The 142,334-nt window shown below is 43.2% G+C and overlaps 10 protein-coding genes and 1 long non-coding RNA gene across 11 annotated transcripts; 6 read left to right on the top strand and 5 right to left on the bottom strand.

Annotated features, from left to right (window-relative positions):
• Window positions 1-5,198: 5,198 nt before the first annotated feature.
• Window positions 5,199-15,753, top strand: LOC128723104 (uncharacterized). The gene is made up of 3 exons (XR_008410809.1): window positions 5,199-5,425; window positions 6,425-6,584; window positions 15,622-15,753. It is a non-coding gene; the product is annotated as an uncharacterized LOC128723104 (long non-coding RNA).
• A 21,730-nt stretch (window positions 15,754-37,483) lies between these two features.
• On the top strand, window positions 37,484-75,238 carry LOC128723103 (trafficking kinesin-binding protein milt). Its single transcript, XM_053816814.1, has 5 exons — window positions 37,484-38,504; window positions 70,657-70,935; window positions 72,273-72,473; window positions 72,543-74,114; window positions 74,262-75,238. Exons 1-5 carry the CDS (start codon window positions 37,484-37,486, stop codon window positions 75,236-75,238), a joined length of 4,050 nt encoding a protein of 1,349 aa, XP_053672789.1.
• A 3,734-nt stretch (window positions 75,239-78,972) lies between these two features.
• On the bottom strand, window positions 78,973-81,235 carry LOC128725824 (phosphoglycerate kinase). The gene is made up of 3 exons (XM_053819595.1): window positions 81,026-81,235; window positions 80,529-80,877; window positions 78,973-80,327 (listed from the first exon to the last, which is right to left on the bottom strand). Exons 1-3 carry the CDS (start codon window positions 81,085-81,087, stop codon window positions 79,491-79,493), a joined length of 1,248 nt encoding a protein of 415 aa, XP_053675570.1. The 5' UTR covers window positions 81,088-81,235; the 3' UTR covers window positions 78,973-79,490.
• A 2,705-nt stretch (window positions 81,236-83,940) lies between these two features.
• On the bottom strand, window positions 83,941-87,749 carry LOC128722709 (protein transport protein Sec24C). The gene is made up of 7 exons (XM_053816385.1): window positions 87,624-87,749; window positions 86,832-87,557; window positions 85,342-86,745; window positions 85,098-85,266; window positions 84,418-85,017; window positions 84,163-84,356; window positions 83,941-84,084 (listed from the first exon to the last, which is right to left on the bottom strand). Exons 1-7 carry the CDS (start codon window positions 87,747-87,749, stop codon window positions 83,941-83,943), a joined length of 3,363 nt encoding a protein of 1,120 aa, XP_053672360.1.
• A 1,359-nt stretch (window positions 87,750-89,108) lies between these two features.
• LOC128727746 (peroxisomal biogenesis factor 19) lies at window positions 89,109-90,891 on the top strand. Its single transcript, XM_053821684.1, has 3 exons — window positions 89,109-89,240; window positions 89,347-89,473; window positions 89,551-90,891. The coding sequence occupies exons 1-3, from the start codon at window positions 89,159-89,161 to the stop codon at window positions 90,242-90,244; spliced, it is 903 nt and encodes a 300-aa protein (XP_053677659.1). The 5' UTR covers window positions 89,109-89,158; the 3' UTR covers window positions 90,245-90,891.
• A 1,883-nt stretch (window positions 90,892-92,774) lies between these two features.
• On the bottom strand, window positions 92,775-96,663 carry LOC128726349 (ubiquitin carboxyl-terminal hydrolase 3-like). The gene is made up of 7 exons (XM_053820153.1): window positions 96,405-96,663; window positions 94,794-94,941; window positions 94,177-94,720; window positions 93,579-94,082; window positions 93,307-93,449; window positions 93,085-93,231; window positions 92,775-92,988 (listed from the first exon to the last, which is right to left on the bottom strand). The coding sequence occupies exons 1-7, from the start codon at window positions 96,661-96,663 to the stop codon at window positions 92,775-92,777; spliced, it is 1,959 nt and encodes a 652-aa protein (XP_053676128.1).
• Window positions 96,664-99,185: 2,522 nt separating this feature from the next.
• LOC128723511 (galactosylgalactosylxylosylprotein 3-beta-glucuronosyltransferase S) lies at window positions 99,186-104,410 on the top strand. The gene is made up of 6 exons (XM_053817264.1): window positions 99,186-99,303; window positions 101,006-101,086; window positions 102,371-102,715; window positions 102,975-103,237; window positions 103,324-103,678; window positions 104,282-104,410. Exons 1-6 carry the CDS (start codon window positions 99,186-99,188, stop codon window positions 104,341-104,343), a joined length of 1,224 nt encoding a protein of 407 aa, XP_053673239.1. The 3' UTR covers window positions 104,344-104,410.
• Window positions 104,411-108,068: 3,658 nt separating this feature from the next.
• LOC128723926 (uncharacterized) lies at window positions 108,069-123,787 on the top strand. Its single transcript, XM_053817691.1, has 21 exons — window positions 108,069-108,164; window positions 108,477-108,573; window positions 109,059-109,726; window positions 109,809-109,853; window positions 110,090-112,966; window positions 113,043-113,416; window positions 113,496-113,706; window positions 113,774-114,132; window positions 114,204-116,184; window positions 116,263-116,421; window positions 116,498-117,450; window positions 117,519-117,935; window positions 118,019-118,429; window positions 118,504-118,618; window positions 118,698-119,546; window positions 119,619-120,503; window positions 120,573-120,714; window positions 120,796-121,601; window positions 121,664-121,744; window positions 121,913-122,496; window positions 122,573-123,787. The coding sequence occupies exons 1-21, from the start codon at window positions 108,069-108,071 to the stop codon at window positions 123,549-123,551; spliced, it is 13,089 nt and encodes a 4,362-aa protein (XP_053673666.1). The 3' UTR covers window positions 123,552-123,787.
• Window positions 123,788-127,675: 3,888 nt separating this feature from the next.
• Window positions 127,676-134,807, bottom strand: LOC128725696 (FERM domain-containing protein 5). Its single transcript, XM_053819460.1, has 8 exons — window positions 134,718-134,807; window positions 133,461-133,565; window positions 132,842-132,884; window positions 131,814-131,987; window positions 129,087-129,466; window positions 128,929-129,017; window positions 128,562-128,788; window positions 127,676-128,301 (listed from the first exon to the last, which is right to left on the bottom strand). The coding sequence occupies exons 1-8, from the start codon at window positions 134,805-134,807 to the stop codon at window positions 127,676-127,678; spliced, it is 1,734 nt and encodes a 577-aa protein (XP_053675435.1).
• Window positions 131,254-131,782, top strand: LOC128725697 (uncharacterized). Its single transcript, XM_053819461.1, has 2 exons — window positions 131,254-131,553; window positions 131,624-131,782. Exons 1-2 carry the CDS (start codon window positions 131,260-131,262, stop codon window positions 131,780-131,782), a joined length of 453 nt encoding a protein of 150 aa, XP_053675436.1. The 5' UTR covers window positions 131,254-131,259.
• A 1,953-nt stretch (window positions 134,808-136,760) lies between the features above and the next one.
• LOC128725808 (WD repeat-containing protein 48 homolog) lies at window positions 136,761-140,045 on the bottom strand. Its single transcript, XM_053819580.1, has 7 exons — window positions 139,778-140,045; window positions 139,484-139,696; window positions 138,908-139,417; window positions 138,543-138,817; window positions 137,503-137,970; window positions 137,075-137,275; window positions 136,761-137,008 (listed from the first exon to the last, which is right to left on the bottom strand). Exons 1-7 carry the CDS (start codon window positions 140,043-140,045, stop codon window positions 136,904-136,906), a joined length of 2,040 nt encoding a protein of 679 aa, XP_053675555.1. The 3' UTR covers window positions 136,761-136,903.
• Between the last annotated feature and the right edge of the window lie 2,289 nt (window positions 140,046-142,334).

Here is a 142,334-nt window from a genome sequence, read left to right as displayed (position 1 = left end):
CGGTGCTGTGCAGAATGAAATTCTCATATCATTTACTCAGTCCAGTTGTTTTGTTTGTTTATTGCATAGGTTTGTTTAGACCAATTTGCTAATTTAGAATACTCAAGACACAGTACTTTCCCTCCAGTTCTTCTCGTGTAAACATTCAACAATTAATGCTCATTTGTACCGTCGGAACAAGTGCAATCTACCTTTACAGCGACATTCCAGCTGGAAAACCGCGTATTAAGCGATGTTTTTTCAACGAAACATTCCCACGGAGAGGCAGCGTGTGCAATGCATTCGATCTCTTATGTTAGTCGACTAAGCTTTAACCCCATCCAGCCATAATTTGCTCCGGCTTCCAACGAAGCACTGAGCTACGACCCACGGAATATTTACGAACCATTCTTAAACCAAAAGCCAGTGGTGCACGATGGGTCGGTGTGGAGCCGTGTAAATATGGACGAGAGTGCAACTGAACACGCACGTGGTTGTGGTATGCGAAGGAAACATTCCGAGTGAAAATAGGAACCGCAGCCGTTTGGAAGGAAGTGCGTTCGTGCGATAGTATTTAGTAACTGCTCCCCGTAGTGCGAGCGGTCTACGTATTCCATCCAGTTTCTTTCCATGGAAAGGATTGTTTCTATTCGTTTCTATTTTTACGTGAGCGCTACTTTGTAGGAGTTTGGAGTATATATCAGTAATTTTCACTAGCGTCTCCCGTCGCTTGACGGATGTCCATTGTGCGTCCCCGGGGACGTTTGGAAGAGCGGGATAGCCTGTTTGTGTTGTTAGTTTGTAAAAATGGAGCCATTAGATAAGTCCAATTTCCAATAGTTACGTCAGAGATTTGTTCCTGATTTTCCCAACCCCACCCCACCCATCTCTATCTCGTTCCCTCTTTCTATCTAACGCTTATTTTATGCATATCTTTTGATCCGTTCCGAGGTGTAAGGGAGCGCGTGGGGTTTAGGAACGGAAAAGGGAAAAAAGACTTCACCCTTTGAACGTGTAATAGAGGACCGCCCGCTGTCTCGCAGGAAGCGAACCCGACGGAACCGTCAATGAACGCGTAGTGTAGGGCCGGATGATGTGCAATTAGTACGGGATAGCGTAAGAGGCAAAGATCCTGGAAGGAGCGACTTGACGGGAGGCGCTCGTGCGTGAATGTGTGCAATAGAACGTAACGAAAAACCCGAATCGATTGGATGGCGAGGGCAGTACCACACCGTACTGCCAACGGCTCGCAATTCAACCGAAGTATTCTTCCACGTTTGAAAACGGAAAGTCAACAAAGGTCCTTTTTATTATCGCGCTGGGGCGCATTTGAACGGCTTGCGACTTGCCAGGTTCGAAGCCGAAACCCGAAACGGAAGCGAGGCAGAATTATTATCGAACGAAACGAAGGAGAAGCAAGAGTAGAAAACAAAACTACAAATGGCAACACTAAATCCTTTAGGATCTTTCTGTAGCAGAAACACTATTTACGACGGTGCAGAGAGGATATTTAAGATAGAACGCAAACTGGCAACGTAGCAAACGAATCCTGGAAAACCTACAAACGAGATGCGAGCGGCGTTGCTCCTATAAAAAAAACACATCCACACACACACACACAGAGTAAAGGCAAATTGTACGTTTAGCAAACACTGGACTATTATGGATATAATGTTGAATGTTGAATTAACAAATTGATAACCCTTTAGCGCCGAACGGGGGAGCAGACCACAAACCTGCCACCCCCGCCTCCAGCAAACGAAAGCGAAAGAAGAAGAAGCAAAAACAAAAGTAATATACAAACGACGCCCCTTTGCAAGAGCTAATCTAGTAGGCGTTGGTGCCGAATACGCATGGTGCGGATTCGTGTCTTGAACGGGCATTTAAAAAAACAGGAAAGAGAGTTTCAAAACGGTAAGCAGTATGGATCGAAATTTGCGGTCAGCTTGCACGATGATTATTTTACCCTGTATGGGGTGGTGTATTCGAAATGGCAGCGGAACAGCGGCTGGAAAATTCGTGCCGGGCAAGCGATTCGCGTGGGTGAAATACGAACAGAAGACTTTTCAACAAAAAAAAAAACACCGCCTGCTAAACAAAGAAACATACGAAAATTTACAACACTCGAGAGACCAAGCTTTGTAAAGGCGCCTATCCTGGTGGTTTCCTACTCGTGTTTGAATTCGAATGTTTGCCAGCTGCTGGCGGATGACGAAATTAGACTAACAAAAGCCCTGTTGTGCGCTTTCGGCTCGCAAGAGCTACCTTTTGGGGGCTTTGCGCTTCATCACCAGAATGGACACTTCCATCTCATTCATTCCGTGGTGAAGCTAGCCGCCCCTAATCCTCGCTGCTAGATCGAGGGCTAGATGATTAGACACGAAAACCGTTCGATATTGTAATTGAAGTTGATTATTTCGAGTCTTGTTGGTGAGTGAGATAGAAATCATTACAAAATGGTTTTGATATCATTTATACCGCAAAAGGCGAACCTACACCTCAGTGCAAAACGGAAAATGCTACTGGATACGATTGGCTGAAAATGGTACAGAATCATGGCCCGGTGCATGGCATGCAACATGCAGTTCAGATTTATTTACCTCCTCTCCCTACCCCCGTACATGTTGAGCTGGAGCTGTAGGACAATGTGTTTATTAGTCGTTTTGGGGTGAGGTCCTCATGTGCAGCATGTGCCAGCCTGTCCAGTATGACCGACAGGGTCGTCGTGCAATAGCAAATGAATGTCGTTGATCGAACTGGCGGACAATGCATGCTACTGGGTGGAATAAAGACGAAAAAAGCAGTTTTTCACCATTCTAAACATAATATAAACAATAAAGAATGTTGAGAATGCAAACGATACTAAACGAACTAACGAGAGATGAGATCAAATCGAACGATAAGTATAAAGCATAAACTTAATTAATTACTTGGTACGTAACTTCATATACGCAAAACAGAGGAGGTAATTAAAGAAAACCACACACAAAGATACAATGTAAAAGAAGTGAATTCTAACCCGCACTCACACGATGCAGAAGCAGTGAAACCCAACTCGAGCAGGTGACCTACGAGAGATCGGATAAGAAATTGCGCCATTCTGTGGGCGCGGCAGAAATTCAGAAATATTTGAAGAAACTATTATTACAAATTATAATTTTTTAAGTAGAGAAAATAAAACAAATGAAAAAAGCAAATAAAAATCGATTTATCGTTGTTTCTTGCTTGCACGAGAAAGTGTTCGGGTAACAGCAACGATAGCATTTCAACTTACTTTGAAAATACGGTGCATGACTTCTGTTTCAAGGGATGTCAGGTAATATATCATGAAGCATGGTTTTCAAAATGTAAAAATGTATTGTATTTTTCTTATCTCAATAGAAAAACTATATGTTTATCTTATATATGTGTATCTTATCTTCTGCATTTAAATCAGAAGAACCGTATTGCGAAGATGCGCTAGTAATCATATCATTAAACACATATCTGCATCAAACATTTTCAGCTGTTCATCTGGTTCATTAAATGCGTTTGCTTATCGTGTATGGTAAGGTATCATGTCTGCAAGGTTATATAACATTTTAATAAGTCAACCAACAGAAGTTAGAAACTACAATTAGTTTACTTAAATTAAAAAACTGTTTCAGCTTCCAATTCAAATGCAACTGCAAACTGGCTGCGTACTGTAATAATTGAGAGAGGAAGAAAACCTAATCAAGCTCAAAAGCAATGATGATAATGGTCATGAATAGCACCTATTACAAATATATTTAAAATATTTTTATGCTTCTATTGAAACAAACAAGTAGTTTAATGCGAAATCACTGCGGTATTATTTTTCCTTATCGTTTTTGTAGGGCTGCTGCAAAGTGTGTGTGTTATAGAGACGTTTGGCGAAGCTGATGGTTGTCATTTTTGACGTACGGAAATTTGACATTAAATTTAACGATTTTTTTGTTGTTTTATTCCCTCGTTGCACGTCAAAGTATTTCGTGAAATTGGTGGTGATATACCGTGTTCTCGTATCCAACAAAATTTACAAGGTCTCCGGTGCGGGGGGTGAAAATGTGATGCTAATTCCATAAGTCTTTTTGCGTGCACAACAGTGCTTACGTCTGTGATCGGATTCGTGCTTATGCGTAGTGTCGCAAATAACCTAGGAAAATCCCCAAAAACGCGCAACTTTTGCTGCTCTTCTAGCAGCTAACCCGTAAGATATACTTAGGGCCGCTCTAGATGTTGACTCACGCAGCTTCTCGTGTAAAATTGCTTTGTTTTGGTTTATATTAAACGTGGTACGAATCGAGTCGATAGGGTAAATGCTACGGAACGGATAGCTTGCGCATAGCCTTGAATGTGTGTTGATATTACATGTGTCGAGCGTGCGTGATTTTTTTCTGACCTCAGCGACAACTGAATGAATGCGAAGAAAACCCCCGATCGCAATCCTCGTTCGCTGGTTCAGTATTAATTCGTGCTAGAATATTTTACTCCATCGTTTTGTATTAGACCGTTTTTCACAGCCCGCGTAACTCTCCCATTTCGTCATTTTGGCGATTGTGGGAGTCCCATTCCGCACGTGCAAAGAGAAAACCCCTTCGGCGCACCAGGCATCGATCGGGAGATAGAAATGTTCATTGTTTCTGGCCCAGAAGTGAGATCGAACGTCAAATAATAGCTCCCCTCCCCCATTCGTACTCTCTGTGGTGGTGTAGTGTAAACCGCTCGTCAGGGAAAAATAGAGAAGAAAAATCCCCTACGAAGGGAAACAAAACAAACCCCGAGCTCTTTCTGCCGTGTGTGAATTGTGAGTGCAATAAAAATTGATCGTAAATTCTCGGTGGAGGTGAAAATTTTCCTCACCATCGAGAAAACGCTGCGGGTACGTTAGCAGCACCCAACCGTAGGAAAAATCATCAAACCAAAGTTTGGTTTGTCGTCTAGGCGCCCGAAAACGCAACCAACGTCGAGGCATCTTCCGAAAGGCAAAAGTGAAGGGGCGGCATCACGGAATCAGGTGGTGGAACGAATTGTCGGCACAGCAGTGGCCAGCCTAGGAAGGCCTCAAACTAGTTGGATTTTCTTTCGAGGAAAGAAACTACAAGTAGTCTGCAAAAGCCATTCTTCTTCCCGCTGCAGCTCCTCCTTCCTCCGTGTGCTGACCCGTTGCTATTTTTTTAGTGTTGTGCGTGCGTGAATGTGCTTGTGTGTGTGTGTGGTGTGATCCTAAGAGGTGAGGAAGCGTGAGAAAATACGGCGGCAGGATAACGGCGAGCTGTCAGTGTCAGCTGTGTGCGCGAAAGAGTGAGCGAGAAAAACGAGACCGTGCGTTTCAGTTGGCTCCTATCATCACCATCTTCGTCCTCGTTGTGCGATGAAAGGATAAGCAAGCCAGGGAAGCCATCGTGCCAGGCTTTGCGAGGCTACGCCGGGAACCACTAACCAGGTAAATATACGAGCCATGGCGAGCGTACGATAGTGAAACGCACTAAAATTACACCCACCGTTGATGACGGTGGTGTTACGACCTTTTTTTTCGGGCCGTTCGATTATGTCATCCCCACGAGTAGAAGAAATAACTCGATCTTCGGAATACCAACAAAACCGTACGCGTATGCGTGTGTTTGTATACGTGGTAATGTTTGTGCTCTAGTAGTAATATGGTGTAGTAGTAGCGATCAGCTTTACTTAATTCTTCGCTCTAGTAGGCCACGATTAAAATGACCGCTTGTTTCAGCCAATCCCACTGGTTTCTTCTAAAACGTGCAGGCTACTGTTTTGAACACAACGCTATAAAATATGTGTTGGTTCTTCGAGGAGGCATAGTTATTTTTTCGTGGAAATGACCGCAAAAATTTGTTCAATCCCCGGAAACCGGGCGCCCGAGCCCGAAAGCCTGATGATGGTTTAACGGCGTTGACCCTAACCTTGAGAGTTTCTTACTCGCCATTCTCATTGAGCCAATTGAATAGAAGCGAGCGTCATATTGCCCAAAATGAAGCCGGGGAAATCAAGTACATTATGTGTCTACGACCGCGTGCTTCTCACCACGAAGCTCCCGTTTGTTTAATTCATGAGAAACGTCACGAAATGCGAAACTAAACTGTACGAAAATGGAAAACACCAACGGCACACGGATACACAGCCCAAAGCGCACCGAACTTGATAGCGTAGAGTGCCATGGTGCTCCATTTTGCCAAGCGCAATTGCATCTGTGAATGCACCTTTCGCTTCGAGGTGACCGAGTTTGCGTATCAAATTGCATAATTTTATCGACCGGCAAACTAGGAACACCTTCTGTATATGGCTTATTGTTTCCATATCGTTTTTCACGTGGTTGCTAGCAGACAATAAAAAGTAACGATTTATAATGTAATTGAAAAACATATTCAAAATGTAAACTATGAAATGTTTTAATAAGCTATTACTCTCACTCTCTTTTCAGAGTAACGACGCACACAAACGTGAGCGAAAAAAAAAAACAAAAAATGCACAAAACGACCGGCGGCTACAACGTAAATTCGGTTTGGTTTTAAATACTGCACAACCATCGCTGGTACAATCATCGCTCCCCCAAACGGCATACATCATTTCATCAGCAAAAGGTAAGTGCTTGTGAGGACCTCTTGAATTATTTTTTTTTATTTTGCAACCTGCAAATCATCCCCACACACATTAGAAATGATAAACCGAGTGCGTCTAACGGGTACTGTTATCTGTGGCTTATCAAGGTTTGAAGTTCGATTATCTTTTACTGCAGTGCAAAAGAGCCGCACGAACCATTCTGCGTAGGCGTCAAATGAGCAGTAATAAAGCATGAACAAGAATGGGTCAATCGTTTACCATTTTTAAAGCGATTTAACACTGAGACAGTTTAAAGTGGGAACTCAATAACGATTTTTTCCATTAGGTATACGATACAGCAAACGTTATTTGTAACCATTTGCATAGCAAGAGAAAAGGTTATATTTGAAATCGATAAATCTTTCGAGCTTACTGAGTGGAGCGGAAAATGCCCGAGATTATCCCGTGTAAAGCTTACGAGCTTCTCGTTTACAACACTACATCCGCATGCTTCAACGTGCGTCTGGTGCATTTTTATGCATCTAGCTGTTTCATGGTACGAGCAACAACAAAAGATGGCATATGTAACCTAAAACAAGACGCGCTCACTAATTCTCTCGTGAATGGGAACTGATCCGCTCTCGTGGGTTTATTTTTCCTGTTTTTAGCCGCTTAATTAGTGAGTTCATCGTGCAACACAATCCATGCTTCCTACGGTTGTTGTTGCCTGGCTGTCGTGTGGAAATGTTAGTTATCATACATGTCATTTTCCGACGGCTTCCGGTAGCACGATGTACGTTGATGAAAAATTTACCGTTGCTTCAATGGGTAAGATGCGTGATATATTTGAAACTGAATGGTAGAAGATTGGTGAATAGGCTGAGTTTTGGAAACTTCCATACCTTTAATTATGTAGTACACAATTTTGAATGCACAGGAATGCATTTATGTCCCCTACAGAAGTTCAATGACCCGTAGCGACATGTGCGCGCTATTTAATACTTATTGAAAAAAGTTTAATATCATATATAGAACCACTACAATAGTGCATGCGAATACACTAATAAATAAGTATTTATTTTAGTGCATTCTTGAATCGAGATGGGGAGCATAATGTTTTGTTTGCAGCATATGCGGCCCTTACAAAACGAAATGAAAATAAAAACAAGCCGACGAGAAAATCGTATTCTTTCTTGACGTGTGCATGCTGGTGGTAGACTCCGGGAATAGAATTCCAATCCCTTTCAGAGCACATGCTCCTGCCAAGAATCATGGGAGGTTGAAAGTGGTTCTATTAATAAACTGTGAATCACGGTTTGAGCGCATACTAGTCGTACCGGCTTCCAAGTATTGCTGGTTAAAATTGCAGCGATTTGCTTTCAAAGAATGGATGTTGCAAGATGTTTTCAATCGTAGTTTTCCAATCATGCGTATTTTTTTAGGTTCAGTGCGATATTAAATTTCTTTGATTGTTGGGCTTGCGTAACGTTTATTTCAGCTTATGAAAAGATCAGCTATCAGCTGTCAAAAAGATAACGAAGGGCATAATAAATAGAAATGATCACGAGAGCTATTTACTTATTTTATTTCCCGCAAAATATACAATAAGTAATACACAAAACTTCAAATCTGTTTGAATAGAATCTGATAATATTGTAGAAAATAGTTCAATAGCTTCAGTTGTTATGTTTCACCTAACGATGAATGTTTTTTTTTATTTCCGAAGAATTTTTGTTGTAAGGACATCCCAACATAAGCATTTTTGACGCAGCAAGTTCGGCTCCAGTTCGTCTGGCCGGTTCGCTGCCGGCGACAATTTATTTCGATCCGTTTTTCTCATGAGAGATTTGGTCGATGTTTGCATAGATATTAAAAAAAACTAAATAAAGAGAAGAAAAAAGGACATTATTTTCATGGAAAAATGTTGGAAGCACAAAACAATAAAGTAAGCAAGAACATAAAAAATCAAAATCATCTTGTATGCTATTGTGGCTAAACATATCCAGCTTGGAAAAAAACCATCCAACAGGAGATGTTGATTCATTTTCTTGTCGTGCAATGTATTACTGAATGTGTATATTTCAATCTAAAATCTCGTATTCAACCAATCAATTTTACATTCTTGAGGTGGTGGATTTATTTATAAAACAAAATTTTGCATGCTTCAAACTGGATTAAAGAGGTTTCAGTTATTTAATAGTATGTACGCAATGTTCATTGTTGAGCATACATTTAGATGCAACATTTTTGTTCGATGCTTAATTACCATAGTTTATTCCATTTTAACTATGCTTTACCTTGCATAACCTTCATCTTGTAATCGTTAAAAATAGATTTTGTTTTAAATAATTCATTCAGCTCACTTATTCTTTTAAGTTATTTTAGATGATAAGATGTATCCTGATTAGCAAAAGTTTATATACCTTACAGTTTTTTAAAGTTATCTGTTAAATAGTTACCAGCTGTTGGCACACGTCCTCGCTTTTGGCGATCGGAAAAGTGCATACGTGATTCCGCGCACACGTTTATCTAGCTTCTGGAGCTCCGGGGAGTGCTGTGTCCATGTGTGGTGGCACAGAGAAGCAAACAGCTTGGCGCTGAAAGTAGGACAGGTACAACGACCAACTTGGAAACCATCGGTTTGCCTCTCGTTCGAAACATACATGCGATTCGCTGTGCTTTTGCCACTGTTGCCATCAAGCCTTATCGGAGGGCATCGTTGTTTGATTCGCATGATTCGAGAGGAGCGTCATCATATTACGTTTTCGGTACAGAATTTGTTTCTCCGCGTGGGCAAAGCCATTTGCCCAGCGGAAGTAATACCTGGACAAGCTATCATGTATTGTGATGTGCATTTATGATAAGCTGAATGTATATCAGAGTTCATCGTAGTTCTTAATATTTTTTTCGAAGCGACACAAAAGGGTCCATTATTTGTGCATCTAAAACAATTTACAGTTCTTTTAGTTTGTGTATTTGAACACAAAATATAGCTGAGATACAAGTAGCAGGATCTACCTATAAATAAAAAAAAATCTTTATTTCCATGTTGAAATATTTATTCTTTAGCTATTTGTTAGGTGATGGCGCCTGGATCTTTGTTATTTAAAGCCTCTGGTGCAATTTTTAGACATACCCCTGTTGAAAACACAAACAGACAGGAGAGATGTGACATTGAACTGTCGTGGAAAATCGATGCAACCTGTCTGCCAATTTAAGACGGGGCTTGTTCGTATGACATTTTTTCAAAAAAAAGCACCGCTGTGTTTCGTGCAACAAAAAAAAACAAACTATTCGTTGACTTCTAGTCGCGTCTTTTAAAATGTGCTAATTTTGTGAGCCGGTTTAACGCATAGCTACGAAAGGTAAGATTTAAAGCATTTGTGAACTCGTTTGAATTGGCGCTCCAATCCGTTTGTTGACATGCTAAATTGATGTGTAAACAGCTCCCAGTGATTATCAGTGTGTTTGCGGTTAAAAGGGATACTGATCATTGAATATAATTTGTCTTTAATTTTCAGTAAATATCAGACCTGATTTTTAATTCATTATTTTATATACTATACATTTTAATAAACATTTTACAATAATTTAAAACAAACATATATTTAAACGACACGTCAGTCACGATAAGAAAATGTAATGAATAAAAAAGCATAATTGAAAATAAGTGGCAGAATTTTTAAACAACATGGTTAACATTCTGAGTAATTATTCGCTGTTTTATATTTGAACATAAAACTTCTTGTGATTCTTCTGTTAGTCTTTTCTTTGGCAGCAAAATCTACCATTAGGTCCGATTTATGCAACCTCATTTTTTGAGTGTCATATGATGTCGTCGTGCATCATCGACAAATTTATATTTCTTCAGCTACCCTTTTGCTGACATTGGCTTCGTTTGACTAGACCTAAGTATTTGGATAGAGCTTGAGAGTAATTTTTGGCACACAAAAAATGACGTAGTCGTTCACGAGATCACTCCCTACGCCAGCACGAGAGACAATTTGTCAGTGTTTTCTTGTTCTTTCGTTCCTGAATTTCGCTAAAAATTCGGTAGATTTTTTTCGCGTGCGGTTATTTTTACCAATTCATTAACAATTTCATATCGTTTCTTGCCCTTTTATTTTCCTTAAGCCAGACGAGCTGGGGTTAGTTTAAAAGATGATTTTTTTGATGACTGTCTGGCGCACTACAGTCTGTGATGTAACGCATGAGACATGTTACTGATGCTCTGCTAGCGATAGTTGCTCTGTAAGCGGTTTTTCCTGGTGAAATACGCTCAAACCTTTACTACTTTCATCGAGTGTTATGCGTCTGTTAGAGCTTTGAAAGTAATTTATTCATTACAAGTCTGCAATTGCATAGCGTTGTTGCGGAGCTTCTCTTTCTCTTTGAATTCATGTTTAATTCTTATGCTGCTAGCGTTGCTAATTTACATTTCTCATGACATAATCGAAATGCTTTCGGGCTTAGGCGTATTATTTTTCGAATAGTTTTTATTGTGTACGGAGTCTTTTCTAATTGTTGTATTAAATTTATATGACAGAATGTTGTGCATATTATTTGTTTGATTATTTGGTATAACTTCAACGTTTTTTATTTAAATAATTTTCTAGTACTCGTACAGTAGTCTGATGACGATGCGTGACGATGTAGACACTTAATACTTCCGAAAAATTCGAAAAGAAACACTCCTCTGCGAAGTTGTTTACATTTTTGTGAACCCAGCCCGTTATAGGAAGAGTGTGTTAATTATGAACTCTCTTGACTCGTCGACGTTCTACCTCGCCCCGTGTTGATGACGCGCGATCGGTAGCGACACATTTTTAAACGATTTTCCACCTCGCGAGCGAAAAACTTGGTCCCGTTTAGCTCGCGTAAGGAAGCACGCGGGACAAAGCACGCAAACGACGGAAAAGGTCATATCGAGGGAAACTGGTTATCTAACGAATGGCACTGAAAAGTAGCCGCACATTTCAAGTTCGTTCCCTTTGCGAGCGCTTGAACATTGTGTGGCAGAACATAGCGGAAACCCGGGCAAAAGTGTTTCGCCTTATTTAGTTTCGTTCACAACCGACACAATGTGCGCAAATGAAAGTCGCCCTAATTTGTGTCATATTTCTGACGAAGTTTTTCACCTAGTACATGAAGAAATGCTTGTCAATTAAAGTGTGGTAATTAAACTGCAACAGCTCGGTGCATGTCTTTAACTCGTGTGCAATAGAAAAGCGAAGCGGGTGATTTTCATTACCGAGTGACAGACCCTTTTGTAGAAAGTTGATTACGTGATCGGGAGTAAAATTGCTAAATCGACGACCACCCAGTGTGGTTGAAAATTGAACGAATCAATTTCGTTTTCGAAATTTCTCTAAGTTTTCCCTCGCCTGCCCATGCATGACTCAGATCAATCCGTGTCAGATCAAGCGATCGCTTATCGGATTGAGTGAATTGACTACTCGCCCCACCACATCCTCTCGATCAAGTAAAGTTCGCGCATCGCATAGGTTTGCGCACTTCTGCCAGCTCGTTTGACACTTCCGGCGGCGTATAGTGTGTGTGTGCGTGCGCTAGGTGATGTCAGTGCCTGGTGTGTCGACGAATCTATTTCGATCGGTCGAACGCAAACGAAGTGCATCCCACCCCAAGGCACCTTCGCGGGGGCCAATTGGCACCATCGACGCTACTACCACGGTTCGACGTGGTTTGGTGGAAAGAGTCGATCGTCTTCGGCGCGACGCCTCGTCAAGTGCGGTGCTGGCGAGTGGTCGTGAAATTGGTGTAATTTTCCGACTTACTTGCGAACAAAGCCAGAAGTGGCGCTCACATTCGCGATCGCTACTGATGTGCAGAACGGTGGATGATGAGTTTCACGGTTACTAAAACAGATCCCTCAATCTCCCTAGAGAGATTAGTCTAGGTGTGTCTTACTGACATTTTTGTTGTTATCCATTATACAATGCTTTAAGAATTGATTATTCATCGTTTTTCATGATTGTTTTTATTGCTGATTTTTCAATCTGAACTTACATGTGTACTTAAACCTATCAAGTTTTCTTAAACGGAGCCGTATTTGGTACCATGTTGTGGGACTTTGGTATCTACGTCATATTCCATAGTTTCCAATATAACATGTTTATCTTTTGGTAGCTATATTGTTTTCCTAAACGCTTATGTTTTGTCAACACACGCTAGCAGACCCCGTAAATAATAAACAAAACAAATCAACGCTCTTGCCAGCGGGGTCCACCCTTTCGGGAAACGGCCTGAAACAGATCGTGGTGCCAGCGAGGCAGTTTCGTTTCGCTTCGATTAGTGTTCGATTTTCACCGGTTAACACTACTGCGCTCGGTGCAAACAAGCGTGCTGTGTGACAGTCAAGAAAAACGGGTCGTTGTGTAACGTGTAGCTTGGTGGTTTGGTATTGAACCGACACAGAACCTCTCGGTGATTGGTGTGGTAGCATTTTTCCATTTGGCAAATATTGTCCATAGGACACGATGCCCGCTGCTGCTGGTGAATGTGTGAAGGAGCAGCTGCTCCTATGCACCGTTTGGCTATGGATCTAGTGCGTTGGAATTGAAAGGAAACCTCAGAAGAATGTACATAATGGCCCAAAAAGCTGCCATGATAGTAGCTTCGGTAGCGATCTACTGAAAAAAGCCATTTTCTTCCGGCATGCTCCCACCATCGACCAGCATGCTCACCTACTTCAAGGCCACACTGAGCATAGGGTATTTTCGTGAACGGTACACACTCAACTGCAGCAGCACACTATGCGTAAGTGTTAGGAGCCTAATGGGCTAACGGAGAAACGCATCACAAAAACTGTTCCACCCTTGTTGCTCTAGTTTCAATGTTCTGCTGTGCGTTTATGCTTGCGTGATGATCTTGCTTCTCGAATTGTAATTGATCCTCAAATGTAGGCTCCATCATTGAATAGGTACCGTTTTTTTTTTGCTGTTTTCTGATGTTGTGTTTCTTTTCCTACTGGTTGAATACTAATTGGGAGGTGCAATTGCTTCAACTCGAGGGTAAATTAAAACTTTTACCGATTTGATACGGTATTTTGTTTGCTTGAGGATATTTTCTATGAGAAGTTTATCAGAAAACATCGGTGCAGACCAAATCATCAATTTAAAATTTTGATCTAAATCCTAATGTTGGTTTACGTGGAAGAAAAATAAATATTCAGGTTATGTCTAACTCCATGTGACTGACCGATATATGAGTGTATGTAAAAAGTATAATCTTCACTCGATCCTTCCTTTGTTTGTCTCTTGTATCCAAGTGTACATTTTGATCTTATCGCTGGGCAAGAAGACATCGGTTTAAAGGATTTTGTGTACCATTTTCGTATAGATAATGCGCGTGAATACCAACTATATCTAACGCCATTTTAAGTCACAGCTTATTAGGTGTTCAAAACAGTCAGATGACATGGGACTGCAATTGATCAGGGATTTACATTAAAGGTATTTACGTTAGCTAACACCCATGTCAGTACTGTTATCTACCTGAAAAATACATTACTCACGTTTCCTGCTGTCCTAGTCGGACATTTTGTTTCCGCCGGTCGTTCACGTGTGCATGGTAAATTATGCACTATGCAACGTCGTTGTTGCAGCTGCAAACGCATCGACTTCAAGCGGGTTCGTTCAACTTCTGACCTGACCTAATGTAGTCGTCATATTGAAATCGATAGGAGTCGTCTGAATGGGGGAGGGTCAAGCTTTTCTTACGGTGTGTCCGTCTGCAGTTTGCAGTGACATCCAAGTTGCATAATAGAAATAGTTGTTTTTTTTCTACCGTTGGTAATTTATAATTTTTCATGTGCGGTTTTATTTTTACTCGATTTTTACCCCGCGGTCCTTCAAAGGTTAGATACGTTCATGTAGGCGTGTCTCTTGCAATCAAATAAGGATTTTAACCCCATAGCACAACAGAACAGGCTCTTTCGATAGTGTATGCGTACACCAGCAAGTGTCTTTGACATCCCGTTTGCGTTTGGCACCGTTGAGAGAGCACCGATTTGGCAACCGTACCGTGCTGAAATTATGCCAAGTTGATGCTGATTTTGTGTTATATGTCGATGTCAAGCATTTACCGTAGCTTAGTCGGGGTGTGGTGGACGTTCGAGGTGCGAAAGGATGAGAAATGGAAATGCTCGTTACGCTTTTAACATGTTTGTTTTGTGGTGAAGGACTTGAAAGATTTGTTTTCTGACAGTCAGCTACAGCAAAGTGCATTTACCAGGGATAACGGTTTTGCATATGACACGCATCAATCTGTTTTTACAGTGCAAGGTTAATAGTAACAGGAGTTTGAATTAAATTCAAATTTATTTTTTCTGTAATCGCGTCACCTAGACTTACGATCAGCTCAAATTATTTTAATCAACGTTTAGTCGGGTGGATTATGATCCTGCGTCTTCGTCTCTAATGTTGTGCGATATTTTTAATTCGCATTTCTCTAATTCGCTACGACCAAGCCCGCTCGCGAATCTGGCGCTAGCACTGCCGCGTGGACTTCGCACTTGAAAACGTCGGGCATGTTCTAGTTTAGTGGTTTCAATGGCTTTATGTTATGTAAAGCACGCTCCCTTTCGGCTTTCCACGGGCAACGATCCGTAATTATGTCACAGCCGAAAAAAAAAATGCGAAACCTCTTCACGAAACACACTCCCTTGATGTAGGAAAGGAAAGCTTACGCTGGTACAACGTGTCGCTCTTTCTCACTTTGCCATTTCTCGCAAGTGTTAATGGCACGTGGGAAAGTTGTCTCTTTGACCTTTTCACGCGCTCTCAAGCCCCCGGCCAAAATGTTTACAATGTTTAACGAAGTGGACCTAACCGTACACGAAGCTGTGGATGATATCATCCGGAATAACGCAGATAGGGATTTGTAGACGAGCCTGATCTGTCTGTGGTCGTTGCCCAACGAGGGCTCGTCGGTTTGGGATGCAAGTTAAAGGTTAAAGAGCCGGGAACAACATAACCTTGGCATTGGTCATGATTTCCATGTAATCGTAAACGCTAGACAGATTTCCTGCTGATCGTTCTTTTCTCTCTCTTCCCACAGGAACAGTATCAATCCAAACTGGCTGCCTCACAATGTGGGGCCAGGATACCCCTGAGCCCCAACACGCAGGCGACAATCGAAAAGCATTTGCCGGGGCTGCCGAGCAAGCGTTTGCTCATGCAGCAGGCCTCCAAGATAACAGAGAAACGAGACGTCGGATGCATAACTGGTGAGTGTAGGAAAGCGAAAATGAAAATGGCTCGATAGCCATTTGCTTTACATGAGCGAAATATTTCCGTAAAATCCCTGCGGAGCAATCAAATAGATCTTGCGAAAGCAAAATGAGATAAATCACCCATTCCCTAGTTGGTTGGCATGTTGTATCGGAAAACGATCGAATCAACATCCACGCACACACCTGTGTTTGGTCAATGGCAACTGATGGAAATCACTCTCGCCTGGCGCGTGCAAGAACCCATATCCTACGCTAGTGGTTGCGCGAGTTTCGAATTCATTCGCATGCCTGGTAACACGTGAAAATGTGTGAATGAATTCGTACGGCTCGGCGGCTCGAAAAAGAGCTTTGTTTCAAAACACCACCGTGACCGTGCAGCGTGATGATGATGAGACCGTGGCTAGCTGATGGAGTTTGTGGCTTTGCTTGCCAGAGAGGTGCTTGTGTTTGCATGATGTGCCGCAATAAATTTCGGTATCGTCCGTGCACGTGCTTCTCGTGCATAGGCGGACAAAAACAGATCGTAGCCCCGAAGTCCGTGGTCGGTTTGATAGAAAATGAAACCATCATCATTGCCGACGAATTTTCCCATTTCGCCTCTCTCGCATCTATTCAATTCTCTGTCGATGTACGTCAATAGTGCAATAATTGGTGAAATTATAGTGATTACTTCGGTTGTACCACTAGCTCGATTGTCCTCGTCAAGTATGATGTGATTCTTTTGTGCCTTCATTCAATGGAGGCTAACTGAACGTCGAGAAGCACAACTTCACAGCGTCCAACTTTTAGTACTCGTTTAGCACAAGCGTCTTGAAGAAAGTATGGAGCTTCCGGCAGAAACGGATGCAGTGTGAAAGTGCCATCGAATGGAACATCGAAGCCAAGAAACAGATGCATGATGTGAAGCACTGACTTTGGCAACTTTGGTGCTTTGTTGCCAATCCGATGACCTGCGGCAAATTTCACCCGTATGCTACGCTCCAATTACGCTACCACCACACTTTGGAATCGATGCGGTCCGGTGCTGTCCGCTATGGAGATTGGAGTATTTTTTTTGCGTGTTGTCCGCATCTAGAGAGAGTTTGTGAGATCACGTGAAACGCGATTCAGAACAAAAAAAGGAAGTTTATGATGGGGAGCTTTGTTCAGTTGGTTGGATGGCCGTATCAGTGCGACAGGAAACATGGAACTATTTGCGTTGGGTGACAATATGCGCGGAAATTGTTTTACAGCCTAGGTTCTCGGGTACATGTTTGTAATTCGTAAGAGTGCGAATGATAACACGATTCTAAAGTAATCAATTACCATGTGAATCATTGCAAACTTCTTACATGGTTTATCAAGCGTTGTACGGCCAAGGCCTGAATTGTTATACCTTTCTTTGATTTTAAAATTTTTACTTAGTCAGATAGTCAATTCTACGTACGAAAGAGCCTTTGGTTATCGAGCCACCCTCATAGCAAACACTTCGGGCATTGAGGAATGGGCTGTTGTGAGTTAGTTAAAATTTAAATAAAAAAATAATATTGTTGGTTCAGACCAAATTGCTGCAAATTTACGTAAAAATTATTGAACTTGCTGTGCTTCGTATTTGCTTGAGCACCTTTGAAGTTGTACCAATTTCAATCTGTACCATTTAAACTGCATTTCGAAACAGTAGAGATCACCGCCAACTGTGCTTGCCCGCGGGACGTATAATTTAACGCCTTAAGACTACTTTTTCCCCGGATGGACGTGTATTTAGATTGCGAGAGGAACATTTTCTAAAAACAGCTGCTGTCAATGCGTTTTCATCGCCTAAACTGTCTAAACAACGACGGCTACCGACAAACGATGAATTTCGTAACTCCTCATCAACTACACGAGCATACGCACATGCATATTGTGCGGGGGGTTTCTTTCATTTTCTGAGAATAAACGAATGCAAGAAATGCGTGAGCCTGTTTTGTATTGATTGTTTCTAATATTTCATTCAATTTGTTACCTTCACAGAAGTATGCAGCGCAGAAGAGCTGCCCGAGGTGGAGATTTTCTCCTTACTCGAGGAGCAAATCCCACGATACAAGGTCCGGGCAGATACGACAACCACTTTCGGCGGATACGAGAACCAGGACTGGTTCGTGCAATATCCGGCGCTACCGATACCGACGGACGGACTCGGTTTAACAACGGAGCAGACGCGAGAAGCACTAAATTATTTCCGTAAGTAGACTATTTTTGTACCTATTTTTGTGCATTTCATTTCGGAGAGCTTTCAATTGGCGTTCGCTTTTCCGGTTTCCATTCGCCCCGAGTTCGCCTGTTTCGACTCAGACTCGAACCGAACCGAAGCGCCTTATGAGAGCCCTCTGGTAGCTTTCGATGGAACTATGGGCTGAAGTGTTTGAAAGATATTCCGCACGGTGGCGCTACAATCGAGCGCACTGGCGCGAACGCATTCAAACCACCGTTGTGATTCTTTCTCAGTTTTGGGTTTTAATTCGGATGGTACTAAATAATGTTAATTACTTACACACCAACGACATTAAAATAATTTAGGAAAATTATTGTAACAGTCGAATATTAAATCAAATACTACAAAAAAAAGTGTAATATGATCACTAAAAAGATCAAAAAAGTCATTAATGGGAATATTTAAATAAAGGCGTATATTGGAATATTTGTTGTTATAAAAGGCTATATATCGTAATATAAATGTACATAAATATGCTTGTAAAAATCCTGGCTGTATACATTTATTTTGATTATATTGGCGTATGTTTCAAAGCCAATGTTAATTTTCAATATTCTCTTATTTTATGAACACTCTCAATACGCTTTTATTTTATGAACAATTATTTTTAAATTTTAACAAACTATATTTATTTAAGTGAATGTTTATTGAAAACAGAATTTTAATATCTACTATAGTTTTATAAATTTATAATATAACAAATATGCAACGGTTTCAAAATGCTCTAAAACCAAATTGTAGATCCTCGTTTTTCTTACTTCAAATGTCACGTTCTATTTATTGAACATCGTAATATATTCGCGCTAAGTATCTTTGTGTCAACGTCATAGCACACGAGTTCGCAAGGTAAGTATCGATGCTGTTTATCTTATCAGTTTACACTTTGCTATTAGATACGATTGAACCGACTAGTGTGTTCGAGATGCGAATACGTTCCGATAACAAGATGGCTTCCCATTATCAATTTGAATTTCGCTCAGAGTTCTTTTTTGAGCAAGACTTACAGAAAACACAAAGTGTTTTTTAAGATTTTTCAAACTGTTACCATATATAGATTTGTTTCACAAATCATTGTATTAAAAAAAGCCTATTAATCTGTGAAATTGAAAAAAAATTGATGCAATGGCATCAATGGTGGGATTTGCTTTAAATTTCATTCGCAATGTCACCGCTCTTTGCAGTAATTGAATTTTATTTCAATAAAACATTTGACGGTATACATCCCACACAAAGCGGTATATTTTAATACATGACGATTGCCTGACAATTATCAGAGCTCCATTTTTATACTGCTACACTCTCATGGTGTCTTCCCACACTGTGACGAAAATTTCATATAGAAAAGAAAACCTCGCTTCCATTTGAGGGTAAATGCGCTTACGGTAGTGCCATCGTGAAATTGACAGATGCCGGACGCTAATGCGCGACACTTCGCACGTTGTTACTGAAATCGATTAAGAAATGCCCAATGCGACGATGCTTTGCGCACTTTACGCCAACCCTGCGAATTGCGCGCTCCAAGGTGCCTCGTTTGTGGTCATTATTCTTGATAGAAATTCACCAAAGTAATGAGGAGATTTTGGAACACTGAAAAATGGAGAAAATTAACCTCGCCTCTACACGTGGGAAATATCGAAGGTTCAATTGCGAGAAAACCGTCCTGACGTGCTACGAAACGGTACCCTTTTAATGGTTAGGAAATGGCGCTCCCGATGGAAAGGTAATTCGGGCGATTATGACAATTCTCCAACGTAATGCTCGTCTAATAGTGGTCATTGTTATGTTGCGTAAGGGGTCATACTAGCACTGTACCGTCCTGTCGTTAACTAAATGACCTTCACCTGCAATTGTGGTGACAGCTTAGCATGGAACGCTCTAGTACTAATGCCCTCGTCACGCTGTTTATCTCTGCATTATGCCTTTTAAGGCTTTAGAAAATTGAATTGCATTTTATCAGCAACTAACCATCTGGGAGGAAAGTGATCACGTGAGACTGCAACGCTACCCGGCGATGAATTTCCACTGACCCACTAACTTAGCAGTAAGAAATGATTAATTCAGTTTCGGCCGACAAGAAGATCTACATTGTTTAGTGCCATTTTCAGCGAGGTTAATTTTCATGGCCATTTTCTTCTAGCTTTCATCATCTTGATCGTTTTTTGTTCGTCTTATTTGCGCGTGCATCTATCTTTGCAACAAATCTCATTTACTACAGCACTTTATTATTAACTATAGCATACTTGCATGTATTTGGGCGTAAGGCATAAGCAACACGTTACTGAAAACATCGAACATTTTATCGTATCACTTTTTTTGTTACTACTCCTTCCTAGCAGTTTAGGAACATGTCTGAAGAAAATGCTATGAACTTCTTATATTTTTTTCGGTATTGGAAGTATTTGTACCACGTAAAACATGTAAAAAAGGTATGGCAAAAACATGTATCTGCTACTAAAAAAACGTGAAAACGGTGAAGGGAGAAAGGAAGAAAAAGTCCCATCGTTGTAGTTCCTCATACCTGATAGTCTCCGTTTGGGGCGAGAAGTAACATAGGCCAATATTGCATGAAAGAAGGAAATTAAGACCTAATTAGTGCGGTAACGTTTGCATGTCTTCTTATTTTGTTTTTGTATTGCCTCGGAACCTACTGAACGGCTCAGTGACAGCTAATTGAAGGAATCCATGCGTGACCCCTAGGGACACCTTGCCGGTGTTAGATCGCTCCGTACGTACGGCATTAGTAAAATGCCTTTTCTCCGTTACGGTTTTTATGAGCGCATTTTACACACGTATGCAAAATGTTAAATGATGTGAAAATGATTGATTTATGATCAACTGTGGGGAGGATTTAGTGCAAGTAGTTATTTTGTAAGAATGCTGTCAAAATAATTAAAACTTCATTTGTTCGGAAGCACTTTACGTGCGCGGCAGAAAAGCAAAACAATGAAAATAAAGCTGCGAGGCACTTTTCGTGCTCGACAGTGCGTATGGTTGGCAGCCTTCTGTGCAACTGCACGAATTAAAATGCTTTGGAGCGATCGTTTCAAGAGCGCTTTAATTAAATTATGAATGATTTATTTTATATGCAATCGAACAATGGAGCACACCACGAAAATCGTGCCTATGCTATCACGAAGTGCTTCTGTGAGGTGAAGGAGCCTTTTGAGTAATTATACTTTGTGTGTCATTTTTTTCCCTCTCACGTTCGTAACGGGGCATAGTAGCTCACGGAAGTCTTCCTCCGCTATCTATCGATGAGAAGAATTCATTACTTTGAAACGTTTCATTAGCTTTCGCCGCACCGCGAATGAGTATTATCTGCGGTTAGAACCACTATGATCGCTCGCTTCATATTGTCCGGCGGATCTCCATCTTTTTTCGGTAGACCCATCTTTTTCCATTCGTCATCAACCGGCCCTGCCGTCGAACGTCCTGTCCACCAACTAATGGCACCTTAATGAAGATACCATACAAAGATGACCACAAACGGGCCTTCTCGCGGGTCCTCAATCGCCGACAGGCGAAAGGTTGATCATACGTCCGCCTTGAAAATGGCGTAATTTGGTATCGGGCGGGTTTGTTCATTAATTTTTGACCACATATTGCTCACACACTGTTATTAATAAAATATCTTCATTCCACAAAGTGGCGTATGTTCCGGTCCATTATACAGTCCCGTTCCATTCGTGGTACAGCGAAGGAAATGTCTTCATTGGTTTGTTTCATTTTAGTTCGACTATTATTCTGGCAAAATGAACAGATTTTCTACCTCATTTGTTCCAGCCGATGGCGGAATGTTTGCACGGGTCGCCTGAATGCACATTGCACCGAAATCATTGTAGAACATTGTAGATCATTGGTGATTGCATAGTTTATTGCTTTCCTTCACTTTCAGCCTCAGCCGGTCTAGTTTGTTGCCACTGAGCAGTGAGTGGAAAATAATTTGTATATTTCACTCTCGATACCATTAGCCAGCCAAGCAACGCTTGAGGACCGCACGAAATGGCGGGGTGGTTTAACAGATGATTAACTTTGTGTAATAAATCCCCCCGGGCGGATGAAAACAAGCGCCAGATCGAGTACCGCTAAATCCGGACCCGAAACCTAACGATGCTGAAAGTTTCAATCAGGGCCGGGGCTGCAGAAAAAAGCCATTGGCAAAACAATGCGTGCTCGGGCGGCTAGGCACAGCACATTGCCTAATTGTGCTGGATGCTTTGATCTGTGTCCTTATATGATCTCGTGTGATCTTCCGGAATGCCATGCAGAGGAAGCAGTCCCGTCATGGTACAAATCCTCATGGTATTAACCCGGTTTTTAAGGCTCGTGTGAGTGCGCGCCTGATGGAACGGAAGAAGTTCTCATCGAACACAACGAGCTTAAACCACCGTTCCCGTGATCGTTTGATCACTTCATTACGTTTCGCTAGCACCGATCGTAAGACCCCGCGGGACGGCTTTGTGGTGAAGCGAATCCTATGAAAGAGCCGAAACGTATGAAAAGAAAAATCAATTATCCCATCTCATGGCTATTCTGGTGGATCGCGTTAACCGCAGTGGCTGCTGGAAATTAGAAAATCCTGTTAAAATGGCTATCCATTGTGGGCTTATTTACTTCTTTTTTGGGTCAATTGTAGGTAAACTGGAGCGTTTGGTCGTGGCTCTGGTTTATCTATTTTAAGCTCTCATGTCCGTGCACGATTTTGCGATAATCATCGCGATCATGCAGTTTGTTCCTGTTTCGATAAGAACTCGAACCCCGTATCCATCACGTACGCCAATTTCTCGAGGCAAACAAACGGAGCGATTCGTGTTCTCTTTTTTGCAAATCTTCACGATATCAGCAGCTTTCTAGAAGCATTCCGTTCATTTCGGGATGCATTTGGCAAATCCCCTCGTCTTAGCTTCTGTGGGTCAATCAAATTTCCAAACAGTATGAAACACGATAAGTGATCGATTATTCTCCCCCGTGATAAGATTTGCAATCACAATGGATGAGTAACATTCAAAGAAATGCGATCTCCTAATCTCCATCCGTTACGAAGGCATCGAAGTGTGACAAAAATTTTCCGACACGGCTGTGCTCGTCTTCTGTGGTTTCACTTTTACGGATTCTCTGATGTTGAAATGCGTTACGCAAGCCGTCGTAGAGAATCGGACGGCTTCGCCGGTGTTTTCTTGGCCAGAACTGGCAACAATTGCTCGTTGAGTATTACAGCGGATTTGGTCAAACGGTGTCAATTGCTAGAACAATTGTACGGAAAATTGGTTTGTGGGTAAGCATGCAGGGCTTCCTTCACTGGTGTTTGGTTTCACGAAGATCAGCTCAATATTCTTCCTGTACAGGTAGAATACGTAAGAGTCACCTTTCGCTTGTGCCTGCAAATGTGTTTATTTTGAGAGCAATAAAATGAAGCGATAAACTGTACTTCATATCACAATTAAACCAGCAGAAACGCGAAAATTGCGTGGAGTGTTTTGTAGAAATTGCGAAAATTGCGCATCGCCTTTTTGTTTTGTAGAAAGCGTTCCAATTTTCCCTCAAATGAAATGTCAGAAAATGGGCAAGATAAATAAACGCTGAGCGTCTTGCCGCGAAATGACGCTGCAGAGTTTTGCTGCCGCCAAAAGCGTCTCAATCTGTTTTTGGCGCTAATCTGTTTTCCCCCTTTCATCCGTAACCAACATTAATATCATCCGCCCGCTGAAAGGTAGCTTTGATAAATGTAGCATCAAAATTTCCTGCCTCCCAGTTGCGCAATGTTTCTCCGCGATCATTTCCAGGCACTTGATATCGGCGGGGACCGAAATTGGATGCAATTTCGGTCCAATTACGATTGTCGCTATTTGGACAGTGCACGGGTAAAATGCTCATTGTATGCTGGTTTTTGAGAGCTATTTTTTTACTTTCCGCAGTGACGGCACTTGTGAAACATCTGGCAAAACTGGGATGAAATGAGTGATCAATTATTTTTTGTCGTCTTGCATTATTACACATAAGAATGGCTTCATCAAAGGACAAAGAATATATCGACTACATTTTGGGTACTTTAAAACATTTTTTTTTGCATTCTGAACTATTCTTGTTTACTGTCCCCTTATAAACGTTATTGGGGAAAATTTTATCAAATTTAATTTAAAAATTAACACGTTGCATAAAAAACTGTTTGTTATAAGAAAAAAATAATTGTTATTCTTATGTTTGAGAACTACAATAAAAAACATTCGTATTCAAATATATACGGTAGAAAGTAAATATTTTTTTCACATAAGCATTGAAATGTTTACCACGTTTCTTACACAAATATCAGATGTAAGGACAAATGGTGAGGAACTTGGCTCGAAACAAAAGATGAAAATTACTTCTTTATTTCGCACTCGCTCAAAGCCACCATCGCAAGATGTGATCATCCTCCTCATGACGCATAACACACACATATCTGATCACACATCGTTTTGCGTTTGGGGCGTTGGTCGAAAACGTGTGTGCCGTTTTTTAGCATGAATATTACTAACATAGGTTGCCCATCACATCCCGCCGCTGCGTCCGATTCCTTTCGCGTGTCAGCTCCTGACACTCACCGACTGTCAATCGATGACGGCGGTGGCGATCGTTGCTGTTATTCAACATTCGCAACAACTCTGCCGTTGAAGGTTTTTGCAACACGAAAAAGTAGAACTGACCGAGCAAAAGAAGCCAAAAAAAGCAACAACCAAACCGAGCCAACCAAAAAGCCTTAAATATAGCGAAAATCCAACTCTCTTAAAGGGGGTTTCGCCTCCCCCATCGTAATGTTTTACATCAACTGACTGCCGGACAGACAGACCGGGTGTCGAGTGGCAGAGGTTGGTGTTGGCTGTTTTCGCACGACTATTTGTCTATTTTTGCCAATGGTTGCGTCTCGAGCACACACGCCATTTTGTGGGCTGGGTGCGGAATGCAGATGGAATCGACCTTAAAATTTTGCTACGCCAATATACAAATATGTGCGCGATTGATCACCTCACAGCTGGATGTTTGTTTCCAGCTGTTCACAAAAGCTTCGGTAAAGCATATAAATACATATGCCACCTTCCCGCAAAAGAGCTTTTCATGCTGTTTTTCTCAGCCATTGTAAATACATAATTGCTTAATAAAACTCCTGTTCTCTTTCATCTTGGGATGAATTCCGAAAGTACGTTTATATGCGATGATCACTAACCTTTCGCTCTTGAGACGATCTCCGGTAATACAATTATTAAAACCGTCATTTTATATGTGAATAAAATGCACCGTTCAACGAAGGAGGAAACATGAGCAGGAGAAAAAAAAACCATATATGTGCATCATCCAATGACAAACAACGGATCGATTATTTGTTGTTGCCATTTTTTTTTCACCCCGTTAGTTGTTCTACATCACTGTGCTGATTTTGTGTTGTTTCCATCAATTACTTGTTCCCAACGCCGCTCGGTATGCCGGCCTCTAAAGCCTGCAATAGTGAGCCTCATTACCAGCCAGTCCCCCTGGTCGAGAAGGAGCGATCTGTTCTTCCTTCAAGGGGATCGAGCTATCCCGAATCTGTTCATCGATCTGTTCGTATGGCTTGCTTTGGCTTGCAGCTATCCTGGGCGCACGGAACTGTGCCGTTTTTGCTCGTACTGCACTTGATTTTCCTCCTCTTTTTCCGTCAACGCCAGGTGTACCGCTTGTCCACTAGCCAGAGCTACACCGTTATAGATTGCATTTTTGCGTTCCTGTTGCAGCTACGTGCAGCATAGTAAAAAACGATCGTAACAGCAAGAGATCTAACGCTTGACTGGGGCCAAAGTAGTCTAGTGTTGCTTAAAAACTTGTTTCACCTCCTGACTCATGTAGGAATGTTGTTGTTTGTCAATGTATGCAATAACAACTATGTTTTCAGCCGCAAATATTTCAACATTTGTTGGTTTTGTGCAAAATATTTGTTTTGAACCCTTCGCAGGAGCTAGAAGGTGTTAATAATATTGCTCCTCCATAAATATATTAGCATATATGAACTGAAAAATACTACGAAAACAAACAAACGAAGCGCGTACTTGCAGAAGAAAGAACTGAATCTCAAGCATGCAGAACTAAAATGCATTCGTTTTGCTGCTCGGTATGTATTTATAAAAATGCACCCGTAATTTTCGTCATAAGGGGTATGCGTGCCTCCCACAAGCCGATGCGCTTTAGCGCTCTGTTGAAAACCCTCTTTTGTACACGTAAACCACGATGCCTTCTCTCGAGCGGTGCTCCGAAGAATGGTGGATTCGACGACAGCAGAACATAACGTTTGGGCGTAAGTTATGCTGCAAAACAATGCATGTTTAATGAAGCACCGTGTGTTGTTTTCTTATTATTCTGTTCTCGCACCGGAAAGACCGGTAGAAGCCCCAGCCGGTTGCAATTGGCACATTTCATGCAGCGGTGTGATGCATCAAGAATCTGAAACAGCGTGGAAACCAATCACCCAACGTGTGATGCCGTCGGCTATGAATCATCACTCACTTCTCCTCGGGCAGCAGACTCGTTGCACTTTTATGAATCTCTTCTTCGTGCGAAACGCATTCCAGCGATCAGTCTTTTCATCTGAGACCGGTTATTTCAGAGGGGGATTTGTTTTATTATCGTAAGAGCTTCACGTTTTCTGGGACTTTGTGCGAATGACTAATGCCTCGCGAGAAGTAGGAGAAGGTCTGTGTATTCGCGAAAAAAGCTACACCATAGAAAAATGGCAAACAGTCGCACACAGGCTTGGGCCAAAGTTAAGCATGCAAAACACATCACCTCGGCCTTAGTGCGACACAAGTCTGATGGAGGCGTGTTCGCTTCACTCACGCTCACGTTGAGTCGGCCGAGCATCGCTCGCACGAGTAAACATTAAATCATAAATTCACCGTTTACTGGCCCACCATCCTCGTTTCGCTTCCGGCTAGATGATGTTGTGTCAGGTTATGATAGTGCGTGGCTAAGCTTTGACGTTTGCTGTGACAAATCAAGCATATCAAAGAGTTGTTTAAAAATGAACATTTTGGAACCATTTTGTGCTTTTAAGCCCCTAAAATGTTTGTGCTGTCTAAATTTTGTTTGATGATAAATGTTTTAATAGTTTTATATTATCAGCTAACATATTTTAAATGGTTTTCTTCGTTAATATTTCCTATTTTAATCCATTTGATCAGCATATTTCTCGTTTTTCTGCTAGTATATGGTATCTAAACGAAGTAGGCTATGTCTTCTAGTCAAAGAAAAACTCCTAGAGAAGAAAGAAAGAGAGAGAGATAATTTTCTTTTTAGAGTCCATTAGTAATAGGATATTGCGTAAAATGGTGCAGTATCTGTGAAAGTATTAAAATATTGATAAAGAGCTGCAAGATTGTAGCATTACAAAGGCTTACTTTTGAATGCGCTGGAAATTATTTTCTCGTAATCTACTCTTCACTATTTAGACTTGAAAACATTCGCTCATTCTCTCTCGAAATGATAAGATTTATGCTCTTCTAACACCACCTCTCTGTTTACAAAGACCGGTAGAATATAATTGGTCGTCTAGGTTTGTACTAGATTTCTTCATTGCTTACGTAGCTCTTATGTTTATTTACCGCACACGGGTATGAGATCCTCGGATGTAAGGTTTTAGCAACTTTTCCGTTTATGTTAAGACCAAAAAGAGTGATAGAAATTAGCATTTACTGGGACACGAATAATTCCACGTCATCACTCTGATAGTTGCTCGCACCAAAGGGGAGCTCCTTTCACAAACCTATCCAACCATCGACGATGAAGAGATCGATACCTTAGCCACCCCCTTGTACTCGCCGTTGTTAGCTGGTTCTGAAAGTTAACTCGCATTCTGAACCCTCACAAACCACTCCGAATAGTAGGCGAAATAATCAAACCTATGCGCGGTTGATTTTATTTCATTTTGGGGACCATGTAACACTTGGTTTGTTCGTGCTCGTCATACGGTCTCCAACTTCACACCAGGATGCGTGAATTTACGAGAGAGTCATAGAACGAGAGAACAAGTCAGGGTTAACGCATTGAGCGTCTAAGCGAGAAAGAGAAAAAATGGCTTAGTTGGGGCTCGAGCTCCACTCGATACGAGAGAGCGGGATGAGAGCAGCGATGAGAAAAAAATTCAATGGGGAGCATGTACTGCACCAGCTGCTTGGATAAGAGTGACAGAAAGAGAGAGAGAGAGAAAGAGAGCGAGCGCACAATTGGAATGCGTCGATCCGCGGTGGCCTTTTTGGTCGTGGTGTTAGTTACTTGGAAACAGTCGGTCGGTTCGTTCGGTGTTTCGCCGCGTGCATTTGAGGTTAGGATTTTACGTTGCCTTTTTGGAAGGACATTGATCGATTTGTCGAGGATCGTGTCATCGCTGAAACTGGCACCCGTTGCCGTGCGTGTGGAAAAAGGAACCGCCAGTGTAAGTGTATGTGAGTGAGACTTGAAAAAACAACGTTCACAGTCGTGGGCTATCAGAACGTCCGGTCTGACGAATCGCCCCGCGTCAGGGCGATATTTTTTTTCTGTACTCCACCATTTAATCAATTTCCGCTGAGCAACGTGTGCTTCTCGTTCGCCGGGGTGCGATGAATCCTTCTCTTAGGTAGAAGGCGAATTTGTGTGATGCCGAGTGGTGCGTTTCGTGTTGCTGAGGTCAGCTTTTGAACGTCCCATGCCGTCCATGAGCAGTGAGAGAGAGAGTGAGTCGAGAAATCGAACCCGGACCGGCCGTCTGAGGCCGTCCTCGTGCGTACGACGGCGCCGTCAGCTGTCCAAGCCGTGCGCCATTCGCGTCGCCGCCACGGCCGTCATGTGATGCATGCTGTTGTCGTATTTATAGAATTTCTCTGTAGAATCCACAATCCGCGGTTCACGTACGCAAGCGGGCCTTTTGGGCTTCGGCGCGTTCCGAAAGGTTTGTGCTTACTTACGCGTTGCCGCTTTGGATTCGAGCCGTAAAATGCTTCCCGTCAGACGGAAGGAGAATCCGTCACGCCGCGCACGGTGTCGGAAAAAGTGCATGTAATTGTGGTTAGACCGGCTTACGGATACAAGCGCACGGGTCGCTGTGTATGATTGATTGATAATCGTTACACCACGTGACGCATTTCCCCATGGGGTTATCGTGCCGTACGCTGTAGTGTGTACCATGAAAAGCAAATCCTTGTTCGGTGTGGAAGAAAGTGTCAATCCACTGTTTGTGACGAGTTTCCGGCATTTTTTTCGTCTTATTTGAAAACACCCCCACGTCCCCGTTACGTGTGAGACATCGGTTTGAAGTGGTCGAGTAAAAAAGTGCAAGTTAAAATTATAATTAGAACACGAAATTGTTTAAACGAAAAGTGCTAGGGAAATGAAAAAAAAGATGTCTGCTGTGTAACTAGGCAGTGAAAATGCGAACGGCGTATAGCATGCTGCGAGGGTCCTTTTTTTGTTATAACGAAAAACTTGGTGATTCCTCCTATCGACGGGGTGGTCGATCGTGTTCGCTTAGCATCAACAAAATGCCACGAGAAAAACGTCAAGACAGAGGAAGCGTATCAGCTGCGTGCTTCTCGCATTCAATCCCTTCCAGGCGTGTGTATCTGAAGACGAAAGTTTTGTGCAAAATTCGTGGGGCTAGTGTTTCTTCGAATTTATCTTATTGTGTGCGTGATTTTACACCATAACTTTACCCAAACACAGCAGCGGCAGCAGCAGCAACAAAATCCCCTTAAAATAAATCGCCAAAAACAGGGAGCAAACTGCAATTTTACTCTCCGGAGAGTAAGGAAACTTGCCGGTGCATTTTCAAGGACAAATGTCCGCCGTGACGCTGCGCCCGAATTCGTTGCTCTTTCTCTCTGCATCCCGCCCATTGGATATCCATTACGCAGCAGGGGGGTGTATTATCACAAAATCGAACACGGTGAACATTCGCGGTCCCATTGGTTACGGTGAGGCTGTCCGGATTTGATCCGTAGAAAGCGCGCCACAGCACGCGCAATGTAGACGTCACGCCCGCCACAGTTGGGGGCCAGCTTGTCGCGGTTTTTGGATTTTCAATTTCATTACGTCGGTTGCACCTATTGGTTTTCGTTGCCATGTTTCTTCTCCAGTGCCCGATCTCGCCCTTGTAGCTAAACCACCCACCCACCGGCCGATGGGGAAAGTGGACAGTGTAAGAGCGCGGTAACGATTTTTCGGTTACTCCGGAGGACGCAAAACCAATGCAGAGAAATTCGGTGGCCGCGGGTTGAACTCATCCAACCGATGAGAGGGAAAATAAGCCGACATTGCGCGTACCTGCGCGAGGCGCGTTCGTGCTATGGGAGCTTTTCATTGGTGGCCTTGGATTTTCTTGAGACTCCGCATCGCGTCATCCTTCAGGCTGGTGCATCGGAGTAGAAAAGGAGGCCCGTGCTGTCGCGATGCGTCTGGCACTCGCTCACACGAAAAGCAGGCTCCAAATCACAACCTACTGCAGCGCGTCCGCCTACGCGCCATGGTTGCTGTCGAAATGCACGGCAAAAAAAACTGTATCATGCAACATAACGATCACCGCCCAAACCACGCACCGTGCCTCGCTGGCCAAACCTTTTCTTCGCACAGTTTTCTCCCAAGGGCGGTAACGCGTGGTACGCGAGATCAACGTGCGCAGGCACGCGCTAACGCTCGCGTCGAGAAAACCCAGCGTCAAACAATTTCATTTTTTTCCGATCGAATTGATCGCGCACTACTTTTTTTTCGCGTTTACCTTCCCTCAGCCGCGAAAAGTGGATTCACCCCTCCGCGCCGTGACTTGTGGATAATGTACGGGGAAGTGAAACGTTGTTTTCTTTTAATCTCCACCAGACATGCGCAGACCGACGCGCTATAGGTGGTGAGTTTTTAGCGAGATTAGATTAGGTACCCGGCCGGGTCTATCTGTTTAATCCACAACCTTAACTAGTTTGTGGAATAAGCGCAGGGAAAAATGACAACGGGAAAGATAATAAACACCCTTTGGACGTTTTGTTTCATGGACGAGTTAATCGGTGTCGCTGCTTCTTTCACTTTTTGCAATATGTGATCAGCTAGATGAGTAAACGATAAATCTGGGAACCCCCTTGTAGATCATGTGACTTTGTGACTTATTTGCTTTTCATTTGTGAGGCAAACAATACTCTGTAAGTGGTTTTGATGTGAAGTTTCTGCAAATTTTTCACCTTTGTTGGAATATGTTGTCACTTTTGCTTGAATATATTATTTATTTTACTTCAAACATACGTTGCAAAACATTGATTTTATTTATCAAATTTGATACTTTTTTACGCTTTATATTATATTCATGTATCAAATGTTGTAACCTGTAAAACAAATTTTGAAAAAAGTCGGCCAGGGCTATTAGAACATGATAATGTATTCATGTCCCATTTGTAATAGATCAGCTGCTGCCGTAAAATGAAACAGCTACATGTTTTTGGTGTCCGTTTGGACCATTTCAAACGTGTCAAGCAATTCATCGACACTTTTGAAGCACCATTTCACCTTAACCCTGTGAAATGGGTTGTATAAGAAATGCGAACAGGCTGGAACATCATTCATCGACGTATCTAGAATGTACATGGTACGATGGAATGATGTCAATTACATGTTTGACAAATCCATTATCATAACCGCTAGCCATTGTCAGGTTTAATAGCACGGCTTCTTCTCTCTTTTCATCTCTAGCTAACCGACTAAGTGTAGCCGATTAACAAAATGCTTTCCGTTTTTGACCGTTTCATGTCGTTTCCTGCATTTCTGTCTGTTTACACGAAGGGATTTTCAATGACCATGCTCTTCAAGATGTCAAACACTGCCGGTGTTCGGACAAGGTGTTAACAATATTCCGTGGATGTATAATTTGCGCCTCCGCCCCTGGGCTGGTCGAAAGTGTTGTGCGATTCATTAGCCGGGCATTACTATTCTATTTACTCTACCAGCTTTCTTGTGGCAGTTTTTTTCTCGTCATAATGGATTTTGATCTCTAAAGCTGCTGTGAGAATCGTAATTCGGGTCCATGAACATGTACATGATCATTTTAACGATACAAATCATTAAGCATGGAACACGGTTATCATGTCGCTATGCTGAACACTTGTGACCTATAAATTGAAATGGAAGGGCGCCTTCTAGACGCGTTGGCATGAACCGACGAAAGCTACTTAGAAAGTCCGATGACAGATTTATGGTGTTTTTTTCGAGCCCAGGGGTGAATAAAGGTAGAGAATACCTCCATCATGGAATTCCTCTTGACTGTGGGTGACAATATGGAGATGGGAAACATAAAGCAACGGAAGTTTGGCTTTGTTCCATCTTGGGAACCACGCAAGTTTGAAATGGGAAACGAGTGTCGTATAGGAGACGCTAGCAACTGAACTCGATAAACATTTGGGCATATAATGTTTAGAATTCTTGGCATTCAGGCAGTGTTGTGGATTTAGCTGGGCTGGGCGTTGTTGGCTCTCTTTTGGGTTCTTGTGCTGTTCTACATCTACGCAAACAGACTCCGGTTCAAATGTTAGAAATAGTCTTGGGCCCTACCTGCAGATGAACTTGAATGAAGTTCCTGCCGTAATGGAGCTGTTGTTTGGTAAGGCAAGCTATTTTCAACCGCAAGTGCGGATAGAAACTCACAAACTGTACAAGATGCACGGAAGTATTTTTCCCCCGTTTTAGTGTTTACCTTTGGGTAATGTTTGCTTCAAATGTGTGGCCCGGCGGTTAAATCCATGGTATTGAACAAACTGTGAATCTATTTCTGGAGATTCTTCGTGGCCCGCAATTCGATACGGCGCTTCCGTAGTCTCGCTAATCGAAGAAAATGTATATTAATTCTCAATGGACCGATGTAACCTAGGCAAGTTGTACCATGCTTTCAAACAAACAATGATCTTCACTTAGTATAAAATATAACTGACATATAAAAAAATATATAATTTCTTTTACATCATATTTGCAAAAGGGAGGAACAAAACTTTAAGCATGCTTAGATTTGAAGCTCTCCAATAAAATTCTTTGGGATAAATGATGATGCTTGGAAAAGTCTGCAATCTTTATGGAGGACCTTTTCTTCAGTCAAAGCATTTACCGAGAAATTCCTCGTTTTAGTCCAAATGTGAGTGGCGCAACAAGGGACCACATAATCTTCCTGCTTTCGAGGATGACAACCGATTGTAGCTGCATCTGTCGTAAATCACGTTATGGCTTAAAAATATTGACCCTAATCGTGTTGGAAACCATCGCCCCACATACAAGTGAGGGTTAGTGACACTGTCCATCTTCTATTAAACGACAGTAACCTCTGTTAGGGATTAAAACGATTTCAAAAAGCGTTAAAGCACTCTTTTTCCTGCGTTAGAGTGGTTTTTAAGAAATTCCGCGGCATGTGTGAGAATATTATTTATTCTTCGTATGTTTCGAGTAAATTATTGCGATCTTTATCGGAAAAATCTGCGCAAGCTAACGATTCCGATAAAGTTTCGAGTGTTCGAATACTTTTGCTCCACCCAAAAACCCGAGCACAAAACGTTTATTCGATGCGTTTTTGTTCACTTACGCCGACTGCTCGCGTACGTTTGGCGCTTTCTCAATGCGTCTTTTTTCCACTGCCACATACATTTGTCGGTGCCTGCGATGCTCCATAAATATGCGCAAACGAGTCAGCGCGATATCGAAAGAGGCTTTGCGTTTAGTGTGTTAAGCGATCGCCGGCACGATCGCGCAGGAGTAACAGGCGAGTGGTGTTTAATCGGCTCGAATCCGTCCACCGATAATAATGTGGCTAATTGTAGCTTCCTCAATTGATGCTCGAGATGATCGCATACGCGTATCGGGTGTCGGCCCACACGTTTAGTTGCGCGTCGGTGATCGATGGAACTTTATGTACATCCTTTTCCCTCGCTGTCCTTCTTTCATTGAGTGATTGCGGAATGGATAGGCTTTTACGGCTGCTCGCAAACCATGTGCCCACTTGCGGCGATGCACTTCATTTACCTAAAAATGCGCCCGCTATTTTCGCGTGTTGCGTATTCATCCAATCCCTCCGCATGCGCCCGTCGTTTCCGTCAACGTTCGTCGGCAATTAAGTCTTAATTAGGGAGAGGTTTTGGGATTGTTGGCTGCCTCTCTAAATCGACCCAGATTCTTTCTACAGGCCAACGCACACCCCCATATCGATCACCACGCTGCAGTCCGATGAAAACCGCATCGATCGTGGCGTTATGGCTATTGTTTTTCGTTGTGGTTTTTCCTTTCCTGAAGATGGCATACTCTACCGTACGTTACGAGACTGTTTTATGGGAGAGTGTTTCCCATTGCGGCGATGACAGATATTGGATGGATTAACGACAGCGGAGATAAGATACCGCTTGAATTACGCCCGTTTTACGATTCATAGCCTGCCTTTAGTATCAAATGCGGAATGTGTTAACAATGTGACGCTTCATTATTGTTCAGCTAAATTTAATGCATAGTACGTTTCATTTTTTCAAATATTGTGTATCTTGTGGTAAGTGCATACGCTCACGTTTATAAAAATATTAAGTGTTATAGCACACATAACGTCATTTCATTAATGACTGACTTCGCTGATGCTATATGATACAAACTTCTGGAAGAGCTCAACAACGAAATAAAATTGCTGTTAGACAGATTAAACTGATTCAAAATCCCTGCGCTAATCGGTTAAAAGGCAATCTGCTTAAAAGGGCACGTGCACTGTTGAAGTATTGCTCCATGCTTAGTTTATTAGCCTTTACGTAACAAAAAATAAATTTAGCATGAAAATTCGATTGTCCAGCGTCGGTCTTTTTCATCTTGTGGAAAGCCATACGCTGGGAATTAACGTAACGCCACTCCCTAAAAATATCCTGTCGTTGCGAACAAAGCACCAAGGACAGAATAAATTGGCTCAAAAGGACACGTCAGGATCAATGACACTTCCCAAGGTGTTGGGAGTATGAGTGCGCGTGGGGTTTAGGTGATTGTTTAGCTAACCTAAATTGCTAAACGCTGTGAAGGGAGAATTCCACCGAAGAAACGTGAAAATTTGCCTCCACTGAACGCTGGAGTGTCAACAAACGCATGAAAGCCTCGCCCTCCGCAAACCAGAGTCCGTTACAGGAGGTGAGAGTATGTGGAATAAGAAAAACCTCCGCCAGGTATCGATTTTCTGCTCTTTGCCATGATTTTCTAGCCACATCACCATGGCTTAGTTTGCGAATGGTAAACTCGAATGCTGAAATGCAATTACCACGCATCTAATCAATTTTACGAACTTGCCTTGAGCGTAAATCTAGCAATAGTTTGCAAAAAAATCATTTCTTACCCGCTCCTAAACGACGATCGATTACACGCGTTGAGATCAACAATATTAGGCATGGTTTAATTGTACTGTTTTTTCTCATGGTTTATTTCATTATTTCGTCCAGACATGTTAATTTATCGAGAACACTGGCTATATGAGTTGATTTACGGTGCTTTTTGGTTTTAAGCAAGGATCAATACAACCAGTTACTTAGATTTTTACCAGTTACTCAAATAAAACAAACGTTATTACTAGTAATATTTTGATAAATCATGAGCTATTTGTTTACGGTCAATTAGATAATTCATAGTACTAATGCAGGGTTAGCCTAATATTGGTTCGACCAACTTTTACAAACTTTGATCGAAATCCGAATTGAGTGGGCGTGTTGGTCGATCGGTGATAAACAGCTTTAGACGTTCACCAGCGTTTGCTCGTATTTTTATGAAAAAAAGAAACCTTGTGTCTCGTTTCGCTGTGTGGCGGGAACTTTTCATTTCGTGCCCACTGTCCTCGCTAATGGCATCGATTAAAGCACGACGATGTCCCTATTAACGGGATGTGTGCTCCAAAAAATGGTCCATTCACCAAAAAATGTATCGTAACGAGCTGCATCAGTGTTGTGGACGCTTTTCCATGTCGTTATTTGTGCCACCCAACTTTTCCCAATCATAAGCCCAGCTGTGCGTGGTAGCTTTTAGTCGGAAATACACAAACGGCTGGCTGGGTTTATCGGTTCTGCTTCGTTGTTATCTGTAACGCGATTATGTTGTTGTCCAATCCAATCGGCAAAGAAGGCTTATCAATATGTAAACACTGTTTTAAGAGAAGGCTGATGGCTGATGGCATATTAAATAGGCCTTTCCTCGAATATAATTGGGAACATATTTGTTTTCCGATATGGTCAAATGTAATTGACGGATGCATTGTAAGCTACATACGAGCGGACATATGCTACAATGATGATGATATATTCCCAATGTAAACATAACAAAGTAGTAAAAAATGCGAGAAGACATATTTCTGCTTTTAAATGCAGTTTTTCGAGATATTATTCAAAAATGATGAGATTGATGAGCATGGTTTAATTTCTTTGATGTAAAATTATGCTAGGCCGAAGGGATTAGCTAGTTTACCTTGTAAGTAGTAATGGTTCCATATTTACTTTTCCACCCGGTAGCTACAGACGTTGAATATAAATTTCCCCGAGGATGCAATTGCGTACGCATTTGCAGTTATATATGTCGGCAAAAACATTTCACCTTTCCGTTGTTACTTAACTATGTATTGGTTTTGCGAAGGCACAGACTTTTTTTCGCATTTCATTATTCCTCGTTTGGCTTCGCGAATAATTTTCATTCTTGTATTGACTGACGGCACGTGACATTTTACAAAAGGTCAAATTTCCTACGATCACGAACGGTCAAACTTCTTTTGCTCAAGTGTCACCTGCTGAAAGTATCTCTCAGTGCCAGATGAAATACTGGATTCCTGTTACAAAGAAGCCTTTTTTCGTATGGTCTAATATGGTATATGGCATGTTTAAAATTATGCGCAGGGGAAGGTTTTTTTCCATTTCTTTTCTGCAGATGATATTTCATCTGTACAAGGAAATACGATGCATGTCCGTTTTCGCCGGATCGAAAGTGAAGCAGTTCTGCTTTTGATCATCCTTTATTGTACGTCATGGTTCCGTATGTTTTGTTGAGTTTCTTCTACAATTTCTGCTGCTGCTGTTACTGCTATTATTCCAGCTGGCTTTCCGAATGCCATCTGCGAAACGTATACGAACAGAACCCTTTCCAACGAGTGTTTTTGTTTTCCATCAAAAGAGCTATCGCGACCAGTAGCACCCGCGTTGAAGAAAACCTGTTTGATCCCCGTCGATGGTTGACTCTTCGATGGGGAAAAAGTGAACACCACCCTACCCTTCGGGAGAATAAAGAAGAGAGTGCATGAAGGAAAGTGACCCTGTAATTATTTTGCGCAACAGCAAGTGATCAAAAGTGACCTCTGTTACGACGAAGTGCGATCAGTCGATCACGGGAATCGAGCCTGGAGTGTAGCGCGCGCAACCGTCCTGGAAGAATGTGATCGTTTTGCGTGCGGAAGTGTGTTTGCAGGAATAATGTCTACAGTTCCTGCCGCAGTTGATACCGTCGATTCGAGTGTGATTCGTGGTGATGTCGCTGCTTCCATCGTACCCAAGGGAAGCGCAACGAGCACTGAGGAGGATGCAACCTACAAAAAGATATTTAACGCTGGTGAAGGTGTCGAAAATAGCAACGACTTCTTCAACAGCACGCTAATTTGCAAAAGATCCACTGAGGGTCGTCCTAAAAGGGCGAACGTAAGTGGCAAGTTTTCATCGTCGTGCTCCTCCCTGATTGGGGTCGGTGTCAGTGACGATGATTACAAGGGTGGCCTGTTGTCCTCGCTGGATGAATCAGGCTCGGGTCCATCGTCCATCACCAACCGTCCAAGTGACTCGAGCCGCGGCTTCCAGAACACGTTCACCGTGCTCGAGCGGCACCTGCAGAGCAAGCATTTCCAATTGCGCCAGCTGCGGCGATTCCTACAGTACAACGAGTCGAGCAAGACGCCAGTATTTTGCAATACGCCGCCATCCTTACACGATAGTTCAAACTACTTAAGAAGTATTAGCGAGGAAAGTGGTACCTCCAGCACCGATGCTAGTGCCTTCGATTGTGACGATGCGACACCGCAGGCGACGAGCTCTCCAAGGAGGTCTTCTGGTTCCCGCATGGCATCCATGTTTTGTCGCAACACAAATGAGGACGAAGAGCAAGACCGACCGAGTTTTCTGGAGCTGGAACTGGAAGCCTCGGATCGATTACGAAGACTCCGGGAACGGTTAGGCGGCAGTGTGCCGGACCTTCTCGGATCAGGAGATGCTGTAGAATCGCCGCTCACTAAAGCGCTTTACGGAATCAGCTTGGAGTCACTGCTGAAAAACAACACCGATCGTGTGCATCCTGATCCTTCGGTTTTTATCGATGAAGAAGACGACAAACGCAGCCAGTCGGGAGAGTATCCGGACTATCCGTATTATGTAGCGAGGGGATCGAACGGGTTACCCTACTTAAAAGTGGTACGCAGCACCTCCGGCGCGAAGGCGAACGATAAAGGTAGGTCAAGATTCGCGAGCAGGCGATATGTTGCGGTTACAGTTGAGCAGGTGGCTTGTGCACGGTGTGTTAGAAATAAACGGTACTAATTGTGGTAAGGAGACCCTGAAAGACGTAATGACACTTGATCTTGCTAAACTGGTGTCGTATTGTCTTTTGTAAGCGTCTGTACGAGTCAGTGCAGTGTCAAGCGGTGGATTTGTACGGCATACAAGGACCGAAACACCAATCTCGCGGCACTTTTCAAGTCTTCTCCCGCTGCAAATGCTATTCGTGTAATGTACAGCATTGCAGATGGAACCGACGGTCTAGGTTACCATTAATTAGAACATGCTTTGTTGGCTCGTTGCCACCGGCATACTTCGTATGTGCTTCTTTGGTTGTACCACATTTATAATTCATGTTCTTGGTAGAGACTCCCCGATTAGTTAATTTCGAGTTGTCGTAATTGTCCCATAGTTCCATATTTACAAAATCTATTCCAATAAGAAATAATCTTATTTCCTATACGAAATTCTAAACATTTCTTTATTTTCTCTGTTCATTGCAGGTGAGTAATTCCGATATTGTATACGCTTTCACAAACCATACACAACCGTAAGTAAGATTGCGGGCAATGTTTTCTGTTTCATAACGCGTGTCAATGTCCGCGTGTAGTCGGCAAAATCTTTGACCAGCGTTCATTTTGGGTTATTATGGAAATTATTGTATTGCATCTTTTCTCACACCGCACCTATAACAAATGGTGCAGCAGCTCGTTATGTTAATGTGGAGTATTGATTTAATCAAATATACTTCAATCGATCGCGCCCCACCGTTCGAGGTAGGCCATATTTCGGTAAGTTTCCTTCCATTACATTCGTCTGTAGATTGTTACGGTCAAAAATTGCTAGTTTGTATTTCGCTTCCGGGAATGATACTCTACTGCAGCGTGTCCACTAGCAAACCTTCTCCAATGTCGAGCAACGCTAAAATCGAAAGTTTTACCTAATGTACGCTACTATGTTTACAGTTCATTTTTGGCTACTGTTTCGCATTCAGCATTATGGCAGCAAGAAGGTGTTTTCAAAATGGACATCCAAGAGGAAGATCGCAATTTGGCGTGTTCCTAGATCTCTACGTGATGTGAATCCACACCTCTATTACCTTCACTTTATATTTTCTCCGTAAAAGGAAAGAAGGTGCAGCCCACTTTTCGATCGCTATCAATATTTTCATCCAGAGCCAGGGAAAGTGGTCTTACCGCGCCTATTATCGGGAAGAGGAAGTGTGAAACCAGAGTAATGGGTCTTATAGCTGTTAATTACCAGTCGCATGCGCCGTCTAATCAAAATGTTTGAGATTGGACCATGGGAAAAATCTTGTTGACATTTTTTCTCCTAAACTGATGGCTCAATGCGGATTTTGATCACTATAAAACTATAATTACAATTCACAAAATGTCTTGGTGCTTTAACATGCTACCTTTAAGTTTGATTTTCGCTATGACCTTCGGTTTTGGATTTGTACGGTATCAACAAGACATTCGACATAAGATCTGGTTGATTGACGGTCGTCCAAACGCGTCATCGGTTACTGGTCACTTTCATTTGCAAAGAGAAAGGTGTTGGAGGTCTTTTGATTTATCCGTTACCGGTGTTTACTTCACGACGGAAAAGAACGGGCTTTATCAACCCATCCCCTCGGGGACATCGAAACAAGATCTTTCTCTTTGTGCACAGGGACGGTATTAAACCGGTCCGTTTGCGTAATATCTTACTTCTTCGAACTGTCAAAACATGACGAATGTCGTGCGGCACGTTATTCGGCCCGTAAGAAGGGTAGCTTTTATCGTCGGCGTCCCTGGCCAAATGCGGTGGCTTGGCAGCGCTTCCGTGCAACGTGCATCACACCTATCCTACAAGTGAGTTTTCGAACGCAAGTTCCTCTGAAAAAATACGTTTCCGCATGTATCCAAGCGTGCTACACGCGCAGTGAATACTTTGTTCGCAAAACGAACCTGCAGAGTCTTATCGTTTCCGCAATTTGCTAAAATGCGACAAGATTTAGCGAACCATTCGCAGATCCTAAAAGACATCAATTTTGCGTTGTTAAATGTAGGCTCGTTTGTCCAGCAGGTATCCTTTCACTTGCACGATCTTTCATCACTGGAGGTTGCTGGCTGCTGGTGTCACGTTCAATGAATTGATCTCCCCGAGAGAAGAAGCACGTATGTTTCTGTGAATATCTCAAGATCACCGTGACCAGATGCGAACAGATTTCTCTCAACAACGGTTTTCAGCGGGATGTAATCACTAGTAACTAGTAAAACTCGTAAAACACTACGCTCCTTTGCGAGCCTGTTCGATAACGATCTTCGTTGCGTAGGGCTACCACAACCTTCTAGTCACTGGTTAGTGTACTTTCTTCTTTCCTAATGGCACGACCAACTGGTAATCAATATTTGATCCAACTTATGCCGGCGACGGCGAACAGGGTTAGATAATGTTATCTACGAAATCGTGACTGCATCTTTTATGTTACCGGATAATTTGCATGTTTTTTTGTCTTCGTATTTGGCACGTTTAATTTTTTATCAAAATTTTAAATAAATTTGCCTACAATCGCTAGTCTTGCGATCTCGATTTGTTGCTTATTGATTAGCGGTATTTTATCCTGATTGCGCAGCTACTTCATTCTAATGGTCAGCCTAATCTAAATTTTATTATGATAAGAAATAATATTATGAAAGTAAAGCGAAAAAATGTTATTCTATTTATCCTTTTTTCATAAAATTTATTTTTACTCGAAACTCCCAGCTATGCTTTCTCTCTGATGTTGTAAACTCGTTAATTATTTTCCAAATGAAAAGCAGCCGATATTTGAGAGAGCAAGCTTCAAAGTTACCAAAACGCTGCCATGGTGGATCATCTTGTCCATCATCAAAATGCTATACCACATTTTTCTTTATTTTTATCTCGATCCCACGATTTTCAACAGGGGATCCGCTTACGAATGTGTTTCCATTAAACCCTTTTTGCTGTAAAAATATCGCAACATTTCATTCCCGCTAGAGCTTGAAATGTGCACATTTCCGACATCGCAAGCGGTAGCGGAACGCAAGAAGCATACCGCGGGATTTTATGAATCGAAAAATTGCACCGCTTTTTTATGACTTTCACATGATCTTTTTCTGGAAATCTAAAGCATATGATTATGGACGCACAGTTGTATTCGTCAAGCGTGCCGGAACAACTACCAAATGGCAACCAATAATGCATTTTTATGTTTATTGGATTTTCATTTGCTTTTATAATTAATCGGTAGCACTCTTGACGGAGTGCGGTCGTGTGAATTGTGCTCTTGATAGACGTTTTTAGCTGGATGGAAGTAAGCCATTTAAGAAAATATGACGAAAGCGTTCCGCACAATAAAGGAAGAGGCGAGAGTGCGTTCTGCATGATGGTTTTTTTTTATCAATTTTCACACACACTGAAATGATTTTCTTTCCAATGATAAAATAAAAGAACAGTTTGTTAGCAATTGCTGGATATCGTGCGGAATCAGCATTATAAATAGGATTTCTTCCATCGATCGGTGGTTCCATTTTGGGTCCCGTAACCTTTGTTTCAAGGTGATACCTAGCATTGGTGGGAATTGCTTTTGAGTTTACACAGCAGAAAAAATGTCCTTTAAAAGCTTGAGTTTTTGTTCGTAGTGTTCTTTTCGAAGATACATAAGAATGAGCCTTCAACAAAATCAATTGCTACATCTTTACTAGTTTGTACACATGCTGATATGTAAATAATGGCAAATGTATGTTGCAGATTTAATTATCAAAATATATACAACAAACACTTATGGATGGCGTGACTGAATGTCATCCAGTTGCCGCCTGATGAGACAGTCAAACTATCCAATTCGCGTGAAACAAAGGTTCATTTGCAAATAGTTTGTAGTTATAATTCTTGCTATTGGTAGTTTATATTAGTACATGTCTTAAAACAGCTTGACCTAGTTTAGTTCTACTCATTGTTAAAGTATGTAGCTTGCTCTATCGTGTGAACTGAGGACATAGCATTCTTTTCCTTTAGGATTGAACTTAACTACAAGTAATGTTGTGCAAATTGCATAAGTTGCCGGGCTCCGAATGAACACAAGCCTTTTGCACCGTATCGCTTAGCTCGATTTCACTAGCGTCCGTTAGGTGGCGCTGGACTCTTGTTTCGATAGAATACATTATGAGTATACTTTATTATTTTTATTAATATATTAAATATTAATCTACGAAGTTGAATGACAATATCACTCTTTTCTTTGTCACTCAATCCTGTACTGATAAGAAATTTGGCGTTCCGTTAGAATGAAGTGAAATAAATATCGGAGCGGATCGTTCATTTCGCGGAGTATATGTCAAATCTGACAGTGTTGGCCACCACTAGTCTTTAACATGTTTTTCATTTCCAAGTCGTGTGGATGATGTGCGCGAATTTATTTCGAGATTTTGTAAAGTTTTAGTGCCGTTTTTCGACCTCTACGAGCAATTTTGCTAATCATCGACGCGCTCTTATTTGACAAGAAATGATATATAGTTCGGGAGTGCCCATAGTCGCGGCTTTTGTGTAACTTCTATCCAGTGCCATCAATCTAAAGGTGACGCATTCTATGTGCAAAGTGCTAAATTAGTGCTGGTTGTGCCTGCAATATGTTCGTTGTTTCGTTGCTACACTCCCCGCCACGATCAAGTGTACACTAATACGAGTTCTATAAACAAAATTTCAATGTCAAATTCCGTATGAGTATGTAAGGTTAAGGAGGTTGTAAGTGCGGTGAAAGAAGGATCGGTCCATGTGTGCCTATGTAGGATACAAGGATACGCTTCCATTTCCGGTCGAACGTAAATGAAACAGAAATACGCCTAAAAGTTGTTCCCGTGTGTGAGCGCTACAATCTCGATCAGTTACGCGTGCCTTCCGAGTTCGAGGGTTTTTTTTCTTACTTGTGTGGGTCAAGCCCCCAATTCGTTACGTTCACGATTGAGTTTTGTAAGAAGGTAGTTTTTTCTTTACACATTGTTTGCGTTAAGTTATTTCATAATTTCATTCGATTGTGGCTTCTTAAATTATATTGTTTCATTATTCATCAACACTATCATAGTGTCTGAGATCCGTCAAACACTATTGGCTAGCGGGGTTTTTCTTCGACAGTTATTGACCTGTTCCACTTCCGGACTACGGAAGTTGAAGGTCGCATTGGGTATTGTGGAATCGATCGTGTCCAGTTGCTGCAGTAACCGGTATAGTTGTGCCGGGAAAAGAAGCCAAAGTGGCTTATCGATTTTCCGTATCTTTCCTCACGCATAATATAGAATAAGGCGATGAGCATGTGATTGTTGTACTTCTTCAATTTAAAAGAGTCATACGGGCACAATTTTACCGCGAAAGAGTATAGTTAATTTGTTTATAAAACTATATATATTGAGAAAAGTTCCGAAAGTCCTCTAACTTCCACAAGAAATAAATTTTATTAAACTGTTGATTTCTCAATGCTGAGTGATTTTGTTTAAGCTGTTTTTTTCACAGCTGCGATGATACGTAGACCTAGAAACCCACCGTGAATTTCACGGTGATTGCACGCTGGCGTGGCGAATGGTCTGCTTATGTTGCTTATTACTATACGCTATGGCTATCAATTCACCCAGTCGTGTTTTTTGGTCAAAACAATCACGAATAGTGGTTGCGATGTATAGCTACTAATACCACTGTGGGTTTATTGGACAGGGTCGTAGGATTTCTTCTACTCCCTCCAATCAAGGAACAAGCACTCTCGTAATATTGACATTATGTCATACGGTCATATATAGAATTTTTCCTCAGAACGATAAAAAGAAGGAGATAGAGGTAGTTTGTGATGAGAACTGCCCCATGTTCGGTAGTTTTTTTTTTTATAAAATTACGCCATCCGAGTTAATTAGTGAAACGACTGATGAATATCAAGGTTTTGAACTTGCTTTCACGCTCGCGAGTGCTGTTTTCATCGACATACCCTTAATTTTAGCTCGAGGTACAAATTAATTTCATCCAAACTAAGCATTGGGCTGTATCTATCACGTTTGCCATCTTTGTGTTCACCAGTTAATGGCATCGGCGCCAAATTTCTCTTTAATAGGATCAATATATTTACTCGTATTTTTCGAGAAGCAACACCATAGAGCCTTTCCGAGTTTTTGCTCGGAAGACGACGATGCATACGGATCGGCGTGTCGGCTTTCACGGTTCCGTGCACAAATTTCGTGAACCAAAAAATCAATTCCTCCACCATGTCCCCACTCCGCTCTTTTCAGGCAGGAGAAACAATGGGCGACGAAGCCCGCCGATACAGTGCAACAATTATGTCATCGACACTTCTCGAACGTCTTCAACGAAAATCATTTCATGTGGAAGGGGTTTTGAAGCAGAGGAATGTGCGCGTGTCTATTGGTTTTCACGTAAAAGTTATATGCTGTAATATTAGCTTGCAACACACCGATACAACCAACACACTTGCCCGTGTGCATTATACTGTAGGATGAATTAAGGATGAAACAATAACCGTTTTTCGTGAACTGGAACTGAGTCGCAAGTGTCTGTTGATATCTGTAAGCACACATTGCACTCTGTTTTCAAGGTCTCCACCCTCTTGGCAGTCATGTGATTTGATCGCCGCGTCATCCGCAAACCTCGTGACAAGATCTCATCTAGAGAAAAACGGCATTTAAAACACTGTTTTGCGAAACGACAGAAAACGAAGTAATTTCATCTAAGCCAAAAATGTATCGGGCTTTCCTATTTTTTTTATCCTTAAGTCCTACTTGATTTGTCGGTTTTCAACAAAAATTTTCAACAATCATTTATTTTAAAATGTGCTTTATCACGAATGATAATTGAAAGGGCAATAGATATGAAAATTTCGTAGCCAATGGAAGAGAGAATTACAGTGCAAACGGCATCTATTGCTGATTGTTTTAGATCAGACCATATTGCAATTTTCTTCATTTTCAGATGCGAATTGCAAGTTTATCAAATGTTCAATGTTAATCAAATGTATAAATTAAATAAATAATTTTTTTCTATGCGTGTGTAGATTTTTTCCAAAAATAAAACTATTTTGTTAAGCACAGAATTAAAATTAACGATTGAATGAATTCTGTTTGCAATTAAATACCTTCATCGTTAAAAGGGAAAAAACAAAACTTTTGTTGAAAATATCCTAACACTATTATCCATTTTCCACGCTTTTTTCAATACGGCAAGCGATATACATCATTGTCTGTAAGTGAAGCAAACAAAAAGGGAGATTTTATACACACTGAGTGAAAGTAGTCTACTTGAAGTTCCACCTCCTCTGAGAAATTCACAAAGAAGAGAATGTATGCTTCCTATACTCGTGCGCCAGCATCCTTTTAGCACAAACTGATGCTGTGGTACAGCGCGGCTGGAATAAAATGGAAACCCGATCTTTCGATCAATTCATTTCACTTTCTTCGATGCCCTATGTTTTCATACATTTTTTGCTGATTGGTAGGATTTTGATATGTGTTGATTAATGCATTTGGTATCGAATTGCAATCGACATGTTGGTTGGATTTGAGGCACTGCAAACAGAAACTAGTTTAATAAAAAAAATAACTGTTCACGTAAAAAAACTTGCTTAATTAAAAATTTGCGTAATGATCTAAGATTAACGTCATTTGGAGTCGTTGATCATGCGTGAACAGTTGATTGTTCGAAAATTTATATAAAACAAGTTATCTCAACACACGCAAAATTATCCAATATTAAACGCTTAACATTTACCCATGGCAATTATGTATACGATTGAAATTGTCTTTTTATGTTTGTGTATCTTTAAAAAAATGTACTTGTATAGGAACTTCATAATAACATTTTACGCGGTTGTATTTTCATAATCTGTACTAGTTTTTTGCAATTTTTTATTTTGAAAAATTATCTTTAACCCTCATTTGATGAATGTTATTTTCGTTAAAAATTTAATGAAAAAATAATTCTCGTTTAATGATTGTTTTTGTTAAAAAAAAATAACAAATATTTTTATGAAACTACGAGAATTCAATGCACAGACCCTAATATAAGAAAAAGGCGAAAGTTTTTTTCACTGCAGGCGCTTTTTTGAAGATTAATTTAAACTCAAACTTTCCTCGAGGTTCACAACAAACGCCATGAGCTCGTCAGAATCCCAAATGGTTTCATTATATGGAAATGCATTTACTGAGGGAAATGGACCTTTGGGGATGAAGAATTAATTGGACGAGGTCACAATTTTCGCACCCACGATCATCATCAACCTAACACTTGGCGAGCGCGCAATTAATCGACGGTTTCATTAGCATGGTGCAGGGTGGAGTAAACGCCGAGGTGAAAACAAATACTGGCTACTGTTGTGTTCCAGTCAAACGTCTTGGCTAGTGGACAGTGGACCGGTCGGTAATGAAAAAGTCACCTATTAATGCGAGATCGCACCAAGGTGAGGTGTTTGGAAAAGAAACTAACCCATTGTTGACCGAATCAAGCCGCTGAGATGGGTTGCTGTTGATGCGCCTTGATGTTAGGTCGTTTTGTTCCTTGATGAATTGAGACTCCCTCTGTGAGCTGCGATGCTTCGCGATAAATGAAACAAAGGCCATTTCTCTGTGGAACCACTTCCACCTAGGAACGAACGTTAAAATACACTATCGCTAGAAAGGTAAATGGATGAAGATTATGCTCGTTTTTCATACCATATCTTTATCATAAGTAGAGCTGCCACTAGTGGTGACTATTTTCGTTTGTTGAAGTTATTTGACTGAAGCGTTGTGTTTGTACGAAGTCAAAACATAGCTATGTCGGCCAGATCCTGCACGCGCTCTCGTCTCATGATGTTGCAATTTTCATTCAAGTCATTTTTTATGGCAAGTCCAAGTGTACTAATTAATGCTACTTGTTTGTTTTCAATCCGTTGGGTGCATTGCATCTTGTTCGTGGCCTTTGTATGCTATGTTTTTGGTGAATTTTGATAAAACCTGGCGTTGGGAATTTGCGAAGAAACCTAGCGGGAAAAATATCAAGATAAAAGAACGCCTTGTGAATCTTAAGACATCACCTTCGAGATAAAAATGAGACAGAAAAATGTTTGGAAAGAAAAATCATTTAAACAATTCTTCGCGCAACAGTACAACGGTGTTTCAAGAGAGATAAATGTTATGGCAGTTTTGACACTTTTGAAGAGGTTTCAAAAAACGACCTACAGCGAAGCATCATATTTAGTCAACTGCTGCGTACTCCTTTACATGTGCGAAAAGCTTCCACCATTATTTGCAAAACATTTCTAATTATATCAAATGAATATTTAGCAAAGTAGTGTCTGCAAAAAGATTGAGAGAAAGTCGTTGTTTGACTTCTTCTTAAACTTGAACCTAATTGGTATATTCATGAAAGCAAACTTCATAAATAATTTCGAGTCTGCGATATAGACGAACCCAAATACGAGAGCTACTTAGAAGCTCTTACTCGTACGAATGTAGTCAATCGTTTGTTTGGTATCGATGTAATCGTGGTTCTCTTTCATATTTGATCTATAATCTAATTAATGGATTCGTTTGATTTTTTGTTTATGGTGGGTTAGTTATCTTTATTTAACATGCACAATATTAAACACTTTTTTTGGAAGTTTATCCATTTGTGTTCAAATACTGGAATGCTCCAGATATTGCATGGAAAATTCGAAAACAATACCGAATTGAAATTTTTAAATATATTTATATAAATTTTTTATGTTAACGTTAGAAAAATATATTTTGTCATTTTTAATTTATGCCCGAGTACAGGAAACTGCTATTTATTTTTACATGCTATAAAAAAGATGTAAATCCTTCACCTCCGTTGCAAGGAATGGTGTTAGATCAAACCGGAAACTAAACTAGGCCGGGTGCCGTCTAATTTCCTGTCGTTCGCTTTTCGAATTTGACACTATGCCATTTAAGAACACGAACGATTTCGATCTGCCTGTTGAACTCTTAATTTTTAGCTAATATTGATTTAGTACACATTGTTTAAAATTGATTTAAATTTTGTCTAACGAATCGAGAGATTATTATTCTCCTGCGATTCTTTGCTTTATAAGTAATGAGGTTTCTCCAAATGGTGCTCAAAAGGTATAATAAATTCCTCCAATATAGTACAAATCAAAATGACTACGTCACATCTTTGTTCCTGTATGACTACTTTCCGGAGACTAAAATGATGCAATATGTACTTTCACTTTCGATTTTAAATGTGGTTCACCTCTCACCTGCTACAATTCGGTCGGACGTGGCGATTAATTTGCAATGGCCATAAAGCATTCGATGGTTCACAAATCGCTACGAATACGCATCGGAGACCACAAAGCCTAGCTATTAGTAAGCTCCTCTTTGTGATGAAATAATCATCAGCTCATCCTCTTGAGCTCAATCTGTCTCATGCCCCGCTCGGATCACTCTGTGCGTATCTTCCCTGCCGAAGAATAACAAATGGCACATGATTGATTCGTGGCTGAACTTCGCGCAAGGTATGCAACCTTTCTCCCGATGGCTAGAGTCAATGTCAGTGACCAGATGTGCTGAGAGTGCCACCGGCAGTTCGATAATATTACTGCTAATTAGTAGATGCCGTGGAACACTTCCTGTGTTCGGCCGGTAAATTTGGTAACGAAGCTACGAAACTAACGGCATGGAATTGGAAGCACAACATAAAGTGGCGTAACTATTTGTAATATGCAAAATTAATATGCTAACGATTTCAAAACGGAAATAAAAACAATATTGTGCCTTTTTTGCATGTATAATATGCTTTCTGCACCTTAATTATGCAATTTTGTCATCGAATGTATAAACTAGGAAAATGGTCACGATGGCGGAACGATAGAAAAGCACGCAATGAAGGACAACGATCAAGGCGATGTTGCAACAAACGCCTAACGTGGTTTGTCAAGTTCGACAGACTAATTCGTGAAGCAGAAGTTGCTTGCTCATTTTTTTCTAATTTATGATTTCTCCTGTGACGGTTATACCTAATCACGATTCATCGATTAATGATGAAATAATCAAATCGACAACCATCGTGCTGTCTAGCGTTGAAAAAACTGGTATTTGCAAACAGTGCACAAATTCATTGATCTAATGCAAAATGATACAATGTAAAAAGTAGACAGTTGTAAAAGGTGGTGATTGTGATTTGAAAGCGCATGGTTTGTCCCAATAAAATTTTACATTTATCGATTGATTTTGGTTGATTAAATCAAACCGCACTGTCAGTTAAATGTTCAGTAATCGTTTGCTGATTTCTTTCATCAATATGGTCAGTGCCGATGTAATGCTAAACGGTCAGTGGCAATTCGAGCACAATGGAATGCTGGTAGAAATGTTTTGCTTCCATTCGTTCACAAACAATTTTCTGAATGTTCACAATGTTGCGCTACCAATTTGTTGAACGGAAAATCGATTTTGATCGACTGGTCATGATTGGTCATTTTCCACATTTTTGACTGTATGACACCTTATTGTCCGGCATGCTGTGAGAAAGTACACATTTTTTACATAAAATGTATAAAGGATAGTGCTATTATTTTTTCAACAATCAAATTAAACGCTCCGTAATGTTTGAAAAGTATTTTTCACTTCTGTTCGTTTTTTGTACATTATGAAAACTTTGCGTCACATTTGTTTCCTGGTGTTGTTTTCGACTCCCAAACCATAATGTGTCATTAAGTGTATAGAAACAAAAACCAAGTCTGCTCATCGACCACAAGTTATCTAACTTTTACGCGTCACATATTATATATGACGTATAGTACAGGACATATAGATGCTTCCCGGTTTTCTTCACGTGTCACCTGCACTCTTTGTGAAGGATGATCATTTTCCTAGATTGGAATAGCGGTGGAGTAAGCCGATGGTGGAAAATTTTGACAAACAGCACAATGGAGTATGTGTTCGCTATTCACTGACTGGGAATAATATAATTCCTTTCTCTCAGTTTTCGTTAGTCTTAGTTTTCATTATTCAGCACAGGTTGTCATTTGATATTTCAGATATTTTTTCAATCACAGCTTGTGAAGCGAAAACTGTTTCCTACTACAGATTAACATGATTTATTTATCTATAGGTATATGGATATGAATGCTCATTACGTTCACATGATAATTTCTGAAAGGTGTTTTAACCAAATATATGTATTTTCACTCCAAAATCATGGATCTGTTTCATAAGGCTGCGAATAAAATTTAACATCGATCGAATGTATTTACTGTTTATTAAATAAAATCAATGAATAAGTAAACAACAATGAGTAAAACAAAAATTAAAATAAGTAAGATTTTGAATGGCTATATGTACTATATTATGTTTAAGCAGCTGTTATTATCCATATCTCTTGTTATATATGAACCTCTTCCTCTGTTCAGTTGAAAAACAGTAGCCAAGCAAGTGGCTTAAATTAATTACAATATAAAACAGTTTTGCATTTTCCGACAGTCGCTGAATGAATTTTGTTTTGCATGATCTCTCTTCATATGCTCTGATGCTTCTTAATGCATCTGTGTTTATTTCGATTTTCACTGAGAAAAGTTTTGGCCTCTCACGCTCCCGTACGCTCTCGATGATGCATAGTAGAGCATTTTCAACAGAGCTGCTGCAGCCAAGAAGAGCTTTTCTTTGGCTTTTACTTCTCAGCTGTTTGTATAGCCATCGTGCAGAAAACGGCAAGTCTCGCAGTTCCGACGCCACCGGCTTCTCAGTTCACTTGCACCAGTCTTGCGAGACGCAACAGTCGGTAGTGTGGCTTTAGTGAAAATTTGATATGATGTGATACATTTATCACATTTTGTATGCATTTGTATGCTAGTGATTTGTATCTAAAAGTGTGTGTTGTCTGTTTTGGATTGTTATTTGCAAATGTTTTAAAAATGCAATTAAGTCGCTGTTTATTTAGTGAAAAATAAAATGAAAAATTGTTTTAGCTTTCAAATGATCAGCTGTTCCAATAAGTTTCTCACCTGTTGATCAGTGGTTCTATATATTATATAAAAGCCGTTTGGTAAATTAGAATCGAAAATCTTTTTCGAGATGTGGATGATATTTTAATTTGTTTGCATTACTGTGCGTACTTTTTTAATGTTGGATGTTATATCTGTGTGATAAATTGTAGTAATATTGAAGTACGAAAGTGCCGAAAAGGTTTTTTTCAATGCAGCAATGAGTCTAAGCAAAATGGAGCAAGTGAGCCTATCGTTAGGGGGTGGTAAAATTTTCCAGTCTATCAGCAATATGGATTACTTCATAACCAGTTGAGTACCGGCATCTATTATTTATCGTTGTGTGGGACAGTATTATAGGGGACATTACGGGAGGTTATTAATATTTACTACGTTAGGATTTGTTTACAAACACATGTCCGTACGTTTTTTTCCAATAAACTCGTTTTCGTTTATTGAACGCATTGCTTAAACATTGAGTACACATAATGATGCTTAATAGAACATCAATCATCATATATCAATAAAACATCAATTTTTTTTTCAAATTCAGTGATGTCAATCTACTACAAAATATGTTATTGCATGTGTGCTACTCACACATTGCATGTTTATAACATTTGATTAAAAATAACAGCATATAATGGATCAATCGAAATCGCCTGATTGAAGACTAACAAAATGTTTTCTGTGAAGCTCCTTAATGATTGTGTGACATAATAACGATGACGGAAGTTCGTGATATATGTATTTTAAAATAGTCACTAGGATATTTCCATTTTCCTACAACCATAATTTTGTTAACGAAATAGGTGCGCTTATGTTACAGGTATCATTGTTTCGTTTTGTTTTCTGCCATTTATTTTATTACTTCGTTTCCATGTGGATAATTTCTTTATTTTCACTAGCGTAATAATCGTTTTATTATAGTTTAATACCTTTTTCACACCCTTTGTGTGGGACTCATTTAAATAACGTTAAAGGTGCAAGAGATTAAGCAAGTCTTAGGCTGTCTTACTCGTCCGTTGATGTGTTTCATGTAAAGAAAGCAATTGAATTGAAGAAAAATCGTTGCTACGCACGTGCAAGCCTCTCGTAAGTGTTTTCTTTCGAACACGTTCCAAGCACTATTCATTGGATGCTTTTTCATTCACCATCGCGTCGATAGCAAGTTGTTTATTCGTGTGAAAATTAAATGCCTTCCTCTTGTGCGCTTCGATTCGCTTGTGGGTACAATTTCTAACGTAGACGTGTTAATAAGTTATACCGAATCCCACCCAAAACACGCAGCAATGTTGATACGGGCTGGAAAATGATATTGAGTAATTACGCATTTCCATTGAAATAATTGTGAGCATGCTTCGCGTCTAACGTATGATCACACAATCTAACAACGCAACAGCACGTTCGCAGCCCAATTAAATACTGTACGCAAATCTTCGTCAAAATGTTTCAATAGTGATTTTGATAACGCTAACCTTTTCCGGATCAGACTGCAGTGCGATCAGTGATGAAATGACGCCGTGTTACAATTGAATTCAACGTAAAATTGGTCCACTCTCTGTCGTGTTTGTCTTTGTGCTACGATTTTGTCTCCTTCGAAGAATTCATCATTTATCGAGAAGATGGCGTTATGATAAATTTTAGAAAAACATTTCTAGAGTGCCTTGTAAATTATGTTCTCATCGGCAAGGCGAATGCAGTGATTTCGGAATTGTCATAAAATGATATAACTACCAGTAAGCGTAGCTATTATGATAAATAAGAATTTAATGGTATGATGCGAAAGTGATAAAGTGCAGGTGGAAATTACATTCAATCCAAACAATATACCCAAAATGGACGTTAATGACGAGTTAATTAAATCTGGAGACGCACAGGAAGACGACCTGGATAAATCATCCTCGACTCCTTCTGATTTCGAAGTTTTCGATTACGAAGATATCCGCGAAGGAATTGAAAACGGTAGTAGACGTACATCACGCGCCGATGTTTCTAGTAAAGAATATCATTCAAACCATCGACGGCTCGGCACACAGAGCAGTGACGATGAGGATGAAGCTTACGGAACCCCATTGAACCTAGAGTTGGCGCAGTTGCTTACGCAGGGGATTGTCACAAAAGCGAAGGCTAATTTTGGCATCTCAAAAAACATCGAAACACTAGAACGAAGCACTATCGAGCTCGGTCGCGAAAATTCTGTTGAAGAGCAAAACTCAACCGATGGAGACCTCCCCCGTACACATGTGCCATACCAATATGTTCCTGAAAATCATTCTCCTGCAACGAAGATTAATTCTTCCAGTTGCTATAAACGTGACGCCGATCTGTATTTGCGTCGCTTGGATGATGTAGATCCTGTGTCCTTCGACGACGAGCGACAGGAAGAGGAAGAAATAGATTTCGTACAACTGAAGAAGGAACAACTTGAAAAGCAACAAAAAGAGGTCGATCTGTCCGGACAATTTTTTGAAGAGGATGAGATGGTATTTGAAACACACACACCAAGTAATGGTTCTGGATGCACTCCTGGTTCGTTTGGTGGGGGTAGTTTTTTTCGCTATACCGAACCTACTACCTCTTACCATTCTGCTTGTGGAGGAGGCTACGACAGCGAACGGATGATGTACGAAGGTATATTTGTCACTCACATGTGTGAGAAGTGGTATTCACTAAAAATATAAATTTTTGACGCTTTTTGATCGACTCTTAATTTGCGTGCAGTACTCAATTATTTGCATTGTTTCTTTTTATTTTGGTTTTGTTCAGATTTTTTGCACTTATTTTCTATAATGTAGAAAATTGGCTTTTGAAGAACTCTATTATACGCTTCTTATAGATTCAACATGCAAAGGTAATATAATGCTCATTGATTCTATCATACACGTAATATGTAGCATAAGCACGTTGAATAAGCTTTATAAGTTTGCTCAATGCAGTTGGATTGGGTGCAATTGATATTTATTTGGTTTTACTATATGTCAGGGCGTAATAGCAAGTATCTGAACGGTTTATAGCATTGTATGATGACATATTCAACGAGATGAAATGTTTAGCTATAAATACATACAATTTACAAGAAGGCTAATTTGTGTTTTTGTCCCGTTTCAAAAGTACAGTTCAATCCTTCCCTGTGCATCAGGAACAAATCGATCTATTCCAGCCGTCAACTGATTGTCTTTATGAATTAACCAAGGCTAAGGGCGAAGGATGATGGTTCATGAAAAATTATCCCAAGTGTGACGATCTTGTTCACTTGTTGGAATGCTTGATGCAAGCCTTGAGATATGTCAGCGAATGAATGGTTAAAATCGGTTACCCTATATATCGATGGTTGGCCTATCCTTCCATTGGATGCCACCTAGTTGTCTTGAGAAACTCGTCCCAATCTAGGCTAACTGAGCTAAGGGGGTACATCAATCGATTGGATTTTGTAGTGAAAATAGTTACTCCCCAAGTAAGAGGAAATTGATTGATGTAAAATGATTATTTTTTATCTTATGGATAGATGCAGAGAAAATCTCCATTGCTAATCTGGTTCCGTGGTGCATCTTAGGCACAACGGTGAAATGCTGTTGCTTTTTGATAAATTGTATCTATTACCTCGAACATACAGCTTAATCGAGAGATTAAACTGAGAGGGCACGATTGGCAATAGAAGGTCAAAAGAAAACTGGTAGGTCTCAATGGCTAGTACCGGTTTGATTTGCAGAAATCCATTTATTCGCAATGTGAAAAATTTATACTCCAACGAAAGGCTGCTTCAAGACTTGTATTTAAAGCCGTATAGATTGGATCGTTTTCCTCTGCAAGTACTCTTACTGGTACATATAATGTATCGTCATACGAAGAGAAATTGCACCTAGGTAAATATTTGAACATACATGAAACATTAGACTTCAACAGGCGATTAAGCGACGAACTCCTTTTCATAACCGCTCTTCGATCATGGTAATATATTCAGCGGCGCATCTGCAAGGAATGGGATGCTAGCATCTCACAGAGTCATGCAGGCGGTAACCCGGAAACCTTTAATTACGAATCCAGGTCAAAAGCTGCTCACAGCAGGTGGGCAATGACTATTAAAAATTGAACCTACATGCATCGCCTAAGGGCACTTTAGATTGCATTTCCTTCACGCTTTTCCGCTTGAAGGTATGCCACACTTCTATGCTGAGGCGGTAATCTGGTTTATTTTATTCGATTAACTTTACGCGACGACATACTTGTCGACTGAAAGGAAAAGTAATATATGGCGCCAGCTCATGTTTGTAGTAAATATTTTCTCTGCAAACTATGATGGTAATGATTCTTGCCTACTAACTCCAACATTACGATTTCTCAAATGAATGCTTACTTTATTTTCTTGCGCCAGTGAAGAAAGCAGACAAAACAGCTAGTGCTAAAGTGAAGACAATAGGCTCAATCGTAATGATATGTTTAGAATACGATGCTGATTGGTGTTTGCACTCGAAAAGTAATTGGTAGAAAATATTTTCCATTTGCCTACACGGTGTTCCTTTCACTTGTAATAGCAACACTTTCTTTTGAAGGTTTCTTCGTCAATGATTTTTGCGCAAATGAAAAAAAAACAACAACCGTGTTTAAAAAGCAAAATTGTACCCATCACCTAACGATCGATTGCGTCGGCGTTAAACTATACACAGTTGTGTGTGAAAATTAAATTATTATCGCCTTCTCTGTATGGTGACATTTTTTTACCTATGATTTATCTTGTTTTCTTTCAATTATTTTCTATTTCTTCAGTTATTTTCCGCCTGTGCTGGAATGTAAAAAAGAAAGATATAATCGCTGCCTGTAACGATTCAATTAATATTTCTTGAAATGGTGCCGTTTTCCGTGTTCCTTCTTTCTCGTTTATCCGCTTGATTCACGCACGCAACCCAATGCTGTGTCGTACAGCAAACCGGTGGCATTTGGGAAAAATCGTGATTAGCCATTTCCTTTCCGTTGGATAAATTAGTGTTGTTTCTCTTGGAAGCAACATTTTCAGTTCGTTAGTTGAAAAAACAAGAAAAATGTTGACAACATTGTTAGTGTGCAAATGCTAACGTCTTACACTGGGATGTATTATTCCTCTATATGCAGAGAAAAAGAAACAAATTTCAAATTACCGCCTTCAGTTTACTATTATGTCGAACACAGAACGGAAGTGCACAATAATCCTTTGATTTGATCTTTGCGACCGCTCTTTCCTCTTAACGAGCATTCAACACCATTCGAGCTGGCGAACAAATTTGCAAGAGCACAAAAAAGGCTGCGAAAGTGCGTAGGCGTTAAGTCGATGGAGCTTGTTTGGTGATGAACTTTTCCCATGACTACAACCCTTGTATTGGTGCATTTCTTTCATGGGAAGCTAGCTCAGCCCTTTGGATTGTGAACTTTTTCCATCAAGCTTAAAGGTCTGCGATCTGCATACCAGTTCTGCTCCATCCGCAATGGATCAAGCTCAGCACAATGGTCAGTTTGATTTGCATTTATTTTTTCACCATGTGGTTGCTTGTTTCAAAATTTTCCATTCAAGCACCCGTGTTGTTCATGTGTTTTTCCTACCAAAGCGTGGCAAAAATTGCTGAACAATGTTGTACAATACACAGCATCATTACGTTAGAAAGGGGGGGTATGGCGTCTGAAAATAAAAAATCGACGCCTTCGTTGGCAGTGCTATTGGCAGCGTGTGAACGAAGTTTAAAAACAAGAAAAGAAAATAATAACGGACACCTTTCCTTGATCGCGAAATTTATTGTACTTCATCGCATCTGATTCTTGTAACGCTGGTTACACGACGTGGCTTGTAGGAAGAGAAGAAATATCCGTGGAGAAAAATAAGCTACGGTATAAGCTCCAAGCTTACATACAGCCTACGCCCCCTCGTTCGGCCTGAGAAAAGTGATCCAATTTCCTTACATTTCGAAGACGCTGCCATAAACAATGTATCGCAGCCAGTACGTGTCAATTTCATCCAATTCGACTCATAAATGTCTTGTTATAGGTTTTGAAAAATGTCTTATTTTTCATTCCACACGTAACAAGCAAATAGACAATTATTGACGTTCCCTTTCGATAAGCAAAATATCATTAGCCTAATTTATTTGGTTGCGTAATGTAAATTTTAGTTTATTGTATGTTTAATGTTGCAGTTTTTTATTGAAAAGGTATAGTTTTTTATCTACTGTTCATTTTTCTTTATTCCGCGTCCCTCTATGACACGTCTCTGGGACTAATGAAAGTATTTTTTTTTCATTTTCATTCACTTGCTTCTATGAACGACTCTCACTTTCATCGCCATTATCGTTATCACAGCTTTTCGATTTCCGCACCGAAACTTTCAAGCATATTTTCCAATTTCCGCCTTCTTCTGTGACCAGAGGCCGATGATCGCGCCTTTGCTCGGTCATTTGCTCCAAAAAGGTTTAATTTGAAGTGTACGCTGTGAGGCCGTGGTTGCGTTCTGGGCAGCTGTCCGAAATGTATACTTTCCTATTCGATGCACGATGTGCTTTCGCTCGTGTTTCCTTGTGGATCGTGGAAAATGGAAGGGCCATTCCCCAAGCGCGTGGTAGCCCTGGGAAACGCCCCGAAAATTAAAAAAATGCCTTTTGCTTTCTTTAGTCTGGGAAAATGTAAGCTTATGTCTGTCTAGTGCACCGTTCAGGGTGGTGCCCTATCGAAGGTATTCTTTTAAAGGGGACAGTTTCGCCTGGCATCGAGTTCATATTTTACGTTAAGGTTGCTGTCGTCATTTCTGGCGCGACACCGCAGCGAGTTCGTCGTGATTAGCTCACTTTCGCTGAATGCGGCGAATTCTTCGCGAGTGCCATTGTATACGATGTAAAATATGTTTACCACCGTCATGTATTTCCTTAATCTAAACCGCACGCCGGCGGAACACTTTTTCCGGTCCGGATCGCGAGAGCGCCGAGCGATCGTGTGATCACGAATTGTGTAGTCCCCAGTGCGATTTTCACGGGATCAAAAAGACTGGAACGGAAGGCAACGGCAATGCTCCTTCCTGTGATGACGCTGGTTTAACTCGACCTGACCCCGTAAATTCACTTTAATTTGCTGGTCCAAAGATGTTGTTTTTTTTTTTTGCTGAATAATCGGTGTGGTACAGACCCCGTCAGTACAAAACCCTCTATCCGCTTTCGAGCTGAAGCTGTAGCATTGCAAAAATGATCGAATGGAATCGTTTCGTGTACGTGACACTGTGATTAAACAGCAGTGCATGGGTTTCCTCGTGCACCGCTTTATTGTATTTTATTGCAAGTATTCTCATTGCGTAAAATATTGACCACATTCTCACGGGTTTAAGTATTACCGGAACGTAATGGAGATTCGGTTTGGTTGCAATGATTCTCATTTCCTGTTGTTGATTGACAGCTCCTCGTTTTGGGATCATTTTTGTCATCCTGACTTCACGCTAAATTTCGCAGCCCATTTTTGCATTAAAGTGTGATTTATTTTTTTCCCTGCTTATTTCATTTTCAATTTCTTTTTTGTAACTTTTTTTAAATCATAGTGAAAGTAAGTCGAACTTTATTTGTTAATTATAGATGATTGATGATACTGTATAGGATCACTCTTATTTGTGTCTGAGATTATTTTTTTACGTAGATTTGAGTAAGGTGACCTAGGTGATCAAAAAAATCTACATATTTTGCCACAATATTTTGAAATTATGTTCACTTAGAATGTTGAATATATTTTCGTAAATTCTGGTTTGCAAATAAGTTTTACTATAGTTGTTCCATCAAATATTGTAAAAACGTTGTGTTATTAATGTAATAAAATGAAATATATTATATACGTCTGGACAAAAAATCGTAATAACTCGTACCGTATAAATCGTAAAGCAGATTGTCCAGTATATAGTGTAACAGGTATCTACTGTTTGCTCCCACGATAAATGGCCAAATTTAATCCATCCAGTTTTAATCCAGTTTTCTTCCCATCGGGCTAATTAAAATGCACAATTCTTCAACGTATTCTTGATGCTTACGCTCTTCAATGTAAATTACGTGAGAATCATGTTCTAAGTGGAGTATTGTGTTCCAAATTTAGTCCAAATAATTTACTCAGGTTGTCAGCTAGATTCTGCAAGCTCAGTGTTCTGTTTGTAGATGCTTGTGGATAAATTCCACATTCTCTCCACTTTGATTAAAATCTTGATATGATTTTTTTTCACTTTCCAGGAATCATTTTCAATTAAAAATGCGCATTGGCTTTTTTAAAGCCGAAAGTTATGCGTAAAACCATACCTAAAGCACGTTTCAATGTAGCTAAAGATTCTTCACAGCTCTTTTTGTTTTATTTCATGCTCAAATTGCTGGATTTGTGATAGCGGTTTCCGTTTAATTTACAACTTGTTCTTTCATTTGCAAGGGTAATAAAATAAATTAACTTACGACAGCATTTTATTGGGCAAATAAAGGTCTCATAAACCATTATAATCTTGTGATGGCAGAACACCTTCGCTTTTGTTTTTAGCAAAAATGCTGCATTTAAATATGCCAAACTCATGCGAGATTTATTCGTAAGATTCTTCGTAAAAGTACCTTTTAATACACGAACTGATGGATTCATTTCATTTCTTACTTTAGGTGCACCTCATCGCACCCATCAGTCTAATTATTGTTTTTTTTTTTCATGAATCTCTCACACGTTTTATTGCACCATGGTATATTAATATTTGCGTTAAAAAGATGCTCGCACTACATAATAGATTGTGTGATGGAAATCGAATTTAAGAAATCTTTCATCATTTCGACAAACTATTTTGAAGAATTCAGCCCGTTGAAATCTTACCAAATTGATTTGTCAGTTCTTTTCCGATACGCCGCATCTCTCGATGCATTATTTAAATCATTTATAAAATTTTATTCAAATTAATTTTTTCCGTCGCTGAATTATGTTTTTGACCATAAGAGACTACGGTTGCCACTGGTCTTCACTGCTATTGCTAGTTTTAAAAGCCTCAGTTGTTTTAGTAAGGAACTGAAAATAGTACGGTACATTGCATCCGAATTAAACGCATGTTAAAATATACAAACGCATCAAATCTATAGAAACAGCTGTAAAAAGCGACACAGCCAGACGATGGACAAGATCCCAAAATAAGAAATTGTAATTGAAGAGCGAAGCGTTGCAATGACACCGAAGGCACACTTATCCTCTGAAGCGTATCAGGTTTCCTTTTATGTTCGTTACCAGTTTTCATTCGGATCCGATTGTTTTTATTGTCTCACTCTGTCAAAGCAAGAGAATTGAAAAAGGTCATGCTAGAAATCAGATAGTAAAGAGGTTCATTCTTCGCTTTAATTTATTTCCATATGCAATTAAACTAGCGTATCTTTAAGGGTTCGTAAATCATTTTACTGTATTTTCTTCTCTTTCTCTACCCCATTTGTCTATCCCTTTCATGCAAAAAGAACTAATTAGTATCATAACATCGTCTAAGGAAAGTAAAAATAGCAGAAAAACTGCATTGTGGATTACTCAACCTCAAAATGAACTCTCCTTTAAATCGATAGTAACACGCACTCGCCCTACAGAAACGTCAAGTCAGCTGCGAGCAGGATGCATGGAACTCAGCGGTAGGATCGGACAGGACATGCGAAGGAAGCAATATTTTGAACACGTTCGAGTCAGTCACCGTTTGACATTTCGTGCGCAAAGACGGAAACGACTGAAATTGTGATGTGTTTATTGAGGTTTTTATTCGTTTAATAATAACGGTATTAATAAAAAAAGTATTGGTGGAAATGTGACAAAATAGTTGTTCGAACTATTGTTGAATAGTCGATCGAACGTTCATAGAACTTCGTTAGATTCCATGAGTGCTGTGTTGTGCATTGAAGCAAACCTTTTTACCCTTCCTTAAAACACTGCCATTTGTTTACAAGGTCAATAGCATGAATTGAAATTCATTCATGTTTCTTCGTACACCATAATACAAGTTGCCCATAGGATGCTTTAATACATTAGTGCCAAATATTCTCGATAAAATATAAAGCTTTGAAAATATAAATGCCGGAAAGTTTCGTCCTTCTGCTCACAGTCACAAAGAAAATATCGATTTTCTTCCACAAAAAAGTCTACTAGCATCGCCATAAGAGAAACACTCGCAGGAAATTCAGGTGCATAAGATATTGTGAAATTCTGTCGTATTATGTTTGATGTCAAAAATTGCACCACCTGCTTTTAGAATGACCAATAATTGTGAAAAAGATGTGCTTAAATCATCTGTAACATTTACCTGGGCTTGCAAAATGATTTTTTTATTTGTTCATACAATCATCATGACGAGAATTCACAGACATTGAATTGTGTGGCGTATCCCACTCACTGCGCATGCGCGATTTTGAAGTTGTTTTTTTGTTTTTGTATTTGTTTTATTCCAAACATCCGTGAGCTTTTTAAAGTGTCATGTATTTCGCAATATCTTGTTTTGTAATAATATGCAAAATTCCAAAACCTTAAGCGAACCATGGCTATGTAGTATTGAAATGTACATACAGTTTTGTTAAAATTATATGTCATTAGTATTAATGCTTCGCATAATCATTTGGATGCTTCGAAATGTTTGAAAAATCAAAAGAATAAATATGCGAAAAGTTCAGATAAAGTATCACATATAGAAAATATTTTTAGTTTGTTCAAACATTCGTTCAAACGATTATTCACTGTATTGGTTGGTTATATAATCAAAACAAATGGGTTTGCTTCCGTTTCCCAAATGATACTTTTAACCCTTGGATCACATTTTCAAAACATGTATCTTCTGCGCAGCAGCATCCTCCGTGAGCTATTCCACGCCATTTCTCTCGTTCGGGAGAAAGCAGAACGGTTCTTATACTTGTAAAGCTCATGCATAGCTGTCAGTTGTCAAAATTGTCTACGATATCCGTGAACGGTGAACAACAGTCTGCTAAAATAAATTTTGGGTGGAAAGCAAATGTATTTTCGTTATGTTTCGTGTTTTATCGTGTGCGATCATAATCTTTCTCCGATTCTTCATACCGATGTTTACAACTGATGCAAAATGTTTGATGATGATGCAAAAAGATTGTAATGCTGTTACGCACTCTCTGGATGCTGTGAAGAGAATGTGGTGAAAACTACACCCAACGCTTCGATAGCGAAGATTATTAAACTGTTAAAACCGCGAGTTTCCCTGCATGATTTTCCCTAGTGCGCCGAGTCGATTTCAACTATGTAATTTCCCGTCTTTTGGCCATAATAAGAAACGGTTTGATAATTGATCGTTTTTGACCTATTGCGCTACGTTTCCGGCCAAAAGATAGCACACAAATCGATATATAATAGAAACTGATGCTATAGAGTGTCTCCTAAAAGTTTCGTGTACGATTTGCAACGAATAAATAATCAGAAAAGTCTCGAATATGCCAGTAAGAAAGTGTGGAATAATAACATTATTTTTTCATTCTGGTGCGAACGAAAAGCAAATTTATCATCGTGCAGGCAACGGCTCAAAAGTGAAGTGAAAACTATCAATTTCTCCTTCCCAATGCACAACCTAACAGCGAGCGTGTGTGTCTCATGGAAGGGGTGTGGTATTATTGGGTGTGCTGTTGATTTTTGTGTGCCCGACTTCACTCGCCAAAATATGGAAAAATGTAAACGCAGATTTCCCAACGCAGATACAACTCGCGTGCGCGTGAATCTGTGTTGTGTATGTGGCAGTGTAAAGTGATTGTGAATCTGTAGGAGTGTGATTTTCGTATTATCTTATTACGAATCACGTCTTAAATCGATTTTATGCATCTTTATGACTTATTTATTTACAAAAAGTTTATTTTCATCGAAAGATTAGAGCCTCTTCATAAGTACAATTCGATACAAATGTTTTTAAATCATTGGCATTGGCTTTTGTCAAAATATCTAGTACAATAAATTGTCTATTGTATTGATTTATTTCTTCAATCATTAGAAAATGTTAGATTTTCTTACATTTTTTTCCAAAGAGATAGTTTTAAATAAAACCAACCCCTTGTTATGCCATGGAGTTTATGCAATCCGTACCTCTAAATACAGCTTGCTTCCTAAATACGCCAAACGCTGCGAGTGACTTCAATTTTCCCGAAATAATTGAACCTCAATTGGGAACTTGTATCTCTAGCGGCCCGTTTTCCGGTTAAACTAGTCGTTAACGAGAGGGACTGGAGATGAGAGGTTGAACCCAAGGAGACAGCAAGAGAGGAGTTCAATCTTCGGTAACCATTGCAAAAATTGCTCCGCTGGTCATTTACCAGAAGCCGCTCGAACTTGTTTTGTGTGTTTGTAAGCATAGCATACCAAGTTGAACCGTACAGAGAAAAAATTACTCCCGGTAGTGCGGAATCTTCTCCAAACCAACTATGCTAACAATTGCGTTCGTGTGTCTCCTCGTAGTGACTGTCATTGCGTCGTGTACCGCAAATGCTGCTCTGCCGAGGCGCTTCCCTGCGTTCCGTCGAGGGCTATCATTGCACGCGTAACAATTGCCAGCCACATCCTTTTGTAAGAGGACAAAGATATCATTGACCCGGTGAGGGGTAGTGTTCGAGCCAACAGATGAAATGTTTGACGAAACTTTCTCACAGTGAGCAGAAAAGTGGAAATATGATATACAGCTATTTCAACCATACGCGTTCAGAAGTTCGTGTGCAAATCGCAGAATGCACCGTAAAATGCAGTCGAACGCTTTTTTCTCTCCCTCTCTCTGTTTTCTTTCTTGAAAAGGGTAGTGTAGGAAGATGCATTTCATAGCTCTCTTATACACTATTCACAAACCCTTTCAAACGACATTGAAACAATTTCAAAATAACATGAACATCAACGAACGATGGGTAATAATAAGAAGCAACAATTTTTGCAGAATGTAGTAGCAAGTCATCATATTGTTATGATCATTATGTACAGGTTGCACTCTGTACTGCACAGAGAATACACATGTTGATCACTTGTACGAACATGCTTGATTATACTGTGACGGTAGCATGAATAACCCTAAGGTCGCGTTCTGCATTGTGTGCGCTAATGTTGTTGCAGCTATGCCAGGCCCATCTCATAATGTTGCTACACGGTACCGTTACACTGGGGAAAACCCCTGCTGCACAGGTGTCAATCGAAATATGTACCGTTGATTGGCCTAATGGGACAAAGGGCTCTTATTCGCAACCAGTAGAGTCACCTCTGGTGCACTACATAGTTTAAAATGAGAGCAAAGAGTTTTTTCTTCTGAAATCTTCCCCTTCGTTCATTAGTTTTCTTAGGCTTTCTGCAGAGTAACAATTGAACTCAAAGCAACTCATATCAGCATTCATCATCTACACATCATCTCAGCAGCTCGACGAGGCCGTGGCCGTGACCATGGCGTACCACATTCACAGGCAGGATGATTAACATTAGCTAAAAAAAAGGGTGCCTGCAGACCAATGAAAGGCAAACCTTATCTCACGTCATTTGTGGCAGGGCTTTTATTGGATAATGCATTTGCCACTACTCCTCGTACTGTTTCATTTGAGTAAAAATGGAATACTTGGTAGAGTAATGGGTTTTTTCTTTCAATTTTCGTCGTCTAAGGTGTTGTCTGATTAATAATCTGCGTCCCAAATCGATGCGCAGTACTTGTAAATAGTTTTTTTACATTTTCTCAGGCCATAAAGAAGATGCATTATTGTATGATGTGTTTTTTTGTGCATTTCTTAGTTAAAGCGTTCATACCTATCCGTTACTCTGTGCTGCTGCATACATTGTGATGTTAAAGATGAGACAACTTGTTCCGGTTGTTAGCTTGTGCTCTTTCTTTCTGGCTGATGCATTTTTCTTGTCGTTATCTTAACCTGGAACCGGTGGAAAATAATTCATTCCACTGAAACATTAGCAAGAATTGGACTGACGAGCGCACATTGTCTAGTCGCCATTTTCCTTTATACTGCAATGCTAAATGATTTGCAACGTTGTTTTCGCTGCAATTAGCTATTAGATAACGTGCTACCCCACCCGCTTGCAAACGGGGAAAAATCATGTTCCGCTATTTAAACGAGAACTCAAAGCGTCCCAATGCAGAGGAACATTGGACCGTTATGCAAAACTACGAAAAGGTATCGATTTTTTCCAAATTAAACCCGCTTAGAAATAGAAAAACCAGGAAAGCGCTTCAAATAACAGGCTGCAAAATTTCCACAGCACAAGTTTTTTTTTTCTGAAAATGGGTTAATCATAATTTGATTATTTATTTTCCACCCTCTGCTGCTACTCGCCTTCCAACGCAAATGCGAGACGATGTGTAATGGAAACGATGTAAAACGGTTGCTCACATTCTCAACTGATTGATTAGCGCACCGATGCTAGACCGGCTGGTGAACCGGTGCAATGGTAAATAGGTGCCTTTACCGTACCCAGAAAAAGATAAATACAAATCATTAGCCGTATACCGTAAGGTTATTAAATTTCCGCATTTCTTCCGCTTCGATGTACGTGCTCTTGAATATACTGACGAATTATTTGCAGTTTGATTACTTCGTATATACGCCCATTTGTCTGTAGATTACATTTGTATGAGTTATTTTCCTGAACGTAGATCTCCAAAAAGTGTGTTTGCCAAAGTTATTCTCGAGAAACTTTATGAAATTGTGTCCTACATAAGTTAGAATGATATCGTGTTTTAAAGTGTCGACTCTCGCCCTTTTGAGGCCATTGAAGTGACTGTGTTGAAAGCGAAATAAAACTTGTCCAAACAAATTACACATATTAGCCAAATACAGAGCAACTCGCCAGAACATGCTTTCTCGCGCGGTAAGTGCGTTTCGCAAGAAAAAGACCAAAAAGTCTTCCAGTTTTTCCGGAACCACTAACGATGGTGCGGACGACCACGCCACGGATACAAATGCAAGTGAAACGGAAACCGAGCCCGACGACTGCAGTTGCCACTCGGAACCGGTGCAGCAGCCTATCGCTAGTCAACCCGCTCACCTGCAAGAATTTTCACCTGCTTCCTCGACCGAATATTTCCAAGATGTTGCTACAAAGCGTCTCCCGAGCCGAGGTCGCAAGGAAGAAAGCTGGCTAGCTCGAAGAAAACGACATTCTCCATCAGAACAGTCGAACGACGATGAAGGGGAACGTTCTTCGAGTATCGCCTCATCACTGCTGTCCACCATCCGACGAGCAAGATCACGGTCCCGTTCGTCATCCTCATCATCCGTAGCAACCGATCGTGCACGGAAGAATTTTCCCACGTCGAAAAGTACGCTAAGTAGCCAAGGTGGTTATGGTGGCGTCGCTTCCGCACCGCACGGGGACGAACAATCCGCACGAAACGTTGTGATTAATTCTGCCAGCTTCGCATATGACACGAAGCAGCAAAAAATGGGGAATTCGATCGAGGAGCACATTCGATCGCCAGATCGCACTACTGCCGGTGATGGTATTGGGCAAGGTGATGGAAAACGGCAAGGTTTGACGAGTTTCTATTCGACGATTTTCCCATACAGTATATTTGCGTGAGCAAATGATGGTTGGCTTGGGCTCTTTGTTTTGTTTTTGCTGAGTGATTTTTCGTTGTTGTGTTAAGTTTCTTTTTTTTAGTTCTTAAGCTATTTTTAATCTATAGTATTGCCTGTGGTATTGTATTCCGATGATATGTTCGATATACGTGTGTGTTTGTCTGATTTTGATATCTCTTAATGTGACTTTACTTAAGATTACTTGCGGTTTGTTTTCAAAATTAAATGCAGTGTTTTATTTCCTGATTCAGAAGGGCTTAAAAAACGGATCAAAACATGTTGTGAGGATCTACTGTTTATAACGGCATTATTGCTTAAATTGGCACTCATTACTTCACGGAAGCAAAATAGTATTCAAAAGAGATGGGGCGAAAGTGTTTTTTATGCACCAAAGTCAATTAGCGCCTGATTCCGGTAACCTGAGTATTTGATCTTTCGCGATCTTAGAGGTTATGCGCGCGCGATAGCCTCTAGTACCTGTTATGTAAATAAAATAAAAGTAATAATCTTTCCCCTCAAAAAATTGTTTTGCTTTTCACCAAGCAAATGCAATGCCCTCGGAAAGAGTCCCTGTTTTTTACGATAACGTGCAGCAAAAGCTCTCCCTGGACCTGTCGTGAGCGTTTTATCTCGATTGGAAATCTTGTTCCAGCTCGATATGCAGTGGTATCACTAATTGCATTCGTTTTCTGGTTGGAAACAAGCGAATGAAATTAATTTAAACAGTCTTTCACAAAGGCACGAACAGGCCTACTGCACCATACTAAATTTAACCCATGATCCTTCGGCACCTTGTTAGTGTTACTGCTTATCTGATCGGGTAGTAAGACGATGGTAACCCACTCACTCGGCACAAATGCTGCTGCACCTTGCCGTGGTAACCTGCCGCAATAGCTGATCGTTCGTTTGAACTTTTACTCCGATTAACTATAAATATTTTAATAGTCTCAGGCTCGTGAAAGGTTCAGAATAGGGCAAGGGATTGCTGTACAGTAACCACTCGATCGTTCGTTCATTCCAGAAGGCGCCGACAAGGTGTGGTTTGTTTGGTCACAGACAGGTACCGGTTTCGGTTTCACCCCGGGGTGTCTGGGAAAAGCACTCACTCCACCTCCGATTCTAATGTCAATCGGTTGGAGCTAAGCCCTAAAGTGCTCTTGCGATCGGCGCCTTTTTTCCGAAGGCATCTCAAGCGTTCGGCTGTGAGCTTACTTAAATACACTTTTAACCTTCCAGTATTTTTTCTGATCGTGCGCGGATGTTGTTGAAATGAAGTCAAAATTGCTGGAGTGCCAAAACATCTTTACTCTATTGTACATCTTTCATTAGAAACCACATTGAGGTTGGTTGTTTTCAATGAATCTTCAACGAATATTTCATTTCGGCGCATTGTTAATTCTTTAGGTCCACGAAGCGTAAAGATGTAGTTCTGAAAACTAGGATGATTTATTTCTCGCTTAGCATCTACTGAATTTTCTCTGTGCTCAGGTTGTTATCTGCTAAAGGTGCAGGGAGTAAAGTAAAAGTAACTGGGCAATTACAGCGTTAAACAATCATCCCAAATTGTTAATCTGATACTACCACTTTGAAGGGCTTAATTAGAGGCACGTTTAAATGGCCATCTATGCACAGTTTAACTCATCTCGCAAAGCATTATTTATGCTTCCATTCTCCATTTACCAGTATTGCGAAGAAAGGCGAATACAAATTCAAACGATGTATTAGTCGATGTAAAGGTATCATCCAAGTGAAAGGTCGATGCAGCCGAAACATGGCGCCATGGACTGGGCCTCCAACGAGGTTAATAAGAAGTACTTCTTTATTGGTTTTTTGTGATGTAATGTGCGATCACTGAGTTGTACATCGATCAACGATCGTACATCGATGTCAACTAGTCTTTCTTTGATTGATGTAATGATATGAACGGTTAAAAAAGAGAAGGCTACCAAAATAATTGTCTATTTGTGACGTGTTGCAATGAATTTTTTTATATATTTGTCCATTTTCCATTATTTGATGATGAATACACTTCTACTACTCCTTGGACGTTAGAAATGATACCCTTAAGACATATTTAACACACTTGTTCCTTTTGCCGTACGTTGTCCAACTCACCTTTACTTCTCCAAACAATCGATCATTTTCAGTAATTGGATTTTCCTCCTCATACCCGATATAACTCGCGGACACCTGGAGCGAATATTGCCAGAGGGATGATTTTAGCGAATGGTTTAAAAAACAAAAAAAAACAATCGTCAATGCTGGATGTTGGTTGTTACCAACGAAAAAGGGAGTGTTCGATGGTCTCAGTGTATGATGAATGGAAACTATGTTGCGGCAACTGATCTTCTATTTTCGTGACATTTACTTTTTGGCTTTTGATCTATTCGCTATGGTTCCCCGTTGTTACAGCCGCTACTATAAGCATTTTTAGGCTTTCCTGTTTGATTGGAAGCGTCAAGTTCCACCGGTTCCGTACGATCGTGCGCTTGTGGAAAAGCAACAAAACCTTAGTTTTTTTTACGCAAAGAAGAAAAAAGAACGTGTTTGCTTCACGGGGAGAGAGGCTAAACAATTCAGCACCGGGGAGGTCTTCCACTACTAGTAATCGTAAAATTTGCACCTTTCAGGTTTAACAATGCAACACAATGATTTTATCCTCCTCGTCTATGAATCATTAAACAAATAATAGGAGCGAAAGAAACGCCATTGCATAATGACTTCATTTGGAGTTGGCACGATCCCGAGGGGGTTTTGCGTTATTCTGCTATTTAGTCACGAAGTCATCAATGTCAAATCTATTGTGGTTTTCTAAACGCTTTCCAACATAGGCATTTACTTTTCTGGTGCTTTTTTATATTTTTCTTTTAACTTTTACCTCACGAATCACAGCGTTTGTTTGTTTGGTTGTCAGGTGTGGGTATTTAACATCATGCCAATATGGAAAATTCACTCGGTTTATTTTGTCTATGAAAAAGATTTGAAACTAAGCGTGCAATTGTTGTTCAATTTCGATTGGTCTATTAAAATTTATCTCTAAATATTATTTATTGGCAATGTTTTAAGTAAAATATAAATCAACCGAAGTTGTTCAAAATATTGTAACTAATGAAAATGGATTGATTCGAACAGATCGAACACAAAGCTCAATCTATTTTTTTTATAGATTTGCCTGCATGTCCTAAGATTTGTTTCCTCATTCAAATGCCTGGTAAAGGCAAGTTAACGTGTTGAGACAAAGCAATACTCTGGAAGTCAACTAATTGTTGTTCATTTGAAATAAAAAACAAAGAATTTTATTTTCGCATGCAATTGATATATCACGTGATCAGTCCACCGTATCAAGATACAGTTCTTCGATCGATTTACATCAATATCAGATATGTAGAATCCCTCCCGTTTTATCTGATTTCTAGCACGTCATAATGTTTGTAGCTGTAGCAAATCATTTTGTTAGTTTTTTTGTTCACCATTCATTACGCTCGGTTTTGACCCTTAGATATTATTCACGTTTCGATTCGAGCAGTGGCTTGGTAATAAATACCATAGTTACTAAAAAGATTGTCATTTTGGTTTATCCTTTTCTTTTACAGTCCTATGTGGTAATCGAGTAAGCCAAATGACCCGCGCGTACGATGATATCGATGCTGTAACGCGCCTGCTGGAAGAGAAGGAAAAGGACCTCGAGCTAACGGTCCAGATCGGTAAGGAGCTTTTGGCACAAAATACGCAACTTGAGAACCGGGTCACCGAGCTGGAACAGGAGCTAAAAACTACGAACGAAAACCGGGCGCAGCTCTCACACGAGCTGCATCAAAAGATCGAGCTGATCGGAATACTAACCAACGATGCCGACGACAGTAGTGAGAATGGTATGTAAAATTTGAGCTTTGAGATTTTTTTCAAATTTTTTTCTTACCAAATTTACTTAAAAAAAATGGCCAAGGCTGTGTCTTTGTTATATTCATGCACTATATCATTACATCATGTGTAAGAACACTTTGAAACTTCATGCGCAATGACGTTCTTGTCGCAAAATGTGACTTGATATCCTCACACTTAGCTTATCTTTATGGCTCGGCAAACAATCGCCTTTTTTAATATTCCAACGCCGCGACTGCCAGACACTTTCCTTGTCAGTGTCTTTTTAATTAGGCAAAGATTCATCCTCCGACGTTATCGCCAATATACATCATCTCAGTATGTAATTTCTTATCAAGACGTTCCGCATCATCCATTTACGGTTGTCGGACCGCGTCGCAATAGCAGTGTATTGCACGTACGTTCCTCAGCGGTAGCTGCATTTCAACGCGCATTGGATTGAAGTGTGCAGTGTAGTATAAGCACCTAATTAGAATCAGTCTAATTTTAAGTTCGCGAAGGAAAGCAAAACACACGTGCGATCCATTGTTGTATGGTAATATTCTCCGCCTTCTGCTAGCAAAAACACGATGTGGTAATAGAATTATATCGAGCTGAAAATCGATACAATAAACGTTAGTATGCCTTCTCTGTTTCTCTCGTCGAAACGGCTTGTGGCATGTGATTCTGTTTTAGTATGTTTTCTTTGAAAAAAAAACGGCAAAACATCGCTACCTCAATAAAAGAGGACGAAACAACTGACACAAAAATCAATATATAGCAACAATTCAGTAGAAACAGTTTGTTTTTCGATTATGAAACAGAAGAACACTTCAGGACTCGTAGACCCGTCAGTTCTGTCGATGGGCGCAGTCGGAAATGGCTGCCGGTTGACTTGTGGTGCAGTGTTAGGTGGATTGCGAAAAGTTCTCATTCCGGTAGTGTCCGTTGATTGTCGACCTCTTTCATATACTGGTAGTGGTGTTTATAGCAGTAGGAAAAAACAACAAATAAATCGGTCAATTCAGGGGCTTGTCTCTAAAGGCGCGAGCGTCCTTTGAGCAGCCACAATAGTGCCTCTCAACGCCCTCAGAATGGAGGTGATAAGTGAACCAAGTGCTGCCTTGCTACTATCGATGGAACTGATCCATCCAATGAAGATGGTGCCCTGTTACCAGCGGCAAAAAACAGGCTCCTTGTTATCAGTAGCAACTACGTCGAATTGTTTTTGCATGCGATTATTCTGTACGCCTGCCATAACGCTCAGCCATTGAGTGAAGCACATTCGTAGCTTTTAACTGATTTAATATAAATCTCTTCTATCGTCGGTATGTGTTTCGTTAACTAGTCACGCCGACGGCATCGAAATCGATCAACCTGGAGCTGCTGCAGCGCAAGGTCAAGCAGTTGGAGGACGAAAACAAATCCCTGCGTACCGAGACAGCCCAGCTGGTGAAGGAAACGGACGAGTGCGAGGAGCAGGAACGCAAGCTGATGGCGGAGTTTGCTAGCCAGCTTACGAATGCCAATTCCGAGTACGATGGATTGAGTAAGTGTATCCCGTGCATAAATTTAATCGATCCCATATGCTAACAAGTTGTCACTGTACATTCGGCAGATTTAGAGCTGGAACGACTGAAGGAGGAGAACCGTTTGCAACATGAGCAGATCATCAGCCTGACAGGTCGCCTCGCTGAGGCCGAAATACGGTTGCACCAGCTAACATCCGAGAACGAGGAGGCATCCTCGCTGCTGAGCATCACCAAAGAAAACCAGAACCTACTAGCAGGCGAGCTGGCAGAGTTTAAGCTGCGCTACCAGGAGGTGCTAAATTTGCTACAGGAAACACAAGAGCAATTACGCCGCCAGCGGAAACGCTCGCAGCCACTCGCGCGCAGTTCCCTCATTCCCGGCAACCCAGGATTGGCGGCAGCACCCGATTCGCTGCAGTCGGAGCTGATGGAAACGTCGCTGTATTCGGAACATAGTCTCGATTCGGGTATCGATTCCGTGCGCGGAGGACTTGGCGGAGGATCATTGCTGGGCGGGATGCTGTCTTCAACTGGCGTACAGCAACAGGTGCCCGGCTACCGGAAAGTCTTCGAGACAGTTCGCTCGGCTAGCCGTGCAAACCCGAACGGCTTTAGTGACAGCTTCTCGCAGCTAGGATCAATGACGATGAGCTCTTCCTCGCAACCGCGCATGGCCCCTTTCGTGTATCCGGGGATTGGTGGCGGTATTGGCATAAATGCAAACGCTGGCATCACGACAATGACCCATTCGTACAAGAGTGGATCGTCTGTGTACAGCACAATGTACGATAGCTCGCTCGGTGGTCGATCGTACTCGCGTGAAAGCCTCACCACCGAATCCGAAGATGGCTACCCTGGGCCAGCACAGACTGGTATCCCGGGTGCCCCAGGTGCTAAGGATCTAGAGGCGGCCCTCAAACGCCTCACACCGGCGGAAGTGCTTGCAAGGCGCGCTATGTTGCAGCATGCGCCTCTAGGAACGTACAGTTACGACGAGCAACCATCGGGAATGCCGCTCGGATGCCGTACACCGGACAGTATTATGTCGACCGGTTCATCGGGACTGTCCGGACTTTCGTCTTCTGCCACCGGCGGTAGCAGCAGTGCCAACCAGTGGCGTCTTCCTGAGAAGCTGCAGATCGTCAAACCAATCGAGGGCTCCCAAACCCTGCATCACTGGTCGCGGCTGGCCACACCGACCCTGAGTGGGTTGCTTGAGGAGCGGCCTGGCGTCACGATACGAGGTGGTCGCGGTCTGGATGAACTGGGCCTGCAAACGTACTCGCTATCCGATGTCGAGGAGGACGAAGATACCGAAGATCACCCAGGCAAGCGTTTCCAGTCGTTTGGCTGCACATACACGTACACCAACAGCACAGTGCTGCATCCGGACGATGGAACGACAGCTGTAACGTTTAGCCTGCCTCCGTCGCAAATGTCCTCGCAGATGGCTTCGGAGTGCCCATCGCGACAACCAACAGCTCCATCGACACCCCGTTCGAGCCTATCGCGTCGTAATTCCTGCTCTACGTTCAGCGTCAATATGGGCCTTGCGTCGATGCTGAACGAGCGTGGCATTAAAGCCGTAACCCCCAGTGCACTTAATACGCCCGCCGGGCCTAACTTCTCGCCCACGGTCACACCCTGCAATAGCCCAGGTAAGTTAAAACGTTGAAATGATTTTTATATTAATATTTTTTTTCAAATCGTCAATTATTACCGTTACGGAAGTGTAATATTTGAATGCATTTTCTGTAATGAAAAATTTTACTATCTATAACACATTTGTGCTTGTTTCGTAACAGACGGATCGCCGACTCGTTCTATGTCTCCAGAGCCACCGCTTCTATCCGGTCTACTAGCATCGGGTGCCGACATCTTGCGCAAGCGTTTCGCGGCTTCGACTAGCGGCACCAATAATAGCGCCTCGACCAGCCAAGGTCCCGATCAAGCCGATCGTCCCTCGAGAATGATATCCCGCAACAAGGTCGCCCTCACGCGCCTAGAAAAGAAAGCCCTGCGTTCCATTAAGATCATGGAGAAGGTGGAAAGTATTGGCTTGGAGAATATTATGCTGCCTCCACAGCACCCACCAGGAATCAGCCCGCTCGCCCTGCACGGTACCTCGGCACTCTACACGGCTGCTGCGACCAATCGAGGCCGTAGTCCTATGGCACAACTAACCAGCTTAAAGCACCTGCAGGACCAGCGGCGCAGGCACCAGCAAGACGAATTAGTGATTGATAAAGAGACCATCAAGGCCGTACTGAGCAAGGGTCTGTCGCACGATACTCTAAAGAGTATGGCATCATCGTCGGATGGCAGCAGTGGCATCAGCACCGCCATGTCCTCGGATACGGATAATTCATCTGTCGCGAGTTTCGAATCAGAACCGCGTGTAACGGAATCGTCCGCCAACTCGTCAACTCCAACGGCGTCTCCTTTAACATCCGCACGGTTGAAGCAAATGCAGCGACAAAAATCTCGCCGCAATTTGCTTAACGGTGCGAACGGAGGCTCGCAGCGTCCCGATCTAGGTACGGTCAACGGTTCAAGTCGACCCAGCGTTCGACCAGATCTCGGCACAGTTGCAAGCAAATCCTCCAAGATGAATGGCGCTGGTAGCGCCAGCAGCGGCAAGGATCAACGAAAGAATCAACAAGGGACACCATCGACGCCGGCAACACAATCTACGCCGAAGGAAGAAAGCCGTTCGCTTGGCCAGAGCGTGTATGGTACGATAAGCTCACTGCTATTTGGTCGCAAGGGTGGTTTGCTGTAAGAGTAGGTGCTGTAGTGGACATGTCGGTTGTAGAACCCATTTCGTTTCCGTGCTCCCGAGGTATTTATTGTCTTCATGTTTTCATTTCCATATCATTTTCATCGTTTTAACAATCGGTTAGTCTATTTTTTTTTTCAATTTTCAACCAAACCATTGTTTCATAATATAGCAAATCATTTTGCTGCTTACGTACATGAATGATTTTATATATTTTCAACCGATAATTAAAAGAGCTATATCCTGAATTACTATGTGCATAACTAATGCAAGAAGCCTAACATCCGGAGAACGGCATCATTCGCTTTTTTTTCCTTTTCGAAGGAAATACTAGTTGAATCCTCTTCAACGCCGAATTATGAATTAGCGGTTTTACGCCTCTAGTAAGCACAATAAGAAACTGCAAATTAAATTCACACTCGAATACACTGCCTAAAATCGAATGTCTGTAGATATGAATTTCAGTATTTGCAGAATTATCCGTATTGTGGATAATTATGCTTTCGGTTATGCCGCAATGCTCCTAGTGGAATCGAACATTCCGGCGTGTCCAGTTTAAGGGAGCCACATGACTGAATCACGTGTATGTGTGTACGTATAAGTTAGAAAAACTGGAACAAAAACTATTCTCTGTATAAATGCTCCCGTCAGCCTGCGGACATCCTTTGTGAAAGATTTTTTTCTATGACTTGTAGACACTTCCAGCATATTTTCCTCCCCAGCATCGCTTGAGAGCATCCTTTAAATTAAACAAGTCATGACTTGTGCTTTTTAGTAATCTGCTAGCCTGAAGCACTCCTTCGTTCGAGTGTGAATTTACTTCGTGTGTTTTTTCAGTGCTTACTTTGACGATGTGACAAACATGTTGTTTGTCCGATCGCATCAAATTCGTGATAATCAGACGAGGATAGAATATTGTGGTTCAATTTCGGTTATTGCTCATGAAGCTCGATACATGCTGAGTTTTCGGTGCTATTTAGTTTCACACAAGACACGTCGTATGCAGGGCTACTGGAATTCAAATTTGTCAGATATATCTTTTTTTTACTAATTTTCGTAGAACAGTAAGTTGTTTCTAGTCCAACGAACAACGAATACATTTTCTGTATTAATTCACATCTTTATTTTTGTTTGTTTGGCAGTATGTATCAACGATGTAGGGACGTAGGAAATCCTTTGCTTCATCTAGCAATGTCTTTATCCCTAGCAATGTCGAAACCACCGTTCAAGAACTATGTCAAAACCACACACGCAACATTGGTTTATGTCTGGTTCCGAACTTTTCCCAAATTAAGTTGGAAAAGCTCGTGCAACCCCATGAATGGACGAATCAATTGTAAGGGAACAGAGCTGTCTGTGTTTTAATTACTATGCGTTCCTATGCTTTTCGCATCCAACACCTCTTTCCATCTTTCATTTTTCACAGATATTTTACTCTACTAAGCGGTTCAACTTGCTGCCGCCGAACACTATTTCTAAATTCTGTTCCCAATTAACTCAACCGGTGCTTTTGCATCCTGTTTATCTATTTCTTAAATATATCGTTACTTGATATAGCTTTTTGTAAAACATTTCTTCTCTCGTCTAACTTTCTCGGATATTATCATTTCTGTGAACGCTGGTATAAAGCATTGCTAGGGTGTGCTTTGAATGCTAAGCTACGCAACAATCGTTTAGCAAAGGATTTTATGTTTTGTCACGTACATTTCTTCTTTTTTAACTTTTTTACTATTTCACTAAGTAGAAATTTCATTTTTTTGGAAAGAGCCTGTTGTAGATAGAAAACAATCAAATTGAAGCAAAACCCATAAACGGGTGTGTGATACATTAACACAACCCCTGAGCGGCCATAGGCCAAAAGCTATGCGCTATCCACTTGCACTCCACCTGTCGGCTCTTTGCTAATATTTTTCATGAAAAAAAGAAACAACCTTTAGCCAAAAAATCGCACGCACAGACACCGATTCACAAAGTAAGCAAAACGGATACGGTTGGGGTTGATGATTTGGTTTTATTTCTATGGTGCTGTGAGGCAGAGCATAAGAATCTTTGGGTGTCACGAATGAGAGACTGCAAGATAAGTATGTGAAGGCAATAGAAGAATGAAGCTTCCAAAAGTCTCGTCAGATAAATCATCCAGGCCACCAGGACTATCAACAGCATTAGCGTGGGAGATAACATTCGTAAATGGTCAGCACGAATTTCTCGTCAAATAATGCCTTCGAGGGTCGTGATGAAAAATGGGTAAACGTGAAACGATCAGAAGCAATGAATGTAAATAGAGCGTTGGCAGCAGCACATGCGAGCAAATCCTAATGTAAGTGCTTGTACAAGTGGCAAAGAAAAGAAAGAAAAGCAAACAACCCTTGCGGGGGCAGAAGTAACGAAGCTAGAGTTGCTGCTGTAGATAATTATTTAAATAGAGCAAATCGGAACGGCAAAGAGAACTACGTTGTTACACCTTGCATCATAGCGGTAACTGAGAAAGTTAAGTATTTATTTTTATATAGAAATGAATGATGAAATTAAAGCATGGGATAGATAATACCCAGCCAGCAGTATAGAAGCATCACGTTAGGTGGAGAGGCGACTAGTAACAGGACCGTATCGGCCAAAGCCGGACACCCTGCTCGGATGAAGAGAGTTAAATTAGACTTTTTAAATCTACTATTGTTACTACAAAATACTGAGACCGGAAAAGAGGGTCCTTAGAGTGACGAATTGGACGGTCAACGTAGGGGCATGCTATGTCATTTCAACATCATTTGATTACTATTCTACTGCAACGACACAGATTGGGCAACGTCGCAAATCGCGTACGCTTTCGTCAAACATATTAGCAAAAATGCAGCAAACTTTTCTTTTCAAACCAGAACCATATATGTACAAAAACCTAGATCAGAAAAATTCCTCAAGGAATCCCCGAACTAACCACACGGACAGTGAAACAAACCGGAACGTGAAATCAAAGAACGCCTGGAAGGCGGTGTGTACCTACCGACGGTAAAGTTAAGTACGTTGCTAGATTGTTAAACAACGGCAAGAATTGTTGACTCGGTGCCGCAGTGAATACAAACTGAACAGAATACGGTAAACCTAATGTTGTTGCTCCTACGTCGGCAGTGGTGCATGAGTTACAATAATAAAATTGAACCAACTTATTTGCATGATGTTTGTATAGACGTGCACGAAAGAAAGCCGAAGGAAATGTGCCTTTAATTATTTTTCAAAACTTGGATTCTGCTCAGTTTTGGATGGCATGCAAACAAAATGCAAAATAAATATTATATTAGTTTCCCATATTACCAAACGGTCAAGCATTCGCAGGTGATCAAATTTGAACTCAGCTGACGTTTTGTCTTTTGACGTTTGTGCACCAAAGCGTAGTAAGTCAGTTAAATGTCAGTCCTGTTCTGGATCAATTTAGAAAAAGTGTGCTTGAGCGTGGTCACGAAAAAGCAGTCTGTTTCTTCAAGATAAAGAACGAGCGCGTTTCTTTTAGTCATCAAAGAACGATAAAGGGCACCTGCAGAAAAGGATAACGCCGGTACAATCGTACTTCAACCAAAAATGGAATTGAACAGTACTGGAAAATGTCATGGCTGGCCAACTGCCTTGGCATATTTCCGCAGCGGCAATATCACGCCTTTAGGTTTTTTCATGTAAGAATTTCAAATTGCATTTCGTGAAATGGCCATTCCTAACAAGAAATCATTGTTTTTCCACAGTACGTAGATAATCATAAGTGTCGCATCATACAAGTTTCGGAAGAGCTCATAACTGTTCATCGGATGGAGTGACGCCGCATCCATTGTTAACGCATTCAAAATGGCGTGTACGAAAAGTCCTTCGTCGGTCTCGTGCTATCGAGGTATACAGTAAAAAAAGTACTAACAGCAATGTATGTGTTACATTTTTTTCTAACAACCGAAAATAGTAGCATATTTGTAATTCAGCAAATCGACACTTGTCTTCGTTCAAACTTACACTTCAGTTTAATTCGGTAGTGTTTCTTTTCCAAATGGAGCTTGAAACTGGTTATTCAGGTTGTACACTTTAAATAATTTTATTGTTCTGTTGCAACAACGTAAGAGGATCAATTCGACACGCAACATCTCTTTAATCGAGTGTTACTGTCTTCGATCTCCAGCCTAATGATCGTGGTTAATTTTATGACTTTGTTACGTACACTTGCTAATAATATGCCGTAAAGATACCGAGTGACTTTAACGCTTACAGGGCTAGTGACGAGCATTTAAGCACTGCTCAGTGCATCTACACCGGGCAGAACCTTGCCCTCGAGCAGCTCCAGCGACGCACCGCCACCAGTCGAGACGTGCGACACCTGTGACTCGGTTCCCCATTTGGCGCAGCACGACGCAGTATCACCACCACCGATGATCGACACGGTGCCAGCTTTGGTAGCCGCTACAACGCCATCCATCAGCCCCTTGGTGCCGTTGGCGAAGTTTGCGAACTCAAACACACCGGGCGGACCGTTCCAGACGATGATCTTTGCCCGTGCGATCGGTGCCGCGAAGGCTTCGCGCGTCTTTGGCCCAATATCGAGTCCCAGATGACCAGCAGGAATTCCTCCCTCAACAGTCGCCTCACCAGTGGCCGCATCCTCAGCGAATTTGTCGCCCGTCACGAAGTCAACCGGCAGATGCAGCTGCACATTGTTCTTCTTCGCCTTGTCGACGAGATTCTGCACGATCTTGGCACCCTCAGCGTCGAACAGCGAGCCACCGATCTCCATGTTGTTCAGCACCTTCAGGAAGGTGAACGCCATGCCACCACCGATGATCATCTCGTTCACCTTGTCGAGCAGGTTCTCGATCAGCTGGATCTTGTCGGCCACCTTCGCACCGCCCAGGATGGCCAGGAACGGTCGGGGCGGGTTATCGAGGGCCTGCGAGAAGTAGCGCAGCTCCTTGTTCAGCAGCAAACCGGCCGCCCGCTGGCTGTAACCTTCGCCCATCATCGAACTGTGCGCACGGTGAGCCGTACCGAATGCGTCGTTCACGTACACATCACCCAGCTTGGCCAAGCTCTCGCGGAATGTTTTTACCTTATCTTTGTCGGCCTTAACCTACACACGGTCGGAAGAAAGAGAAAGTTGGCGATTATTATGCAACGATAGGGAACGATTGCTAAGCAGTGCCTAACATAGCATGTCATGAATGGAACCGCTCAGACACCGACATCACAGTGTGTCCCGTAAACAAAGCGAGTCTATTTATAAAGCGACAATTGCAGATGATGATAAGCACGGTCACAAAGGTGGCGTTACCTTATTGCCGCTGGCATCGACTCCCTTGCCCTCTTCCTCGACGTAGAAGCGCACGTTTTCCAGCAGAATCACGGAACCGGTCGCTGGGTCCTTGCAGGCAGCCTCCACCTCAGCGCCGACGCAATCGTTCAGGAACGTTACATCACGCCCGAGCAGCTTCTTTAGCTCATCAGCCACCGGTGCCAGCGTGTACTTGACGTTTTTGTTACCATCGGGACGGCCAAGATGCGAGGCCAACACGACCGACTTTGCGCCCTTCTCAAGCGCGAACTTGATGCTGTCGATTGCGGCCACAATACGCTGATTGCTCGTGATTTTGCCCTCCTTAATCGGAACGTTGAAATCCACCCTGTGGTCAGGAAAAAAGCGAAGGAAAGGAAAAACGTCCCATTAGCGGATGCACGCAATCAACCGTCACCAAAACGATCCCAGGCAGCTTCGTTATCACTAAGGAGGCATGGCAGTATGTAAAAGCGTGCAAAGGCACAAACGCTCACCGCATAAACACCCGTTTGCCCTTCAGGTCCACATTTTCGATGCTGAGCTTGTTCAGAGCCATCTTTACCGCGGACACTAATCGAGACAGTCGTCTTATGGGACAGCACAACAAACCGATCTTGGACAAATCCGCCGGAAAACAATCTGCTCTCACCACGGATTGTTTGGTAAGATTTTTCGCTGAATGTCACCCCAAGGACAACACTGTCGTTTGGTTGGCCGATAAACTACCCAGCTGACAATACCGGGTGCCATAGCGCCCTCTAGCAGATTTCCATTGGAAGCTAGATCAGGTGCAACTTTCCAACACCCTGTGCAGCACGGCTTTTGTAAGTAATGTGAAACCATGACGAAAACCAATCTTAAGCTATAGTTGTCTAATTGATATTTTTTATCATATTATCCACAGCCTCTTGGTGCTCCTGAAATGCTACCGAAGAAATGGGAACCGGTCACGATTGAAAGTGGGTCGTCAGAACTGGTCGTGATTCTGTTGGCGTACGTTGCTTAAATGGCTTGCACGACGAGGAAATTTTGAACTTTCCACAACCGAGATTACCTCCTGCTGCTAGCCGAATCAATCTACTGCTGCGCTTATGTAGACTTTTACTACAAATGCACCGACAGTGCGTTAAGGTCCAAAAGAGGAAGCCTCTTTTGTCTTCTTTTCGGGCGTGATACTTATCCGCGATAGGCTAAATAATTGATATAACCTGTGCATAGAACACGATGACGAGACAGAATAGGAGTCGGAAAGAAGGAGCTACAAATTCTTCAGCTGGTTTTGATTCCTCGGTTATTGATAAGGCAAAATTCCAAATACATGTCGGTGGAGAGAGCCTCTTTTATTAAAAAAGCGTTCGATTGCGTGATTTTTAAATTATTTAATTCATTGCCGTACATCGAAAGAAATCAAAAAACCCGATAAAATCATGAAAGAATGGTTCGGAATTCAATTTTAGTGCATCATTTCGTTGCATCGACGGACTTGCACCCAACTAAACTTGCATGCAATCTTGCACGAAAGAAATCAAAATTTGCCGATCCGAAAAAGTGCCAATTTTGAACAGGAGCGCAGGACGCACAGCAGGCTGTTTGTTTTGGTCTCTGTTGTCGCTTCGCTCACTCGCGGCGCTCTCACTCACTCACGGCCGATAGCCACTACCGCCCGTAGTGCGTAGTGAGCGTACGCAGAGTACCGTTAGAAAGCCACTATCGCACGTGGCGTGTAGTGAGCGTACGCTGAGTACCGTTAGCGAACGACCCTCGAGTACGGTGTGGGAGCGAGATAGCCACGATCGACGGGTAGCAGCCTCCTGATCGCATGCTCGCCTATTACTCTTCGGCCACTTTTTGGTGCAAAACTTGACCGAATCGGCGGCGAGTTTTTTCGATCGCGCGCATCTGAAAAGCCACAGTTGCACTACTGGAGTTGTTTTGGTTGCATTTTTGCATTCATCGAGGCAACAATGCAACGTATTGTGTATTATTTCGTACTATTGTCATCGGCATTATATTATCTAATAATAATTCACACAATATGAATAATTTTTATTTATTACTATAATTTTATTTTGACCGCGACCGCCTCACAGTGCCTCTGGCAGTGCAACTAACATTGTAAACGCATGGATGCACTTGCGCGCGAGTGCAGAATGCACGTTGCACTCTAAAAGAACGAACAGGTGTAATGAGTTCTTTAACACCAAAACTATCGTCATCTGGTAGAGGAAACCAATAACGGGGGTACGATTGCACATAATAATGCTATAATATATATATTTTGCTATTTATAATATTTCCGTTGGATTCATAAATTGATATCAACATACATAAACATACAGGCCCGGGTACCACGCATTCCGCGCTGATGGTGCATTGCCAGCGATACTGCTTCGATTGGTAAATGGTCCGGTCCGCTGGCACATCTCGCAAATGGCCCCGTACGAATGGGCCGAATGCACGGGACCACATTCCGAACAAAAGGCGATCCCTTGCAGCCATCGTTACTAACTAGCCAGCCGGTCTTACTCGGCCCAGGGCGATCCATCGAATAATATTGATTAAATCAAATTGCATCCTCATTATACCGGAGGTGGAAAGGCGGGACGAGCGGAAGGGTTTTCTTTTAATAATAACAAATAATATAAAACATGACCGAACAGAGAGAGAGAGAGAGAAATAAGAAGCGAATAGAACCTAACCGAGCGCAATCGAAATCGCGTGAATAATAAAAAAACAAACAAAACAACTAGCATCCTCATGATAAACCGGAGGCCACACCGCGGTCACATCTTTACCATCGACCACCGAAAGCACGCCGATAGCGATTGGCCCGGGTGCGGCTTTGCGACACGCTTCCGCACTGTTCCTTGCGTGCCTGCGTTGGTTGTACCACCCGTCGATCCGGTTCCCTTTCCGTTTGATCGGCGTCTTCGTCCTCCTCCAGAATCGTACCATCAGGGTCAGCACCATCCTCATCTTCCTCGTCTTCGTCGTACCGGGACGCGATGCGGCTACCGACGTACCCTTGGCAGCGTGTCGCACTCATGAACTTTCCCTGCTGTGGAATTATGGCCATTGTATGGCCAGGTCGCGATTGCTCCATCACGGGTGTGCTTTCGCTCGCCGTTTGCCGGCCATTAATCGCGTTCCCGTTGACGTCCTTCCAGCGAGTTGTGCCGCCGATCGAGTGTCCGGTGTCCGAATGGTTGCAAGTGGCCACCGCAGGCGCCACCGGTGCCGTGTTAGTATTATTGTAAGTAGAATTCATAGCAGTAGTAATAGTAGTAGCAGCAGTGGCCACGGTAGTACCGCAACCATTGCTGTCTCTAAACCTAAACCGTCCGCCAGAGAAAAAACTGCTCGCTATATTGCTGCTACTGCTGGTGCTGTTGGTGCCGGTGTTGGCCAGCTAGCTCAGCATTTGTCGAATCTCTTTGTGCACGTGGCAGAGGAAATCTACGTAGCTAACCGAACCATCGGTGGTGCCACGATCCTCCACCAAAAAGTGCCGCAATACGCTCTCGAGTTTATCGCGCTGCTTCACCAACGTCAGCTAGAAATGGAGAGAGGCAGAAAAAAAACGTTTCACTTACATTTCGAAGGCAGAAAGGAGGTATTTCATGCAGCTTACCCGCATGCACCGGCGCTTCTCCGCCTGGATCTTGTCGACGATGCCACGAACACGCTTGGATAGAGGATTATCGAATACTGGCAAACCCGTACGATCGGTGTCGATCTGCTGCGTACACTGCGCCCCAAACACCGACTGCGTGAACTCGGAGGAAAGGGACAACCCGAGCCACATAAACATATGAACACCGTTTTCTATAAAGAAAAGAACCGTCAATGGTGTCCTTCGCGTTGCATTCCGCATCCCAATCCGTACCCAAAATGTATGCACCATCTTCGTGCATCTTGTCGCCGGTACAACGGATGGAGGCCGGGACGGTGTCCCCAGCGTCCACGTTGACATCGTGCAGTGGGATCAAGCGCGGATAAAAGTACTGCACCGAGGTGGGCAGATCCATGCTCATCACGTAGTAGATCACGTACGAGCGATCATCGATCGAGATGTCCGATCCGCCCGAGAACGCGTCGTTCTTCAGCAAACAGTTGACGTAAAGCGGCAGCAACTTCATGCCCTCGGGCAGGATCAGCTGACCGGATGAGGTCGGTGAGGCACAGTGCTTCCGGTAGCACGCCAGCAGCTGTACCGCTCGGTGCACGATTGCGTCCTTCACCGCTTTCGGGTTGTTGTCCATCAGCTTGGTGAGGCCCTGCTTGGCGAAGTACAGCAGCGTCGTGTCGAGGTCGCAGCACCGAAACAAATCCATTAGCGACGAGCACGTCTTTAGGGCGAGATTGTGCACCCGTAGCCGGCGTTGACCGGAGCAGGACGTGTACAGGAGCGCTACCTGGATCAGCACCAGGTCGTCCGTCAGCTTGTCGTCGTGCTTCACCTCCACCGAGACGGCTTTCTCGCAATCTGGAAAGAAACCCCAAACGAAGGGAGGATTAATCAACCGGACAGAAGAAGAACATGCCCACTTCTGGTGGGTTACGTACCGATGCTGGCGATTTCCATGTCCTTCGTGTTGGACATGAAGAAGTGTCCGTAGAAATCGGTCGGACGTACGCCAGTCGAGGTGCGCACGCGCATCACCGCATCGAAGGCGATCGGGCGCGAAATGTTCTTGATCAAATCTCTCACCAACCGCGCTCCATCAATGTCGGCCTGCAAACATGATGGGGAATAATTAGTGTTAATGTGGACACAATAAACTCAATAAATACTCTCCCAGAGACGTACCTGGAAGTAGGTGTACTTGTACACCTCACCACCGGTCAACCGGGCCACCTGCCCGATCGTCGCCAGATCGATGTACGCATTGTTGAACGCAAACAAATCAACGGATACACCCGCGCCGACGCAATCCTGCGCCAGCATGTTGTAGATGGTCGATTGTGGTGTGAGGACCGTTTTCTCCTTATCCGTTCCCAACAGCTTGCGGTCTTCACGGGCCTTCAGCTTGCCCGGTGCGTCCGCATTCGGCAACGTCGAATGGAACACGTACAGTTTGCCGACGCAATCGGACGCCTTGAGTGCCTCGAGTCCGGCTTGCAACGCCGGCAACAGAATCGTCTCGGTTTCGCGCGTATCCTCGAACATCTTCGGGATCTGCTCCATGAGCGCGTCGATCACGGTGGCGGATTCCTCCGGATCGACGAGGAAGCCATCGAGCAGTGGCATAAACATCTCCTGCAGATCACCCACCACCATCATCTGGGGCTGGGCGAGCGTGCTCTTCAGGTTGTAGAAGTGCACCGAGCTGTTGTACGTGATGAAGCCAACCTTCATGGCCGTGCGTGGACGTTCTCCGTCAACCGGCAGGTTCCGGATGATGTTCTTCATCTGCGTGCACAGCAACTGCACCAGCCCCGACTTGACGTTGTTGTACGACACGTCGATCAGGAAGACCATCGCCGGTGGCTTCGGGGGCGTGTTGTTGCGGCAGTACTCCTTCGTTGCGACAAACTCGTACGTACCGAGCACAAGCTCCGGTCGCTCGTACTTATCCATACGCTGACCGGTGTGATCAAGATGCTGGAAGTACTCGGCCGGCACGTCGGAAGTCGCCTTACAGAACTGACACTGGAACCGGCGGCCTCCATCGAGGAACTGCATCGACGGGCAGATGTACGCCTTACAGCGGATGCATCGAATCGGGCCCATCTCACCAAAATCCACGACCGGAGGTGCCATCTCATCACCAACAGTGCGCGCAAAAGGCGAAATAATGAGCGCGAACGGAACGGCGCACTGCTTCAGCATATCGGCCGTCTGCGGAATGTTGTACATCGTCGAACGCACGAAACGCGGGCTCGCATTGCCCTGGTCCTGCGTCACGAACTTGGTCGTCACCAGCGGCGGAACCTCACCGGGTAGGTTTGTCGAGAAGATGCCACCACAGCTCTCCTGGTTATCCTGCATCATCTGGATCGGGTTGGGCATGCTTTCCGGATCGAGCCGCTTCTGCTGCGGTGCCGCCGGTGGTGGGGCAGGATAATGTCCTCCCATCATGCCCGCGCCCTGATGATGGAACTGCGGTTGTGGATGCATCTGCTGTTGCTGTTGCTGCTGCTGTGGTTGCTGTTGCTGCTGCTGACCCGGCATTGGTGGCATCTGGTTGTAGCCCGCGCCAGGGGGCATTTGCTAATTTCGAGAAGGAACGCATTGTAGGCTTTAGTATAGCGCACTCAAACTAACCTATAAAAATGACACCGGACATTGACACTTACGTTATAACCCCTGGGTGGCATTTGACCGCCCATCGGTGGCATTTGACCGCCCATCGGTGGCATTTGTCCGGCCTGCGGTGGGAAACCCATAGGCGGTTGTTGCGGCGGCACCGACTGCTGCTGTTGATGTTGAGGCATCTGTTGTCCTGGCATCGGAGGGCCCGGATATTGCTGTTGTGGTGGAGAAGGACCCACAGTGCCCGCTCCAAAAGATGGTGGCCCACCAGTTGGTGGGTAAGTGGCCGCTTGCTGTTGCGGTGGTTGCTGATAAGCGTTACCCGGTTGTGGTGCGAATGGTTGTCCGGGACGTGGTGGGGGACCAGTCCCTGGTGCCGCCATCGGTGGCACGGGTCCCCCGAATTGTTGACCGGATGGGGCAGATTGGCCGGGAGGAGCCATCGAATGGCCATTGGTTTGACCATAACCCCCGCCGGCCATGGGTGGCATCGGTGGTCGCACAGCACCTGGTTGACCAGGTCCGGGCCCATTACTCACCATCGTAGGACCACCGGGTTGAGCCGGTGGAGGATATCCTCCCGGCACAGGTCCACCTGCAGACGGTGGCCTTACCATTGGGGCCTGTTGATTGGGAAAGCTCGCCGGTGGTGGCCCTCCCATGGCGGGTCCATTCATATTCGAAACGCCCATCTTTGGCGGCGGTGGCCCATGCTGCTGTGGCGGACCCGCCAGGGCCATGTTTTGCATCTGGCTAGCCAACTGTTGCGGCTGTAAATACACACGAAAGCGTGATTGACGTGACATCTTTTATTTTGTTCAATAGAGAGTACATACGTTCGTTTGCGCTCCGTTCATGGTTGGCATCGGACCTGGTGGTGGTCCTCCCGGCTGGGGAACGTTTTGCTGTTGCGGCCAGCCTTGTGGCGGATATTGCCCGTAGGCAGACATTTGCGGATTCATGTGGCTGCTTCAGCTTCCTGTTACTGACGCGTTGACACCTGACCGAAACCTGCACTGCAAAGAGACGAAAGCGTCATTGCCACAACCCAAAACTACCGCACCGAGGTTACACGTTGCGGTTAAAGGGTGAGTCGGATAGCCCATTTGGTATATGCATCGACGGTGACTCGCCAGTAGCATCATCATCATCATCATCCATACACACTTGTGCGACAACGCTGCACTGACCTGCTTTTTTTGTCTTTCCTGCCTTCCCGAACTAACGTATTGCCGCGATAACACCCGGGTCTACGCACACACAACTGGCCAATTTGATCCTAGCAGGCAATGTTCATAATCACTCACAGCACACTGCACGTTGCCGATTATCGCGCGAACGCTAGGGCTTCGAATTTGGAGCAGAATTCGCTACAAGAAACTCGTCCGTCGGCTGCTTTCCACGTCAGACGTACACGAAGAAAACAGAAAAGTCTGCATCCGTGTGGATGACCGAGGGAGGGGTGAGACGATGTGCGGCCTGGCCGTTCCACAGTGGCCAGCGTAGTATCAGGGAAGATCGTGAGCAGCGGAGGGAGCGCGACGCAAGAAGTGTCTATTTTGATTGTGTCACGGCTGTCAGGGTCGGTTGCCACGTATTTCAACGAAGAATTTCGTGACAGCTCCAGGGTTGGCTACGAGTTTCGATTGCATTTGGTGGTATAGTAGGCCACGGCTATGTGCTTAAAACATGCAAAAAAATATACTTACCGAGGCTTTATTAAACTGCTGTACCGCAAGTGCGGCCTTCCGCAAGAAAAATGCAACTTTACTTAACTGAACGAAAGTACACGTCACAGACTATCACAGTGGTTGACGGTTGGGCAATATTTTGGTAAGTTTTACTGGTGATAATTAAACCCTGTATCATTTGCAAAATGTATGACATTTAAGTTTGAACCAATATAAGGTTCTTTTCGATAAAACCTCCCTAAAATGATTAAAGCACCTGATTGAATCTCATTTTTCATTGCAGATGAGTTATATCCTTTTGAGTGTAATAATAAAACATGGCACCACGTGCTTTGGAAAATTTAAAAATTATCCACCATTAATTTGATTTGTTTCATTTGAAAAGGGATTAAAATAGCTGATTCCAGGCCATATAATGAAGTTTTGCTTCACTTCAATGAGCCTACCTGTTCGGGTACGTCAACATGTTGCTAGAAAATGCAAAAAATAACTTCATTACAAGATTCATCTTCCATCTCTGTCGCTCCTTTGCACCGAAAATCCGAACCTACCAGCCAGTGCATTACCGTACGTTTTCATTAGGAGTGATATTGTACAGCGCGGATAAATACCCTATTTTTTCTTGCTGCAAACTCCCTTCCACATTGCTGTATTCGCTGTGAAACGAATCGTAGAGCAGAATGTCGGATACGAAGGAAAATGATTCTAGTCAAAAGGGCCAAGATACCTCGCGGGACACGGAGTTAGATGACCTGCTCGACAGTAAATATCCGCCCGTAGCCGGGCTGTCGTGTGCCATTAGCGGCTTAGATTATATAATAAAATTTTGTGTTTCCTCACGTTTCGACCATGTGCCGCGCTCCGGTAGGTGCCCTGGAGGATTTCAACAAACACAAAGATGATTCCGCCAAACCAAGCGCATCCGGGGCGACGGGTGGTTCGGGAAAACCAGGCGACCAGGTTCCTTCCGCGGCCCAGCTGTTAATCGACCTGAAGTAACTACCCTTTCCTTGCAGCCACTAATAGCTGATCGCGTGCCGTCTATTATATTCGTCTTCTTTTCCAATTACAGGGCAGCGGGAGACGACTACGAAAAAACCATGGCCGCAATATTTGGCTGCGACGGCGATAAAAGCGACAACGCTTGGGATGCAACGTTGCTTGGGATGCAACGGATCGCTGAAGCGGCCAGTTTGGCGATACGCTCCGAAAACACTACAGACGAGGCCACGCCAGCGAACACACTGGACCCGGCCATTAGCCAAACCATCAACGACGCGCTGAAGGCGATGAGCGAGGGCCAAGATAACCTCCAGTCCCCATTCAGCCCCGAGGAGATCGCGAACATATTCGGTAACATCGATCTGAACGCGACGGGTGAAAACAATGCATTTCTGCCGTTCATGCATAAGATGATGCAGAGCCTGCTGTCGCCCGACGTACTGCTACCCTGCATACGGGAATTGGTTGAAAGGTACCCCGCATGGTTGACCGAACACGGTCCGAGTCTTCCCGAAGAGGAGCGAGAGTTGTACGAGAAGCAGCTGAAGCTGCTGAAAGAGGTCTCGGTAGAGCTGCAGAAGGAAAAGGAGGACGACCCGGAAGATGTGAAACGGGCATTGTTTCAGAGCGTGCTGGATAAGATGCAAGCCCTGCAGGATCTGGGCTCACCGCCGGCCGAACTGGTGGGCGATATAGCGCCTGGCAATCCGCCAATGCTCGATCCGTCGTTATTAAATGAGCAGAATCCCTGCCCGATGAGTTAACTCGAAGGGGAAAGCCCCTGAAATAATCCCCATACACGGAGCGGCCAATATATACACTACGCTGTGTGGTTTTCCACGCAAAGGATACAACGTTTCAGGGGTAATGTGGCAAGTGACTAGCAGATGAAGCGGAGCTGTCGTGAGGCTGCTGCTTTTCGCGGCATTAATAGGGTTGGTTGTAGGTTTCATTTGGTTTCTTTGCTAGAAAGCAAAATTATTCAGTGCGGGCTTGGGCTTTGTTATGACTCAAATAAAATGATCAAACATACGCGGCAAACATTACCGGGTGAGGAACATGATCTGGTCTGGAAACTGATAGGTTGAGCTAAAACGAGTGTAAAACAACCTTCGCATTTGTTGTTGCTTCATTTTCAACTACCATATCCTGTCGGGTTGCATAGCATTTCATCAAACGCCAAATTAACCTTTTTCTCGCTCGAACACGCGATGCACGTGACAGATTTTTGCTTCTTTACATAATATTAATTTTATTTCAGGTGTTTCTTTTGCTTCCCTTCGCTTACGTGTGTTGATATTGAAGAGAAAGCCTAGCAATAAACGAATAGCTTTAATTCTAATGTAACCCCCGGCTTACGGATGCGTTGAATTTATCCTATTACTTTGCTATTGTGTTGTGGGTGGATTGAGTGAATATTTCACCGAGTATCTGCGCTCTATGCTTCGTACCGTTCCCCGTACAGGTTGTTTTTCAACGACAAACCTGCACATCTCCATTGCTTGCTGCTAACCAACTGTCGCTGTTTGAATCGAACCATATGTGTTTTGTTCAATATTGATCTTATACTAACTAACAATCGGATGAAGGTAAGAGGGTCCTAGACCTTGGATAATTTGATCGTGCGAGCGTTAATGCTGATAATGTTCTCCGTGCTAATGCACTAATGCCTGTACCCGCACGTTGAGTCAAAAAATTGGCATGTAATCGAGTCAGATTTTGGGAAAAGTGTTTAAATTGGCGGTTGGTGTGTTCTTAATGGCGCGTTAATATTCGTTTGAAATTCAAATTTGAAACAATGCAATCGGAATTGAACAAACTGCCAGCCAGTTTGAATTGAAACTACGTCTAGAAGAGTTCATATTACTCCTGTCTATGCCATACACCTGATGATGGACCAATGTATGCGGTAGAAAGTAGAAACTAGAAAGAAACTATATCTATCTTATCGAAAAACTAAACGAACGGAAGTAACATCACAATAACTCGGCGGCCTCTTTGAGAATCTTTTCATTTGTATAAATTACATTTTTAAAATATATTCGTATTAGGGCGTAGATAAGATGCACTATCTAGTACAAAATGACGCACGGCTTATTTGCGTACCATTTTTATCTTTTTATACACTATTCCTATACATTTTTTTTTGTTTGAATTATAGCAATTTTTCTGCATTCGCGCACACACACGCACACACTAACTCGCACTCTCAAATCAGGTTCTTTCTTTATAAACTCTCTTTAGCGAGAAAGAGCAGTTGTCAGTAAAAAAATATCTTCATACAAACTAAAATGCATCTGTTTATCACATATCAAATCCATTATCTTAAAAGTTAAGAAATTATTTGCGTGAGACAGTTATTCGTTCGTATTTCTCTTCTGCGAAGCATACACAACTGGTGTACACGTTGTTCTTGTGAGTGGGAGACAACGCATAAAAGAACCGTATGGCTGAGAAAAGGAGCTTATCTTTGAAGATGAAAAAATGTCGCATGTTGGCGACAACATATGTGCACTCGGTAGAAGAATAGGAAGCTTAAAGGAAAGTAACAGCTTTCGAATAGATAAGTTGTATGTGGGAAACACTGGGCACCTAGCTTTCGGTAGATTTTCATCAAAATTGATCCCAGTTTTCATGTGTTGCTTTCTGCTTGCTTTACAAGTTGAAGGAAACAAATATGGAAATGAGTTGCTTATAAAATGTGCAAAATGAACTCACTCTGTCATATTCTGGTGCAGCCGCACCCTACCCTATTCTTAAATGTAATGCTAAATGTATATCATACATATCTGCTATCCTTTATAATAGTATCTCAATCGCCATAATTCGTTAGTTTTCCAAATTTGTTTTGCCTTTGTCCATCCACACGGGTTTTATACTTCTTGTCTTTCAACCTAAGCATCTCGTCCCCATCTAGGAACGGAGGTCCTTCGCTGCGACCTGAGTAGATATTATGATGCACTGCATTTCATAACACCGTATCGCGTGCTCACCCTACCGTATTTCTCGTACAACCCTGATACTCGGAAGAAAACGAAGACGAACCCCGTATAAAGGATAGTTTACGTTCCTTAACATTAAAATTCTTCCATCACATTCAACCAAACATTACTACTACTACACCGTGCGCACGAGACGAGCTCAACACGCTCGCATATTGCAGAAAGCGAAAAATCCATATTTTCGCGAGAAATGCACTCACGAACCGAGCCACGGTGAATCGTCTGATCAGTCGGATTAACAGTTAAGAGTTGTAATCAGTCTTGAACGAAAAAAGAAAGTAATAGCTTAATCTCAGGACGACTGATGGGCCACCGTTGTACCGGGCGCCACGGTGCTGGTGGTCGACAGTCGGTTGGCATTCGTTGGATCACGCTTGATGTAGAACAGGATGTACGGTTTGCACTCGGCTACAGCCGCACTGCTCACTTCTTTCACCGTGTGATCGTTAAAGTGCATCCACACGCCATTGTTGATGGCGAAGGACGTGTAGTGGCCACAGCTGGAACTGGAAGTTTGATCAGGATTAATAATTACTTTCGTCGAAAGAGAGAGAAAGAGGGAGACAAAACTAATGGCGATTCAGTCAGCGCTAGCATCTTACCCATTGCCATGATGGACTATAACTGCGGCTAGATCGTAGATGTTGCAGCTGGAATTAGATCTTCTCGTTTCGGGCCCATTATTTAGCACAAACTGCGACATATCAAGTGCGTTGATGGGGAATGCTATTCTCAAGTCGATTTTAGTTCTGTAACAAATGGAAACACAATGCGTTAAGTGTCCATCTCTACCGGCAACTGCTTACAAGGATGTTCCCTCTTACCTATAGAAATTGTTCCAACGAAAGCGTTTAATGTGCAAACATAACACGTTCGGCAGACGGCGAATCCAAAAACGCTTTGTCGATTTCTGTTTGCACTTGCACGAATTGCAGTAGTATAATTCTGTTTCTGCTAGCTCTTCCACCTGAAGAAAAAGATACGCGTGATTTATCTCCCATGTTTGATTCACGTGTTTATGCAGATTTGAGTATGCCAAAGGAATAAAGAAATAAACCCCAAATACTCCCTTCGCATAACGTGTTGCCTCCCTTACCTCGGTAAAGCTAGACAAACAGTCGGATATGTGACAAACCGACGTGGCACCAGCACCGTTTACACCGTCCGTGCCAGTGCTACTACTGTCCGCGGAGTGATCTTTACTGTAAAACTTTTCCGGAATGTCTAGCGATAGATCGAGGAATGGGTCGTGCTTTTTGCTCTCCATTCCGCAGATCAAACAGCGCACCTCGCTCTGCAACACTCCACCGAACACATTTGTGACGATGGAATTGCGCCCCTTCGCCTGCAGATGGCTCAGCCCGGACACGTTGTACGGGTTTTTGTGTTCCCCCGACTTGGGCCCAGACAGCTCGACCGGAAAGGACACCTGCTGCAGCTCGGTGTGCAAGCGGTCGAGCATGTAGCGCAGAAACTCGTGCGCATCGTGTTGCCGATGTCCGCGAAACTGCGGCACCACCTTCCAGATGACGAGAAACAAGCACTCGGGTGAGATGGCTCCCTTTGATCCGTCACCTCCTTGGCTGAGATTTAAAAGGACCTGCAAAACGAGGCGCACGCATAAAGTTAATCGGTTTAAAGACACGCTCGAACAAAGGGAATGTTTTTTTTTTTTATTATCCTTTCGGCCTTGCCTTGCGTAACTCCTCCACCACGAACACGTCGTCCATCGTTTCCTTCATGCTGCGCGAATGGTACGCCTTCTGCTTGTGTTTCATCTCCAGGGCCGGCATAGTGTTGAAGTAACAGCTAAACTCCTGTATGTTGCTCAGGGACTGTAATACTGAGTTCATGAAGCAGGTGTTACCAAGGTTGCGCAGCCCCACGACCCGCCGCATCGATTTGCGCTTGGCGGTGGTCGCTCCGTTCTCGTTGTTGCTGTCACTGGAAATAGTGCGCTTGCGAGGACGCAGCTTCCGCGAGCTGACAATCGTGATCGAGGAGACGGGCAGGGGAATGGCCAGTGCCGACGGTGCCGGCTCTTCCCAGCCGGAATCGCTCGACGAGGACGTGCTGGCCGTTTCCTGGGTCGACTTGGACGAGCTGATTTCCTCCAGCGTCGAGGACGTTTCGGAAATCGTGTCCATCTGATCGCCATTGCTTTCCTTCAGCTCCTGCCTTAGCTCCTCGAGCGCGTTATCATTGGTGTCGTTTATCACGAATTCATCGCACTTGTAGCTGTAAGAGCGACAGAAGCGCGCAGTTGTTAGAACTATCATAGGAATCGCAGAACGGTGCGCACCACACTTACCAATAAACTGACTGGTTTGATGTGTTGATGCATATGTTGTGATTTCGGTTCGTATTCGAGTGCTTCAGCGCGTGACCATTGTCGTATCGTCCGCATAGTACTGCCCCGCACTGTAAGCACATCCAGTTGTCTTTGCTGATGGAGCATTCTTAAAAAATCGAAGAGCAAAAAAATGAAAACATTATAGAGAATTTTGTCGTAATCACCTCGATTACATTTCGATCCTATGGACCTTGCGGATATTTATACTATTTTCCTATCGCCTTAACTTAAGTTGATGTAATGAAACTAAACCTAAAGAAATTTGAAAAAAAAAAAAAAACGCGCGGTATTTCACGTATTGATGAAGGCACATAGTAAGAGTAAACCAGCGCTAATACAAAATTAAATACCCAATGTGCTCCAATTGTAGTACTTTTCATCAACGCGCTAAAGAACGTAACCGTCAAACGCTATACATCATCCACCTTGAACGTAGTAGGCATCGCCTAGAGCACAACCAAAACCAAAACCAGTATGAAACGCTTAGTCGGCGGTGGGTTAGGGGGATGATGGAGGGGCATGGGGGGATGATGATACGCGCTTTCAAAAGATGGACCATGTTTTTTTTCTTCTTTCTTCATTATCAATTTGTTCTGCTGCCAGGCATTTTTTCCGCTCTGCTCTTTGGCTTCGCCGTCCATATGTTCAGTGGAGCCTAGAAAAATGCAACCATAGATTTGGACGCACTACAATGGATACAACAGCCATGAATGCAGCTGTAGCGATGGTTGCACTGTGCCAAGAGAATGAATTAATCCTTAACATTTGACTGCTATTGAGTGTTGCAAGACGCAAATTTTGTGCATCTTGCCGGGACAGACGGTATCGTACGATTGATGAAAATTGCATACACATCCAAGATATGGGCCATGCAATAAGGATTGCAAAAAAAAGGATCAATCATTTTCGATTGCCGAAATTATGGAGCAAAAAAAAGCATAGCTTAATTTTTGTTTCAAGTTCCAGTTGGTGCAGTGCATGGAGTGCAATGTATGACGCTGCTTTTGCGTCTCGATTATCCTTTTGTCCCTCTCTTCTTTCGAAGGGCTTGACGCGTACGAGTCACCACGCATCCACGCAATCAAATCGACATGAAAAACAGGGACCGGACGAGACAGAGGACCTTTCGAAGACACTAGAGAAGCCATGACACAAGAGGAGCAGTAAATTTGACGTATGATGTAATATCGATTTTTTGTTTACCAAGCCCGCCCAGGAGCCAAAGCCAGATGTTGATGGGAAAATATGTCTGCTCCTTGCGCGGACGCATGGTGTTCTTTACGCAATTTCTTTAGCATTAATTCCACAAACATACGACACTGTCGAAAGGGAGTTTTGTGCTATTCGCTAAGCCTTAGTGTCGTTCTCGCACACACGAACGCAAGAGATAGCACAGCCCTCCATCTCTGTCACACCGCAAATGGTTGTAATATTCGCGATTGCTACGATTTGTGCACTTACATGGGAGCCTTCACTTGCGCTATATATATAAATATTTTTTTTTTTGACAACAATATCCTCGAACCGCGTGTCTCGAATTTGTCTCACAGAAATCGCTACCATTATTACCTGCACATTTCCAATGCTTGGAGGCTACTGTTGATGACGCAGTAGAAGTAGCCGTAAGAACGGCCTGACTAACAGCTACGTGGGATAGTGTGACCGCGGCCGTTACATCGGACCCCACCGTTGGAATAAGAATCCTACCGGCCGCAGGATCTCCCACGGCGGACACATTGCAACTCGGGGTGGTGCTGAAGTTGCTCCTCACGATCCTGATCGAATCCTTGCCGAGACCTACGTTATCGACAATGTGGGGACAATCCATGGCCACCACGCAAGCAGCCACCACTAAATTTTGCACTCGATGCCTGCGATCCGGTCCGGTTGCCAAGGGTTTCAGGGCACAATTTTGGGCTGCCGTTCGCTCACAGAACGACGGCGGCCTGCTTCTTGGATGGATGTCTTCTGAAACCCCGCCGTGACGATGTCTTCTTCGCTGCTTTTGTGCTCCTTTTTTCTTTTTTGTTGTACGCTCAGCACCTTCAACACCTCCACCTCCACTTCCACTCACGCACTAGAGGAACGTGTTTTTTACTTCTGCATTAACAACACCACCAATAGCAACAGCAGCAGCAGCAATAGCAAGCGCAGTGCGTGCTTCGTGCGCCCTTAGGCGGACGGCGGTGGCGGGAGGGACAGCGAGTCGAGAAACTATAATTTTTGCGCTTTTCGCATCTGTAATGCAAGGGGTGGGAAGAAGACCTTGGTGGAAAATTTTGTGCCCGCCTTGCCTGGTTTCGTTTAACGATTTTAGCTCGTTGCTATTCAGGGCTTTCGTAGGGATTTGCTTGATACTGTATTCTCCCTTGGTTGTTGAACTACCTTCTTTTTTTTACTTTAGCACTTTGATCCCTCTCACTCACTTCGCCCCGACGGCTGGCTGCCCCCCAGCAAAACTATAACCGACTTGACACACGCAACGATTTCGACGGATCTCCGCTAAAAGCAGATCACACTGCGTGTTTCCAGCGTCTTTGAAAAAGTTGGAAAATCGTAAAAAAAGAACACGGAACAGGCCATTAGGAGAGGAGGTAGCAGCAAAGTCCAAAAACACGCACACTGGCGGAGAAAAGCCCAGCTGCGATGTGTGTGTGTGACAGGTAGTTTGATGTTTTGCTCATATGATGATGTTCTGAAGGCTCAAGCCCGGGCTAGACACATGCCGTTTAGTTTGACGTACTGATAGTTCGAGGCCCTGTCAGCGAAAACATGTAAAATTGCTTTTTTTCTTGCTAAAAAGGCTTCCCTTATTGAGTCATGAATTGGCAAATATGTCTTAAGTTGTCTGTATTTACACACCATTATAAAAATACCTCGAGTACTGATACGGAGTGTCAAGCACATAACTCAAGGAACAATCATATTTTCATATTATTTCAAGAGCTATGACTAAAACCGTCTTTATAATAGTTTAATATTCAATAGCTGTGTAACATAAATACTCAAAACATGCATAACAAACTATTTTACATTTTTGTGAATTGTGTTCTTTTTGAATTTTCAAAGCGACAGCATTTGAATGACAGCACTGTGGCATGCCAAAGGCTGTCAGATATGAAAAAGATGAGCATGCAAGCAGCAGCCAACATTAAACTTAAATCACGACAAAACCTAGCTCTGTTATAGAATAAATGATTGTGAATACACGCGAAATCATCGAAAGAGGATTTGACAACATTATTGAGGTGTAGAAAAAGTGTCAAGACACTGTGGCACGGAAGGATTTTTCTCTTCTTTGAAAAGAAAAACGGTGATATAGAAGGAAATGAACCTGTTACTCATTTGACGGCTAACAAAGCAGCTATGAACCGGCCTGGTTTTAACGGCGTGTGTGATACACTCCTTAAAATAGCAAGCTCGATCCAACCCCCGCCAATCGGCACCCGAGGGAAGGAAACAGTTTGCGAAAGTGTACACAATTAAAGTGCAAGGGTTCACTTACCAAATAAACCAGTGGCACACTACACTAAACGAAAGGTCGGTGGGGCGTGGAGCCAATCCACTTTCGAGATCAGCTTGTGCACCGAGACGGGTTCGCGAAATAATCGAGTTCGCTTTTCGTTATTCTGGTACTTCCGCCTTGCGCTATTTTCCACAGCTCCGTAAGCCTCGAGGTGCCGTCGAAACTCTTCGCTGCTATCGGTTCCGTTTCCATTGCTTCGAAAGTGAAAAATAAACGAAGTTGTATTCCCACTAACTCGGCTGTTGGAACTGTTGTGGAAAAATGTTAAGTGTTATACAACTCAGAAAGAGTGAAAGTCGTGTGCTACATGAAATAGTGTCGGCCGTGGTCTGCAAATGCAAAGCAGAGTGTGCTTTTCGTATTATGTGAGCTTGATAAAATCTAGCTAGTCAAATTTTTTCCTTTTGCACCGAAATCTGCAGGCATACATCCCAAAAAGGTTGCCGAAAAGATAAGCAAGTGGAGTGCAACCTTAGCTGTAATATAGCAAGGTTCTTTGTCATTAAAACTTCAATGTTGTGTTTCCTTCAGCAAAACGCAGCGAGATGAAAGTGAAACAAATGTGATTTGATAAATACAAAAGGCAAGATTTTGTACAAACGAATTGAAAAGTTCCGGTAGAGCTAAGATTTGCGATTGCTTTAGTAAACGTAACACGAAGATTTACGTGGCCCACATTCCGAGATACGATGAAGTAGGCTTAAATCTCGCTAGTCGTGTCTACTGGTTAGATAACTCGACACATGGTAGTAGTGAAAATTTTGCTTTGATTAAAAATACTGTAGTTTCCGATAAGTTGTCTTGTCATCGAGAATCGAAAAAAAATGGCTGGGACCAAAACAACTTCCATACTTCAACAAAGAAAATTGAAGAAAGTGTTCCTGGCCGTTTTTGCCGTCGCGCTTTTCGTGTTCATTTTCCATGTGTTTCAGTACAACAAAGGTGAGTGATGTTTGATAATAGCATTGTGGTGACTGGCATTGGGCGTCATTCTCTAATTTGGTTGTGCTCCCCTTTTATAACCATCTACATACATTTACGGTTTCCCTGCGAAATGGCCTACACTACTTCAACTTGTTTGTGGTGTTTCCGAGTGTTCGCATAAAGACTTATTGTTTTTATTTTTACTCCACTTCCCATGCACAATTTTGTAACAATTTTTTGTTGTTGTTCATTGCCAATAAACCCACCCAAATGGCTGGCTATGATATAAGCTCTTTAGTTATTCCTCTATTTATTAGCGGTGTTGTGACTTAACAAGTGGTTTGATGACATTTCATTAGCTCCGTAGCGAGGATAGCATATTCGGTTTCATGGCGTACTTGGTTTAACTTTCCGCCTGAATCACTCGAACCCCTGGAGTTTAATGCAATTGTATGATACGATTCCGCCTGAATAAAACGGATGTCGTGAGATGCAAGTTTGCCGTAATTGTAAGCTAATATCCATAACTGGCTTGTATGACTGATTACTTGCCGTTCGGTAATGAGATTAGACCCGCGAAGGAATAATGTCGATTATGATTGATTAATGATGTTTAACTAGCCACCAGGGACCCCGGCCGATGTCGATTTTCGTTGAGGTGGGAGGTATGTAATAATAGTGGTTTGATTCTTTGGATTGGATGTGGATTATTTCTTGTTATACCCGGCATGGTTGACCGTAGTTGCAATCACGAGGCTTGAGGTGGTAAAACAAAAACGAATTTAATGTAAAACAAACGTTTACGAATGAAAAATAAAACAATCAGTTGGCTTGTCTATGATTCGACCTGGGTGTTGTATCAAAAGGTAATGCCATTAGTACTAAAAGTATGAATTACTTTTATCGTTACCTATTATCTGATTTATCAGTCTGCTGTAAATTACATGTGAAACGTATTATGAGTATCGACGTAGCGATGAAAAAAAATTATCTGATAACACAATTAGGGCACTGCGCCGAATTTATTTTATCATATTTGATAGGACATGTTTAGTTTTATTTTACGGCTATATTTTGTGGGTTTTTTCAAAAATTATGAGGTGGACCTTTTTTTGAATAATTACCGATTTAATTGAATTTGAATCCAACGAATGAAATATCATTTATTAATGTTGATGGAATAATCGGTTGGAGTGTAATATTACTACAGAAAATTTGTCATTTTGGACAAATAATCCATAGACGACATTAAAATTGATTGAAATCTAGCATAAAAATTACTGCAGTTTGGGGTTGCTATATCTTTTTTTTTTCAAATACAAAAGAATAATATGCGATTGTTTTATGTTTGTGTTTTTTTTTTCTCTTATTAACAAACAAACGATCAGGTTGTATTTTTGGGATATTTTTATATGATAAAAAAACTAATACAAACCATTACTATAAAATCATGCAAAATGGTTCCAATTCGTTTGCTCGTAAATATTAGTCATACATGTTTTTGAGGTGTTGTCATTTATTATCTCACCGGTGTGGAATGCTTTATATGGTTCAGGTGTGAGAACAAGAACGTCGTGTGCGAAGTTAACTAACAGGCGTGAGGATGTTTAACTGTTTGGCTGAAACTGATACGGTTGTTTTTACTGCGAGGTGTAAAAGCCAGGAACAAAATTTACACCGCATTTCCCAATATTTATTTCCATAAACTTTTATTTTCCAGAGAAAAAGCTCGATAAAGAAGTAACGCATATCCTCATGCCGTTAGAGATCTCGCCGACCAAAAAAGGTTTCCCTAGAAAAGGTACTAAATTATGATGACCTTACTTGCGCGGCATTAGATAGAGCACATGTTATTCACATCATTCATCTTGCGCATTGTAATGCAAAACAAATGTGTTGCATATTACACGATAAACGATTTTCTCTTATAGTATTTACGAACAAAATAGTGTGGCTCTGTTTTTTCTGCACGATGGGTAACCGATAAGTAGTACTTGTCATATGTTTTTCCTGTTAGTTTAATGGGCTTATACGGCTTTCGGACAAATTCTATGCTCATTTTTTTGAAAGCATGTAAATAATTCTTAAATTCACTTCGAAGAGGTTCCATAAACGGTGCTACAAAATCGCAATTCTCATTCCAAAAAAGCGCTCTTGAATTGCATTGCTCCCATCTTCGTAGGTAGAAATCTAGATAGGTAAACAAATTTGTATGTTTCACGTTTCCAACAGATAATTGATCATATTTGATATTCTTCATGAGTGGCAAATTATTGTGATTGTCTTTCAACTGTTATAGTGATAATGGTAACTGTTTCGTGGTTTACAACAAAGGCTCTAATTTTAGTCGGCATTCGGTGCGCGTTACATGTTTCCACTATAATTTATGGCGCCACTGACTTATGCCAGTGAGGTTTAAATATCACTATAATTTTATGAGCATCGTTCAAAGATTAAAATCATTCAAACTGAATATGTCGGAACGACATATCGTCGATTCTCATCTATAGGCAATACAAAAAGGTTTCACGTGATAACGAATGGTTTGATATGACGGCGTATTTTTGTCACATATACAGCTCTTATCGTGGTATGATCAAATGAATAGTACCCCATGGTATTGAATGAAATGATATCAGATGACTACAAAGTTATCAAGAAAATTGATGTGTGGGGTGAGGAGATAAATGACATTAAAGCATGCGACTAATCAGTTGAAGGTATAATAAAATTGCCTTACTTTTTTATACATGGTACATCATAAACACTATACAAATGTTTGTTTTTTTTTTATGTTTGAAGCATATGTTTCATTTCGCACGGCATGATTCAATACTTTCGCTCTATCTTCGAATGATAAAATGTTGCAAATGGTGTAATCAACCTTATAGCGAATTATATGACCGGCTCCAGTTTCAAAGGGACAATGACCACCGAGGGTCCCAAACATAGAGCGTCATTGTAAAACCATGCAGCCTTGCGTGGATGCAATTAAATGAAAAAAATATATGTAAATTATTTTCTTTTGTGTCCATTCAATAATTGTGGTGTCTTTTTTTTTGTTTTGCTTTATTGGACTATTTAGAAGACTACGAGAAAGAATATCCCCTGTTGCTGGTGGACGAGCAGTTGGTGATTTGTTACGAGAACAATGTGGACTACCGGAAAGCGTCGTTCGCAACCACGTTGTCCGATTCGACGGATGACCCGAGCACAACACAACGCAACCACCATCAGCAACAACCAGAACAAACCAATGGGACGGAACCGACGATATATTTTGTCACGCCAACGTATCCCAGGCGTGAGCAGATGGCGGAAATAGTTCGCTTAGGCCAAACGCTGATGCACGTGCCCCGGTTGCACTGGATTGTGGCCGACGATACGGTGAGCTGCAGCGAGACATTAAACAGTCATCTGCGAAAGTTCGGTAAGTTTAAAGCTGGACTAAAGACAATTACTATTTGCAGGGGTGGCATTGTGGAAACATGATCTCTTGCATTCACTCAATCGTTAGTTTGCGAATTGTAAGCATGGCAATTTCACAGTTCCACAAAAAATGCTCTGCTTTATATCCTGAGGCCCTTCGCCTTTTATCCTGCACCAATGCGTTCAAGAACGATTTATATCATGAGCCAATGGGTTCATTTTCTCGTGCGTTTGTATTCATTACTTTTCTTTTCAATCAGGCATACCGTACACCCAGCTGGCCAGCCCCATGCCGGAGGTATACCGTGCTCGGAAAAATGCTCCCCGGGGAGTAGCCAATAGGCGGGCGGCACTAAACTGGATCCGAAGAAATCACAAGAAATCGGGTGTCCTGTACTTTGGTGACGATGACAACACCTTCGATCTGAAGCTGTTTAGCGAGATTCGGTACACGAAGAAAGTGTCCATGTTCCCAGTGGGATTGATTGGAGACTATGCCGTCAGCACACCCATCGTACGGAACGTACGTGGCCTATCCTGGCCCCAAACCACGGGGAGTCGAATGGCGCTGCTTGATACTAATGATTCCCTTTTTTCATCAAACAACAGGGACGGGTGGTGGGATTCTTCGACTCGTGGCCAGCGAAGCGTAAGTGGCCCGTCGATATGGCTGGTTTTGCGGTTAGCCTCGAGTATCTAGCACTCAGCCCGAACGCGACCATGCCCTTCAAAGCGGGCTACGAGGAGGACGAGTTTCTGAAAAGCATCGGCCTGAAGCAGGAAGACATTGAGCCGAAGGCGCGGAACTGCACCGAAATCCTCGTGTGGCATACGCAAACCAAGGGCAGCAAATCGCCTACCGTTCGAATCGGGATGGACCGGCAAAAGTTAGACGAGCTGAATCTTGGCGGGTTGCTGAGCAGGCTTGAAAAAATGGGAGTGAATCATATCAGCGAGTCGGAAGGTGAGTGGACATGTATTATCACACTGCCGACCATCAGGCACGTGTGTTCTTTGTACCCAGGTGTTTAACTACAATGTACACTGACTACTTATCACGTTTACTTTCTCTTCACATTTCTTGTTTACTTTCGTCTTGGATTTAAGTTTGTTATCATAGCGCCTGTCGTATTTGTTCAATCGGTTAAGGTTTGCTTATAATAAATATGTTTGTGTTTGGTATCTAATCATCGAATTGAAATTTAAGTGCCCTTAAATCGCTTTGAACTTGACCCTTTAATCTGACGTGTGTCTGGTGTAAGGGATTTTTTTATCTTTTACTAACGATGAATCATTCTTAAACCAAGCTTAATATAAGAAGCTTTCATGTGGATTAAACGGCATGCATTATTTACGGAGAAAGTAATCGACACGTTGAACTGTGCGTAATTATGCATATATATTCTTCAAATATTTAAGATAGACGAAAGTAATTCATCCTATAACCAAAAACTACATATTCTCACCTAATCGGACTTAGAGGAAATAGCTGTTATTACATTTATATAATTTTAGTTTTGATTTGTATAAAGTAACTAAACCGATTATTTTTTTCTTATTCTCACAGGCACCACCGCTCAAGCCATAGTAAACGGAAGTGTAAAGCCACTATCATTTTGGTTTAGTTAATAACTTCGTGATCATCTGCAGTAGCGTGATGCTGTGGAAATTCCCAACAACAACAAAAAAAAACGCAGTATCAATGGCACCAACCGAATGCAATAGATAACGATTATATCCAACTGTATTTGCATTTATGTTGCTGATCACTTGTTAGTTGTTTCGAAATGAAACGCAAAAGCGCAACCAAAAAATTTTATTATTCGTACTGACGGTCAGGCGATCGATGAAGCTCGTTCGCCTTTGTTTTAATATTCTGTTTCTAAACACGATCGTGTTGGCAGAGGTTGTACAAAAACGCTTGTTGTAGTGTCAGGATATGAAAATGAAAAGAAATAATGCATTGCATCATCCGTTATTGATTTTTAGCTTCTAAAGCAACATATTCATTTATGCCAAATATTTCACGAAAAAATCCCGCGATACCCAGACTATCATTGAAACGTCGTGATAAAGCACAGATAAAGCACAGGAAAATAAGATCGCAAAGCGAACAAAAGAGCTGAGTAAGCTTGTTTCAAAGATAAAGCGAAGACATCAATGATAAATCGTCGATAGCAGTGAGTGGCTTTCATTACATTTAACTGAGATTATAGGCTTCAATCGGATTCATGAATAACACACCATCAATAGAAGGGTACAGCGATGATACTACTATCGTACATCAGGAAATTGGTGGATTTTTTAAACAAATTATGGATAAAAATTTACATACATGTATTTTTGTGCGTAGTATGTATCGTAACTATGTAAACGTTGGATATATTGCATTCGGACAGTGCTTTAAAATTGTTTGATGGTATTCGATCGTTATAACGTATCCCGTCCAAGCGTTAAGGTACTGTTTCGGAAGCACTATGTACTGTGGCTAGTGGGACGGACAAGAATAAGAAAGGTTGGTGAGTTTTATCAGCCGTATGAGGTTTAGTAGCAAAATACTATCATGCAAATAATATAAATCTTATGGTGTACCATCGTTGCACAAAAAGCTTAAAAATTAATGAAAATAATGTATAAATGATCATTGATATTTGTTTTCCAAATGAAATGCGAAATATGTCGATGCTAAAAGTATGCGTTTGTTAGTGAATTTACAGTTTGATATTGGAGTATGATTCATACAGAACAAGACAGTAAGCAATCATTATAGAATTTTGGTTTTAGTTAGAATAACGCATCATCTAGGTTTTAGTCTTCATTTTGTGTGCTTTTACGTAGATTCTACTCTGATATGCGGATGTCGAAAATAATTTAGTTTTGCATTAGTTCCAGTAAAACGCAAAAAAAAACACAATATCTCAGTGCTGAAGACATTCCCCAATCAAGAGTTTATTTTAAAAGGCGTACCTATGCACGCACATTAGCATGCTCTTAGTGAAAACTAGTCTCACTCACTCTCTAACCGTCGCTCAAACACCTGTAAAGGACTAAAGCAGCACAAAGGTAGAAACATACCCCTGCTGAATACTAAGTTAGACGTTCTGCGTTTAGATTAGCTTAGTTGGTTATTAGTTGTGATATTAGCTTAGCTTGGTGTGATTCTCGTACGTCCGTGGACTGGTTTTTAAAACACTATGATTACCAAACTAATTAACTAAGGGCTGGATGGTAAAAAAGACAAGCTGGTTAGCTACAAAAAAGACGAACAAACATTGAAATTGGAAATATGAGTTTCTAACAGGTGCCACAACTAGCGGTAGTACGCAGAAACAGATTTCCGCACATGTAGTAGGAAAAGTTGATTAAACTGTTTCTTCCAATGCGAATACTAAAGCAATCAAAGCTCTGTTTCTTCGTACACGTAAGTGGTTATGAGTCCAGGGTTAGAATTTCTTTTTGTCGTAGTAAGTTTTCCTGCAACCTATTAGATTACATCAACTGATGCAACTGATTAGACCAGTTGTTTTAATACTTATTAAAAGCATTCTCCTCGAACCTTTCAATTGGCTGTTACTCTACGACAGTAAATAGCGATATCTCTGAATTATTTTCTAATATGTCTGCACCACATTCAGCATAAAAGACAGCTTTTTTTACAAAGTCAGCTCAAGATCGTCACGATGCCGGCGCTCGTGACTACGTATTTGTAAATAGCGATTAATAGCGTTCCTTTTAATTCGATTTCGATAACCAAACTCTTTGCATGAACACTCCTCAATGTGAACTGCAAGCAACGTAAAAGTCAGAAAGTATAGGCAGTTAGAACAAATGTAGAATTATTACTATTCGTTGGGCGAATATAAACAAAACAATGAAAATCGTACATCGTTCACAAATGGCAGGACAAAGAGTAGCATTGTACAAGCAGCTAGCAAAAGATGAAATCGTACACTTAACAATTTTGATATTTAATATCATGTGACGGAGAATATGGAATGAAAATAAAAGGTTAGTTCTTTCAAAGAAATCACTTAATGTTTTTGATTTTAATTTTGATTCGTTATAAATGGCCTGTTGTGGAAATTACGATCCATTGCGCCTCATCCGTTCTGAAAAGCGTCATCAAACCATCATTAACGTATACGAATCTCAGGAAGAAACACCGTCATCGGTTCAGTCTTGGCGTGGTTCCGCTCCTCGCTTGTTCGCTGCATGCTACTTCAGGAAACTATCTTATCAGCCAGATTCGACTGTAGCTCATCGATCCGTCGCCTACCGGACCCCTTACCGGGATAAGCCAACCCCCGGCTTCATTCTCTCCGCTTCACGGTCCACCGAATCAATGCATGTCCTATCACCCGAGAGCCGACAGAATCCGTTTCCAGACGATCGCACGAGACCTTTGACATTGGGTCCGGTGATAACGGGAGCGCGCATCATCAAACCGAACCGATTATCTCGCACCCGCTCGGGCCAGGTTCTAGTAATTGAACTCTCCTTTTGGCCAGTCTGTTTCTTCGTTCGGTTCGGATCGGATCGCGATCAGTTCTCTGGTGCTGCGAAAGTGGAAAAGTTGGTGATCTTCAAAGTGCACGCACTAACCGTAGTTCAAAGTGTTGGCTGGTGAGTTGACGATCGCACGATACGTGAAAGTCGCTAGAATCCTATCGTTTCGACAGGATACAAATGATCCCGTGATGACAGGCGGCTTTTATGCTAGCCGCATTTGGCATGTTTGAGTTGAAAAGCCACTTGATTACGCAACGATTGATAGTACCGAAACGTGTGTGTTTTGTGTGCCGTGGCGGAAATTCTGATACTTTCTGGGTTCACTCTCATCATCGTTTACGAAAAGTGTTGCTCAGTGCAGCTTCAGTTCGGTTTGGTTTTGCAAATGTGACGATTCGTGGTGATCAATTGAAGCTACGTTGCACGAGGTGCCAACGTTCCATTTGGTTCCAACGAAGTGCCAACGGTTCCAAGTATTCCACGTTGGCGCAGTTGAATGACATCCCATCAGCACACTGAAAGGAAGATGATCCTCTCGTTATCAACCGAGTCGGTGATTATGAGATGAAGCAGAGTGCTGAGTGAACGAGAACGTGCAGTGTAGTGTGGGAATGGAAGATAGAGTGAAAGAGAGAGAGAGAAAAAGAGAGAGAGAGAGAGAGAGAGAGTATGGAAAATAAAATAAAGAGATAAAGAAACCATACGACAACAAGCCAACAACCGCTGATTATTGACGTACGCAGCCAAAGTTCAAGTTTACGATGATGCCGAATGGAGATCATTTACAATGATTCAGCTGCACCGGGGACGTCTGTGGTGTGTGTCTTGGGGTACGGAAACGAGCGATGACAGAAATCGGTGTCCTGCAACCCGACACAGATTCCGGGTCTTGGGATGTTGACGCAGTGCTCTATCGTTTTAAGGTGATAAGAACACCAATTGTACGATCGAATGCACAGTGTAAATATAGGAAGGTAGCAGGCGATCGTACAGTTGGAAGGCGGTGTGAAGTTTATCAAAACGGAGTGAAATACTCGACCGATAGTGGCGAAGCTATAACCAAAACAAAATTAACCGCATTACTGTTGAGTGTCCTACGCCAATAATGTGTATGATCACCGAGTTAAAACAAAATTATGCTTCTTAATTGTGCGAATAATGCAATATTCATCTTTCAACAGAGAACCGAAATACAGTGTGAGAAAGGAAAATGAGTGTTTCGTAAAGTGCCAACAAGTGCTAACGTATCGAAGACATACACGTGCGCAATCATGGCAAAGCGAAAAAGCTTGATTTTTGGATTTGTTTTCCTTGCCGCGCTATCGCTTCAAGCAGAAGCATACAAAAGAAGTAAGTAAAACTTGGTGGAACCATACAGTTTTAGGTTGTGGGTGGAGATACTTTCTTTTCTGCCTTTCATATTGGTCATCTCAATCGTCCTTTTAATCGTAGCGATAAACAAACAACGTTTGTCCGAGACTTTTATTTTTGCAGCATCATCAAATTTTGTTGACTGATCGTCATAATCCTTCGATCAGGAATTTACAACACCATAGAGATACACCATTGTTTGTTGATTTGTTTTCCATAGAATGTGGAATGCGTTCTATACTATGTATACTACGTATTTATGTGGCAATCATTATTATCCTGAAGTAGAAATTATGAATCTCCTCAGAAACTGTGTTTCAGGAAATTATTTCCACAATAGGAGAAAATCTCCTTTTTTAGATATGCCGCATGAATTTGTATCACCTGCGCTAGAGTGGTATCACGAGGATCAATTCGCGCTGTGTTTAATTGCAACGCACTTTCATTAACCTTTCCCATCTCAGATCCTCTGAAAGATCCTCGCATATGCGGAAGGCCCGCGTGTGCTACTACCAACACAAAGTTCCGGTACAATGTGGGCAGCTTGTACAAGTTCGATTACTCGATGTACGTGAAGACAGCCTTGGTGGGTAGCGGCGACAACAGCTCCGAGCTACATATATCATCCGTGGCGGAGGTAGATTTTTATGCGCCATGTCAGGCCCTGTTGAAGCTGTACTCGATCGAGGTACGCGAACGGGCTGCTGTCCAACCGGCAGATGATACGTCCGGTTTCGACTATGCCGATGATTACAATGCCCCCGACCTAAGCGATACCAATGAGGTGCATCCGAAGAGTGAAGTGATCGCGGAGGAGTTGATGCGCTTTGATCTGCGGTTTGCCTTCCACGATGGTACGATCGGTGAGATATGCCACGAGGAGAGTGAACCGGTGTGGACGCTGAATCTGAAGCGAGGTGTCCTGTCGGCGCTGCAAAATACGATGCCACGGTTCGATATCGACTTCGAAACAACGGAAACCGACGTATCGGGCATTTGCGACGTTAAGTACACGATGTCCGACCGGAATGGGACTAGCTTGGTGTTTCGTAAAACGAAGAACATCGTGACGTGCAAGCGAAGGTACAAGACCACATCGCTTATTCAAACCGTGCCGTACGATTTCCGACCGGTAAGCATCTAAAGAAGGCTAAGCTTTAATTTTCTCCCACTTTGGGTCAAAACATAATGTTACTTAACTGTTTTACATCTAGAATTACGTTGCCTGGCCAATTTTGAACTCTACCAGCTATTGTGATGTAAGTATGTTCTTCTAGAAGAGGTATTTGCTACGCCACGTGGTTTCACGCCTCGTGGTTTCACGCCACGTGGTTTCACGCCACGTGGTTTCACGCCACCTGGATTCACGCCACGTGGTTTTACGCCACGTGGTTTTACGTCATGTGGTTTCACGCCACGTGTTGTTTGTGTCGATCAAAATATTTTATCACCACGTAATCTTGTTTAAATATCCTCCCCGTGTGAACGTGCACAGATTGTCGTTGATAGTTCGATTTACAAAAGCGTCGCTTGCTACGAGCGCCACCAGCTGGTTCCATTCTCCAACGGTCTGGCAGGAGCGGTAACCGAAACCTACGCCAAGCTGGAGCTTGCCGACGAAGAAACGTACGGTCAAGATGGCCAGCACAAGGAGGAGATCGACATTCAGCGACGTTCGGCATTGCTGTACGATCACACACCATCAGCCCGGGACAGTCACGACGAAATTAAGGCGTCACGTGAATTGCTGAAGCAGTTGTGTGCGCTTGGATTTCCTAATATTAAGCGTGACTTTCCGGACGTATTTCTTACCTTCCTGAGCGCGGCCCGTACGCTTTCCATGAACGCCCTGTATCAACTGCTCACGCGTTCGGGCAGCATTTGTGATAACGGGCGTAACCACATCCTTGAGAGCTTACCGTACATCAGAACGGCAGCCTCGGTGACACTCATGAAGGATCAAATCGTGAAGGGCCAAGTGACGGCCGCACTGGCTAGCAAATGGATGGAATCGATCGCCTATCTGACGCGCCCGAACGAAGAAGTACTGGAGGCAATGCTGGAGCTGATCGAGCACGGTAAAGCCACCGGCGATCAAACGTACGTCCTGTCGGCCACCACGGTTGTGAACACATTCTGCAAAATAAATCCCGACTGTGCGGAGGACGAGGGTGTTCAGTCGATCGTACAATTCCTAGAGTCGGAATTGCTTGAAGCCACCCAACGCGCGGATGTTCTCGAACAAGATCGCCAAAAGCGTGATTCGGTGATCGTCCTGCTGATGTCACTGAGCAACATAGGCGTGGTGAACAAACGCTTTAACTACGATCTGCGGAACATCATCGAAAGCGACCGATATCCGGTCGAGGTGCGTGTCGAGGCGGTGAACGTGTTCCGGCGTAGCGATTGTCTTCGCACGAAGGATTACTTCTTGAAGCTGTACTCGACGTTCCAGCTAGACGTGGAGGTGCGTATGGCTGCCTACCTTCAGGCCATGCGCTGCCCGGACTATCTGTCCGTGAAGCTCATCAAGCACGTGCTGAAGAACGAAGAAGTAAGCCAGGTCGGTTCGTTCGTGTGGTCTCACCTGACGAATCTCGCCAAGAGCGCATCACCAGTACGCGTCGAGGCACAGGGTCTCCTCGCGGAGAACGACCTCGGCAAAAAGTTCTGGCTGGATGTGCGCAAGTTCTCGCGCAACTACGAACAAACGCTCTTCTTTGACAAGTACAACTTTGGCGCGACGGTGGACAGTAACGTGATCTTCGCCACCGACTCGTATCTGCCGCGATCCGTGCGGTTGAACCTGACAGCGGACCTGTTCGGGGAGTCGGTCAACTTTCTCGAGCTGAACGTACGCCTCGAGGGGCTCGAAGACTCGGTGCAGCACTTGTTCGGCCCGAATGGCACGTACAGCGCAAAGATGGTGAACGAGCAGGTGATGAAGTACCTGAAACTGCTGCGCCAGTACGTCCCAGCGCGCGTCCTCGATTTGTTCGAGGACGATCCGGTGTGGAACGACGATCTCGATGCTGGTGACGATGTTCGCCAGAAGCGGGACACTGCGCGAGCGCTGCCTGCCGTCATCGCACGTGAAATGCAGAACGAGGTCGAGCTGCTCGGTTACCAGCTGAAGAGCAACTTCGGAAAACCCCGGCTAACGGTTAGGGTGAAGATTTTTGGCAACGAAATGATGTACTTCCCGGATGGGGTGGACCTGTTCAAACAGCACGCCCAGTGGAAGATGCTTTCGCGGTTGTTCTCCGGCAAGGAGATGTCGTACACCAAGTCGGCCGTATTTCTGGATGCCTCGTACGATGTTCCTTTGAGCTCTGGGTTACCGTTGGCGCTCGGTATGGTCGGTGCGTCGTCAGTGGATCTGCGAATGACGGGCAAGACGAACGAAATCCCTCGCGCTATGGGCGACATCGAGGGCAAAGTAAAGCCCAGTGTGACGGTGGACATTACGGCGACGATGAAAAGCGATCTCATGCATGCCAGCACGGCGATCAAGGTGAAGACGAACCTGTACTCGAGCTCCGCCTGGGCCGCACACCTGAAATGGCGCGGTAAGGATGCTGCGTCCTTGCAGCTCAGTCTGCCACAGGACCGGAACGACATCTTTAGCATCCGGTCGGAGATGTTCGTGCAGATTGATGGGCGAGAGCATCGGCAGGGTGGTATCGAGCGGCGGTATTCTAATTCCACCTGCACGTGGCCGGTTATTGATCAGGCGATTGGGTTGAAAATGTGCGCCAACTTTAGCCTCCCGGATGTGAGCAGCAGCCGGGACATCGAGGTTCCAAGCCTCATCCTTAGCGGACCGGTTAACTTCGATCTAAGCCTAGAGAAGGCGGACCTGACGGCTAAGGTGTTTGTGTTGCGGTACAACTGGGACGAACGGTTGAATCAAACGATCGGGACAGTCCTGTTCGAGACGCCCAATTCGCACGTTCCTCGCATATTCAGCGCCAATGTAACGCTCGAGGCACAGCGTAAAACAGCCACCATGTCGTTCGTGAACGGGAACATCTCGCATAAGGCGATCGGCATTTACATTAACAATCCGAATCAGCACCGGTTGGAGACGTCGCTAAATGTGAACGATCGCAAATATCTGGCCCTCGAGATAGGCTACAATAAGACGAGTGCTCGGAATGGGCGCATGTACTATCCATCGTTTTTCCTGTCGGTTAACAACGATCGCATTGCTGGAATGGGCGGTCATGTTAGGCAAACGGAGAAGAACAATATCACGCAGTGGGACTATATGGTGGTGTTTGAAACGAAGCGGCTCCGCGCGAAGGCGATCGGATACGTTTCGATCTCTCACAACGCGACGTACATGATTCATAACTCCATGGAGTACCGGGTAAGTGTGGCAATGCAGACACATGTGCTTAATTTGTTAATCAAACCTGAATTTATCTTCACACGGACCACTTTAGTTTGCAATGAGTAAAATGGAATATTTGGTGATCAACGCGATGGCAGAAGCGATCAGAAAGGACATCTCGACGTACAACGTTAACTTTGATCTGCGTTCGAGCGCGTATCCACACTTCGATGTTGCCCTGAACACAACCTTCCTAGAGGGAACTGGCCGTTACGATTTCACGTTGCTGCACAACAACGCCGCAGATTTACGCAATGAGTCGTACCAAACTACGGTCAAGGTGATATTTGCTCATGATAATCCTTACCGGAGCATGATGTACCTAGCGCCATCTAGCGGGCAGCTTGAAAACCCAACGGAACGGACAAGTGTATCCTTCGAGGTGACGAGACCCCGATCAAAGATTGATCTAAAGGCTATGCTCATGTGAGTATAACGGGAGGTGTGATTGCGATAAAAAGCTCTTGCTAACGACCGCAAGTGGTTTGTTTTTATATTTTTGCAGCCACGAAAGTATGCTGAAGAAGGGTATGGACCACAGCGTACGGTTGCTGGCCCGGTATGCTCCTCAGAGGGAAATCACCGGGCTGGTGGCATTCTTCATTCCACGAACGAAACTGTTTTGGTTCGATGGTGCCTTCAATCTGACTGTGCCTGGGTTTAACCCGTGCACCGCCAACATCAAGATCAAGGAAAATGCACAAAAAGAGCACAGCGTAAGTAGCGTGAGGTCGATGCTGAATATCCTGAAAACGATCGCCTAACACCTCCGGTTATGATCAGTTCGATTTCAGGGGCGTTTGGTTTTCGGCTCACGCACTCAACGTCAGCGGTTGGTACAAGGATCGTAGCTCGATCGTCAAGAGCTACCATCACGCGAAGCTAGTAGCACAAACTGGACCATCAGGCATCGAGGTTCTTGGGGATTTGAAGTACATCCGTGATGAGTACAGCAACCGTTTGAATGTACTCGCTCAGTACGACAAAAAACCGTACGGCATCATTCTCCATCACAAGCAGGAGACGGAGAATGGCACCAGCAGCTACGCGGAACTCCGATGGGATGATGGGTTGTACTGGTTTTCGGCGCTCATGAAATCGGCACCAATCAAACAGCTAGACCTAGAGCTACACATCGATAAGTATGTTCGCGGAAGATCATCAGAAATTACAGTGGATTATGCTTAGCTCTCTGTATGCTTCCATTTTGTAGGGTTCGCGACGTCAGCGTGTCTCTGCGGGGTTATTCCACGGCCCTGAAACGAGAGGTAGGCGTGGAACTAAAGTGGGATGCCAACCGGGATCCAACACAGCGGGTTGTTTTATCCGGGGAGCTAAACACCCCGATAGATCGGACATACGATGGGTTGTTCCTCGTGTCCTACCCAAACCGTACCTTTAGCGGGACGTTCGATTTGAAGATGATTGATCCGAGGTACTTGGCTAATGCGCGCATTTCGTGGAACACAACCGAGGCGATCGAGATGCACCTGGACGCTGGTACGGATGAGGAAATTCTGCGCAACATGTGGCTCCTGTTCCAGCTGGATACGCCCTTCACCGGGTGGCGTCGTAACGCCTTGAAGGGTGGTTTTTACTTCAAGAACAACATGCTTCGCACGAACGTTTCGGCGCATTGGGCTGAAGATCAGAATCTCGGCCTAGAGCTGATGGGATACTACATGTCTAATGAAACAGACTTCAACTGTGAGCTGGAGACGAAACTGCACAGCTCTATTCAGCACGTACCCACCGCGATGTTGCACTTGAAGCATAAGTACGACCTGAAGCGAATCGAAACGATTTGTACCGTCAACCATACGGTGACGAACGAAACCCCGCAGGCGTTCTCCGTGCGATCGAACTGGCAGTACGACGTGGACAAACATCACCGGAACGTGTCAGGTTTGCTGAAGTTTAACAGTCCGTTCGAGGGCTACAAAACGGGTGCTCTCGTGGCGAAGGTGTCTCTGAGCGAAAGCCGTGCCATAACCGGTGCGGCTGATTTAGAATTAGAAGTCGACAAGTACGAGATGGTGCTGGAGGGTCACGTGCGTAACCTGGTCGACTGCATGCTGACGGCTAACGTTACCTCATCGAACGAGAACTACCGCAACATCAACGGACGGTTTGGGGTGAGCGAGAAAGATCGTCACCTGGTGGCGGAAGTGATCACACCGAAGAGCGCGCTTGGTGTGGAGCTACTGTACGCCGTCGTATCGACGCAAAACTTTGACGTAAAGTTCCACCTTGCGACGCCACTGAAGGATCTGGAGAAGGTGATCATGAGAGGAAAACTGCAGCCGGACAACATTGACTTCCGCGTCGGTATGAACAACATGGTGCTGGGTTGTACGGGAGTGTGGAGAAAAGTGCACCTGAAGGACTTTGAGTACTCGTACCGGCTCTACACGCCGCTCCAGAAGTTTGAAGAAAGCGCACTGATCATGAAGGTCGTGATCAACAGCGAGCGACCGGAGTACGTGGACGTAGAACTGTCGGGCAAGTTTTCAGAGTACAAGCTGGGTTTGAAGGCGGTTTCGAAACCAAAGGCACAGCTCATACGGCAGCTGCTACCGCAGACGGCTTCCTCGATGGTGGAGGAAGAAGCGTGGAACATGGACGATTCCGACGATGAGGAGGAAGAGGAAGAAGACGAGGAAGATGAGCAGAACTTGCTGAACTTCATCGGTGACTTCGAGCTGTACACGATCGTACTACCAACGATCGCGGGTACACTCGAGCTGACGGAATACAAGTCGAACTATCGCGCGATCGGTAAGGTGAAGCTACCCCAGGGTGACATCGATATTCGCAATCGCTTCTATCTGATGGACATGTTGAACATGAAGAACAGCTTGGGGCTCAAGACGCCCTTCCCGGTGGCGCAGGAGATTACGTCCGATTTCGTCCTTAAGTTTGCCAATCTGGCCGCGGGCGTAACGGTGGGAATGAACGTGAAGTTTAACAATCGATCGGAGTGGGTCAACACCGGTTTCAATGTGAACTACAGACACTACGTGGATGAAGCCGAGGTGCACAAGCATCAGGCCTTGGTGGATCTCATGACACCGATCAAGAACCTGCAGAAGGTGTTCTTGAACGGATCGCTGGATTTAGACGATCACAGCTACAAAGGTAACTTGACTGCGAAAACCATGACAACAGATGCATCGCTGGCGCTTTCGTTTGAGGTACGGTGTAGGATAAATTAAGAGTTAATATTGTCTCATATTACATCACACTTATCACTTATCTTGTCCTTTTCGTAGAGTGAAGATCAATTTATCGATACGTACATGGGTGTTTGGGTTCGAGCGCCCCTTATGCCATATTATGCGTGTCGTGTGTTCTACAAGCAGGACTTTTCGAATATTGAAAACTCTATGGATTTGGGCTTCCTCGTGAACGACGGTGATTCGTACAGCAACGTAAGTTACAGTCTCACGTGCTGGAGCGCGTTTTATCGTCTAGTTATTATAATTAACTCTTCTTACGCATTATTAGTTCCGAATGGATGGTAGCTGGACGTTCGCAAAACCTCACTTCATTAATGGAGTAGGAAAATACCAATCAAACTTCCTGCCGATCAACCTGATCAACACCGACTTCCTGATCACTCGAACGCCGTTTCCCAAAGCCTACTGGAACGTCAAATTCCAGGATCAATCGGGAGCAGTGGAGGAGATCAGAGCCAGAGCCGAGCGAAACCGTGAAATGTTCAGCATCGATCTGAGCGTCCCGATGGCGGACTACAGGAACCTATCCATTCACGGCCGGTTGCAGCAACGGCGAGGCAGTCAGTACATCGTGTCCGGCCAGCTGTTCCGCAACGAGCACATTTTCCAGCTGGAAGGTGAAGCAACGATTATCGAAGACATCCCGTACCGTGCGGATCTAGCCTTCCAACCGCTTGGGCTCGAGGGATCGGCTGGTTCGATAAGCTATCGTTGCGAACAGCAGTCTACGGGGACGGAGTTCAACTTGCAGCTGGAAAGCGGAAGCAAAACCGCAAAGGTTGATGGAAGTTTCAAGCTCGCAGCGATGTCGGATTGGTTCGTCAAGCTGGGAGTGGAATCGTCGGAACCGAGCCTCAAGGATGTTGATTTTAACATCGGAATAAATCCGGAGACGGACGGAAAAGCGCTGGGTAAGTTTAACCTGCGCTCTCCGTGGGTGCAGTATGGCATCGACCAAGCCGACGTCGAGATGGTGTTCGATGTTCAGCCCATCTCGGGCTCGGTAGTGGCGAAGTACGCCATTAGAGACGTATCCGGTAACGCTAGCTGCTTGTGGAACTGGGCGCTGCAATCGAACATGCGCTTTGCATTGGAGAACCGCGTGCTAAGGAATTCGGTGGAACGCTTCTTCCGCACCGGTGTTCGATACGTGAATCCGGATGTGGAAAACAATCACAACCTCACGTTTGGTGGGGATTTGAATTTGAACAACATTTGGATGTGAGTACGATGAGTAGTTTTCCATTGAGTTGTGAAATTTTAAACCCAAAGGTTTTATGGTTATTCAGATTCAGCGCCAATGCTTCGGTGGACATCATCTCCATCCGCGATCTGTCAGCAATGATGAAAGTGCAGCTACCAAAGCCAGTAGGTGACGTGCATACGCTGGCGCTGGCCATGAACGGTAACCTGCCCTTCGTGGAACCGGTAAAGACGTTCAATCTGGAAACGTCGTATGAAACGGACGAAAGCCGCAAACGGTACGCGTACCATTCCGAGTACAGTTTCATCGGTGATCTTAGAGCGTTGGTGCGGTGCGAGTGGGGTCCTGACGTACGTAAGCAAAGGATTCAATCGAACCTGGCCATGTTCCGCATCGGCGATCGTCGCGAGGTGACGGCTGGTTTGCGCGGACCTTGGTATTTGGAGGATGCCTTTTTGGCGCACGGATCGTACGATTTCGTCGATTCACTGTACCTCGTGAGGTAAGTGGGTGTGGAAAAGCGAGTGGTAGCTTTGAGAGGAAAAAAGGCACTGATCAATTTTCCCACATGACGTTTCTTTGCAGCGGAAACATATCGATACCGGCATCAACGAAAGTGGCCAGCGCCAACGTGTTGTTCAACAATCTGTCCAACATGAAGGGAGATGTGAACTGTTCAACTCCGTTCCTGAACGTGTCCTGGATTCATGGTCAGCTGGCGTTTACCGAAACGCCCCTGGAATCGATACGATATCTGAAGGGTACCTGGCCGGAATCGAGTGCCGTGTTCGATGCGAAGGCCACCTATCGCAACCAAAATCAAGCCCGTGAGCAACACGGTACGGTTAAAATCGAGGTGCCACTGCAAACCAGACACTACGCCGAGGTGAAATATGGACTCGTGCAACGGCCTGCCATCACAATCGGTCACGCGGAGGTTGATTATAACAGCGAGAAGGTCCTCAATGGGCAGTACACGTCGAAGGAGGAATCTAGGTAATGAAGAGATAAACATGAGCGCTCGACATTAAAGCGGATGATTGACTATGTTAAAACTTTTTGCGATTTAGGGACGATTTCGAAAAGGAAACCATAGACGTAACGTTAGAAAACAAATTCATGCCCGTGGGAGTACACTACGTGCACTCTTTAGACAAGGCTGACACAAATGAGCGTCAATCTTTGGTGAGTGATCACGTGAGAGAGCGTATTTTAAAAATTATTCGACCGCTGGGTAGCTTATCGTTTGATACGTTTTCCACAGGACATCAAACGTGCCGAGGTGTTCCAGTTGAGAAACCAGAAGAATTTCAACATCACCGGTGAGCTGCATGTCATCAACAAAAAGCTGGGCCAGGAATATCTCCTCAAAGCAATCCACCCCAACCGAACCGTTGTGCTGACGGCCGATTTCGAGCAGGATAATAACGTCCGCAAAAAGAAGTCCAAACTGCTGCTCTCGCCGACCGTTTGGATCGCTTATGATTTTCATCTAAGCAACTTTTCGCGTGAGGATGTGGCGTCGCAAAACTTTACGCTTAAAATTTCCTACCCTAAGCGGAACATTTCCGCCGACGGGTGGTACTCGTACACGGAGCATGCGTTCGATTCGGACATCACGCTGTCGTACAGCCCGAACAGAACGAACACGGAGGATGATGATGAGCTGCCAAAGGAGCGGACAATCCGTGGGGCGGTTGTATGGCGTGATCTGGCCAACAGCACCACCAGTGGGCAGCGAGTACAGCTTGCTCTCGGTCATCCCAGTTTCCAGAAGGATGTCACCATGGATGCGCAGTATTTCACCGATCCAAAGCATTGGTTTAACTCGAAGCTAGAGCTGCGGTATACCGACGATGACGAACATCTCATGGGGATGGGTTTTAATTTGAACGATCTGCGGCCACTCGTTGGGTACTGGAACTACTCGTATCATCTGTTCAGCATCCACGAGGCATCCGAGCTGGATCTGGTTTCGATTGGATCGGTTGGAATGAAGCAAGGATTGTATGGCGTCAGCTCGAATTCGCATTATAAACGCGCGTACCTGTCGCAGATGCACGGCCACGTGTTGGGTTCGCTGAATATTCCACAGAAGGAACTGCACTATGAGGTTAATTTTCGATGGCGGTGTTTGAAGTTTCACGTAATCTTACCCCTTTCCGTTTCATTTCGATCTCAACAGCGCATCACGTCTCAAAGTAAGTATCGCTTGTGGACGAAAGCAGCGGGAGCATATCCGATGTATTTGATCAACGGAACGCTGCTGGATGGTACGGATGTGGACGCCGTCGGATTTTTCTACCTAAACATCGACGACAAACTGGTGCACATGAAGGTGAACATCACCCCGGACGGGTCAGAGAACGTGTACATGTACGGTGTCATTCCGGATTCGCGCAGTGCCTACTTTGACTTTTGGCGGGACTATGACAACGCGCGCGAGGTTGACGTGACGTACTACATGAAAATGAACCACTCTCGGTTGATAACTGGGCGCATGCTGTGGCGCCCGCAGATTAAATCCGACCTGCAGGAATGGGTGAAGGACTATTTCAACCGCATGCACCAGTCGTTCCTGGAGTATACGGAGTTTTGGATCAAGCACGTTTACCTGGAGACAAAGGACACGGCGATGGGTATCTACGAGTCCGCTCAGCCTTACGTGGAAGGGCTGCTGGAGGACGTTTCAGGATTAAGCGTGCTGCAGAATGATTTGGCTGATCTGCACAACTTCTTGAACGGGTCGTATGTGGCTGATGATTTTTACATCCGCTCAGCCATCAACTTCACGATTACGGTGCTGGATGAGCTGGCGATACGGAATAAGATAACATCTCTGCCGAAGATTCTCACCGAACTGTGGCAAGTGATGGGTGAATCAGGACAAGCGCTCGGTAAGTCGATTGCTTGGCTACTGGAGCGCGTTAAGCAGTCGTACCAGAAGTTCATCGACATCATTGGACGGATTTTCCAAGGCGATTCTATGCGCTATCTCTCTTCAACGTTGGAAGAATCCCTTGAACGGTACGATAAGTTCGTAAAGGATATCCACTTACAGTTTATCAAGGTAATGTAGCACTCTTGCTGAGGGAATTGATCGATTGCGGAGAGATTAAGTTAAACTGTACACTTGCAGAACATTCAAGACATGTGGGAAAAATGCACATCCATGGCATCAACGTTCTGGCACCGGATGCTGCAAAATATTGAACCGACGATAATCAGGCTGGCTCATTATGGCGAATCGCTGGGATGGTTTGTCGGAAATGAAATATTCAGTAAGTCCATCGTTTTTTTTCACGCACCTGGAAGTGATCTTTACGTTCACGGAATATTCTAACAACTTACACATTTCACAGCATTCCTGTACAACAAAACGCAAGAGATCGCGGATTCACCGTACTTCAACACGGTCACCAACTTCACGCAGGACCTGGACATGCTGTACAAAGACGTCGTAACGAATGACGTGTTTACCAACGTTAGAAAGTACTCCGCCGTGTCTTACCGGTTCTTACGCGAAAAGTACTTCCAAATCGTACCGTTCGGGCGCGAGTTCCATCAGGTGGTGATGGAGCTGACTGAAGAGATCAAGGGTCTGCAAAAGATCGAGTATGTGCAGTTCTTCATCCAACGGTACCACGAGGTTCGTGGCAAGATTGAGTGGGTTGCGGAAGAGTTCCAGGTCGAGCGAAGGTTACACGAAATGTGGGCAATCATCCGCCACAAACTCTCGCACATAGCACAAACGGCACTGCAGGCGGAAAATCATTACCGGCAGGCGAAGACCAAATTTATCTTCGACCCAGAGCACGGTGTGATGGAGCTAGAGCAGAAGCTGCCCATGTCATGGCACGCGTTCAACGAGACGCCCAAATTTGAGGAGATACCCGAGATTAAGTTCATCAGCGACATTCAGGATATGTTTTCCGGCAGTAACACGACGATCTGGACGCTGTACAACGACATCTGCCCGTACTCGAATCCGCAGATGTGGTTACCACCGTTCAAAAGCATCGGATTGCTTATCGGATCGAGACACTACATGTCCTTTGATAAACGCTTCGTATCGATGGATTTGCGTGCGAGTGAAACGAACCGGTGTCGCTATCTTTTGGCGCATGATTATCACAACCGAACCTTTACGCTGCTGCTCGAGCCATCGGTAATTGTTGAGATTATGTAGTTGGAGCTTGAGTTATTACAAATTTTGATTCTGTCTTCTAGGTGCTGGCGAACGGTCGCAGCTCGAGGAAAATAACGCTAATAACGGATGACCACACGCTGTCAATCGATGTTTTCGATATTGTACGTGTCAAGCACTGGTGATCTACATTAGCAGGATTCGCATTTCACGTGTCATCGCTCATGATCATGCTCATTAGTTTTGAATGCATTCTATTGATCTTTATTTCGCTCGCGATCAAGAGTCTGTGTTTACTGATTACTCCTTATTTTCATTATTTTTGCACATAGTCGGTGAAAATCAACGACAAAGACGCCACAGCCCTGCCGGCCATGATCGGTACCGAGACGGTGGCCTACCGTGAATCGGATCTTCTGTACATCGCCTCGCAGCGCGGATTCATGCTCGCTTGCAGTCTCCGGTATCACCTTTGCTGGCTGGAGCTGCACGGCTGGTACTTCGGCAAGATAGCGGGTCTACTCGGAACGATGAACAACGAACCGTTCGATGACCACATTACCGCCACCAACCTCTACAGTGCATCGGACGAAGAGTTTCTCAACAGCTGGGCACTGCCCGGTTGCGAAACGCCAGTCACGACGACGAACCATACCAGTAACTTCTACAGCGCCTCGAACGAGCTGAGCCAACTGTGCGATTCCTTCTTCCGTCACAAGCTGTCGTACTTCGCGTCCTGTTTCGCGGTGGTCGACGTAACGCCGTTCTATGAAATGTGCTTGGATTTGGGTCACAATCTGCAGAAGGAATCGGACGCAATTCCAACGGATCGGGGAGCATGTACGGCTGCGTTGGCATACATTGAGGCGTGTGCGATCGAGGGTACGCTTCTACGTGTCCCGAACAACTGCATAAGGTGCGTTGAAAGTGCATTCCCACGTAGGTGCCTTGCGAAGAACGCTTATTCTAAACTGTACCCTTTCTTCTTTTAGTTGCTCAATGATGAACGGAAGTCACGTGCCGGAGGGAAGTTTCGTGCCGCTCCGTGATGAGGATGTCCCGAAAGCGGCCGATATTGTGTTCATTATCGAGGCTAAGCCTTGCAACGAGCAGTTTGTTCAGACGAAGAGCATTAGCCTGCTGGTGGAAAGCATCAACCGGGAGCTGCAGGATCTGGGCATACATGACACCCGGTACGGTGTGATCGCGTTCGGTGGCGCTGTACCTTTCGATCGAGCACACAGTGTGGTGGTGGGTAACAACGTGTTTGAGACCCACAACCGTTTGCTACCGTTCTTCGAACACATCTCAGTCGGAAATGGCACCAACGAGGACATCTTCGATGCGATCACGCTAGCTTCGAAGCTGGTGTTCCGCCCAGGTGCATCGAAAACGTTCATCATGCTGCCGTGCTCACGTTGCACCACGTCTCGTATGCGGCTGGACTTTTCGTCGATCGTACAACTGCTCGTCGAGAACGACATCAAGCTACACATTCTGGCCGATCACGAGCTTTCGTTCCAGAAATCCCGCGTTTCCCGGCTGTTCTACGGCATGGACAACCGTGCGGCATACACGAAAAAGGACGTGAAAGAGCTGGTTGGTGATGAAGATCTGCGCCGGCAGATCCGTCTACCGAAGGCAACGTTGGGCGAATGCATAGCGCTGGCACTCGAGACGGATGGATCCGTTTTCGGTGGACACAAACTGCGCCAGGATCGTGCTAACACGAACAACACGAAGAAGTTCATTAAGGTGTTTGCGAAGCGTATCGCCTGGACGGCCATCCCGAACAGTTGCCAAACGTGCGAGTGCACCGGTCACAACACCGGCGTGGCGTACATGCAGTGTATTCCGTGCAATTATCCTTCGCCCTTCACGATCGACGATAGCGACATGACGGACGAGATGTTCCTGTCCGTGATGCAACCCGACAGCGACTGGGCGTTTGAAGATACTGACGAACTTTGATGCGAGTCTAATAGAGGCAACTAGCAGGATGCATTACGCATTTAAACCTAAAACCATGTTTATCGTTCGCCGGAACAGCTTGGTTAAAATGCTGAAAATTAGGTTATAAGATTTGTGTAAGTAAAGCGCTCAGCTTGTTGCTTAAAAAATGTAGTTACGTTGTTGATTTTTTACCCTTGTTGGATAAAAAAGAATACAATCCATACTGTAAGTTTGATTACATGCGAGCAAATAAAATGAACACATTGTGTTTAGGAAAGATTACCTCATTTTATTACTATCAATTGGTTACATATAATTGGTTTCTTTGCCTTCTTCTCTGGTTTGTTTTTGCAACAGGGTTGGTTTTTTTAATCTTTTCTCTCTTAAAACCTATTTAGATTAAAGTTTTAAAGTTTTGTTCTCTTTGTATGTGTCTCCTTCTTCGACCCTAGGAGCGATCAGGGGTATCATCAGCAGCCCGTAACGCCCCGGGTTTATGCACTAGTTCATCATCATTAGTTTGTTCTATTCTATATTAAATTGCCATTCATTATCAGGGTGATCAAGCCCATGGAGGGGGCTTCTTTCGTCTTACCTCGGCGTTTCAAAACAGGTTCCGAATGGTTTCATTTCATTCATGCCCCAGCCGTTTTCCGTTATAACTATGCAGCAGCTCCCTAACATACGTCTACAGTGGGACCTGCAGATTAGTTTCCATACAACTTCTCTTCTTTACATTTGCACTGAAATGGGAACCATAAGCTGGGAAAATGACAATGCCTTCCTCTGAAAGTGATCGATGGATATTCTAGTTAATGCTCTCGTTTCCTTCAATGTTCGTAGAACGTTTGCTCGAACGTAGCTGCACGAAAGCATATCTTTACTCTTCAGCTGGCGTGGTATTAAGAAATGCTACGAATGCAAAATGAGCCCGTTCATAAAACCCACCAAAGCAAAAGGAAACGCGAACCCACCAAAGACGAGAGCTTAATATCGGGCGTTGAGGTGTACAAAATTGGTCGAGATTTCAATCATAATAGGCGGTGGACAAGCATTTAGAGTACCGAGTTCTACCCACTAACGTAGCCGCTAAAATGGAACATTGCAGAAACCAGCTCAAGCGGGTGGCCAACATTTAGTAGCTGTCGGTTTTGTCGACATGACACATCGCGATATCAAACTCTAACAAGCTTTGATTGATTTAGGAACTCGGTCACCATTACCCAGATCGTAGTTTTTGGAGTGGCTGAACTATCTTCTAAGTCTATGTTCTCCATTCTGATATGTTCTACTGCTGCTGTTGCTGCTGCTGCTGATGCTACTGCTGCTTGCGTGTATCCAGCTTATCGGTGGCGTTTTATGAATGTGTTTGTGTGTATGTGTGCTTAAATAGATCATGTCTCATTGATTCAAGAAATAACTAATTAATTAACCAAACAATAAAGGGACTAGGGAGACAAAAATACCAACCACATACAAAACATTTAAAGCATGATTGTCGCTAATACGGTTTTAAATTTTGAAGTCGATACTACTGGTTCTTAGCTGTTACTCCTCTTGGTACAAATTATCCGATCATTGGCTATAAAATGACTACAAAAATGTGGATGCCTAAAACATCCCCAACTATTGGAAAGCGCGCGTGTGCTTGGACTGGCAAGGGCATACAACTGCAAGAGTACCTTCATTACTTTGGAAATAGGGGAAGTTGTGCTGCACCGGGCAAAAGAAAGGCATATATCTTCCTACACCCGGAATCGAATGCTTTGGACGTATCGTTGATGAATTGCGCTGCATGTGGTCGTGATCGTTTTCCTTGCGGGGGGGAAAAACGATCCTTAATACCTCCCTCCAGAAAAAAGAGCGTGTATGCTTTGTTCTGTGTTTGCTTTCCCTCTTCGAAAACCGCGAAATTACCTAGCTAAGTGTTGTGAATTACTTCAAATCTACATCAACCGCGCGATAAAACTTCCTCTCTTTGTTGACACGTGTCAAGTTTCCGTGCGGTTGCAAATAAGGCAAGCAGTTTTTTTTTGTGTATGTGTGTTGAGTTTAAAATGCATTTCACCCATTGGCGGTTAAAACTTCTGTTGTCTGCTTTGCCACGTCGCTTTGGCTCTCAGTGTGTAGTGTGGTGTTTCGACGCTTCGATTAAGTCCTAACTGTGCACTTGATCTTCACCCTCGAAGATCGTGCTCTGCATGATGCTGTAGGTCATGAGTTGTCTTTGTAGATAGTTTTCCTTTTCCACCACGTGCTAGCATAGGGATTACTCAAGCATCACGTGACTACTCGTCACTCATAGTACAGAGCTTTTCTTCGTCCTGCAGGCATAGGCATAAGCTGGCGTTCAGGCGACGATAATGGCGTTCCTAACGTTTAATACCACTGTTACGCGTTTACGCATCCCAACCGATTACTTCCCGTTGTTGTCTCATTTTAAATCTTTTTGTTTATCAAGTACTAAAGAGACAACTGCTGGAGATCGTGCCCTTATCTTATCACTGGCATTCGCTTATCCAATACCGCTCCGCTAAATGGAATGTTGAAGCTTTGATCTGAACTATCCTACGATACTAGATTGCTAATACTTTTTGGCCCGGGGATCGGGTTGCATTAATCTCGACGACAATACTTTTATTTTGTTTCGAAGCATCGCAAGTTTTGCCAAATTCGCCAAACATTTACCAACACTGTGGTAGGTACGCTTTATTTCTTCTACTTTCTCTGGTACAATTTGCACCGCAAACAGAACGCGGAAGAAAGTTACACTCTCTATTTCTAGTACATTTCGCTAAGGAAATAATATCAGCCCACTCACAAGTCGGTAAAATTTAGTCGCGGCGACTTCATGACCTTCTCCTCCGCACACCTCTCCACAGGCTTAATTATTTTGGTACGGATACATTTGCATTCGCTCTTGCTTGTGTTCTATTTAGTATTTGGCGTTTTACTTCCGTCCCGCTAGGTATCATATGAGCCCTCCTCGCGTTTCGTTCCCTATCGAATCTATCATCTTTGTTCGTAGTGCTGCTTTGCAAAAGCTAATTATTAAAATGGATTTTTAGGATTTTCTGGATTACACATTATACCGCCACTGTTGCGCACCATCACCACCACGAGCCGTAGCTAAGTTTGTTCCCGCGGCAAGTGGCATCCGCTTTGCTATGCTAATATATCTCTTTATAGTTGAACTTAGTTAATTTTGTTTACTTCCAGCCAATTGACACAAACTATTCGTGGTCCCAGACAAAAAAAAGGTACGATAAATTACGGTCAAATGAATGCATTCAACAAGATGATCTTGAGAGAAAATTGAATTGTGGTAGATTTGAAACACAGGCTTCTTTTCAACACATTATCAGTAAATAATTTATGAAAACATTGTTATGAATGCAATGGAAACGATTTGACTACATTAACCATCATCACAAGATGATATGTTTTAAACAAGTTTAACATACAACTCAGTTCGTCAACAAATAAATTGATCGTTAATGCTAAGCTTTAACAAGGAAACGAAAAGCAAAAAAAGAACTTGAGATCCTTATAATACCTATATCAAGTACCACGATAATACTAGATGGACCGGAGCTGGTTCGTTGTAGAGAAATTGCAAATTGGTTTGAACAAATCTAACGTTTCGTTGACGCACCAGGAAGTGACGAAATAATATCCACAAACCGGAAATACTTTCTGTTACATTGTAGAATCGCTTGAAGCCGGACTGAAATGATCAGAGTCTGAACATTGGCGCTAGGCAAAAAGGTGTGTAAGTGACCCATTGCAAGGATAACACGAAGCGGTGCAAATAAACTAGTGTGATTGATTTCCGTACGTAACAAATACTGCAGCTAATAATACAGCGATACAAATACTGATAATGCTGCTAATAACTCAACTAATTGGATAAGTACGATTCGGTCCGCTTTTTTCCTCCAGGACTCGCTTCACATAGCTCGAGAAGCCGGCAGCGTAAGCGTGAGAGAGATGGGCGTCTCATTTCCCCCGGTGCCCGTCTCACGCTCGCGAAAGCACTCCGGTGGGTGGTGGTAATAGGTGGAAAGCTCTCCCACCGATCCACACGCCGCCCGGCCACCCGTGCCGCCGCACGAATCGTCCGTGCGTCCGGTCAAAATGAATCAAAATATGGCGCCAAACTTTTTGGCCAAGAACTCCTTCAACGGCTGGTAGTATTGGTAACGCAGGCAGATCATTTCCGGCCAGTTGCGCATCGAAGCGAACAGCTCCGAGTCCGTCTCGAGGATGTAGATCGCCGACACGATCAACACCACCACAACGAAGATGAACGACGGGACGAACGCCTGCAGCAGTGAGAACTTTTTCGCGTTCTTCGCACTATTACTCGCATTCTGCTGCTGAATGATACTGGCCGCATGGTTCGTCACACTGTGGATCGCCAACGCCGGGATATTATCTGTCGTGTACGCCTGCCTGTGATGATGGTGGAGATGATGATGACCACCGATCGTGACGCTACCGTGATGCCGATGATGATGATGATCGCCGGTTGCGTTCGCGCTGTTACCCGCCGTAAACCCGGACTCGGACGACGAGTGATCGAACGAATCCCGGAAGTAGTAGTCGGACAGGTGATCGTTGCTTTCCCCATTCGTTTTGCGCGCCTCCTCCGACACAGTCTCTAGCGTTGGCAGTGGATTGTCGGTGCAGTACACGGACGATGCCATATGATCGCCGCAACCACCCAGCGGCTCCGACATGGTCGATCGTGGAAGGCTACTATATCCTGCGGCGAGAGTCACGGACATATATACACAGACACACACACGCACACGGTGAGAACGCAAACGAGTAGTAGTAGTAATCGCACATGCACATCAATCGATACGGAATACACACAGACGAAAGGACATCATTAAGGAGATTGGGAAAGGGATGAAGGAGATGGCCAGGGCGGAGGGTCGGAGGGTGGGAGGACGAAGAAAAACAAATCCAAACACAAGTTGGTGTTAGTGTAAAATGTGAAGAAACTCGACGACGACTTACGGGACTTACGGATTTCCGCCAGGTCTCCTTGTGGGCTCGAGGGTGTCGCCGGGACGCTTTGGGCTTTCCTTTTGCTGGGGCTGGTGTTGTTGAGCTTTTGCTGTCGCAAAGCTTGCAGTGCCTCGGACATTAGCTCGCGTTCGGTGCGTCCTGAGTAGCGGAACTTCGTACCCCATGAGAAAAATCCACCTCCGGACACAACGGAAGCGTGTTGGCTAGTTGGAAGACTACGGATGTGAATAAAGATGAAAGATGAAGAACGTTAGGTAAAATTGGCTGTGATGATCCTGCCAATACACGATCCTGAAACCACGATCAACGTGGAGCACGATGTCCTTAGCAGGTGAGGAATTTGTAAAACACTTACGTAAAAAATAGCATCTGCTCGATGGAACATCGCCACACGTACCGACAGGCCGATCCTGACGGACACTTAAACCCAACGGTGTGTTTTTTCTGGAACAAAAAGGATATGTGAGTTTATTGTACACCAACTGCAACCCACCGAATTAACCTCGAACGTACCACTTCCCTTCGATCCTCGGAGTACGCCAGATGGATGATGAACATCTTGCCCTCAAAGTTGATCTTGTGCACCTCGGGCCAGCGGAAGTGTTGCGTTCGCCGTCCGGCCGCAAACGTGCTGATGCCGGAGAAGTTGATTCCCAGATAAAGCTGTGTACCGCGGTGATCCTTGACCGGATGCGGATCGATACCGTACGTTTCGAGGCTGCGCGCGATCCCGACAAACTCGTCGTACACGGCGATCGTTTCTTGGCCCGGTTCGCGCTTCTGGTGCAGCTCCATTGCCTTCTTTTCGAGCTGTTCCGATTGTCGCAGCGCGATCTTGAGCGACGATACGTACTCGCCGGTGTGTGATTCCGCATCGAAATCACCGAGTTCATCTAAGTGGGAATGAGATAAGACCGTTCGTAAATCATCCATCCTCTCGCAAAGGCTAATTTGATTAATTATCTGATGCAGCGATCGCTGGTGATTTGTTTCGTTTTACAAATTACAAACGTCGAACTATAAAAACCGCATTCAGGCGAATAGAGGGCTCTGGTTTAATGGTGTCTCTTGAATAGGTAAGGGTGTTATGGCGTATTCTCTGCTAATCGGGGTATTGTGTGCGATCGTCATCGTTTTTGGGGAGACGACAAAATATTTCAAAGTCGATCGTATCACCAACTGTGAGCCTGTGGAACAGTTTCCCGTGTCAATGCTTCCGGACTATACCATGAATCTCAAGCCCGGAATGAACTCCTTCAATTGCACACTTCGGTTCAAGGAGAAAATCGAAGGACCTTTGAAGGTATGTATTGCGATATTGCTCGTAAGATTATTAACTTTACTGGGCCGTTAAATCCACCTTTCGTTTAGTACGAAGCAAGCATCAAGCGCTGCGAAATGGATCTCTCAAAATGCGAATTCTTCAATACGATCGAAACCAACGAGCTTTGCGGGCATTTTGAGGACGCTGCGTTTAAAGATCGTTTTTTGAACAGAGTCTCGCCGCCGCTGGCATGTCCGATACAACCGGGAGATTATCTCTTCACCAATACCACGTGGGATATGTCGGCGATCGTCACTCTGCCCGGAAGCGGATATCGCTGGCGAGTTATGACGAGCGTTAGCCAGCTAGAAACGGGTCGCATGGTTTTCTGTATGGAAATGATGGCAAGGATCGTGGTAATACGCAAGAAAGGCAACAGAATCAAACATTGAATAAATAGAGAAAAACTGAAAATCGGATCTGCAGCAAATATTATCAATGTTGTATTCTAGATAACAGCGTTTGTAACCATATATTGAATTACATCAATCTTATTGATTGTTACGAATTACTTACTTACTTAAGTGAGTAAGCATTTTATCGAATACATAAATAAAACTGTTGTTCTAATTATTTCTTGCATCTATGCATCTTTCAAATGGTAGAATCGCCTATCCACCCTATCCACAGAATACAGAACAATATTAGAACTGATTTACTATTTTTTTAAATTATTCAACTTTCACTGCATTTCATTTAAAAACACGCTTCTTTAAACTCTGCATGTTTGAATAAACATAATTCTTTCATTTAAATTGTAACGGGTTATTCAAATCAAAGCTGGAAAAATTAAGATTTTTTTGAAACAAAATAATAATACAGTAAAAGACAAAACTCAATTAGACATGTGCCATCATAAAAAAGTATTACCAATAACGTGATTTTGGAAAAGTCTTTATCGATACTATTGGGCAGGATTTTGGCACAGCTCTTTGAGTACCAAAAATATGCGTATGTTTGCTGGAGCGTTTTAAAAAAGATTATTGGCTTATCGCAAGGATCGCAATCACCGGGGCACTTCATTAACCATCACCCATTAGGCGAGACCATTTTTAAATGATGCATTTCGCTGGAGCATGAAATTGCCGCACTCATCAAAAGCAGTATAAATATCGAGCTGCGAAATGAATGAATGCCATTACAATAAATTCGCTTTTGTAAGTCGTGATTACTATTTAGACAGTGATAAAATGCGCACAACGCTCATGTACGGTCTGATGATGACCATAGGACTGGGGCTAATCGCATTCGATCCGGTAGCGAATGCTAAGGTAGGGCAAAGTAACAAAAGGCAAATGCATTAAACTAACAATGATGGTGGCATTTTCCGTTCGTTCGTTGAACGTACAGTTCTACAACGTCATGACGTACGACAACTGCAAGCACATGGAAAATCCAGCAGCCAGGTTGTCGAAGGTAAAGGTATTCGGTAAACCAAATGCCATCGAGCTGAGTGCCACGTTGGAAGTTGAGCGGGAGATCGAACCACCGGTGCATTTGCAGCTGCACGTGAAGCGATGCAACATGCAGAAGGAAGAATGCGAAACGTACGAACACATTTCGTTGGAGGACGTCTGCTCGAAGATCGAAAGCAATCCGATCCTGCATAAATACATGGACATCTTTACACCACCGCTCAGCTGTCCGTTAAAAAAGGTAAGTCACTTATTCTAGCTAAGGTGGTAAGATCCTGATCGTATGCTTTACATTCCACACTTTCCACAAGGGACGCTATGTGGCGGAAAAATCGGAGCTAAAGCTGCAAATGCTGGAAATGTTCCCGATCGAGAACGCATTCTGGCAGATGGAGTTTCGCTTCCTAAACAAGCACAACCAAACGATGCAGTGCGATTTCGTCGAGGTTGCGGTGACGGATAAACAGTGATCCTAAAGCTTGAGTCGTGTTAAAACCGTACCTTGTACTATTAGAGCCCCCAGAGCCGCTGCTTCGCCTGCAGAACAGTACAACCGGCCATGTCGAAGATCACGTTTCAGTTGCTGGTAAAGCATCAGTTTTCCATTGATGGTCAGCCGAAGGGGATCGGCTGGGTAGAATTTGACACGGAACGAAAGTACGAGTGGGTCCACATCTGGAACGGAGCGATTAAAACTATTCAGTATATTCGTAGCTAAATCACACTTTGCAAAAATGGCAACTTAAAATCAAGCATACATTGTTGGGGAGAAGCGAACGAGTTATAACAAGGCCAAAAAGAAAAGCTCATAGCAATATCACGCAACATATACACGTTAGCAAAAATTTAAAAAAATATAAAGAAATAGCAATTACTCTAATTCCTAGATTGAGCATTTCCTCAGTGTTTGATTTGAGTACAATATTTTATTTTAAAATGTAACAGAATTGAATCCCCAGACTAAGGCGTTACTTTTTTTAAACATATATTTTGCATGGTGCAATATGATTATATTAGATTTCCCGTTTGATTTGTTAAAGTTTGTACATTCTGCTACACATTCATTTTACGTTGAGAATTAATTTTAATTTTTTTTAATATATAGCGTGTTATAAGTCTTGTTTTTTGTGTATTAGTTAATGAATTATAAGGAAAGCGAGCGTAAACATATGACTCTAAAATATCAACAGCAAAGAGAACGACCAACAGAAAACATTTAACGTTGAAGGTGTGTATTTACAATGATAAAAACCAGCAAATAAACTTAAAAACTTGAAATTTTAATCATTACATTCCATAATCTGCTATTTTTCATTTGGCACACAAACTGTACGATGGTTAAGGTAATTTGCAATCAATATTAATTTTATGAAACAAAACCAGATAGCTGCACGAGTAGCAATAAATTTATACTATAAATAAGCACACCAAAACGTACAAACGTATACCAGGCGAAACAAGGATAAAAATACGCAAACACATTTTGGCCTTAACAAACAGAGAATATTGTCCTTGTGCGGGCACGCTACCTTTAACTTGTTTGATTATAGTTTTTGCCAGATCCAACCAATGCTGTTGAGTTTGAGCGCATGTAGAAGGAAGAAGATTGCAAGAGACGAGGGAAAAATTTACATTGTTCAAAAAAGGTTACAATCAATTATTAACGACCTGCAAGGAGCACTCGCGCGCAAATAATGTATGTCTTGGTTCTTGACCGGAACCACCGAGAGGAGGTAACCGAGGAGACATGAGTGGGATATTGGACGAAAATTAACACATATAGTGGGGGGATTTGTGAGGAAATTTGAAATGATGAAAAATTGGAAAGCAAATGGACGATTAGGCTGTTTTTTTTTACAAATCGAACGCTTTAAGAGACGATCGATTCGGCCATCGACGTTTTACTGCATGTTTTATTATTTATCTTCAATTAACAATCCCAACATATGCGGATAGTCGAACGGGAATGTATAATGCAAGATGTCGCAAAATCAACAGCTAACAAAGGCCACCTGTGTAGAATAAGGTTCCAAAGGCTTCGACACCCTCACCGGGTGGCTGTCCCGTGTAACACTCCATCGGTTCCGGTGGGCAATGGGAGTTTGGCCGGGCCCTAACATCGCCACCCTCCGAGCTGCACCGACTTACCCTTTGCTTCGCGGAGTCCACGAACCGGAGCCCAAAATAGTCCTTTTCGGTGATTTCCAGCTGCTCGCAGACGTAGTCGAGCAGAAAGCTACCCTTGTGATGTGGCTAAAAATAGACAAACGGTGCAACATTAAACTCGCCGGTTTGCTTAGCGTGCTTCCGAAATGTTGTGTTTGAGGCGTTGTTTGTTTGTAGTTCAAATGATTGCGTTAGTTGTGAAGGGATACGCGACCACCCAGTTGGAAGGATGCACACAGCTCATGTGTGTGATGTTGGGCGGAATTACGAATGGGTGCTGAGCCGTAAGCAAGCAAACAGGGCAAAAGCGTGTGGCTCACGCCGGTGGAATTAATATAACTAATGTATAATTAATGTAAAGTTTTACGATAGCCCGCCGACTGGGTGGGTATTTTTAGAATCGGTCCGTCCCATATCGACGTTCCCCCGCTGCGTGGGTGAGTTTTCGTTTGGTTTCGTGAGTAACGTCGACGGGACGAATATCATATTCGCCGCGTCCAGGAAGCACGACAAGCCGATGTAAGCGATCCGACCTAACGATGGCAGTGGCCGAGTGTCCTTCGAAAATTCACCCCCGGGGGCACGGGGACGGACAGACACAGGAATGTAAGCCTCACCCGATGTAGACCATCACTCAGCGCCCGAGTAGTCCCCTGTGTTTAAAAGTCATAAGTCATGACGCTGCAGTGTTGCCTGTTTCAACACGTCTCTTGCTCGCTGCGCCCTCTCAGCTCCTATTCACTAAGGTGTCCTTTCAGGTGCAGGGGATCCTTTTAGTGAATAGGACGATAAAGCATAGCGAAAAAAAAGGCAGCAATAGCGTGCATGCACGCGGGCTTGGAATGAGGAGGCCGGCAAAATTGGCACACTCGAACGGATGCGCTTCGTGAGAAGCTTCAGCGCTAGCAGGATGTGGAGCCAGAGCAGATTGCACGTTGATACACGCGGAGCGTTGTTGCATTGGCCATCGCAGCTGTTAGGCACGAACCCGCGTATGAGCAGAACAATTAGTCCGGCAGGCTGGTGCAGAAGGCACGGTGGTCAAGAAGAGACCGAGTTTGGTCCTTGAACCAGTTGAGACTAGATGTGTCTAGTAGTCCTTGACATTTTTGGCTCAGCACAGATCGCGAGAGCATGAGCACGCAAGCGAGACGGCACGATAAGAGAGGAGCGTGTGCGCGCGCGTGTGTGTGTGTAGGAAAGCGGAAGGGAGCGGATGGGGTTCGTCCCAGCGCGTACCTGAAATTCGCATTCCAGGACATCGAGATCCTCCAGCAGCCGAACCGTGCACTTGTAAACAACATTGCCCTCGCTGCGGCTTTTGAACATAGTAGCGGTTCTCCGGAACCGGAATGACGGTACTAGCGCAGGAGGATGGTTGTTGTCGGCTGCACCTTCTTCTTGCACGCGACTCGCCGGCACGAACTCGCAGTCATACGCAACCACGTTTTTTAATTTCTCAAGCACGCACGCACCATCGAGCTAAGAACTTGCTTTTGCTTCTCTCTCTTTTTTTTGCACTTTCACTAAAACCTTCACCCAACCTTCTGGTGGTTGGATGTTGCTACTTTAATATGCAACAAGAACTGATGGATCCTTTGAAACACCCCTTTTGCAACAACGCATTGGAACACCTCCTGCACGCTGGTGATTGTTGATTTCCTGTAAAGCACTTTGGCACGGGTCGAGGGATTCTATTTTCTGCTGACGGTGCATTTACAGCATGTAAAGGATGGGGTAAGCTGGATTCAGCATCACACGGTCACGTTCTGAGAGGGGGCAAAGTCTACACGGAAACGAGTCTGGGTTGGGAGAGTTGAACTGGAATCAGCGGCGAGCACTGGGTGAAACTTGCGATAAGTGTGAGCGCACATTAAAGGATCGGAAACTATGGTGCAAGGATTTCGCGGCAGCCAGCGTTCTCTGGCCGCTCGACAGGTTGCTAAGGACACTAAATTTTCACTGCAAATTCCTTGCGAACCAAACAGCAAGCTGCTCCGCTGTCAAATTTTTCATTGCGCTCCTGTTTAGCTACGGTCTGATATCCTTCGAATGTATTTTTTTTCTCGTCCTGCCGTTCTAAGGACGAAGAAGCTAGAACAGCAGGTCGGATCATATGCAAAACTTTGACAGTTGGAACCGAATCGAGCACACTGGGTTAATCGCGAATTTTGTGTACTGATAATTGACAGTGAGCCGAAGTGTCCTTAGTATTTTTAGTAGTGAAGAAGTTTTTGAAACACTTCAATTAAATCCAGCCACTTTTTTTTAAGTTTCACGCCGACGGTCACCTTTTCTTTTGAGGCCAAATATGCATTTATCCTATTGCTGATACATAGCGAGAAAATTTAGACTAACAGATTGCTTACCTTCGCGTATCCGTGTTTTTGCTACCAACACGCAGAAAAGCATACAGTAAGAGAACTGATTATGTATTATTTTAAGATTTATTAATGTATTTCTGTGGAATCTATATTTTTACATATTCTTCTAATCTCTTCTATGTTACATTCTTTATATCAATACAAACGGCTATCACTTTGAATGTTACATTTGAAACATAACTTATTACACATAGTTTAAGGAGTGTGCCCGTAATGGCTGTAAACGCAACGATCATTTTTGCATTTCATAATTATATCTGCTCTCTATTCTCCGTCTGGTTTTTTTCCCTGCCAGTATTTCCTTACATTCACTTGATTAGACTACCCACAGAGCGCTCTGAGTCAAGTTTAAGCAATTATGAAATAAGCGTAGGACTCATCTAATAAACCGAGACCTATCAAAGAGGTAAAAGAAATTGACCTGTTCTTCAACAATGATCTAAAGAAACTTGTTTTCAAATTGCAACGAATCGCAAGACCAAGAAAACCTATTCCAGGCTTTCAGGAGTTTATAATATTTCACGCAACCAAATAATAGTCAGTCCTGTGCACATCTTCCTTCTCGCAGAGAAAGCTTGGTCCGGTCCTGATTCAAAACAAACGATCGCTGAGAGTATCCCAACGGTCACGTGTTTTTCGTATTGGGCAGTGCGTTGACACGTTGCTCCATGGGACCGGCCCATGTATAAACCATATTCATTATTATATAACCACCTATCAGGTACCCTCCTAATTTAACACAGGTTAAATGCAGCAATCAACGTGTTCCGATCATACCTATTAATTGAATATGCTCTACTTAGTACCGGCTTTTGTTGCTCTCAACTAATCTAGCATTTCCCGTGTAAGCCGCACTATCGAAAGATTACAAAATGTGAATCATCATAACTAAGGTATACTTGTTTTCGGTGCTACTACATGAGGATTAATACGCATCTTTGCTATCTTTTGTACAAGCCTCCATTTCATGGCAAGAACGTTGGAAAGTTGAATTTTGCCTCCACCATGCATGACCATGCTCCAGCAACCAGTTTACTGCACTTACTGGGTATAGTTGAATTTTGTTCGGTAGTGGAACGTTAAATCAGACGATTGCTTCCAAATAAAATGCCTCACCGTGCGAAGGTCCATATTGGGATCACAAAGCTAAAAGGAACGATAATGCATTAAAATAATCGTCTACAGTTTATGACCAAGACCAGTTCCACTTACCACATCGTTACATAACAGCTCGATCCGTTCCTCGGCCGGTATCTGGCTGCTCTCGGAGTTACCATCACTTTGGCTGTTGTTTTGGGAGGAATTCGAGTTACCGGTGCTTCCGGCCGCCGGCAAATCCGATCCCAACACCTTCTCCAATACGTGCTCGCACACCTTCCGGCATTGGATGAACTCGTTCGCAATCAGTCGTTCCTGGTTGGTAAGATCAAGCTTTGTGTGAATAAACCAACGCGAAAAAACAACCAAAATCCCCATTTGGGCACGATACGGTCAAAGATAGGGAAAGAGAATAAGAGATAGAAAGAAAAATACAGAGACATTGATAGAGACCGCTCGAAAAAAGGAATAGGAACATGTACGCGCTTCTTTCCAATACCGTTTCATACCTCGTTACGGTCCTACTTGCTGCAGCTACATACCTTTTTATTGCGATCCTGTTTCAGCATCGATGGATGCGCCAATAGATAAAACGGAAGCTTGATGAACTTGGGTAGCGTTCTATCTATCACTACATTCGTTACCCAAGACGGGACGGCATCGTTCAACAGTGCGCTTTCCGTCTCTCCCACCGCGTCCTTCACAAGCATCCGGCAGACGTTCCTTCCGCCAACTTCGCTAAAAATAATTGGCGTGTGCTTCGGTACGCTGAAATACTCATTTCCCCGAATGTCACCGTCGCACCCGTTCTCTAACTCCACAGCGCCACCCTGCAGATGATGGTGAGGTGGCGCAGGTCTCCAGCGCTCGAGCAGCGCCTGCAGCAATAAGCTGCCATAGTTCACCTTTGGATCCGAGCCAGGTTCGGCGTGTTCCGCTAGACCAGCTTCCGCCGACACCCATGCCGCGAAGCAATCGACCTCATCTTGTCCTAGTACGATCATTGGCATCTTTAAGAGAAAATGATACAATGTATTTTATGCAGTTCGCCGAACACTCATTTCTTCTCGTGCAGTAATGTTATGGCATAAGGAAATTTATAAAAATAGTATTATATTGACATATGCTTCATGTTTTAAAGAGTCTTACATTGCATTACACTTACATTACACGCATTTCCAGTTCTTTATGTTGAACAAAATTAACTGTGACAATTGTGGCCCACCTTTATAAATTGTCTATGACATAATTTTAATAGTTCGTTTAATAGCATGCATATTATATGTATATATAGTTTTCCAAGAGCCTGAATTACAAAACGGGTTGAATCTTGTTGATGGCTATGAAATAATGATGATTCTGAGGGCATTGGTATTATGCAAAAGATGTCAGATCACGTGCGCTGTGGCCTTGTCCCAAATTCGACAAATCAGCATGTTCGTTAAAAATATATCAAATAATTGTATACTTTGCATCAACAATATAAACTATTCTTAAAAATCCGTACTGTATTCAATTAAAAAAAAACCTGATACTCTCGAAATCTCTTATCTTTGATTGAAAAACTTAATCTTCAACTTACCCCGGTTTTTAAATCCACCATGAACCAGTTCGGCACATAAATTCGTTGGCTACGTTTTTTGATTTCCTCGTCAAAGTCCACTTTGCCCAGGTCTTCAACTTTTTTTACCTTCAACACGTCGTAGATGTGCACGTTATCGTCCGTATCCCGTGTTAGCATGAACCGTTTGTCGTTTAGCACATGGAATTTCTTGATGGCAGCTCCACCTTTAATACATGCCACTTCGTATCCTTTCACCGTGTTCGCAGCCGTTGAGCTCCCCGTACTTGCCGTCGCGTTGGGCGACGATGTGGCTCCGGTGGTCGCAGTTGTGGAATCGCCACTGCCATTGTTAATGCTGCTGCAACTGTTGGAATAGCTGTAGTTGCAGAGCTTGTCCGTTTTGTGGAGTTTCCAACAGCGTATGTCCGAGTTCCACGTCGTCGCCCAGATGCCAGTTTGGTCAATGTTATAACACATGCTTAGAACAGGCGCTTGCTCCTCACAGATGAGTACGCTATTAGCCGGGTTTCGGAGTTCCGTCATGATGATTTTACGGTCTCTGCTTCCAGAAATGACGTGCGAAAAGCCGTCGGTCATCAGCAAGCACCAAACGCCCTCCGAGTGGACGCTTATCGTCTGAATGCACCGCTGCTGGCCGATGCTCCAGAGTTTAATTTTTCCATCAGAACTACCCGAGACGACTTGCGTGCCGTCTTCCGATACGACTAGTGCTTTCACATTCTCTGTGTGGCCTTTGAGCTTCGCTATCTTATTGCAGGTCCGTGGATCCCAGATTCGGAGCGTATTTTCCGTCGACCCACTTACAATGATTGTTCCGGATGGGTTCATCGCTAGACTGTAGATAGAATCCTTCGATCCCGATATGCTAGAGGCTGGAATGGTGACAACAAGATCGATTTTCAACCCCGCGTGGTTAACATATTAGCTAAGAACCTTACTTGTTACTGTGTTGTTTGAAGCTGTTAACGCTGTTAGGGTGTTTACGTCCCATAGAAAGATTGCTTTGTCTAATCCAGCGCTTGCGACCTGCTCCCTGTCCTTGGCGTAGGCTAGCGCTTGAACATAATCTCGGTGCGTACGCAATGTCGACATACAAAAGCCTTTGTGTGCATTCCAAACCTTCACGGTTGTATCACAACTTGCGCTTATCACTGCGAAAAGTGACGAAAAAGCATGCAAATCAGTCAGTAATTGACGGGTTCGTGTTGGAAAATTGAGATAATTTTACTTACAATTGCGTCCACCACAACATAAAACGATGTCGTTCACCCAGTCATTGTGGTGTTCCATGCTTTGGATGTACGGCTCGTGCGAGTTGGGTTGTGTCGAGTTCCATAGCCGTATGATAGCGTCCCGGCCTGCCGAATAAAGCCGCCCGTTGATACTGTCCAGCTGCAGCGCATTTACGCCATTCCGGTGCCTCTTCTCCTCCGCGTCTCGTATGACGAAAGAAACCTGCATTTTCTTCCGTCCAGCTTGATTGTTCTTATGCGTCAACATGTTTAGGCAGGTGAGCCTCCGGATCCTTGTGCAGTACGTCAAGTGGAATGTGCAACGCTTTTTCCCCCGAAGGAAACAAGGATCGCAGGATGGCCAACTATCGCAATCTGGTTATATCGGAGCGAACCGTGAAATGACACCACTCCTGCTGGATGATGTTTTTTCTATGCAAATGCATTCATAATGCAGGTTCGCCCTGTTTTCACATCTATGTCGGTGTGGTTGTTAGGACGAACCTGATTATCAGCACATCCTACGAGTGCATAAAGGAGAGCTGTATTTTGCAAAGACAACAGAGGAAATTTGATCTGCCTTTGCGAAAGATTCTTGCAGACCGCCTGACAAATACCCCAGGGGAGGGGGTCTGCTTTCGTAAACCACCCGGGTGAAGACACACCTCGAGTGTTACACACACAAACCTATACACATTCGGAAAGAAACAATTTGAGCCTAGGCCACAGAATAATATACTTTACAAACGAAATGATAAAATATTACAGACATAAAAATTACGATCTACCGCGGTGCAAAATTTGTATTTGTTTACTTCAATTCTCCTTTTGACGTAGACAAAATGACATGACCCATAACGTCCGATGTGTGCGAATGTTTTGGAGCACTCTGTAACAGAAGGCTGCAGCTGTCAAATTGGAATTTGGGTCATGTTTAACAATTTGACGGTTATCTGCAGTAAATGAATAATTTAAACTGTAGTTCCCTTTTTACGTATTTAATTTTCCACTTGGAAAACAATAGAAGCATGAACTCAAGAGGTCTTTATTATTATTAATTTTATTTTTAAGAAAGTATTTGCTGATGTTTTCTTATGATTTCAATCTGTTGCAATCGTTTGACATCTTAACCGTTTGAGCTACTGAATTAAGCGTGATGATTGTAGCCTCTCTGCTATGATAGTTAAAATACTAAATATATCAAGCCCAATAAACATGATAAGCTAAACTAAGCAATAGAAGGTTAGTCTGTTGTATGAACAAAGAGAACGATATATCGAAATATGTCTGGATGCTGTACTCAAAATGTTTCCAAAACCCATCGCTACATTATCAACTTAATTTTGACTTATTTTAATCCAGCATTTAAAAATGTGGTGAACAGAGTATTTCATGATTTGAATAATCTTTTCACTCAATCTTTTTGTCATGCAGTAAAGTTCCACAGTTCTACACTTCTAAGCACGCTTCTTTTTTTAGTGTACTGATTTTAAAAGTTAGAATAGCATTTGATAAACGCATGCCTTTAATTTTTTTTAAGTAAGCGACTTAACACATCGCCCCAGTTACGCCTAATCGTCAGTGAAGTGTTTATTTCATACCTCATTATTAGAAATACATCGCAAAGCTTCCTTAACGCGTGACTCACTGACAAAAGTGCTGTCCAACCGGCTGAAATGCTGTTTATTGACTTAGTTCAGCGGAATTTTCGTGCGTTGCAATTCCGCCAGGACAGCCAAGAAATATGATTACGGTCGGTACGTAAAAATACTTCCACTTTGATTACAGACATAATCCGATCTTGACATAAATTATACTATCCATCGCGCAACGAGGGCCACACTAGAAGCATGGGGCGTACACGTACATCCTGATTGCCTGCCGAAACCGTGGCCATTCAGTTCTTCCCCACGGTCCCATCAAACGGATATAATCGAAACCGCCTGCGGGGGTGTCGGACTCGGACGTCCGCCCGGTGTCTCTAAAGGTGATCTTTCGCCCGACAAGTCGAGATCTGTCGCAAAACGACCCCATTGCGGTAGGCAAACGTCGCCATCAGCATACATTCTATGCAATTTTATGCAAATCGACGTTCAGGTTCTCACAGGCCGCAGGCCACGACGCATGCAAGCAAGCAAATCGAGAGCGACCAAAACCCACCGGCAAGGACATTGACCCTGTTTGTTTTGCCCTTTTTTTTTACGTAGTTTATTTTTTTTTTGTTTTGCGCGAGTATTTTATTGCACTCCCTCCCACATGACGTGCTCGATGCCGCACGTCGAAATGCCACACGCTCCAAGTGCGTTCGTTCGACCACTTGCGTGGCTCGTTTTCCCGGCGTTTTTTTCTTGCGTACGGCCGCAAATCGAAATCAGCAACCCGGCATCGAAACGAAGGTGTTACAAATTTTCGCCTCACCACGAAAACGAAACCTGCTACATTGTATCGGTTCGCCACGGTCCTGCGTCCTGCGTGAGGACAGGCAGGTTCGCACTCGCGGCGAATAAATTGCACACCCATTCTAAACCACCCATCCACCCACCGGTCCCACAGGGTG

This window comes from Anopheles nili, chromosome 3 (genome assembly GCF_943737925.1).
Source record: "Anopheles nili chromosome 3, idAnoNiliSN_F5_01, whole genome shotgun sequence".
Lineage (NCBI taxonomy): Eukaryota > Metazoa > Arthropoda > Insecta > Diptera > Culicidae > Anopheles > Anopheles nili.
This window is presented reverse-complemented; position numbering and strand designations above follow the sequence as displayed.

Excerpts from the sequence above, each read along its gene's own strand:
- LOC128723103 (XM_053816814.1), top strand. The coding sequence starts at position 37,484 with ATGTCTACAGTTCCTGCCGCAGTTGATACCGTCGATTCGAGTGTGATT. Across the intron at positions 70,936-72,272 it reads CGACGACAGTAGTGAGAATG|TCACGCCGACGGCATCGAAA; the intron begins GTATGTAAAATT and ends TTCGTTAACTAG. Across the intron at positions 74,115-74,261 it reads CACACCCTGCAATAGCCCAG|ACGGATCGCCGACTCGTTCT; the intron begins GTAAGTTAAAAC and ends GTTTCGTAACAG.
- LOC128725824 (XM_053819595.1), bottom strand. The coding sequence starts at position 81,087 with ATGGCTCTGAACAAGCTCAGCATCGAAAATGTGGACCTGAAGGGCAAA. Across the intron at positions 80,878-81,025 it reads GGCAAACGGGTGTTTATGCG|GGTGGATTTCAACGTTCCGA; the intron begins GTGAGCGTTTGT and ends TCCTGACCACAG. Across the intron at positions 80,328-80,528 it reads TCGATGCCAGCGGCAATAAG|GTTAAGGCCGACAAAGATAA; the intron begins GTAACGCCACCT and ends GACCGTGTGTAG.
- LOC128722709 (XM_053816385.1), bottom strand. The coding sequence starts at position 87,749 with ATGAATCCGCAAATGTCTGCCTACGGGCAATATCCGCCACAAGGCTGG. Across the intron at positions 87,558-87,623 it reads TGAACGGAGCGCAAACGAAC|CCGCAACAGTTGGCTAGCCA; the intron begins GTATGTACTCTC and ends GTGTATTTACAG. Across the intron at positions 86,746-86,831 it reads TGCCACCCAGGGGTTATAAC|CAAATGCCCCCTGGCGCGGG; the intron begins GTAAGTGTCAAT and ends TCTCGAAATTAG.
- LOC128727746 (XM_053821684.1), top strand. The coding sequence starts at position 89,159 with ATGTCGGATACGAAGGAAAATGATTCTAGTCAAAAGGGCCAAGATACC. Across the intron at positions 89,241-89,346 it reads GTTAGATGACCTGCTCGACA|GTGCCCTGGAGGATTTCAAC; the intron begins GTAAATATCCGC and ends GCGCTCCGGTAG. Across the intron at positions 89,474-89,550 it reads CAGCTGTTAATCGACCTGAA|GGCAGCGGGAGACGACTACG; the intron begins GTAACTACCCTT and ends TTCCAATTACAG.
- LOC128726349 (XM_053820153.1), bottom strand. The coding sequence starts at position 96,663 with ATGGATTGTCCCCACATTGTCGATAACGTAGGTCTCGGCAAGGATTCG. Across the intron at positions 94,721-94,793 it reads TCAAACCAGTCAGTTTATTG|CTACAAGTGCGATGAATTCG; the intron begins GTAAGTGTGGTG and ends TCGCTCTTACAG. Across the intron at positions 92,989-93,084 it reads ATAGTCCATCATGGCAATGG|TTCCAGCTGTGGCCACTACA; the intron begins GTAAGATGCTAG and ends TCAAACTTCCAG.
- LOC128723511 (XM_053817264.1), top strand. The coding sequence starts at position 99,186 with ATGGCTGGGACCAAAACAACTTCCATACTTCAACAAAGAAAATTGAAG. Across the intron at positions 101,087-102,370 it reads AAAAGGTTTCCCTAGAAAAG|AAGACTACGAGAAAGAATAT; the intron begins GTACTAAATTAT and ends TGGACTATTTAG. Across the intron at positions 102,716-102,974 it reads CAGTCATCTGCGAAAGTTCG|GCATACCGTACACCCAGCTG; the intron begins GTAAGTTTAAAG and ends CTTTTCAATCAG.
- LOC128723926 (XM_053817691.1), top strand. The coding sequence starts at position 108,069 with ATGACAGAAATCGGTGTCCTGCAACCCGACACAGATTCCGGGTCTTGG. Across the intron at positions 109,727-109,808 it reads TGCCGTACGATTTCCGACCG|AATTACGTTGCCTGGCCAAT; the intron begins GTAAGCATCTAA and ends TTTTACATCTAG. Across the intron at positions 112,967-113,042 it reads ATAACTCCATGGAGTACCGG|TTTGCAATGAGTAAAATGGA; the intron begins GTAAGTGTGGCA and ends GGACCACTTTAG.
- LOC128725697 (XM_053819461.1), top strand. The coding sequence starts at position 131,260 with ATGACGTACGACAACTGCAAGCACATGGAAAATCCAGCAGCCAGGTTG. Across the intron at positions 131,554-131,623 it reads TCAGCTGTCCGTTAAAAAAG|GGACGCTATGTGGCGGAAAA; the intron begins GTAAGTCACTTA and ends ACTTTCCACAAG.
- LOC128725696 (XM_053819460.1), bottom strand. The coding sequence starts at position 134,807 with ATGTTCAAAAGCCGCAGCGAGGGCAATGTTGTTTACAAGTGCACGGTT. Across the intron at positions 133,566-134,717 it reads TCCTGGAATGCGAATTTCAG|CCACATCACAAGGGTAGCTT; the intron begins GTACGCGCTGGG and ends GTCTATTTTTAG. Across the intron at positions 128,302-128,561 it reads GGCGGAAATCCGTAAGTCCC|GATATAGTAGCCTTCCACGA; the intron begins GTAAGTCGTCGT and ends CTCTCGCCGCAG.
- LOC128725808 (XM_053819580.1), bottom strand. The coding sequence starts at position 140,045 with ATGTTGACGCATAAGAACAATCAAGCTGGACGGAAGAAAATGCAGGTT. Across the intron at positions 139,697-139,777 it reads ATGTTGTGGTGGACGCAATT|TGATAAGCGCAAGTTGTGAT; the intron begins GTAAGTAAAATT and ends CACTTTTCGCAG. Across the intron at positions 139,418-139,483 it reads TTCAAACAACACAGTAACAA|CCTCTAGCATATCGGGATCG; the intron begins GTAAGGTTCTTA and ends TCACCATTCCAG.